Here is a 121,896-nt window from a genome sequence, read left to right as displayed (position 1 = left end):
ACACTGAGGAAAGAGCCCAAGGGAACAGAATAGCATACAGACTACTAGTGCTCTTATTTTGACTTGTCCAAACTTAGCTACCAACTTACCAGAACAAACTAGCCACAAAACAATATTTAAAATCAACATTTTTTTCTCAGAAAATATTAAAATGTAATGTTTTCACTTGATTTTTTTTAACCCCTTTGCTGTCACCCCCCTTTTTGAGAATGGGGTTTAAAATGCACTATTCAAACTTAAATGGTTATAATTCAAGAATGCTTTGGAATATATACCCAAGTTTAGAAGTCTTAGACCTTTCCAACGATATATAATTTGTCATAACTAGATTAGGATTTAATAGAAATATAGTGAAGTAAAATAAGGCACGTCATTTTCATTTAAGCAATGAAAGCAAGGCTGTTAGCGAGTCATCTCTTCAGTGGGTTGTGCTGTTATTTAATGTGTTTTTTGATTGTTCTGCTGACTAAACAAACACTAAAATATCTTTCCAAGAAATGACATTAGACAAAAAACTACAGACAACATGAGCTGTGGAAATTATAAGTGATCTAGGAGCTACAGATTTTTTTTTTTACTGCTCCTTTAAATGGCAATAGGGCTTGGGCGCCGCGTTGCATTGTGGGACGTGGCGGCCATGTTGACAGCTTCGCAAATGTAAACATACCAGCAAGTCGAACGAGGAGAAGCAGCTGATTTGGGAGAAAGAAAATAAAAAAAGATGTTAAAATCCCTAACAGGTTTACAGAATTTATTTTAATTTAGGTTTAATAGGGAAACCAGGGACCGGTATGTGGATAAAACGGCACTCTTAACGGGTTGGATCCATTTGAAACTTCCAACAAACAGTGGGAGCACAGTTACGTAAGCTAACTTAATCCCAAAGGTAAACTGCGCTCCACGTAGCTGCTAGTTTAGTAACAGTTATAGTGCTAACCATTCACACATGTAACATACTTTTAACTATGTGTTTCAAACGTGTAGTTATAGTAACGTTAGCTGTTTTAGGTAAAGCTTAAGTTAGTAAGCAAAACGATGCTTAAAGAGGGTGACAACAGCTGACAGGTCCGATTAAAGGGCTATGTTAATGTTATGAGAATATTAAAATACGGGATATTTTACAGGAAAATACTAAAACGGGAAGACAGTGGGAAAAGTACGTGAGAAACCCGGAAAAAAAAACGTGAGGGTTGACAGCTAACATTATCTGTCCGGATTACTGTGTTCCCACTGTTTGCCCACTCTTTGTTGGAAATTTCATATGGATCCAACCCGTTAAAAGTGCCGGTTTAGTTCACATGCCGGTCACTGGCTTCCCTATTAAACGTATCCCGGTAAATTCCTCAAACTTTTAGGGATAATAACATCGTTTTTCTTTTCTTTATCCCAACTCTGATGCTTCTCCTCATTCGATTTGCCGTATGTTTACATGCGCAAACCTGCCAACATGGCCGCCACGCCAGTAATGACGTCACGACGCCCAAGCCCTATTGAAAACAAGGTAGGTCTATCCCTCACAGCCTTGCACGTGCGGACACACACACACACACACACACACACACACTATTAGCCTTGTTCTACAACTATCAAACATACGGGACAACCTTTGTTCGAGCAGCATTTTTAAATGTCAAAAAGATATATGATCAGATTATGTGGCTTCACATGTTATAGCTGTAAGCTGTCACTTCAGATACATTATTTCTGGTTCTTAAACTAACTTATTGAGCTACATCAAAATAATTCACCATCTGTGGGCAAGAAATGCATTTCAAATTAAGATCTCCTTGTTTGGGAGGAAATCTGGACGCTACTAGGCTAGCAGTGGCTGGCTATCATACTGTCCAGGCAGAGTTGGCCTGAGTTTAATCTCAGAATCATGTTTCTGTGACCTTTTACATCAGTAACAGGCTCATCCAGGGCTGCCTGACATCTTCAGCTGATATTGTTGAATGCTGACTCACTTTTCTGTTGGCTGGTCACTGCATCAGTTGTCTCCACCAGAAAGTTTTCTTTAGCCAACATATGTTTGGGAAAGTAACACAAGAGATCTTCTATCATATTAGCTTTACGTTTTAGCTCTGAACTAATCCTCTTGCTCATTTGAATGGGATGAGTGATGTGAATGCAGAGAAAGCTTTTACCATGCAGAGTGTCCTACAATCTCAGACCTCAAGTGTCAAGAAGAATCATGTTCCTGAAATATGGATTGAGTGTTTTTTTTTTTGTATGAAACTCAATTATTCATCCCTCTATGGAGGGCAGGACAGGTTGGAAATTATTATGTAGGGTGCTTACTGTCACAGTTTCACTCCTCATTTGTGTTTCCCTGTCTGAGTTTCCTGCCACTGATCAGTCACCATGGACACCAATCACCTTCATCACAGCTGTTAGTCATTTGTTAATTATCTCTGTGTATTTAGTTCCTGCTTGTGCTCTGTCTGGGGTCCGGTATTGTTTGTATTGCTCTGATGTGTGCGTGCTCCCTTCGTCTTCTGGAATAAATCTACTGTTATTTGGATTTGCTAGCCTTTGTGAACTCTTTGGAACTTGCTTCACGCAGCATTGTGACACTTACATTGCTTTTGTTTTCAGTACACAGCTATCCAGACGGAGCACTGCATCCTAATTACCCGAGCTGAAGGACAGAGGCCATCTCCTCGCCTCCTTAGCTGGAAGAACTGTCTCGGTAAGTGTGTGTGTTTGCTTTTTTACTTCAGCTTAAATGGATCCTCAGGGTATTCATCAGGCCTAGATAGAATTTAGATTGAAATTGTGCACAATGGGTTTAAACATGGTAAAACATATTTAAGAGTATAGGATTACTGTTTAATTGGTAGCTGAAAGCATGATATTAGTCAAAGTATTTAATAATACATGCATAAGCAATTGGAAAAATGGAAAGTTTAGGGTCTGGCTGCAGATGTGGGCTGCATCTCTCTTCGCATACTCTCTTGAGTAGGTAGGCCTATTTATTTTGAATAATTAATTACTTCACAAGCACTAAAAAAGTATGTTCTATATAGTATGAGTGTGTGTATCATGAATGTAATCTGAACGTTCTACATTCGCTGTGTTGTCATTATCACGTGGCCTACCAGCAGTTACGTCGCTTCACTGCCATTCATAAATCCTCTCCTGTGGTCTCATGGTGGCCTATGGTGCCTTCCTATGGTGGTCCATAAAAGTTTTTGGCCATTGTCTGAAATTTTCTGCCACATGGCATTATTTCCTGAGCATAATCATGCTGTGCATTATTATTGACATTTGGCATTAACCCTGAACTCAACAGTGTAGCTGTTGATTGTGATTATTATTGAATGCCAGTTAACTGAGCTTTCTGGATCTTAGTGTGTGATCGGTGTTCAGGGATTATGGAGTGAACATATCACTGCGGCGGCTTCATTTGACGGCTCTTATATCAGTCGTCTCCAGCTGCTGTAATCTTCCACTGGAGATGAACTGCTCTCCACTTCCTTGAATAAAAGCCCATGCTTATTCCTGGAAAAATTCCCCTGTCTGTTCTCTATTAAAGGACGTCTGAGTCAGCCACTAAATTCATCTTCAGCAAATTTGCCCAACCTGCGGAGTTGAACCATCACGTCTAGAACAATTCTTTCTCATCTGCTGATCATTTGCTCAACAAAATATGAATTTTTTCTTTCTTTTCTGATTCTTTTCAGGTGTCTCTGGTCAAATGATATTCCTGCTATTATCTCTGACTTGAAAGAAACATTCACAGCAAATTAAAGGTGATGAGACACTTTAACCAGATATTTAAAGACAGGGATAGACTGTGGTGCTTAATTCCTCCTCCAAACGCACATTGTTAGTCAATTTTATGGAAGCAATTCTGATACACGTTCATGATGAGGATGGTCAGGGATTTGTGTGGGTTTTTTTTTTTTTTTTTTAAAGGGTGAAACAACGATTTATTTCTTAATAAACTTATTATTATATGAATTAATACAAATATATTAATTATATTTTTACAGCTCTTATATTAAAGATGCTTTAACCTGCTTAGATATTCAAATGCTGTTATTCATGCAGTAAAGGGTATATGATTATTCTATATCTATATTCATTGAGACAATCTTAAAACATAGTGTGACTTTATCACATAAAATGACAATAACATGAACATTTACAACCACTTGACTTAAAACTTTATAAAACATTACTTAATTACATAGAAAATAAACAATCTACATTTACTGTTTTTTTTATTTTTTATCCAAAATCTAAGATGTATAAAAGCTATTCAGACTGTCTAAAACTTACATGTTTATAGGTAAGATTCTAAAAAATGACACGAGAATAATCATTTACAAAGCTCTAAGAACGTATAGCTGCACTCTGTGTCCTCCAACCGTGGCCCTCAGATTCAGAAGCTCTTCGTCAGCAAATCAAACGCCTTGCCAACCGATTGTAGGAGAGGAAGTCCACTGCATACAGATTTCAACATTAGCTGCCAAACATAATGATCCACCCCACAACAGGTCCAGAGACAGTCACTGCCCAGAGGAGGGTGCTATGGAGCCACCAGATTCAGTAAATCGCTTCATCCAGATTATCATCACTTTCCCCTCCAAACTCCTCCTCATTGTCAAAGTAGGACATGACGTAATCCGTTTCCTGTCACACACACAGGATTAACTGGTTAAAACTTATATTAAACATTGGTTTAATTTCCAGTCATTTCTTGCCGGTACTGGAATCGAACCAGCAACCTTTGGGTTACCAGTCGGACTCGCTAACCATCAGGGTTTTAGACTTTACGTTTTAATGGTAACATTTACAGAAAAGGCTAGTAAGGGATTTATATAAATGCATAATTTTTACTTCTGGTGGCTATACTATAAAAACAGTTTTACCCTCTTTTGGTAAAAGTCTAAATATGTTTTTGTGGAAATCAACGTTATACCACAAGTAGTGCCAATCGGTTATTGTTAACTAAAACTAAAACTCTTTCATTGAAATAAAGCTGAAATTAAATAAAATATAAAAATGAGATGAAAAACTTGAATCAAAAAATGAAAAATGGCTTTGGCAACTTGCATAAAATAAAATTTGAGGTCCTAAAATGGCTAAAACTAAACTAAAAATATATTAATGTTAACTAGTCTAGTACAACTAAAAATGACAAAAGCACATAACAAAATGACTAAAACTATAATTTTAAATAAAAACTGAAAAATAACACTGCTGTCAATTGAGCTTATCTTGTATTGAACTCAAAATATTCCTTTAACATTAAATTTACACTACAATTATGCATTTGGCAGATGCTTTTATCCAATGCGATTTACAATGCATTCAAGTTCGACATTTTAAGTCATAAATTGCAGGCCCGTTTTTTTCATCTCAACTGATGATCAAACATGTTGGCTTAATATCACAAGAGAAAGGAATCACTTACGCCCTCGAATTCCTCTTCATCACACTCCTCCTCTCCCTCAGCTTCTTCCTCCTCTGGCTTCTTTTTCTCTCCCTCCCCTTCATCAGAACTCCCTTCTTCCTCTTTCTGCTCTAGAGTCTGTAGAGAAACACAGTTTGTTCATATGCCACACAATTCATATGGGAAAGTGCGACAAAGTAGATTAAAACTCCTTATTTTCGAAGGCATTACGCATTAATGGCAAGTATTTGTACACCTCCAGTTTGCGTATGATCTCCTCTTTGTCCACTCGTGGCTGTTTGGGTTGTTTGGGAACAGCTTGGCTTTCTGCAACCACATAAGCAAAGCATGTTTGTGACAGTGGAAATGACATCAGCAACACCCTCCCATAATAGCATCTACTCTTTGATCACAGCTCCTCTGACAAAAGACTAAAAATAAACTTGTTTCTCCTGTTTAGTGACAGACGCCCTTCAAGCCCAAACCCTCATCCCTCTCTCATCGTTCTCTTTCTCTCCATCCTTTCATTTTGGAGATGTGTGTGCAGCGCGGCTGAGAGCCGTCTCTCTGATTTCCCCAGAGACGCCGATGAGTCAGAGAGCGAAGCGCAGACCTGCCGGAGCGGTTTGTCTTTACACACTCATTCATGAGCACATCAGCCTCACCTGCTCCCTTATCTCGGCTTTAAACGTGAGCACATTTACAAAGCCATGCTTTCTGCAGCAGAACACAGTGTCCAGTATTAGAGCATAATACTGAGCCAGTTAAGAGCATCAAACAAACTCACTGTCTCTCTGCGGTCTCTTCTCCCTCACCCGCAGCTCCTTCGGAAAACGCCTCCAGTCTGAAAACACAAACGGATGTAGAGGATCACACGCGTGCATCTGAATCAGTGCGGTTATTGTTAACTAATACTATTAGAAGACTATTAGAAGTAATTATTATTACAATGAACAAAGCAAAAACTATTATTGTTTTTTTTCATTGTAATAAAACTGAAATTACAATGATTGGATGAAAAACTTATTTTGAACATTGGTTTAATGCAAGTAAACCTCAGCATAATGCTTGTGTTACCAATACGCGTTCTTTAAAAAAGGCAAACGGTGAGGCACCTGGGGCCGATTTTTAGAGGATTTAAAAGCAGAAATGTGAAGCATATCATTTTATAAAAGCACTTCAATTCATTTTCTGTTAGTACCCGTGTATTATTTGAGCTGTAAAGTTCTTTTTTTCGTTCTTTCTTATTTAATTATTTATTTATTTATACTGTTTTAGGGTTTTAGGCATGGCAACAAAGTTAAAAATTAATTAATTTTAATTAAATATGCATGGTCTAAAAAGTGCTAAAATGACTAACTGAATTCAAACTAAAACTGATAAAAATAATTTAAATAAAAATAAAAATTTAAAACTGTTTAGAAATAATAATTTTAAAATCAAAAAAGCAAAAAACAAACAAAAAAAAAACAGAAAATATAAATACTAATTCAAAATATTATTTGAAAATGTATAAATAATATTAAAGTAGCACTGAAGTGAATCATTTACATTTACATTTTACATTTATTCATTTAGCTGACGCTTTTATTCAAAGCGACTTACAATTGCTATATATGTCAGAGGTTGCACGCCTCTGGAGCAACTAGGGGTTAAGTGTCTTGCTCAGGGACACATTGGTGTCTCACAGTGGATTCGAACCCAGGTCTCTCACACTAAAGGCATGTGTCTTATCCACTGCGTCATCACCACCCACCAATCACTGACATAAATCACTCACCTGGCTTCCATTCCAAACTGTTGTCAGTGATTTCGTTTTTTTGGTATTTGTCAGAATAACGCTCCACATCTGTCAAGAGGAAAAAATAACTTCAAATTCCTAATCACTACAGAGACCTATTCATAAAAAAGAGAAGAAATCATCTGACAAAAAAAAATCCCTGTAAATGTTTACATCTAGATTATTTTTAAATCTTTTATATGTGAAAAAAGATTTTAAAAGATAAAAATTGATTTAATAAATTATGCAGTCTCAGTCAACATTGGATTTTGTCTTCATACAATCTGTATACCAAAGAAATGGAGGATATCTAAAAGTCGGCATGAAATGGAAGTTGCGATAGACTTTTCTTCCTATTGTGACATATATTCAAGCTTCTGGAATGAGTAAAATCTAGAGCAGGATTTGATTTTGTCCTTCAGGAATTGATTGTATCAGTGGATTTTGGGCGTTGCTAACTAAATAGAGGCTGATAGGCTGCTCACTGCAGAGACAATGGGTGGAGTTGACATCCAGCCCCTCCTCGCTGAACATGCAATGGGTGGAGCTATAATGTCGAACCACACCCTAATCCTACCATAACGCTATTATGGTTATAGGCTCCGCCCATTAGGTCAGGAGAGGTGGAGCTGGACTTGGTCAAGCTCCAGATCTGAAAGCCAGTTTGCAGTCAGTTGTGGAGGATATTTATATAGCACCGCCCCTCCACCGAGACATTCATCATGAAGAGAACAGACATTGTTTTGAGGGGGAGGGTAATGTTTTTGATTAAAAAATACAAGTCCCTATTTAAAAATGATGTGCACAAATAAATCATAAATCAAAGCACCACAGAGTTCTGTAAAAAAAAAAAAAAATCATGGTAACTTTATAGATGCCAGAAAAGAGCTCATCCTCCACGCTGACCTTTCTTGGGTGCAGCTGGACGGATGTAAAATGGAAGTGTCTTCATGGCTCCTCTGAACTCCTGTTTGAGTGCCAGCATGTACTCGGCCTCCTCACCCGCCTGCAGGGGCACCGGCTTCTGATCCAGAGGCTGAAATATCAAACAGAATTGAGCTGATACACATCTGTCTTGTATAAGGGGTCAAAAAAACACCTGATTTGACAGTTAACTGTTGACTTAATTAAACATTCCTGTACATAAATGTGCTTTTAATAAGGGATATCGGATTCATTATGCTAGAGTTTTTCTCAAAACTCACTTTTTGTTTTATTATGAACAGTATTTTTTATAGTGATTTAAAACTTGTACTTGTGTTTGTAAAAAGTTGTATTTGTGCTATCTTTAAAAGGCCAGTGAAGTGCCTTGAAAAGCTCAGCATCATTCAATGTTGATGTAGTTTCCACTGAAACAGGAAGACAGGGCGGGATATATCGAACTTTAAAATAAAAGGCACTTTAATAATTTGTTGTGATGACATTCATATATTTTTCTGTTTTACAGGTTTTTTTGGGCTGCTCTACATGTGACAGTTAAACTGGAGATGTTATGACTTAGTTGTGTGATTTCTGGATCTCAGGAACGCCTTAGTTCGACTAGATTGCAAGAATTGATGTGCATCTTGAATCCAATGTAAGTCGCTTTGGATAAAATCGTCTGCCAAATACATAAGTGTAATGTAATATAATTAATATCAGTCCGAGGTTTTATCTTATCTTGAAACACTCACAGGGAATACAGGGGTAGGCTGGACGGTGGACGGAGGGAGATTTTCTCCTTTCCCGATTCCAACAATCTCCACAGAGAAAGTGAGCTGCCCTCTGCCCCTTCCTGACATTATCTGAGACACAATCAACACATATCACATTTATTCGTCATCAGCTTGAATTATTCTAACGTATATGATTGATATGATTTACTTATTTGTTTGATCACACTTCGATTCCCCTACAAAATAGACATTTAGACCAAACCAATCTAAGTATTTTACATAATATATACATATAAGTATGTATAAATATATTTTTATTAGTTAAGACCGAAATGTAATATTTAAACACGCCTCGTTAACTCACAGACAAAAGTGCGACGAAATCCCTCTTTATTTATAACTTCATTTCATTGTGCCAAGCATTTATTGTATGATCCGTAAATATTAAATGCAGTTGTTTGTCATATAAATTCATGGATTTTATTGACGTAGCGAAGTAAAATCACCCGCCAAACATCTGCATATTTGTTTTTGCCCGATGCAGAAAAACTTCCTGCCAGAAACGTGTGCTCGTTCACTTATGGTTCCGCGTCTGTCTAGCCTAATACAAGTCTTGAAAAGCAAACAGCTCAATTAAAAAAAAACAAAAAAAAAAACGATTATTTGAACAACTCTGAGTGTCAAATGGAAAACGGTGGGTTTTTTTTACAACTACATGCAGTCAAAAGCTGATTTGTATTAAAACTAACAAATTTTAAACTTTTCTTATTTTTTTATATGAACTGTCATATGGCCTGACAATCAAATGGGTAAAACAATCAAATAAATAATAGCCTAAATAAAATGTCAGGCCCATTTCCCCATCATAAAATGTGAAACAAAACACCATAAATGTAGGATTTATTGCTGAATTATGGAATTAATTATTATGAAACTTTTTATTATTATTTTGGATTATACATTTTTTTCGAAACTACAAATCTCCCACTGTCATATTTTATGACTGCCAACAATTTTGCTCAATTTTGTGTGCAAAACGTGTTTAAAGGAGATTTTCAAAATCAGACCAGTTCCATTTTCTTCTGTTCTGATGAAGCTGCTCAAAGCACTTTTCTAGAAAGCCTGACAACTGTTAAAATTCAGCTAAATCTGCATTTGTAAAAAAAAATTAATAAATAAATAATGAAAGGAAAACTAACCATGATATTGCTGACTCACAGCCTCCCCCGTCAAAATCAGAAAATATGTGTTTATTAGAATGAGAGACATACATTAAGATGGACTCGTTTCAATAAGGTAACCTAATTTTAACAAAATAAAAACTATAAACATTAATTGAAATATTGGTACACAATATTCAAGCCACAATGTAAGTCTAAACATAGAGAGAGCACATTCACTACTATAACCCCTCTCTCTCTCTCTCTCTCTCTCTCTCTCTCTCTCTCTCTCTCTCTCTCTCTCTCTCTCTCTCTCTCTCTCTCTCTCTCTCTCTCTCTCTCTCTCTCTCTCTCTCTCCTGCAGCATGTGCATGTCACCGTGGGAACGCTTCTGTCGGAATCCACTGAATCAGTTGCCATAGAAACTGTGTTCAATAATAGCTATAGTCACTGAATTAGTATTTATGCAGTCTGAGAATTGTTTCACACCCCCCTGTTTCTTGCAGAGAGGGCCTTGAGATATATAAATATATATATATGAGCCCCTAAAATAAATAAAAAAGGTGAAACGGCAAGGAAAAATCCAGATTTATGTTGAGGGAGAATATGCACCAGAGTTGACTGATGACCTAAAATATTGCCGTCTTTACACTGCAAAACCAGCACATGCTGCACAGGGCATGCATTTACACAAGAGTAATCGAATGACATTTTTGTCTGCAGTTGTACTTTGTTTTAAATCTAAAATGATGGATATAGAAAATGCAAAATTGTAAAGAAATAAAAGCTCTGGCATGACAATAACAGTGTTTAAGGCACCAAAACACTGCATCAAAGCTGCATCATCTACATTCATTAGTGGGGTATTAAGTGGGTCAGGGCTGGCATATTTTATTTTTTGCATGGGTTTAATGCGCCATTGCGTCTTTACACAGAATTTAGAGCAGCATTAACTTGGCTGTGTAAAGCAAACACTCAATGCTTAAATGTTCATGCATCAAGCCAAATTTGATCTATTTCTTAAACAAGACAAGTCTATTATTATTACTATTATGGTATCAAATTGTATTGTACCTGTAAACACAGCGCACCATGACACACACATGCAGAGGTGCACCAGAAAAGAGGACAACATTCTATGCTAAAATTATAAGAATGACAATAATTGAAATAAAGTTTCCCCCTAGTGGAAAGCAGAGATGGTGCTGTGCATGCGAGCAGTCAGACAGCCAGTGAGTCTGTGCGTGATCGTGGGAGACTCGCATCAGCTCACTGCCCACTCCACGCCCCCGCAGAGTCTCCCAAACTCTCGGTCGCAGGAGGAGAGATGATGTGGGGGATGTAAGACACGGGGATCAGCAGACAGCAGCTGGATTCTCGGGCGAAAACCAGCCGCTCCGATGGAGTGAAGACAGCAGATCCACGGTGAGACTCTCTCGACATACTCTTCTGCAAATGCCTCTTTGCATATGCTAAAATGTGTTATTATTATGTGTGTGTATTATTCTCAACTGAGCATGGCCATAATTAAGCAGACTTCAGTCCTTCATATTGCAGAAATCTTAACATTTCCCTGCACCGTCTTTCTTGATATTTAGGCTATACATTTCAAACCACTTTTATAGAGCATTTTTTTTTTTGCATGCATGCAAACGACTGTGAAATCATTTTCCGTCGGAATGTATGGGTGCTCATTTTGGGTGTGAGTTAATGAAGGTAAAAGCAAATGTTTTATTGGAGGGATGATGTGCGTGTGGCTGCTGCTGTTCATAAGGCTTTATAAACGTTCATTCATTGCTGACAAATTCATGCACCGCAATTCGGATTCTCGGCTGCACCGACTGTGTGCTGGCATTTCCTTAAGATCCTTTTTAAAAACATCACTGAAGATTTACCGGGTGTATAATTTAAGACTGATATTTATGCTGCTATAATGTTCATTCTCTCACTTTACTTCACGAAAACTTAAAATATGAGCCTTTATGTGGCGATTGGCGCACGTTTGCTCTTAAAGACTTGAAGTGTGTGTCTGCTGTTGGGAAGTTCATTTGTGGACACCGGGGCTTTGCGTCAGGCAGAGAGCTGACGTGAATAGACACCAAATTTGAGTCTTCGAGACTAAAAATAGTTCTGAGCTGAAGATATTTGCAGCTGGCGTGTAAAACCACCAGTCTGTAACACATCAAATTCTGAAAGTGCTCAGTTTTTGAGAATAACGTTCAGCACCCCGGACAGCGACACACAATCAGCTGTTACTCTCTTGTATGGTTTTAGTAATATTTCAAATTGCGTAATTAAGTAATTACAAATGTTGCTGATTGCATTGTTGGCTATGTAAGTTTTGATTATTACACTCTTAGAAGAAAAGGTTCTATGTATAACCTTAAAAGGTTCTACGTATTTGGAACCCCTAAAAGGTTCTATACAGAACCCTTTTTAAGGGTTCAATAAAAAGAACCCTTTAGGGTTCTTTGTTACCAGGAAAAAAGGTTCTATGTGTAACCTTTTGGGTTCATTTATTATCATTTGTTTTGTCCTTTCCAGATTAAATATGTCATATTATTGACAAAACATCAAGACCCTAAAATGTATTTATGAATGCATGTGAATGATCACAAAATTCAAGATATGGGGCTTAGAAAATGTATATATTTATATCATTTTATGTAGTTAATCAATATCACACGAAGAGTACCATTTCAGTTTCTCTCCTCCAAAAAATCAGCATGATTAAAATGTGATAGTTAGTACAACAGTTTAATAAACAATAATTTAATTACAACTACAAAATGTTGCAGAATAATGTAATACATGAATGAATAATAGCCTATAAAGAACCTTTGTGCCAAAAGGGTTCTTTCTTGTGATTATAGAACCTTTTTTTTAGCATAAAAGGTTCTTTGAAGTTGAGTAAAGAACCCCATGCTTCATATAGAACCCCAAAAAACTTTTTTTCTAAGTGTGCATGACAATTAAGAATTTTACACCCCAGTTCTCATTACTTATTATTTTTAGTATCATATAATTTTATATATATATATATATATATATATATATATATATATATATATATATATATATATATATATACTGTATACTAAGAAATTAAAATCATTTAAGCTTCTTTAAAAAAAGAGCTTGCATCAGGCAGAGAGCTGATTTGATGCTTTGAGACTAAAAATAGTTCTGAGCTGAAGATATCTGCGGCTGGTGTGCAAGTCAAGTCGAGAACGCATCGAATTCTGAAAATGCTCCGACTGTCTACAAAATACAGTCTAATTTCAATTACTGTCATGATGAAGCATTTATTCATCATGCCTAGTTGGTTATTTACTTATTTTGTTTAAAAAAAAAAATACTACTTTACATAATGAGAAATATCATGTAAAAGTAATTGGAATAGTAAGAGGGACATGATCAGATGCAATGAGAATCAGGGGGTAAAATAAGGCTTATTTGTCTCAAAAACAATGTCAGAATGCAAAAAGCAAATGTAATGATCTTAAACATAAGACACAAAAGCGCAATATATAAAGCATATAGGCAAATCTCACTAAGGATATCAAAAAGATACCCCAGTGAAATGTCACTCCAAAATCAAGAAAACAAAAGGAATTGTATTTTGCATATAGGAAGCCTATTTTTAGGACTATTAAGAGTTTTGACTAGTTACAAGGTTATTTACTTATTTTTGTTATTCAAATAATGTTAAATATCCATATATGCTGAATAGAATATTAATCATCAGATTTCGACATTGATCACATGAAGCCACTTTCCTGTCTGCATAAAACGTCTGCAGTTCTAGGGCAGAGAAGAATGTGTTGGTTGTGTGCAGTTATGTGAAAGGAGACGCGCAGATTGCTCTCGAATTCATTCTCGGCTCTGTAAATCTCTGAACACTCAGTCTAGTCGAGTCAAGTGGTTTTGCTGGCATTCATTTCATTAAAGACCAAGTGTAGGAGAAAACAAACTCACCACAACATGCACGGCGATGAAAATGACACCAAGATCTAAACACGCCGCAATAAACGATCGAAAAGAAACACAAACGGCAGTTCAGCGGACGTGTCAGGAACGCTTAGGACGTTTAGTGTGAAGGAGATAATCTCATTGCCCCTCTGCAGGATGGTTCTGTGTGAAGCTGCCAATTTGAGTGATGAATTTCCTCAGCGGTTCTGATGCGACTGGGTCACAGGGTCAGCGGTGCACCGCTGATGGATGCTGTTCTCTCAGCTGCTGTAAAAGGGATTGCACCTGCCTTGATCCGTGTGATCTAATGAGGCAAACAGCAGCTCAAAGGCACCACGGCGAAAAGGTTTGAGTGTGTAGCCCTTTCTGCTCACTCACGCAACCTCAGATAAGGCCTAGTGTCACACACACGCTGCTTTTACGTAAAAAAGAAAGCCAGGGGTGGGGTCTCGAATGAAGACATGATATTAATCTCCATCATCTGTCAGGAGACCGGAGAGAATTGGATGCGATTTGTCGTGACAAGACAGCGTGGTATGTCGCCTCGCTGCTATGGCGCAGCACTAAAACGTAGACTCGACATGCTTCTCAACATGCTGCAAAATTGGCAAGTTTATTTTGGTGAGAGCTCGCCACACTGGTGTGTGTACACACTCGTGGGGAATGCTGGGAAAAGCAAAGGCACATAAATCCAATTTATCTATCAAATTGAATCTTGGGGAATGTCTGAACTGTCATTTTGCAAGTGACAGTGAAGTCAATAGCTGGTATCTACACATATACCAAATATTGACTGAGAATCCTGATATCTTTTAATACACAACAAATGCAAGAGAAAAGTGAATTGAGAGTGACACAGCTATTAGAAAAAAAAACTAGTTAATCTGATCAGATAACATGTACTTTCATAAATACAATCTTCTACCTTTAGTCATTTATGCGGTTTGGAAGTCTGTAAAAAGAATGATTTTTTTTCTCTCTTCATAATATGTCATCATGTGTGACATAACGTCCATTTTGGAGTTACAAAAGTGAGTGAAGAATCAGACATCTGTAATGTTTTTTTTTTTTTAATGCAAGCCTTCAAGTTCAGTTCATTTCCTCGTTTGGAGGAGCCGAAGACAAAACTGATAAAACAACTGATAAATCTGGCAAATACATAACTGTAATGTTCACAATCCCTCCCTGAAATGTACCAGGTGTTTCTTGTTTTAATCAGTCTGTGTATACATAACCCTCATGGTTCTAGAGTACATCTAAATGATGCAAATTAGAAAGCAATTTATTTAGAAAACACAGATGTTGGTGCACAATTGCACTGCATGCACTTACATAACTTCTTCTTTGCATATATCCCTACATATTAGCTCTTACTGCTTCTGTCTGTAGCGTCGAAACTGAACTCATGAAATAAACTGAATACTTGATCAAAGACAAGGGAAACACGAGTGTTTTTACACAGACTTACAATTAAACGAAGACGACGTGAATTGTGATCGCAGACAATAGCAATAGGACTTCAAAATGTAGGTTTTTGCATTAACCAGAACAAAAGCCTTGTCTGATGTCCTTAAATTGATAGTTCACTATACTTAACCTCATGTCGTTCCAAACCTGTATGACTGGTATAACACAAAAGAAGATCGGGGTCTAAACAATATTGGATCCCTCTGACTTTTAATATATGAAAAAAATTAAAATAAAATTGAGACATTTTTCAATAATATGTTACACATTTCAGAGATTTCTGTCGCTCCATTGAAAGTGTGTACACCCAAAACACTTCAAAATGTTAATCAAAAAGATTGTAAAATAAATCCATATGAATCAGTGGTTTAATCCCAGTCTTCTGAAGAGAAGTTCAATGTAATGAACAGATTTAATTGAACTTCTATTCACATATAAACATTGATCTGCTAATGTACATAGAGCACTTAAATATGGTAAGTAGCTCAACCATACTTGCCTGACTGGTTCTTGCAGAAGCTTCATTTAATTTAATTTAGGCTGGTCACAATACACATCAGATCAGGATACATAAGAAAGCCTGTGGGTTTTGGCAGGCTGATCTCCTGAGAGACGACGCTTGCCCCAAGTCTTTGTGCCACATCTCTCCAGTGAGTCTATCATGGAGATGAGTCATCCATGCTGCCTGTGTGAGACAGGAGATTAACCTCATTGTCTCGAATCCATGAAACCCTGGCCACTTAAAGATGGATTTTTTTGCAATTACACTTCCCTGGTCCTCTCCACCTCGCATAATCAGTATGCAAAAACAGCATTCCTCTTGCTTACCCTGGCTGAGCTGGCACGGAAATCACAGAGAATTCCTTAAGAAGGCAGGCGGGAGGAGCAGCAGCAGCTCGGGGTCTGTGGGTGTATTGGTGTGATGGAGGAGGGATGTGAATTCTGCACAGCTACACTCTGTGAACGTTCCCGGTGTTCTTCTCGCATCGCCAGAGATAGACTGGGCGTTAGGAGCAGCGGGGCCTCTTCTGGTGGGCCAGTCGACTTGAGGGATGGCTGTATAATGTAAATATTCAAATGGTTTAAAAGTACATGGTGCAGCACAGATAGATATTTTGTTAGGAAACCATAATATACAAGTGAACTCAATAAATAACATTTATACAAAAGCAGCCAGTTGAGGTATATTAAAGAAAAGTAAACATAGGCTATAAAGCAATCCTTTTATATAGTGTTCATACACTACCATTCAAAATTTGGTTTTGATGGTTTTAATGTTTTCTTATGCTCACAAGGCTGCATTTATTTCATCAAAACCATACAGTACAAATGGGAATATTATTGTGAAATATTATTACAATTATTCTAATTGAATATACTTTAAAATGTAATTTATTTCTGTTATGACAAAGCTGAATTTTCAGCATCATTACTCAGTGTCACATGATCCTTCAGACATCGATTATCGTTATAATATTTCTTATTGTTATCATCAATGTTGAAAACAGTTCTTTGCAACATTATAAATGTCTTTAATTCAACTTAATGCTGAACTCACCCCAAACTTTTGAAGGGTAGCTTGCATACTGTACTTTTTATTGGGCTGTTATCTGCTGTGTGTCCTGGGCTGGCATGGGTCCTTGGCTGTTTTTTTCTTCTTCAGGTGTAGAGTTCAGGATATTTATGCAGAACAGCAGCGAAAGAAAGAACACAAGGAATAAATCCAACATATTATATATAGATGAAGACTCTCACTGTAAAGGAACATCTCAGATTTTACCTTGCGCAGTTTGTTTGTCCTTTCCCACACTGACCTCAAATAAGTCACTTAATGTCACCATCTTCCATAGTTGAAGCATCTCTGTGACATCACATGAGCGACTGCCAACTTAGTCAAAACAATTGAATCTTTCTCTCCTCCCTGTTCATGTAGCTCATTGTTTCAGTTGGAAAAGAGGATGGCTTCGTCTTCAGTGACTATATCAATATGCTATTTGACATGTGGGCTCACTGAATTTCATATTAGTTTAAACTGACTTCGAGGGCTGTGGAATGTTAATAATACTATTATTAGACTGGATGCCCTCCTGCCCACCCCTGTCGCTTACTCTAATCATCTTACAAAGATAGTTAGCTCTTACATTGCATGATGGGAAGGTTTCTGATTGAGGGTGAGCATTCACCTCTTTTTTGGGTCTAATAATTACCATCTTTCACACTAATCCCCCTCCCCCACACACACAACTATTAAGTATATATTTTTTTGCCTTACCTTGCAATTGCGGTAACTCAGATATCAAATAAAACTATTTCAAACAACGTAACTTTTGTGTCAGTAAATCTCTGGTCTCTGTGTGTAGAGCGGACTGAGCTAGGTCACATGTCTTGATCATGGTCTTGATGCTCTTTGCACCACTCAGGAATTCAATTTTCTTTTCTTTACTGGACCGCCATTATCATCTCCTCTCCTGCCTTCATTATAGAGAAGGTGGAGAGAAGACTGTTAAAGAGTACAGGGCTGTACAGATTGTCAGCGGACAGGACACGGTGTTCATAACACAAGTGACTAAGAATGCAACACCTTTATATGTTTGAATGCATTAACTTTAGTTAATACATTCATGGGTACACATGGTTAACTAACAATTAACAATCATTTAAAAGTGTTAGTAGTAAGACAATGTAGAGTAATTATGGAGTTTTGAGTGCTGTAGATTATGTGTTTATGATTCTGATCAAAATAATGTGCTTTTAGAATTGAGTTTGATTGATTTGAGTTGTTTGACATTCTAAACTGAATTGAGAATGCCTGTTAAATTCCAATTCACTTCCTGAATTTCAACTGAATTTAATTTGATACAGAAGTATATTTGAATGTAAGGAAAGTACAATTAAAATAAAGTTTGTCAAATGTACCTCATGACAAAGCACTTTTATTTGTTTTCGTTCCAGGTTGACCAGAATCTGAGCTGGGATGTGCCGACAGTGCTGAGGCCGGAGGACGGGAGAGTGGAGGATTCTGGGATTCTTGAGGTGGAGAGCGTGACATCATGGGTGATGGAGGGGCCTTGCGCACGGAGGGCAATGCCCTTCTGAAAGCTGTCTTCCAGGGCAAACTCCGCCTCGCACGCCTCCTCCTGGAGGGTGGAGCCTATATCAACGAAGGGAACGAGCGAGGAGAGACGTCCATCATAGCAGCCTGTCTGGCAGGATACGATGATCCGCAGACCCGGCAGAGAATGGTACGATACCTGCTGGAGAAGGGAGCGGACCCAAACATCCCCGACAAATCGGGTCGGACCGCCCTCATGCATGCATGTGCAGAACAGGCAGGCAAAGAGGTGGTGTCGCTGCTTCTGGAAAACGGCGCTGATCCCAGCTTGAAAGACTACTCCGGGTCCTCTGCACTTGTACACGCCATCAATAAGGGTGACAGGGACACTCTCCAGGTCCTGCTGGATGCCTGCAAAGCCAAAGGTAAAGAGGTAATCATCATTACAACCGATACATCACCCTCTGGCACTAAAAAGACCAAACAATACCTGAACTCTCCACCATCTCCGGGTATAGTGGACAGTCTCTCCCCTGCTTGTATGTCTCCGTCCGAAGTGGAGATCCACACCACTGGCCCTGCCCCCAGTAAGGAAGAGGAAGGTATCTTCAGCTTCGCTGTGACTTCAGCACTCCCGGTACCTTCCAGCAGACCACAGGGGGAGAGGAGACCACCGCCCCGCAAGCTTCTGAAAAGACTGAACTCTGAGCCCTGGGGTCTGGTGGCTCCTTCCGTACTTGCCGAGAGAGCTGAGCGGATAGAGGGCGATTTAGCAGAGGAGGACAAGTTGGTCTCAGACATCAATGGGATGACAGTTTCCGGTCCAGGTAGACCTCTCCTGTCCCGAAGGCACAGTATAGAGACCCATGACCCGTCCTCTCCGAAGCTAATAGACCGGTCCTGTTCGGAAGACTGTGCAGCACTGTGTGGCTCGTCCTGGGCGGATAAAGTCCATCAGCACCAGTCACTGTATCGTAGAAACACGGCCCCTGAGACTCAGGACAATGTGGCTCAAGCACCGACGGGAATCCGTGGCTTGACGCACCCCAAACTCACCCGCATGGAGCACTACGAGTCGGACACTCACCTGTGTCCTGCCTCCATCCCTGGATCTCCAGATTCTGGACGTGTCTCAGTGGAGCGCCGCAAGTACAATGCCTCTCCCTTGTCGCTCCTCACTAGCTCTTCTCGAGAGTCTCTGGAGAGCATTCCCAACTCCGTGTCTCCCATCACAATGCGACGGCGTCCAACCGGACTGTTGGAACGGCGGGGATCAGGGACTCTCCTCCTAGACCACATCTCCCACACACGACCTGGGTTCCTTCCTCCTCTCAACGTCAACCCCCAGCGACCCATTCCTGATATCCGAGCTAACGGAAAACCCACTTCTCCCGTCCACTCAGGGAGCAAGATCCTGCTGCCGGTTGCACCAACATCTCCAAAACGTGGTCCTGACTTCAAGATGAAGAAGAAACTGATGAGGAGACATTCGATGCAGACAGAGCAGATGAAGCAGCTTTCAACCTTCCGTGAAATCCTCACAGAAAAGGTTATGGAGATGAATGGAGATTGAGACCAAGAGAGAGGGAGAATGGGAGAGAGTCAGTTCTGGCCGAGAGGCTCCTCGCCGGGTTCATCTACATCTTCTTTGAGGCACACCTGCTCTGGTCCAGTTCAGCTCATTTAAAACAAAATACATACATCAAAGATATGCATTGTGAACACAAAACCATCTTAAAATTCAGATTATGAAAGAAAATGAGTCATGGTAACTAAAGATCATAAAGGGATCAGTTACAACAAATGATCTGTTCCATGTTTTTCGTTGGATTCTACACTCTAAAAAAATGCTGGGTTGTTTTAACCCAACTTTGGGTCAAATATGGACAAACACAAACATTGGGTTAAAAATGTCATTAAAATAATCAACCCAATGGCTGGGTTTGTCCATATTTGACCCAAAGTTGGGTTAAAACAACCCAGCATTTTTTAGAGTGTAATGTTATACAGGATTATTCATTGACCATTAAGAATGTGTGAAAATGAAACCATTAGCGTCTGTGGAAGTGCGTTTGGTGTTTGAATTTGCTGCAAGCCCAAGATGAGACCTCACAGATTTGGTGTTCAGGTTTCTCTATATATTAGCGCTGTTATGGCTATCAGCTTCCTTCCTGTCATACACTGTCAGAATACATTTCAAAAAATGTATTTTTAGGGGCACAACAGCTAGTCAATTGGGCATTAAAAGTTCCAAATTTAGATGTATATTAACGGACAATATTTATATGTACTTTATATACCCCTAAAGGGTGAATATTAGTACTTTAGAGTAGTATTATGCACCCTTAAGGTACTGCTATGCAACTTTTAGGACTAAATAAGGTACAAAGATGGCCCATTAAAGGTTCTGCTACAGTGACAAGCTGCCGTGCCCATAAAGGTACATTTTTTTTGCACTTTTTTTCTGAGAGTGTGGCTCTGCGATGATCCTGTGGAATAATTGGGTTAATATTCCTGATAAAATGCATCAAGCGAAGTTAAAAACTCAGCATTACAATACAGATATACATTCAAATGTGAATTAAATTTATTATTTACTTATAAACAACAGAATGCTCAAGCCTTTTTAATGTGATGTTTACCATGTTTGGACTTTTAATTTAGTAATGGGACCCTTCCTGATTTTTCCACAGGATGTACCCTAAAGAGGACTGGAGACGGCTGACTGCTGAATATTCCTGTAACAAATGATAGTCTTAGATGAACATGTATTTGAAGAACATTTTAATAGTGGAATATTTTTAAAGGAATCAATTAACATGAAAACAGAAAAAAAACCTATATATAACAGAAAAGAAAAAAAACATAATTGTACCAATTACACATACTGCATGTTTCAGGGCATTTGGACGGGTTGTTTAACTTTCTTAAACTCTTATAAGTGATACAAAATAAGTAAAGTGCAATTCTTGAAACTCAAAATCCCAAAGAAACTCTACAAACCCCATCCAAAACCACACAGATCCACCCTGACCCCACTCGGGTGAGGGGAGAGAGAAAGCCCTCACCTAACGCACACTCCCATCTGGAGACACAGAGCACAGATATTGTGTACATACTGTACAGAGTACAATTGTGTCTCGAGCGTTTGAACATGCAATATTCCGTGCTGCCTCAGCACTGATTTCATATTATTATCGTGAATGTGAACAATCACTCGGACGTGTGTCTGTGGTAACATGCTGCGGTAAATAGTTCAAGACGAGCTGGGAGCTCAGTTTACATTCAGAGGACGAATTTCTGCACACAATACATGAGAATGAATTTCCCTAATGAGCTGCAGTGCACAGTGTGTCCCCGTCAAACACATAGTTCAACTCAAGCTTATGATGTGAGTGAATTTAGTGCTTCTGCTTTGAGATATTCTACACTTGATGTGAATTAACCTTAGTGTACTTGAAATATATCACGAAAACAAAAAGGAATATTTTTTTATGCCTGTAGGGTTTTATTCTTGTTGTTTTTTTATTTTTATTGAAATGAATTGTAATGTTTAAAACCGAATCGTGGGTGGTGCAATTTCACTTTGACGGTAGCCTAGCTTTTGTGTTCCAGGATGTTTGTAGGAAATAATGTATGAGCAAACCGGAGCTCAGTGGCTACAGCAATCTTCCTGAAAACGGTCGCGATAAAACCCATCCGTCTCCTGTTAAACTGACAGACAGAAATCCAGATCTCTGATGACCTAGCTCTCTGTTATCCTGATGTGATTAAGAGAATCTCGGCACTGCTGTCTATTCATTGATTTTAGCGATCCTCTGTTCACTTAACACACAAGTGAGATAACCGAGTCACAGGAGTTTGATTTGTTTCTAAATATGTTTGTATCTAAATATATCCAATATTTCTGACCTGCTGTACAAAAGATCCATGTAAATGGATTGAAATTGTGTTCAAGTGTACCTGAAAAAAATGTTAATAGAGTAAAGGGTGTTTTAGGTGCTGTACACAATGGACCTTTGTATGTGCTACACTGTCGCTGGGTATTTTGAGCTGTACCCCAGTGTTCTGCTCTCCATTCACATAGAAGGGTCACAGTTACACTATCAATGCATTATTTAATGGATTATGGATTAACTATTTCTTGTTATTTTGTATGTTTAGTGTGATACACAGGTCAATGTAGTAAGCCAAATAATTTTAAAAAGTATTAAATTATTTAAAAGGAAAAAAAAACTCTTCTCTGACTAATTTAAGGTGTCTATTCTTTTCGTGAGCTTTAATTAATCACATGACTGAATCAACATTTTATCTCAGACCAGTGGCTCTCTACTGCTACCTGTAGGTTTCAGGTTCTAATAGGGTGAAAGGAATTAAAAACATTGCTAAATGTATAAATAAAATGCAGAATATACACTGATAAGCCAACACATTGGCCATGACCAGTTACAGGGGAAGTGCATCTCCTAACAAGGCCACATATTAAGGTCTGAGATTAGAAGTTAAGCAAACAATCAATTCTTCTAATCAACGTTTTGGATGTAGGAGAAATGGGTGAGTGAGAGTGACTTTTGACAAGGGTCAAACTGTTAAAGCATGGCGCCTGGTTCAGAGAATCTCCGACACGGCAAGGCTTGTGGGTTGATCCACCAGGATATCAACAGTATCCTGGTGGATCAAACCACAAACCGGCGACAGGATGTTGAGCGCCTAAGGGTCATCGATTCCCATATAAACTTTGACCAGTTGAACAATTCAAGGACAGACAAAAAACTGCACTGTAGATTCTTTTTTAAATAAAAAATCAATTGCATAAATTATTCTTGAACTGACCAAAGTCCTAAAAATCCTACATATTGCACCTTTAATGAATGATTCTAGTTTAAGAGTGGTTAGTGAAATAGAGACAATAGTAGATGAATGAAAGGAAATTAAACCAATCACTGGGCATGTTCCATAAACAGTCAGAGGATGAGTGACCTTCATCCCAGAGGAATTGCTCTTCTCATCCAATTTCAGAACCTCTGGCTGTCTCATCTCTTCTGTTTGTTAGACACATCGCAGTGTCAGCGACGCCTGAGAGCAGTTGTCCTGCAAAAACACTGACACTAACAGCTACTCAGGGTTCATAAAACTGGAACATGCACAGACAGACCATTTTGTAGTGTGTTCATATTTGGCTTATTTCAGGAAAGCCCTGGATAAAAAGCATTGTCAAAATGTGCTGTTAGTCCAGTGGTTAAAACAGTATGACTGTACAGTAGGTTCAAACCCACCAGGAGCTGATCCATGTAATAACACTACATTGTGCCCTTGGCTTGAACACTTAATGTCAGCTTGCTCCAGGTGGATTGAATAAGTGTGTTTGCTGTAATAAACTAGATTTAGCAGTATTGCAAATGACAGTTCATGAAAATTTACTTTGAGGAGGAAAAACAGCATTTTTAGTTAAACAATCTGATAATTAAATGCAAAAAAGCAATTATTATAATTTCATCTTTTGCCTGAGATCTCAATCATCTTCTGTCCTTCAGTCCTCATGTCTGGGATAGAAGATAGAGGCCTGATGTGGCTGCTGTTCGTAACACAGTTTCCTATTTTAGATCTTCATTTGAGCTAAAGGGATAATTCACTTTGAAATACATTTTTGGTATGTTTTAGCTTACCTCAAGGGCATCCAAGATGTAGGTGTCTTTGTTTCCGCAGTATTTTCAATTTTGATATTTTTCGATCAAACCGTTCTTGTCTGTTAGACATAATAATGCAGGTTTATGGATCCCACCTCAAAGAGCATATGAAGTCCAAATTAAATATGATTTAATGACTCGTAGATGTAAGTAGCCTACTTGTAAATGTAAATAAGGGTCTTATCAAACGAAACGATCTCTCATTAAAAAAAAAAAAACAAAGTTTAAGTTTTATAAGCTCAAATGGTCGTCTTGCTCTGTTCTGTGATGGCCGTTCGTCACTCTCCTGTTCGAACTCGTTTATCAAAATGAACGAATCTTTTTTCATGTCATTTGATTCATTCAACGAACGAAATGAACGAATTGACTCGGGAAAAGATTTGTTCATTTTGATGAACGAGTTCGAACAGGAGAGTCACGAACGCGCATCACAGAACAGAGCAAGGCGACCATTTGAACTTATAAAACGTAAACGTTTTTTTTTTTTTTTAATTGAGCGATCGTTTCGCTTGACAAGACCCTTATTCATCGTCTGGAATCGTTTAAAGCCCTTTGAACAGTTTGCAGTTTGCGCTGAAAAACTGTCTTTTGGACCTTGAACCGTTTGGTTACCAGTAAAGTGCATTAGGCTATATGGAGAAAAATCCTGGAATATTTTCATCAAAAACCTTAATTTCTTTTCGAATGAAGAAAGAAAGACATGGACATCTTGGATGACATGGGGGGTGAGTAAATTATCAGCAAAAGTTGTTTTTTTTTTTAAGTGAACTAGCTACTCTTTTAATTTAACTTAGCTTTTTCCAGGTGGATAGAGCTAATGCAAGACAAAGAGTTCAACAGAGACGCTGAAGTCCTGCTTTCTTCTCGAAAGGTAAGGCAATGTTACAGTCTTAATTACAAGCCTTTTTTCCTTGTTTGGTTGTGTACTTTATTATATAGACACAGATGAACATTTAAAGTTAGGCTAAAAGTTGATGATGATATCTAATGCGCGTAGGCTACTTCAGAAAATATAACGAATAAAGAAGGCTTAATACAATAGTTATTGTATTTCACAGTCCGTAATTCATACTGTAACATTCATTTATTCGTTGTGTCAAGTTGCTGTTTGTTTGAAACAAAAAACCTGTTCACCTGAACGAACACTCGACTAAGTGCTAATCCTGTCATAGCTTTTTGGTAATAATGGTTTGCTACCGTAGATAAAACGCGCAAGGCGCTGGAGAGCACAGTTCGTTTGAATGCAAACATTTTTACCGCTAGATGTCCTACCTACACAATGTACCTTGAAATGGGTTAAAGTTGAAACCACTTTTATAGTTGATCACACTAATATGAGCACTTTATATAAGTTTGGCAGATATATTTTAATTTTGTGAGATTCGAAGCAAGACGTCTAATACAGACACTTACATCACTGTCAAGAAAGTCAAATGGGATGGAGATACCACATGCTATGGCATTGAAACAGTTTAGAAATTGTGAGATTCTGACCTGAAATATGAAAAAAATCAAAAATATTTCAAACATAATGTAGGCACAGTGAAATGTAAAATATTTTATATTAGATGTTCAGACTAACCCTTAAATGCGTTACATTTGCATGCAGCTCATACTGTCACAGATCCAGTTAAAACTGACTAGTGAAGAAAATGAACATTATTGAGTATTTGTTCATTGCACAATGTTGTCATGGAGTTAAAATCAAATACTTACAATTAGACATGACCAGAGGAGATACAAAAATCCTGTCCAGATTGTTAAGACAATCATTCTACCTATTGATATTTCCAAAACCTTGAAGATATAAAGACAGCTTCTGCTTCCTCATTTCCCCCGAATCAAAATTAGCATGTATCAGATTTTTTTTTTTTTTTTAAATGAAAGTCTTTTACCCCCAGGACCTTTGGCCTGATCGTCATGAATTTAGACACCACATGCTGGTCAAATAGTGACGCTGGCTGCTGCAAAAAGCTGGTCACATCATCACGTCTAGGCATCTTTAAACACACTGAGAGAGAGATATGTGTTGGGAAGGGGAGTTGTATGAAAGTTTAGAATTTGATGCACTGTAACAAGCTAATGTACTCTAAAAAACATACTAAAATTGGTTCCGGTTTATTAAGCCTATACAGAAGTTAAAGGCATGTTTTTCTCTTTACTGTCAGTCAAAGTGAAATCAAAGTGAAGAGGAACCAAATGCCACTGTGAACATTCTCCAATCGCGGAAAATCTGGATTAACTGGAAGAGTTGCTCAGATGACACATGAGAAGCTAATCTGGCGAAGAAAGTTGGCTTAGGTTTAGCTTTGTTTTTCCCCAATTAATGTGACTTAAAAGTACAAATTTAAGATTACAAACTGAATTGAAAACAGGTCTGTACGGGCATATCATGTACAATCTGTACATGATATGCCCGTGCAAAAACCAAAGTAAGGACACAATAAGCAAATAAAGAGGATTGATATGTGATAGTTTTCTACTTTAACTAGAGACAGACAAAAGAAGTGCAGAATACTCACACTAAGCAACAATATTTCAGCCCCCAACTTAGAATCCACTCACATTAGTAGTATATGAAGAAATTGTACTTAATACTTATAGAAAATGAGTCATTATTGATGTCGACGGTGTGTTTGTCTCGAGCCGTTTTCATTTGGTTTTTGATTTTGCTTTTCTCAGTAAGAAGACTCCACCTCCACAAAATATGAAGAGAATGGTTCTTAAACCTCACACTGTTTCAAAATGTAAACATTGGGTGAATTCAGGTTATAAACTGTAGATGTTATAACATAAGAACAAATATCCTAAATCAGGGAAGTTGATCTTGAGCCATTTAGAATCAAAAGAGAAATTAGCATGGCACATTTTGCAGTCCAGGAAGTAACTATCATCAAGTTTGAGTTTATCGCTGCTTCACCATGGTGTCAGAATGGCCGAGCGGTCTAAGGCGTCAGACTCAACAGGTTATCATCTAATGTTGAGCATTCTGTTCTCCGGGTGGAGTCGTGGGTTCAAATCCCACTTCTGACACAAGGATTTTGGATTGACCGGACTAGAGGACCCAGCTTTAATGACAGAATGTAAATAAGAGTTTCCTAAGATCAAGATGTGTAAGAGCAATGCAATAACTGATCACCATGATAGTTTTTGATTTGTTAAAATATATCACAGTATTGGAAACTTGCCTTTATTTGTATTATGTTAATCATTATATTTAAATAGTTAAATGCTGGAATAGAAACACAAAATAAAGTCATGTGACATTATATTTAGAGACTCTAATCAGTCTATTTTAGACCTTTTTTAGACCTATTCTATCAATCTATTGTAGCCCATTAAAAGATAATACATGCAGAGAAGTTATTAACCACAAGAGGGCATCCTTGTACAAAGATAGACATTTTCGAGCAATCGCAATCTCAGATTGATCTCAATTACCTAAAGTAAGTTAATAATAATAATAATAATAATAATAATAAAATTCATCCAGACAATATCGGTCACAATGTGAAAAAAAATCCTGTTATATATAAAATGTAAAAATGTCTTGTTACTGATTGTCACTAATGCCAAAGTGACATAAATGAAGTTTTTTATCTTTTAAGACTCTCTGACTTCCATACAGAACAATCATATAGCTGGTAATACATCTCATTTGTTAAAAAGGATACTTGATTTTTGATACAAGAATTGTGATGTTAATTTTTTATAGATTCAAGTGTTTTGTATGACTCTTGCCCTATTGTTATTGCAATAATAATTATAATAATAAGTATTTTCCATCATTAATGGTATTAGTATTCATTGTCGTTCATAGTTGCCTTCTTGTTAATTTTTAAATAAAACACATTTATTTAATCTTTGTCCACCTTAACTGTATTACATCAATAATAATAAAAAAAAAAAATCAAATTTCATTTTTTAATGCAAATGTTTTGTATTGTTTCAGTCCTCATTGGCCACAGCACAGTTTAAATGAATCATTTTGACAACAACAAAAAAAGTTGCAGTTACAGCTGCGATGTGCAATATGATGGACCTCCAGTAGCCATTACAAATGTCTTCAGATGAAGGATCTAAACAAAACTGAAGGATGATAAAACAGGAAAAAATATTGACTATAGGCTAAGTACTGTAAAAACTACAATGAATGGGTCTTGAAACAGTTTCTATAACAGATGGGTCATTGGCTTCAAAAAAAGTTTGTGAAATCCTGAGTTAGAACCCCTAAAATATAAATGTATTTAAATGTAGATATAAATGTTTCTTACAATAGGCTACACATTAATTGTCATCCAATCTATTGTTGTAAAAACAACCAAGTCAAGCAGGGGGACAACTGAAATTTAAATTATGATTTAATTAGCATTATGCAATAATGTTATTTTTTAATTGATTATAAACTTACTATGCTGGCGGCTGGGAGTCAGAGTAGGGGTCAAGGGTCTTGTAAAGGCGGTACAACCAATCCCTACTCAGGCTTTTGAGAGGTTAGGCATTCCTCTTTGTTTTCCCATTAGGGCTTAATAATAACACCATGATACTTCTTTCATATCATCATGCTCATCATCCTTACCGCGAGTTATTTCTCTTCCCTAATATAATGGATTTATTTGTAGACCACCCAATAGCCAATGAACCCCTCCCCTTCTCATTAATATTCATGTTCCAGCGTCGTTCCGAAGCTGTTATTGGCTAGGAAAAAAGCCGGTCGCGTGAGAGTGAACGGATGAACTAACCTGTCAATCTCAACAAGGGCGGGATTTGCCAAGCCCCAATATATGTAAAAGTACCATTCACACACTCTCAGTGGCTGTGACACGAGAGAAGGGGCATTTCGAAGTATCATATTCAAATCAGTCTCCGGCGAGGGACGGAAGAAGTGAACAGTTTGAACAAATGGAGGAAGATAGCAATGAACAGATGAAACCACTCTTAACCACAGTAAGGATAAAGTTATTTGTTGTTGTCTCTTTAGAGTTGAGAGTTTGGGTGTCTAGAGCGTTTTCTGCGCGCGTTTATTTCAAAGAAAGAAAAGGGTCGTGGATGAGGGTAACGTTAATGGATGGTGGGATTGGGTTAAAGCATCACTTTCTTTTGGTTGTTAACGACCCAGGATCATCCACATTGTCTTAGTGGACGTAAAAGGTGTTTGTTTTGAGGTTGTATTGCTGTGAAAATGTACTTTCATTGTTTTGGGGTGATCACGCTGCTGCCAGGAAGTGTCGTTCAGTTCATTGCGTCACAATAACGGTGAAAGACTAGCGCATCAGACTACGAAGCTCTCTCTCTCTCTCTCTCTCTCTCTCTCTCTCTCTCTCTCTCTCTCTCTCTCTCTCTCTCTCTCTCTCTCTCTCTCTCTCTCTCTAAGATAAAATTCATTTGAAGTATTTATAAACATACACGTTATAGTTTTTGTTGTGTTTTTATTTTCTTCCTTCAAAATAATGTCCTCTTTATGTTCCACATTTTGAAAATAATGTACAGCAATATACAAGCAATATGAGTGTTTATTCTCTCTCTATTTACAGTACATTTAGTTTTTTAACTGAGATGATCTGCTGTTTAAAAGAGAAAACAGAAAATTTCCTTTGGTTTTATGTCACTGTCACATTTCCCTTTTATAGGGATGTACTATTCTAGAAAAATTCATACTCGCATAATTCTATCAGAATATGAATGAACACTTAAGATTGAAGTCCACTCATTTTTATCATCTGTTATGTTTGTCCAGATTGGACTCTTATATAATGTCAACCCAGTTAGCATGAATTTTATAGTAAACAATTGATAATTCTCTCTCTCTCCTTTACATGTATGAGTAAGTGCACTTACTCACTTGTATGAGTAAGTACCCCCCTCTCTCTCTCAAATTGTCAAAATGCGCTGTATATTGACACGACAATTGTTACAATGTATTGCCAAAGCATTTCTAATGTTTGTAGTGAATCTAGAACACGCATAAGACATACTTGTATACAAATACACATACATTAAAAGTAAATAAATAGAACAATTCCCAATTCCGCAAAAGCTTAATTTCCATGTAGTCATAAAGACTTTAGTATATTTCCTTCACGTCACAAATTATTCGCCATCAATAGATAAGATACTAACAGCCTAGTTGCACTTTCAATTCATGTATATAGGCTATTTAAATAAGGACAGTACTACATCACATATTTAAAGTAACAGAAACAACTAGGCCTATTAAGTAAAGAAACAAAATGAATATTGCTCACTTAATATAGTTAAAGGGAAACTATACCTAAAAATTTAAATTAGGCCATGATTTACTCACCCTCAAGTCATCCTAGGTGTAAATGACATTCTTCTTTCAGATTCAGACGAATGCAATAGGAGTTATATTAAAAAATGTCCTGGCTCTTCCAAGCTCTATAATGGCAGTGAATGGCCATAAAAGTGCATCTGTCCATCATAAAAGTGCTCTTCACGGCTCTGGTGTGTTAACAAAAGCCTTCTGAAGCAAAGCGATGCGTTTGTGTAAGAAAAATGGCCATCTTTAAAACTTTACAAACTGTAATCTCCAACTTCTGTGAACATTGTTACATTTGTTTTATCTTTTCAAAGTGTGTAAAGCATAACATAAGGGCTTATGTTTTCATATAAACAGTAACCAGTGGGCCCTCTCTACACTGATTTTTATTTATTTATTCACAGTTTTACACTTTAAGTATCGGTAATACTTAAAGATAACAGTCTCTGACTTGCTACCATCAGTTTTCTCTATTTGGTGGAGGTATGTTGTATGTCTGTATTATGTAATGATGATTAAGGTTCAAATGGCAAATCTGAGTTAGACTGGAATCCATATAAGGAAATGCTTGTACGTTATTACATAATATTGTGCGTATATTGTTTAGATGTCGTTAAACAAAGTTAGCATTGTATTTATCGAAAAAATGTGGAATGCCCAAAGTTCCTGTTGTGTAACAAAGAGCCTTGTTTTTATTTCCTCCTGTTGCTTAGTTCACTACTACTCATCACTCAGGTGTCTTCAGGACAATGATGCTCCTCCTCTGTTCTCTGCCGTGACTCTATCGGGTTAGTGGCAACGAGGGAAGATTTCATGGTTCGTTGAGTGTGCGGTAATGTTACAGCTCTGGTTCAGAATGGGAGATTAGACAGGAAGTTTGTCACTGTTCTCTCAGCTCACGGGGCAGCTGGGACCCTGCAGACAATGCTGTTGATAAAGCCACAGAGGGCACAGCCGTAAGCTCAGCATGTTTAGAGTAGCTGGGGACAGTAGGATGAGGCTCTGTCTGTGACCTGTCAGTGTACAGTAGTCAACACAGTTGCTCTGTTAACTTAAAGCTAATTCACAAGTCTTTCTGGTTCCATTTGTTTACATATGTTGAGAGTGATATCTCAGTATTGAATAGACGTAATGTTAGTACAATGGTCTACATGTGTGTTAACTAAGCCTAGAGAGATTCTGGAAACATTTTATTATAAGGGAGAATCTGCAGAATAGATTTATATGTAAAAGAGGATCTCAAATATTTATTAAATGACAAAAATATTTCATAAATGAGTGCAGAAGTGGTGAGATTTTTCTCTACAGAATTTCTAATCGCATGTAAAAACAGTCAGCATTTCTACAGAAGTGGGTTTTATTGTTTCACATTTTTTTGCAGTAAAAGATTTTGTTAATCTTAGATGAGAGTTTGTGTTCAGCAGTGCAAAGTCTGTTTGCCAGTGCCTAGTATTAGTTTAGCCTGTGTGTTTTTAAAAAGCTTATCTGAGAAAAGTATGGTAACACTTTACAATAAGGTTCAATTCGTTAAGCATGCATGATTTGTCTGAAAGAAAATTCTTAGAAACAAATGTTACAGTGGTTCCTCTTGAAATAGAATGGGACTTTTTTCCCCCATTATTCATACAGACTGCACAGCTTTAATTACAGGCAGCTTCACTGGCTGAATGGCACGACTTCCTACAAAGGTTGCTATGTTGTCAGGGGTAAATTCTTCCTCTTCATGATCATAGTATCAGTGTCCGCAATCCGCATGGCTTAGTAGCATTGTGTCTGTGTGATAGCAACATTTGTTCTCTTTTACACATTTGATATGACAAATTATACTGGACTTTTTTTCTGACACCTTTGTATTTCAGGAAGTCCAAATGTACATTGGGTTAACTAAAAACTCTCCCTTTACTTGTATAACACACCCTTTATGGTCATCATACGCTCTCAGAAAAAAGGTACAAAAGCTGTCACTGTGGTTGTACCTTTTCAAAAGGTAAACTTTTGTCCATTTTAGGTGCCAATATGTCCATTTCAGGTGCTAAAATGTACATTTCGGGTGCTAAAATGTACATTTTAGGTGTGAGTATGTACATTTTAGGTGCTAATACTGTATGTACATTTCAGGTGCTAATATGTACATTTTAGGTGCCAATATTTACATTTCAGGTTCAAATATGTACATTTTAGGTGCTAATATGTACATTTTAAGTGCTAATATGTACATTTTAGGTGCTAATATGTATATTTCAGGTGCTAATATGTAAATTTCAGGTGCTAATATGTACATTTTAGGTACTAATATGTATATTTTAGGTGTCAATATGTACAGTTTAGGTGTCAATATGTACAGTTTAGGTGCTAATATGTACATTTCAGGTGCTAATATGTACATTTTAGGTGCCAATATTTACATTTCAGGTTCAAATATGTACATTTTAGGTGCTAATATGTAAATTTTAGGTGCTAATATGTACATTTCAGGTGCTAATATGTACATTTTAGGTACTAATATGTATATTTTAGGTGTTAATATGTACAGTTTAGGTGTTAATATACAGTTTAGTTGTTAATATGTACATCTTAGTTGATAATATGTACGGGTACCAATATGCAGCCTTTGGTTACAAAAGTGTACCTTTTGAAAGGGTACAGCCCCAGTGACCGCTTTTGTACCTTTTTTTTGAGTGTGTAGTTTCTCACAAGATGTTAACTAATATCTGATTCATGGAATGTAAAGAAATTATAGAAAAGAAGTCTATGTGCAATGATTTATTATAATTTTGATAATAATCAAAAAAGGTGTGGACACTGCAAATAAGAGATTGATTGTGCTACTCGGCGTATATTGATTATATTGTAATCATATAGTAGCCTTAGTATTTTGCTTCGTACCCTTAAACATCTTAGGGCAATGGCATTCTGTCCTTGCTTCCCGGCGCTCAGGGCATGTGTAGCTCCAGTGCTCGTGGAAAAACACATGCACGCGTTCACAACGCACGCTGAAACAGCTCTCGGTTATAAATATCGCCGCTTGTTTAGGTCTTTGCAACCAGGAGTGAGACCCATCCGACGTCAGTGTAAGAACTGCACTTGCGGGATTCTCTCGCTCCTGCTTGACAGATTGACAGATCTTGGTAGTAGCAGACTGCCACTTTTTAGGAAGTGTGTGGAGATTTCCTATTCCACAGATCCTGATTGTAGCTTGTCATTCCTTTTTGCTTTTCAGTGGCTAAACATTTTAATGCTTCGGGTTGATCTTTTGATCTTTAACATCTTTTTTTTTAGGGGACCATATTTATGAGCTATATCAATTATGAGCAGTATCTCTGGACCTGAGCGTCTGCATAATTGAAGCTTTTGTGGTCTTAAGTGCAGTTTGAGTTTCTCCAAGTGACGAAGTTTTCAAGTTCCTCCCCAGGGTCTGTGAAAAATGCAGGACTTCTGGGGAGGTGTTGTGAATTTGAGGACCACCAGAGGAGCTACGATAGTCTCGGTATGTTTTTCTTTGACTCACTGTTGTGTATCTGACCTAATGCAGTTTTTTTTTTTTTTTTTTGTGGAGCTTGGCATATGACTCATATGATTCTGCATAGCTCATCAAATATGCTTTGGCTTGGTGCTTGCTCTGTGGGTTCGGTTTCAAAATATTGCCTTAAGAACACAGTGTGTTTAGTAGAGCTGCACGATTAATTGTTAAAAGATCGCAATCTTATTTCTAAATGACAATTCGCCTGTATTAAACATTTGACAAAATCACACCAGAACATTTAAGTCTGCGTTGGCGGCAGATATGAAACTGCAGATTTGAAACTGCTTCACAAACAGTCTTCACCCACAGTATCGCTGTTTCTGTGTTACAAAGAAAGTGTCACAAAACTGTCACTATGGTCTTAAGACACCTTGCCTGTAACGTTTTGTTACGGTATGTCCACATTGTACCCTTTGCTGCATGCGTTTTGCCCTTTGGAATGATATCTGATGCCATGGCACTCAGGAATGCTTGGACAGTGGCCCGTGCTGAGACAGAGCCATCTTGGGGGTTTTTTTATACACGAACGGGACTGTACTAAAATGTACAGGAAGAAAACATATTTATCTCACACCATAATATAGTGTAGCAAACTGTGTTTTACAGGCTAAAATCTATAAATACTGCACATTTGTACCAATCCAATGTCACAGTTTTGGGGTCTATAAACGCTCGATCACTTGCCAAATGCATACAACAAACAGTGCTCATATAATTTTGTCCCCGCTATAATTTCAATAAATTTACAAGTCATGTCAGGCATCAATAATTATAAATGTAGAGGTGAGATGATTGTTTAGACTACTTGTAAAAACGTGCATAGAAAATATAGCACTGCAGGCAAAATCAATTTTGGGATATTTGTCTTCAATAACAGTCGTCTTTCAGACTTGTGGTGAAACAAATTCTGAAATACACATTTAGGTCTTTATTTTACTATACTTTCTGTTTACGTCTGTAGATTTCTCATAAATGAAACAAAAGTTTGCATTCTAAATCGTCCCGCTGCTCCACGTTCGCTGTATGTACCTTGTCATCACATACACCGTTCTAATGCCTAATTTGCATATTTAAAAAAAATGTTCTCATCTTAATGTAGGTAATCAACTGGGAAAGTTTCATGGTTTCAATTATAACCCTACTATTAAATCTAACAGATGCTAATATTGTCTCCAATGGTGTTCAACACACATACCTCTGTTAAAATCTCAGAAAATTTGGTTTGGGGTTTCATGACCCTTTAAAAATAAAGGGTCATGAAAGAGTCAGGCTAATGAACTCACCATTCAAGCAGTCCGCTCAGAATTAGCGCTAATTTGAAAGTGAAACTAAAATGTGCACGGCCGCATGCGTTCACGATTTATTAAGCAGACATGTTCAGTTAAATAGTGTCTGTTGACTGAAGCAAATTATTTTATAAAATTAAAATAAATAAATCAAGTAGCGGTGCCGTGGTGGTCAAGTGATGTAACCACCAGTGTTTCTTCTGAACACCGATAACACCTACTATCGTAGCAGCAAGCCTAGTACATTATTGAAAATCTAACCATAAGCTGTTTACCATAAGAACTGGTCTGCTGATAGATATTTTAACTTCATTGATGATTCAGGTCATGTGGCAGCCCTGGCACTATTGTATCACACTATTGGCTTTCTCACATTGTGATGGCCAACGTATTATGCAATTGTCGGTTGGTTATGGCAGAATTTATTTTTACATTGTGCTCTTTTGAATGAGCTCAGAAAAATGTGCCCTCGAATAGTTTCAGGGTAAGAATAGCTGTGAATGTGATCTGACCATAGTGACATCATCCTTGTCATGCAGCTGCCCAGTGGACGTAGTTACGTCAATTGTTTATTTTAAAGTTCTAATATGCAGGTTGATAAGTAAGGTTGATTCATTTATTCTTAAATTTTAGTTTAGATATGTTTAATTTATATTATGTATATATATATATATATATAGATTAATCTAGATTAAAACGGCTCATTTGAATTCTGCCGAAGGCATTCAGAATGTGTAAGTAGATAACCTTGCAGGTAGTTTGTAAGATGGGCAGGGGCGGAGCTACACTGTCAGTACAGTGGGGGCGGAGCTGCATCATGGGGCTCTCTGCTACCAAGTCATTTTTAAATTAAAACCGTAAAAAAAAGGAAAATATCTGATCAATGCATGTAATAATGTGTCACTTGTTGAGCCAAGTAAGCTTTGTGAAATAAAACACAAAGACTATCTCGTTCTTTTCCTTTTAATGCACCCGATTTATATTCTCTATCCATTTTCGTAATATTCTCGACATTATTTGCACCTCACACCACCCACTGTACTCCTGAGGCAAGTAGGCCTGCCTTATACACTGTGTTTCGGTTCATTTATGATTCACAAGACGAGCTTCAGTTCACGCGCCGGCGTGTATTACTTTATAAAAGTATTACTTTTTGTACTTTTGCCACCTAAATGTAAATTGTTTTTTGTATTTTTGTATTTCCCTCATATTAAATATAAAATGTGTAGACTGATATTTTCCTAATGTCTGGATAAACAGAATTTTCAAGGTGAAACTAAGTCATCATAGCTTGCTTATAGACCCAGCTCCCAACCCAACTTTGAGAATGGATTAACAGCGATATTTCTTTTTCATCGCCCGATAAGAGTCTCACGTTACGGCCCACCACTAATATATATATTTATATATATATTATATAATGCGGTTAAAGGTGCTGTATGCAATTTTTAGCGGCCTCTAGCGGTGATGTTTCAGAATGCAACAAGAGCGCTCATGCTCGTGTGCGTGCTAGATCTCAAGAGCGAGCAGTCACTACCGGCCACACGGAGACTTTCAACACAACGGCGAAATAATCACACAGCATGCTGGAAACTAATGTAAACTCCCACTGCAGGTACAATAATAGCCTACTTTTATCAGCTTGACGTTGAACTAATGCTCTGTGCTCGTAGTCGTACCATGATAATGTTACAATAAACTGCATTTAGCCGTTATTAAATTATGACATTAATGCGATTAATCGCGATTGAACATTTTAATCGTTTGACAGCACTAATATATATTTAACACATGCACATATATATAAATATATATTTAAGTGATGTCACAGGAAAGGAAGAGGTTACTTTATTTTCTCACAGACCTATGCAGTGTTCTGTCTGGAGAATTGGCAAGTGCAGCAGCAATGGCTGGGAATTGTGGGTGGGAATTGGGGTATTATCTAGGGAATTGAAACAAATATGCAGTAGAGGGACTCATGCATAGTCCTGAGAATACCCTGAGTCGCATCTGGAAAAATGTCACATAATCACCATCTCCAAACACCAGCTCCTTCTATAGGGACCACCAAAATGTTCTCATAGACATGCAGGGATCTCTTGGGAAATTCTGGACAATGTCTAGTGCGCACTCTTGTGCCCCCCCTTTAGGATCCTTTCTTGGCTGCAAGTGGAACATTTTTCTCATTTCATGATAATCATTGTGCCTGTAATTGTGGCTTTGTCCTGATAATAGAGAAAATACTTGGTTTAAGCCCTATTTAAGCTCATTGTCTTTGTATAAAAGTGAGTGGGCCGCATGTAACAAATCCGTTTACATGGCCACCAAATGTGATTCAACCTTTTAAACCGATGTGGTTGGAAAATATTGTGCAGTAGACATATTATAGACTGGATGTGGACATGTGCAGCATGCATTTAAAGAAGTTTAGTCTAAGCCCTGACTTAGACAAAATGATACTTAGTTGAAGCGTCCTGTATCTTAGTCCCTCATGATGAAGCATCGATAAGCAAGGGTGGAGAAGCCATTATCAGTTGTGGGGACATATCCCCATCTCTTTTTAGGAGACAATAATTATTTTTCAAAGACTAATGCCTTAATAATGTGTCCCCACCGCTTTTTTAGATCTTCCCTGCTTCCCTGCACAAAAGACAGGTGCCAACTGACAGCAGCTGTTAGTTGATAATATGGTCTTAAAGCACGTCTTATTTTAGAGACGTGTTATTATGGCCACAGGTTAAACATTTTTTTTTTTAGCTTTCTGATGAAATTGTTAGTGGTGACGGATGGCAATATTTCTATAGTTAAGTGTTCAATTAAATTGCTGATAAGCAGAACCATTTTTGATACAATAAAAACATGATCATTGTTTCATGCAGCATCAAATTCAAATTCACTATGAATAGTTGAATATCATCATTATTCTATTAGTATCTATTATTATTATTATGCAATTTATGAAATATATATGTATATGTGTATTTGATTGGTGTGACGCAAAATGAACTCTAGTTGTTTATTTTGTGACCTATTTCCTTCAGTTTTGTGCCAAGGAGAGCATTGTCAAAAACAATAGTCTTTATTACGCTATAAACTCTCAACTATTGCATAATTCTCAATTACACAGACGAAGGCAGGAGTAACAGGAATGGATAGTTTGTTGACTCTGTTGTGACACACATTCATACATCTTTATCTCTCTCTATCCAGGGCAATGATGAGGAAGCTGTTGTTGATCAGGGAAAAACCAGCTCTACCATCCACACAAACTTTGAAAAAGAGGAGCTTGAAAGTAAGTCACTCCCTCCTTCTTTCCCATAACCCCCTCCTTTATTTTACTCCACAAAATCATATGCTTTGTTTATCCTCAAGCATACCATCTGGTCTTTTGGCACATGGAGGTCTACTGTGAATAATATCTGCGGTTCATTCGCATTTGTTACTTTTGGGAGTGTTTTAAAGTACAATGATTAAAACCATCAACCCCTCTTAACCTCATTTCACTCTTTGGCTGAGTTTAATGAGCTTTTTGACCTTAAACAAGTCTTAAACCGCCCCCTTCCCCTCTGAAGGCGTTCTCATGGGCAGGTGATCTGATCCCGCTATCAGCCTTCTGCATGTGTTCTGGAAGCTTGTACATGTTGGAAAGGAGCCACTAGATGTTTGGTAACAGCGCTGTCAGATGAGTAAGGCCAGGAATGTCTAGAACTCTCAGGAACTCAGTCTTAAAGTGACTCGTACAAAGTATGAGGGAACATATGACCTACATCTGGCTCGTACAATTATGGCATTCATAGTCTGGGAATTGATTCCCTTAGTTTGGCGTCAGTGAATGAAACAAAACGGACCGATATGTACTGATATATATGCATTTATAATCCAATTCTAGATTGAAGTACGTAATTTGTAAAAACACTGATTATATAGCCAAAATTAATTTTGTTGACAAATGTTTTCTTTGTTAAATATAATCATTAAATTGGATTATTTATGTATTATTATTATTTATATGTTTATGTATTAAATTTATTTCAGATTTTTTTTTTTTAAATAAGTCTCTTATGGTCACTAAAGCTGCATTTCTTTGACTAAAATACACTTAAACAGAAACACTAATATTCAGAATAAATGTTTCTATTTTAATACATTTTAAAATTTAATTTATTCCTTTTAAAGTAGCATGTATGGGCTGTGCTGCGCTGGCCTCCCGCTCACTTTAATAGTATTACAATGGATTAGACGACAGCTCAAGATCTGATTAATTAAACGGGGCCTGCATGGGTCATGCATTTGTGCCCTCCAGCATTAACTGCACTCTCTATTTCTCATGTAAAACACCATCTTGCACTGAACATTCCTGTTTTGTTCTCTTTCACTTTCTTTTTGAAAGCCTATGTAGTTTTTAACAGAAGTGACAGGAAATCCTTTGCATATTATTCAGTATAATGATTTTAAAAAAGTATGTAATACAATGTTTAATCTGCTCTTATCCATACAGTGAAAGTAAATGCTGACCTCCACGATCAGCAATACTTTCAATATTTCAACTAAATGATTCTCTACACAAAGCTATTATGCTTACATACTCTTTTTTTAAAATGATTTTTTTATATTGCTTTATTTATAGACCTCAGACAGGATTGTTTTCTTATCTTTGTTCATGCCATTCTGCCAGTCACATGTAATGGTCAATGAGTCATGTCATTTTGGTGCCAATTTAATCTTTCAGCTTCATGCTCTTTGATATCTTTATCATTTTCTGTGTTTTCCCATGCTGACTGAGTGCATTGGCTGATTATTGTAATTAGTAAGGACCAGGATGTGTTTTCACAGGCATGCAGCTCTGCACAGGGCTGTTGTTGTAGCTGGTGTTTAGGGGAGTGTCGAGGTAGTGTGGGAGGAAGGTTAGCATTGGTCGTCCCACCTCCACTCCCCTTTCCATATTGCTTGCCGTTGAATGTGTTGCTTTGTATGCACACTGTTATTTTCTTCTAAATCTAAATAGGGCACTGTTTTGCATTTAATCTGACTAAAACCATCTAATTGCCATTAGAGGCTTAATTTAGATTTAATGATGTGCTTAGGAGACCTTTGACCCTAGTGTGTATGGAGGAAGTCAACAGTGACAGTGTTTACTTCAAGTTGGGGAATACATGCTTTAGAGGATTGATACACATGAGATAAGGGATTTGCAGTGCCTCTATGTGTCTGAAAAAAAGTGCAAGATGTTTTCATGAGCTGTTGTGGCTGACAAAGTGTGTACTCGAGTCTCAGCCTCCCATGCATTCTGCGCATAGAAAAGCGTGTGAAACTGGTGTAGACACAGCAGGCGTTTGCTCAGACCTCACATGTGTTCACACACTGCTCACCCTGACGCTATGAGCGCTCCCTGCACACAACCAGCCTGAATGAAGTTAGGTTCAAATTGCTTGTTTTTTTCCCCCGTTTCTTTTTTGACATCATTCTTGTGACGCATGCAGCTTCTGCTTCCCAGAGATCTGCCTTCAACACAAAAACTCAAGCATGGGTGGTAGACTTAACATTTAAGCTTTCCTTAAAGCACACCAGAGTCCGTTAAGACGTTATCTATGTCATCTTTAAAAGCACATCGGGTTTCTTGCGCAGTTTGTTCACAGTGTCATATTGAGTTTAGGAGGGTTGTTCCACAGAAGTTTGAGATGTGTACTGGAACATAGGAGCACTTGTCTCGTTTTACTCAAGGGGTTTGGTTTTAAAAATACCAGTCCTCTATGATGCTTTTCTTGGTGGAAATACAGGTACTAGATTGGTTATCCACACCAATATAAGACTTTTTTCCTCTCTATTGAATGAAATGGGATATTTAATTGTGTATGTTTATTCCCCCCATTTTTACCTTTAGATTACTTTGGGCATAATTAACCTTAACCCCAACTCTGTAGTAAATGCATGTAATTAATAAATATTTCTCAGTACTTATTTGAGTAAGTACAATGTAACTAGGTCACCTTAAAATAACTTGTAACCAAAGTTTATGTTTTGAGAACTTTTAAATGTAATAATTTAACAAATCTCAAAATGAATATCCAGTTTTTGAATATTGTGGTGCTTAAATTTACTTGTAGCATTTAAAATTCTATATTAAAGGGTTTTATTTATTTTAGACAACTTGCTATGTCTTTACACACATCAGTAAGTGCTAATATAAACCTGTTCTTATTATTAGTGGATGGAGTCCATGTGTTTTGGGTAGATCATTGTGCTTTTTTTTTTTGCAGTTTGTTGGGAACATTTTTGTTTTTGCGCATTGAAATGTGGCTCAGGAAGTGCTTACTTATGAGATTCAGACAATGAATAATTCAGCTTGTGCGTCTGGAACATAGTTTGTATGTTGTGTCTTCCTTTTCTTGTCCTTTAAGGACTTTAAAAGGGATTCCTCTCACATGCAGTACAGGACAGGTGGATAAAGTCTTTCTCTTTATAGGTCACAGGGCAGTTTATGTGGGTGTACATGTACCTTTAGGAAGACAAAGCAGACGTAGACATCGCCATCGTGGTCACAAGCACCATCGGAAAAGGAAGGATAGAGGGTCTGAGCGAGAGGACGGGAGAGAATCACCAGCATACGGTAGGAATAACAGTCTAGAATGTCTCAATGGTGCTAATTTTAATGAATTAATGGTAATAGTTTCCTGTATATTTTGTCTAAGTATCTTTTGACTCTTTGGCATTGGTCTCTCTCACTCATGGCTGTAGACACTCCCTCACAGAGGGTCCAGTTTATCCTCGGCACAGAGGATGATGATGAGGAGCACATTCCTCATGACCTCTTCACTGAGCTCGACGAGCTGTCCTTCCGTGACGGAAATGCTTACGAGTGGAAAGAGACAGCCAGGTGAGGACACAAAATGAAGCCTGAGAGTGCTTTATATATAATTAAAACAAGTATATAAAGTTAATAAATGCATCATGGAATATTGCAATAAATAAATAAGTGCAATAAAATGTAAGCATAAATCAAAAAGGGATTAAATACACTTTTAGACTAATTTATTTATTGAAACATTTCATTATGCATTGTTGTTTTGTGATTATTTGATTTGTTATATATTGTGTTCTATTTTACTTCAATGTGTATTTCATTTTGTAATGCATTGAGTTTTTAATTTTAAGATCTATTTAAGGTCTATTTCATGCCTTATTTATTTGTTCATTCATTTTATTGTACTTTTTATTTGTTGATTGCAACATCTAATTTCATTATATATTTATTTAATTTAGTATAATATTTAACTAAATACAGGGGCCCTTTTGAAAATATTTTCATTGCCTTATTAACAGAACAAAAGTGTACCAGTTCCATAATGTTGTCAATGGATAGTGTGCTTTTCTCTCTCTTTTTTTGTTTTTATCAAATTGGGTATGAATATGATATAAAACACATTAAACTTTTGTCAAACACATGTAAAAATAGTAATGTCCTACTATTATATTAAAAAGTGGCCACTCGGTTCTCTAGACATGGACTTCATTTTTGGTCTTAAAAACATAATGGTATCATTGGCCCCAAAAAGTATTTGGACACGTTTTAAAAGTCATTGCATTTAAAAACAAAATATCAAACCAAGTGGCATATATTCTGCTAACAACATAAAGCTAGACCTTTTATCAGAACACTTTTTGTTGCCATTTTCACAAAGACTTTAGAAGGACTTAAAAGGATAGTTTTGTATGATGTAATTTCCTCTCAAGTTCACCACAGATGTAGTTCATCACATAAACTATGGACAATCTGAACATGTGTCCACCAGAATGTGTCAAAAACACTTGTCTTAATACATGGTCAACAAATCCTATTTGTTCCAGGTGGTTGAAATTTGAGGAGGATGTAGAGGATGGAGGAGATCGCTGGAGTAAGCCTTATGTCGCCACACTTTCCCTGCACAGCCTGTTTGAGCTACGGAGCTGCATTCTCAATGGCACTGTCATGCTGGACATGAGAGCAAGCACCATTGAGGAGATAGCAGGTAACATTTGGCTGTTAGATAAACCCTTACGTCTCAGCATGAACACAATGAACGTCTAAAAAATGAAGGTCTCTCTGCTCTCAGACATGGTATTGGACAACATGGTGGCGTCCGAGCAGCTGGATGAGAGTTTGAGGGAGAAGGTGCGGGAAGCCATGATGAAGAGACATCACCACCAGAATGAGAAGAAGCTCAGCAATCGCATCCCGCTCGTACGCTCCTTCGCCGACATAGGCAAGAAACATTCAGACCCGCACTTGCTTGAGAGGAATGGTGAGACCTTTTGCTGTGCTTGACTTTCTTTCTAATATTTCTTAGATTCACTTAAATCCACTACTTATTGATCCTTTGTTCCCACTCAAAAACAACAAATGAAGGAAAGTAGGGGTGCATAGGGTGGTCCTTGTGCCTGTGGCCAGCTGTTGTTAAAGACGTCCGGCAGGGAGTGTATGTGACTAGATATTCGGTTTCTTCTGTGCTAAAAGCATCGGATTTGAATGTGAAGTGCATGGTGCATTTCGTTGACTCATTTCAGGCCATCACTGTGTGCTGTGTTGGTTGTGTTTCCTGTCTTTACTCACACTAAAAGCGTTATCAATGAAGAGCTCAGGTGATGGTGTTGTCATGGTCAAGGCCTGTTCCACAGGAAATGCTTGAATGTGACAGAACAGCAGCGTTATACAGAAAATAATTAAGGGTTACAACATTACATTTTAATTATATTTTGTAAATATTTATTTATATCGTCTTGATGTCTTATTTTCATGAATAGTGACATCATATGGTATTATTAAGAAGTTTGGGGTTGGTAGGATTTTGTAAAATATATTTTAAAAATCATAATTATCATGCTTGCTCCACCAAGGCTGCATTTCTTTCAATAAACAATATAGTAAAAACAGTAAATATTGCGAATTATTATTTTACGAAATATATTACGAAATATTGTTTCTTTTTTTTTCAGCATACTTGAATTAAAAGAACAGCATTTACTTGAAGTAGAACTTTACTTTTACTTTTTAACAATTTAAATTAAAATATTAATTTTTAAATATATATATTTTTTAAATGTTACTGACCCCAAACGTTTGAAGAGTAGTGTACATACAAATGGCGATTAATAATGGCGATTAACAGAACTCAAAACACCATAATCTATTTTTAAACTGCTTGTATCATTTGGATTCAGTCATTCTGACAGACTTACTGAACAGAAAGTGCGGCATGTGTGTTTTATTGCATATTTGGACCTAGCTTCAAACCCAGCTACCAATTTGTTTTTTAAAGAAAATAATATTTTGCTCTTTTTTTGCTTCATAACTTGTTGAGCAGCAAAAGATTGTATTGATTAAATATATATATATATATATAAATCTGTTTAGTTGAGAGTGGCTCTGTTCTGAAATGCTACTTGAGTGCTGCTTCTGTGAAACAGGCCTAGCTCTGATTCTTAGAGTTGAATGTGGGTTCTGTGATGGCAAACTACAAGCTAGCCTGATTTATTAAAATGTTGACGATGAGCGTGTGATGGTCATGTTTCTGGGTGTTGAACCGTGACTGATTTGTACTTTCCGTTCTTGCTGCCATGCCATCTCACGTCCTTATTCTCATTCTAACCGTCCCAACTCCCTCATCTCAACATTTTTGCTTTATTTTATTCATCAATGTTATTTCATTCCATCTTTAGTCTGTTTACTTTGTTTTCCTCTCTTCACACTTTTCCTCATCCATTTTGACCTCCTGAACTGGTCCCATCAGGGGAGGGTCTCTCTGCCTCCCGTCTGTCTCTCCTTAGACGTACCTACTCCACCTCCACACCCCCCAGCTCGCGCCGTCCCTCCAGAGACTCCCACGGTTCCCGTTCCTCCATCATTTTCAACCAGCTTCTGCCCAGCGCCAACTCCACCCCTCAAAACACCCCCCCTACCGCCCATCGCGCTTCATCATCTCTCAGCTCCCCAGGACCCTCTCAGCAGGGGCCCGAGCTGCTGGTGGCACGGGGAGATAGAGAGGACATTCCAGAGGTTGTGGTGTTCCCGCCCGAGGAGGAGGAGGAACCGCAGTCACGGTCTTTCGCCACTCGGGATGAGAAGGTGGTTCATGACCCCAACAGGCTGGCTCAGCTGTTGCTCCTACCGCAGTCAGGCAAATATCCAGCCCATCAGCATGATGTGTCTCCTGCATGATACATTTGCTCAGCCTCACACTCTTTTTATATTTGTCATGAGTGTTTGAGTCCAGAAAACTAATTACATTAGATAAGAAATGAATGTTCTACTCTGTGTTCTAAGGATTCTGTTTTCGATTATGGCACATACACTACTATTCAAATTTTTATTTGTTTATTTAGTAAGATTTTATTATTATTTTTTAATTAATTTAAAGAAATTAATACTTGAATTCAGCGTGTATTCAGAATACTTTCTATTCATTAAAGAACACTGAAAAAAGTATCGTGCTAAAATATTAAGCAGCACAACTGTTTTTAACATTGATAATAATAAGAAATGTCTCTTGAGTAGCAAATCAGCATATTAGAATGATTTCTGAAGGATCATTTGACCGTAATAATGCCTCATTCAGCTTTTCCATCTCTTAAATAATATTTTAAACCATAATAAAATAACAAACCGTTATTTTAAATCGCAATATTTCACAATATTACTGTTGATTCATCTCGTTTGATCAAATAAATTCAGACTTTGTGAGCTTAAGAGACTTCTTTTCAAAAACATAAAAAAATCTGATCCCCAAACTTTTAAAAAATTAAACGTATATAAAGTAATATTATTGTATAATATAAAATGAATAATGTAAACCTGAAATCTCTCACCATCATCATGCTAAACTCAAACTTCAGCAAGGAAAGTGTTTGTGTGTGTGTGTTTGTGTGTGTGTGTGTGTGTGTGTGTGTTTGGGTTTATACATTAAATACGCTTACAATTTAACCATCAAATATGTTCATAAATAAAGAGAAATAAATATATTTGACAAAATAAAAAATAAAAAAACACTTGGAAAAACAATCTAATTATGTACTACACGCTACTTTCGACAGTTAACCCCAACACTCTCTCACATTCTCTCCTGCCTCTTTATGACCCACTTTTCCCCACTTTCTGAGCTGTCTCAGTCCCACTTTTCCCTCTCTCACCCTAAGTATTTTATTGTCGTCTTGTCACACCGTGTCCCCACATGTTTTTCTTGAGTTTCACCTTGTCCAATAAATTAGATGTTTTAAAAAGAGCGTGACTACCCATATGAGACATTTAAACTTTACAACTTTATATTTCCTTGAGAATACACACGTTTATACAGAACTTCCAGTAGTAGCACCTGCAATGTTTTATATCGTTTTTTTTTTAAGCATTCTTCAATATCATGAAGTTCAGTGGCCTCAAAAAGTATTTATATTAGCACCTCTGACATATATATTTTTTTATTTATTAATTCTACTGTTTGGGTTTGTACAAGTGCTCCACAATTGATGAGGGCACAGGGTTCTGCTCTAGCTATTGGGGCATAATTATGCACACAAGCAACCAGATCAATACAACGAATCACCACAAATTAAGACAAATATAAAGTGTGTTGGTACCGTACAGTTGCTAATAAGTGATGTCATGCTGAGGAGCAGATTTCTTGCTGTGACACTTAGGTCATCGGCCTCTTGGAAAACACTTCAAGTGTAAACTTAGCCTGTTGAAATGGGAGTGGGTGATGTCACGGAGTTGCTCCATGTTGTACATTGCTGTGTTCATGTTGGCAGAGTGTGCAGCTCACAAACCTCCGTTCTGAGTGCCTGACCAGACCTTAGCAAGGAGGCAGTGACATTAAACAATTGATTGATTCGTCCATTCCATGCGTTTACAGGGAAGACCATAGAAGGAGGGTCATTTTGCTCCCTTTATTTTTAAGTTAGTGTGACGTCAAGCAGCAGGCTCAGATAGCAGGAGAGCTTGTTTCCGTGAAATGTCATCCCAGGCCTACACAGTTTTACAGTGCCTCTTTATGGATATTGGGAGATGTTTTCGATCGCTATGTGAAGCTAAAATCCCCACAGAATCCAGGAACAGTTTATGGCTCCCTCATTTAATGGTTTAACCTTAATGCTCTCCTCAAATGAACTCATCCTGTTATTCCTTAAAAAAAGGTTTGATTTCTATCCAACTATGGGTTGGAAAATCTTAAAGATCACTTTCTTAAAGTTTCCAATTCAACCTTCCAGCCTCCGTGAGCGTACACAACTCTGTGTGATGTTATCCAGAAAGCATGTGACCTGCTCTGCATGTCCACACTCTAGACCACACATTGAGCGTGTCGTTAACCTTTCCTGCATATTAATGCTCAACACGCTTATAACACTGTCCTCCTCCACCACTTTCCCTTTTCTCATCCCAACAGGTCTCCTTGCATCCCCCCAGTCGGCCCCGGGGAACCTGGAGAACAGTAAGGCCAGTGAAAGCCGTATGAATGGCGCTGGTGGCAGCCGGGAAAACAGCACTGTGGACTTTAGCAAGGTGAGCTTCCTCTGCAACACATCCTGTTGTAAATGTTGTGGATGGGCATCACTTATAGGAATAGTTTGACATTTTGTGTCATTTTCTCATAATTGTTCCTCTTGGCTTGGGAAACCTAATAGAAGATCTTGGACAGGAGCGTTCATGCTATTTTCCAAGCTACTGAAGTGCACAGTGGCATGGGGCTGCCAAGCTCCCAAAAAACATCAACCTAAAAACACAGTATTTATATTACACACTATTAGAAATAATTTTCAAATGACCATGAAACCCACATTATTTCTAGTTCACCTATTGTCACTTTATAGCCCTTAATCCTATAATTTTGGACAAATGTGGGCACAGAGGACTCGGGTGTGATCCTAATTTTTATTTATTATAAATGTTATATCACTGTCTGTCTTTGATCAAGTTTTGTCTATCCATTTATGGTGTTTTTTTTATTTACTTCAAAAAGTACCATATTTTCTATGCAAATGATGCTTATTTTTATGTTTTATTTTTTTAACTACATTAAAATATCATTCCAATAAGTTCTTAGAGCTAAAACCTAAAGATGAAGTGACTTTGCTGTCACCTGATGTCTTATTTTTGAATGCTCTAAATTACAGTTTTTCCCATTCATTTTTATGGGTGTCCATTTTTGACCCAAAAACAAGATTAAGGAGGGGTTTTTTTTCACCCACTTAACATTGTAGAATTAAGTCAAAAAAATGGTATGTTCAGGAGGCAAACTTAGGAAAAGTAGCCAAGTCTTGTAGCACTCAGATCAAGGGAAGTATTTTTAAAAAATAAATCAAAACTATTTTGCCCACATTTGTCCAGAATACGGTTTTAGGGTTAAATCTTACAAAAGAAACTTGACCATGGCATATAGTATAATTTCGTAATTCCACTGATTCATAGTAAGCCCGTTTGTTAAATAATTGTTGGATAAGAAGGACTGTTTTACCTGTTTTAATATTTAAAAGCACTGTGAATGATGCTTTTTGTCATTTGAAGCACTTTTGGACTTTTTAATTTTCTAACTTTCCGTGTTTTCACTGTTATACGGTAGGGGTTGAAAGTGAAGGATGGAGGTACAATTTGTTTGGACAATGGTGGAAAAAGATTTTTGAAGTGGACATCAGGGCAAAGCATTTTGGGCAAATGCATCAAATGACCTGTTTAATGAATGAAATGGGGTAGTTCTGAACCTAAGTCTCATGACAAGATGGCAGGTATATACAGAACACTGAACACTCTCCATGTCTGTCTGGTTGGTATCAGGACAGCCAATCCTCTTTTCACTGTAGTTGCAGCTCTCTGGGAAGGGGCAGCAGAAGGCCTACAGTAAGTCTCTACATCATCATAACTGTCTTCCAGTGTGTCGTCATCGAGTGCTTCTTGAGGTTGTGTTTGTGGCTCTGATCTTCTGTGATGTCTACTTGAGTGGTTAACCATGTTTTGATAACTGTAGTGTGTGTCGTGATAAATCATGTTTTGAAGTGTCTTGCGAAAAGGAACAATGTTTCTGTTTTAATGTTGCAGTACTTCACAACGGTTTTGCCTAAATCTGTCCGTAATATGGGGCCGTTCAGACAGGCTGTCATTTTATTTGCAGTATTCTTGTGGGATGCTAATTCAGGTTAGTTTTAGGGACGTCCAAAATAGTGGTCAACTGATGATATAATATGGTAACACTTTACAATACTGTTTTCATTTGTTAACGTTAGTTAATGCATTAGGTATAAGACAGTGAAATTTAAAAATTGTTTGTTAATTTCAACTCTTCATTGTTAATTTATGTTCTTTTTTCACAATACATCTAGATTAATGCATGGCATGCTGTTGTAAAACCTAGAATAAGTGCTGTAAAAGTATTTATCTTAAGATACCGGATGCGTTTGCTAATGTTAAATATGTAAATACTTATTTTAAAGTGTCTTCAGTATTATATTATGTTGCAAATGAGTTGATACTTATTTAACTACATATTTATGTACTTGTTTATACTCTAAAAATGTGTTTTTAATAAATGTTCATTATCATTAAGTCTGATAATGCTGTATTGGATTGCAGCTATTGTTGCCAGTAGGCTGACAGAGAGGCAAAATCTGTGGGCTCTACTTCAAGCTGCTGTTGAAACATAGTGAAGTATTGGTTTAAACAAATTCTCACGGTTATAGTTTCATTATGACAGCTTTGTTTCAAAATAACACCGAAACCCTAGACTGATATGCGATTGAAACCTGTTTTTCAACGAATGTCCACCTGTCTTGGAAGACGTTAGACAATGTTTTTTGGGTGTTAAAATTACCTGGGTTTTTCAATAACTTATTTTCATTCTGCAATTGATCCTCCACTTCAGATGATGTCCTATTTTGTTAGGAGTTAGGTGACATCTTCCCATGTATACTGATCCTGGTTAGAAAAACGTGACTCGCTAAGAGAAAAACATTTCTCCAGACTGAACTGGTCTACATTCTGCTGTCCTGTGGATTGTGATTGTCTCACATGTCATGTCAGTGGTTTGGTATATTAGTTGGTTGTGTAATTGTTGCTTTTGTTCATTGTCAATGGATTTTCATAGAAGATTTATTTTTATGTGTTTCATAGTGTATGTGAAGTGTCATTGATAACCATGTTAAACTGGCTCAACCAGAGAGTTGGGCAGAAATGTAGTTCCTGAAGTCTTGAAACCTTTTAGTTACTGCATGATTACCGGAAATAAAAAAACCCATCACAAGACTACACTAGTTTGATTTACTGGTCTTGTTTTTGTAATACCATGGAATGTGGTTTAAAGCCCAAAGTATACTTCAGTTTATACACTCATGCGAGGGTCCGCGTACAGTGCACGTGATGCAAATTATGCCACCAGAATAGAACGTGTACTGTACGTGCAGATCGCACATGTGCATTGAATTTGTTTTGCACTAATCAGTTGTTCCATAAGTTGGCCCGGGCCATTTTTCACTGTAGAAAACTAAACTAAAGAGACATAACAACAAAACAACACCAGAGACTGCAGCAAAAATAGACGCCCAGATTGATAAGCGCTTGTGTGAGGGGGTATGAGATGCCGGCCGCAACTTTAGTTTAAAAGAATGCAAAGACATTTGTATTGGTCATAACTTCTGGAGAAAAATAGACACTTGACAAATATGAAACATTCTAGAGTGCATGTGTCAAGCCTGTGTATATAACAATTAGTAATGCATTCAAAATGTAAAAATATACAATATACTTCAGTATACCTGAATTCAGTCAAGAGGTCATGCTGTGACATATCGATTTTTTACTGGTCACACGTCTTCACGTGATACGAATTCATGTCAATTGGCAAACAAGTTTTCCAAACTGTTGCAAAATGCACTATTTTCCATTGAATTTGGTTTTATTATTGGGAGATACTACAGAGATACTACTAATTTTCTTCAGAGTTGTGTGACGGTTGATCACTGTTTGTGGATACCAGAAATAAATGAGAAGTGCCGTATACTGAATCATACCTGTCGTGCAATTGTCTGTGACTTCTCTTATAAAACATTATTTTTGTTGTTGTTGTTGTTAACTAAAAATAGACCAAACTAAAAAAAAATAATGTTTAAGAGCAAACATGTTGAAGATTTAACAAATGGGCTGTCGATTCATTAAATGATAAACCGTTTTCCCACAAAAGCAGTTTATTCAGTGCAGTAAAGCCTCTCCTCCATTGACATCAATTAAAAAAATTGATTGGATTCAAAAATTCACATCATGTGAAGACCAGTAGAATATCAGTACGTCACTGCATGACCAATTTGCTGAATCAAAAGAAGACTTTTTGCTGTAATATAGATTTTTATATTTTTACATTTTGAATGTATTACTATTTGTTATATTTTTAATTAATTTTTATGCTACAGAGCATGACATCATACCACGACCGTTGCAGTGTCCAGTGAATTTTGCTCAGTCTAGTGTGACCGCGGCTTTAACAGGCGTTACACTTTTTTTTGCTAACCTTGCAGGCTTGCCTTCAAGTGGCTTTGTATTCGCATGAGCACGCGTTTCTGGTCTGACGCATTCGCATGCATATGAATGGAAGTCAATTGAGAAAAATGTGTAGTGTGTGACAGCACCCCTGTATACTTTGGACTTTATGCTGCCTTCACATGCTATCATAAAATGTCCTACTTCTTTTTTCTGAAGTTGTGATTATGAGCTTGTCGCATTCAAGTGCCTTGTTGGAAGGAACGTGAATCATAGAGGAGATTAGGTTTATTTTTGCATGTTTGATGGGAAAAGCGTATTGAAGCCTAATTATATATTTAGCGTCCCATTCATTGACAACCATACACATATTCTAATAGGATATTTTCACCGTGTATAAAACATACAATGAGCTTCAAATGATTATCATATGTAAATATGCACTGGTTTAACGACAAGACCAGTCAGCAGAAATTATTCTCCCCTCCGCCATGTTTAAAGATTATGGCAGGCCCAACTCGGGGAATTGGGCATCAAAATGATCCCCTAGCTTCTCAGTGGTAAATATGATTTTGGGAGGTCGTTCATGTGGCATTATTAATTAGGACATTCGTAATTGCGATAATCCTGATAGCATGTTAAGGCTGCATTACTCCCAGCAAACCAATACCCCATTTTTGAGGTTCATGAAGAAACACACAAACGTCTAAGGTCAGCACTATGTACCTGATTTTTAATTTTTTTGCTCTTAAGGTGGACATGAATTTCATGAAGAAAATTCCTCCAGGCGCCGAGGCCTCGAATGTTTTGGTGGGGGAAGTTGATTTCCTCGAGCGTCCAATCATTGCCTTCATCCGTCTCTCACCTGCTGTTCTTCTCACCGGACTGACCGAAGTTCCTGTTCCAACAAGGTAGCGCTCAAGCACCCCTGAAAACATAACTTTCATTTACATAAATGCACAAATAACACCCCCTGTACCCCAGGGAGACTTCAGTAGGTTTCTTCTTCAACACTTTTATGCAATCTTTTCTTGCAGTTTTATTTATTTCCTCAACTTATTTTCAGGTTTCTCTTCTTGCTGTTGGGACCTTTTGGTAAAGGGGGCCAATACCATGAGATTGGCAGGTCTATAGCTACTTTAATGACAGATGAGGTGAGGCTTTTACCTTGAACAATGCCGTATTTCTTAGTCTGTGTACCTGTAGCTCAAACAGTAGATAATGTCCCTCGAAACGTCAAGGTAGTTGGTTCAAATCCCAGATAATTCATGACCTGAAGAAAAAAAAAATACTTTGATTACAATTCAAGGCATCTGTAAAATGCATAAATGTAAATATAATTTTATTTGAATGAATATATTGCTGTGAGAGAAAAGGTACACTAATTTATAACACGTTTATAGGGCATGTCTAATTTTTTACAAACTTTGCATCTCACAAATTACGACTATGTTGCAATTACCGTAACGATTCAGAACTAAAAAGCCTTCACGTGCTGCTCACAAGTATATGGCTCCGACCTTAGTTGAACAATTGATGACAAGTTACACTACAGTTCAGCATATTGGACAGACTTTTGAACCTCACAGCTTCGATTTCATTCAGGTCAAATTAAATATGGCATCTAGACTAACAAATGTCCATAAAGATCAGGACAAACTAACCCTGCTTTAAGCCTTCAGTAACATTTTAATTGTGTTCAGAAGAACTTCTGTTCAGAAGTTGAGAATCAGTAAAACCTTTTATTCAGTAAGGATGCATTAAATTGGTCAAAAGTGACCGTAAAGACATAATGTTACAGAAGATTTCTATTTTAGATAAACAATGGTTCTTTGAGTTTGAACTTTTTATACATCAAATAATTTGTCATGGTTTCCTTAAAAATATTGACAATAATAATAAAAGCTTCTTGAGCACCAAAACAGCATATTAAAATGATTTCGGTTAGATCGTGTGACACTGAAGACTGGAGTAATGATGCTGAAAATTGAAAATTCATTCACAACAATACATTACACTTTATAAAATATGTGTGAAAAGTTCAATTTTACAATATTACTGTTGTTACTATATTTTTGATCAAATTATTGAAGCCTTGGTGAGATACAGAGACTTTCAAAAAACATTTGAAGGATGCTCAGACTGTCAAATTTAAGATTGCATCATTTCCATTTACGCCAGTATAATTGCATGTTCATGCCTTCTCTAACACCATGGCAGATCTTTCATGATGTAGCGTACAAAGCCAAAGACAGGAATGACCTTCTGTCTGGCATAGATGAGTTCTTGGACCAGGTGACAGTGCTGCCCCCAGGAGAATGGGACCCCACGATACGAATCGAGCCGCCTAAGAGCGTCCCGTCACAGGTAATCATTGCCCGAGAGATATGGAGTTGGGGCTGTTGTAGAGTAGCGGTTATGGCTCAGAAGTGCATCTCTGCAAGAAGCCAGCCATGAGCCACAGGATTACCAGAGTGTTGATGTTGCTTTTTTTTAGCCTCTTACATTTTGTTGTTTCAATTTCATTGCTGCAGGAGAAGAGAAAGATGCCTTCCATGCCTAATGGTTCTGCTCCATTATCAGAAATTATCAATGAAGAGGAACACCACACTGGACCTGAACTCAAGAGGACAGGACGGTCAGAGCTAGTACAACCTCCACCACTTTTATACTGCACACTCACCTATAGTATAAGTTGGTCATAAATGTTAGTTAGTTAATATGTTTTCGGATTCATTTGAGGCTTAACTTATATATAAAAAGGAGAGATTCTGTTATGTATGATTCCCTAAATATGGCTGATGGGTTTATATAAATGGCATACTTAGATGTGTTGTGCTCTCACATTAAGCCATTAAGGTTTCTGGACTTTAAGAACATGCGGATGTATGTGTGTCAAAGCTGAACCCGCCTGATCACAGTGTTAGAGAGAGAGAGGGATAATGTTGGATTTACTTAAGTCTCTTTTGATGAAGGAGGACCTTATTATAAACGCATTAAGCGGAGGGGGGTAAAATGTTTTCATGGTGCAAATTATCTAAGTCTTTCATGTCAGAGGTATTGAATAAAGGCAGTAGATTTAATAGTGGCGCCCTCTGATGTGCAGCTTAAGTGGCCGACCAGAGACGGTTGTGTAAGAGTGCCGTTCATTAAGATGTGTTTTAAGAGCCCCAAAGCACACCCAAACAGCCATTAGAACGAAATGAGAAATAATATGATTTTCAAATGCATTTCCTAATTTTATTTCCTTTAATGTAGTGACTTGATGTAGTTAACTCCACTGTCATTACCAACTGTGATTATTATAATGAAGTGTGTGTGTTTACTTATAGATAACAACTATTATTATTGTTGTTTGCTGACATCTTTAAATGATTATTTTGTCTAATATTTAGATTTTTTTTCTCATTCAATCGTCACAGGATATTCGGGGGTCTGGTGCTAGATGTGAGGCGGAAAGCTCCGTTTTACTGGAGAGATGTGAAGGACGCTATCAGCCTGCAGTGTTTAGCTTCCATCCTTTTCCTCTATTGCGCCTGCATGTCCCCCGTCATCACCTTCGGAGGCCTTCTGGGGGAAGCCACCAAAAACAACATAGTGAGTCAGACTTGTAGACTTGGCTCTGCCTGGAAAGATCAATGGAGGATTACAGCTCTTTCCTGTGCCTTAAATATTTAATTTCTACTTCCACAGAATGCTGTTTTCTGTGCTCGAATCTTTCACCACAGTTTGATGACAATCCTTTTGTCTGCGTTTGTTTTAGAGTGCCATTGAGTCTCTGTTTGGAGCTTCACTGACCGGTGTGGCCTTCTCTCTGTTTTCTGGTCAGCCTCTCACTATCCTGGGCAGCACTGGGCCTGTTCTAGTTTTTGAGAAAATTCTTTTTAAGTTCTGCAGGTGAGAGAGACTCACTTTCAATAGTGTCATTCATTATTCGCTGCTTATATTGTCACTCCTTTCTCCTTATTCTGTGCCTCAGGCTTTATTCTCAAATTTTAGAATTTGCAATTAGCGATTGTTTATATATACATTGAACAAAATTATAAACGCAACACTTTTGTTTTTGACCCCATTTTTCATGTGCTGAAGTCAAAGATCTAAGACTTTTTCTATGTACACAAAACAGGGTTCGAAAACCAGTCAGTATTTTTTCACCACTTGCCTCACGTAGTGCAATGCATCTCCTTCGCGTAGAGTTGATCAGGTTGTGTATTGTGGCCTGTGAAATGTTGGTCCACTTTTATAAAAAAGTTTTAAATTAAGTATGACATGTCACAGTGCAGTCATTGCTTGACATTTCATCAACTACCCATTAAAAAGTTTCAGAAAATAGTAAATACTACTTAGTCTGTCCAGATATCAGAGATTAGGATTAGGATAGGCTCATTTTTAAACCACACATACCGTGGCGCCATCTACTGGTGCAGAAAAGAGTTGGCGCAGCACTCTGGACATACAAAACATATTTAAGTTCAACATAGCCAAGTGTTTAAATATGCGTCATCTGCTTGGCTTGGTTGGTTCTATACTGAAGTTAAGATAAACACATTGTTTATTATATGATTAATCCAGACAGTAGAAGATATTTCTTCATTTAGCAGATGCCTTTACACAGAGCAATATATAACACGTCTATTTGTCTCTCTACAGTGACTACAATCTGTGCTACCTCCCTCTGCGCACTAGCATTGGCCTGTGGACGGCCTTCTTGTGCCTTGTGTTGGTTGCCACAGACGCCAGCTCTCTGGTGTGCTATATAACAAGATTCACAGAGGAAGCCTTCGCTGCTCTCATCTGCATCATTTTCATCTATGAGGCCTTGGAGAAACTCTTCCAACTGGGGGAGATGTACCCTATCAACATGCATGACAATTTGGACAACCTCACATTTTACACGTAAGGAAATGTTTAACTTGGTGTATAAATGGATTGTATACTCAGAGGCTAGATTAAAAATAAACTTGGCCCCTTTAATTCTAATTATTAATATTTTATATTTTTCCTTCAGATGTCAGTGTTCACCTCCAGCCAATACCACAGAGGAGATGGTACAGGCATGGAATCAGTCAGGGTTTACTCCTGAGACCATTAACTGGAGTGAGCTTAATGTGACAGTAAGCATTTATATTTTTTAGACTACAGTTGAAGTGTCTTTTAACATGAAATACTATTAACGACATTTACTTTACGATATTTTTTCCTTGTTTTCTGTCCAATTTCAAAAGACATCAGAATAGGTGTCCAGTTGCCAGATTCTCATTTATTAGTAAATGATGACAAAACTACTTCTTAACAGCTTATTTATTTCTAACAAAATCCATACAGAACCTTTTATGAAAGTAAAATAACTTTAATTTTTTGTTCAAAAGAAATTCTTGATCGTCAAAGCTTGACATGTTTAAAATATCACCTACAAAGGAAACGTTATATTCATTAAGATTTCATGTTATAAAAAACAATGAATTTTTAAAAGATTTGAATCTTTTTTGACAACCCTAATTTTACATTGCATTTGTATCCATATCTAAATAAATAAAATCTTTAATTGTTATTTGTTGTAATTGTCATTTTTCCCTCTCTTTAAAAGGGTTGCAAGTTACTCCATGGCGAGTTTGTGGGTCCTGCTTGTGGATATAATGGCCCGTACATCCCTGATGTATTATTCTGGTCAGTCATTCTCTTCTTCACCACTTTCTTCCTGTCATCCTTCCTCAAGCAGTTCAAGACCAAGCGATATTTCCCCACTAAGGTTAGTTAGAGTCATTCCTCCACCTGACCTTGTTCTGATACAGAGTTATTCACTCTAACATTTAGTTTCCATCCTCTACAGGTCCGCTCTTCCATCAGTGACTTTGCCGTTTTTCTAACCATCATGATTATGGCCTTGGTTGATTACTTGGTGGGCATCCCTTCTCCTAAACTACATGTCCCAGATAGATTTGAGGTACTATAAATGGTATTTTCTATTATTATTATTATTTTTTTTTTTGTTCATCGTAATCTCATTAAACTCAATGCAAGAAAACACGTTTGGCTGGTTTTAGGGTTTTTGGACTTTTGACCGTTGTTTCCACTCCCCAAAATTTGGTCCATGTTTATTTTACTAAGAAAAGTTGGAATCAATATTTCTCAGAGCAGTTACTTATGCATCTTCAAAACGAGTTGGAATGAGTGTATCATCATTTCAAATTTGTTGTAAGCAGCCCAAAACAAACAGAAAACACACTTAGCAGGGTGTAGTTGATTCTAAAACCACCCCAGCTGTTTCTGTTGTCTGTTATCATGCTAGGCTTTGACTATTGATTTAACCTCTCTTGTCCTGTTTAGCCTGCCAAGACCAAACACGTGAACATTGCCATATTCAATAACATGCTAAAACGTACTATTCTGAGAGTTGTCATGATAAATACTGTTCTTTTGACCTTTCCATTCATCAAAGAATCCTGAAAAAAATATATCATGATTTCCCCCAAAAAATATTAAATATTTTTTAATATTTAAAACGTTTCTCTAGCACCGATATGATAAATCCAAAATAAAAAATGAGAGCACTTCAAACTAAAATCAATCATTTTAAATAGTTACAAGTGAATTTAGGCGTCACAAAGTTATGTACTGTATGAAAAACGAATATACATTTGGATATATGAAAAAGATTTAACAGTGTTATTCAATTATTATTGCTACATGTACAAATATGAGAAAGGAGCATGCACGCTAAAATATCCGACATCGACCGATACCAATAATTAAACCTGTTTCTAATGTTGGCTGATAACTGAAATGGCACAGCAATTGTGCATCCCTAATAAATCACATTTTATGTTTATCTTAAAAAGAGTGTTTTCCTTCTGTCCCGTAGCCCACCTCTAAGAGTCGTGGCTGGCTGATCTCACCCCTGGGTGATAACCCCTCATGGACGTTGATAGCAGCAGCCGTCCCTGCGCTCCTGTGCACCATCCTCATCTTCATGGATCAGCAGATCACCGCTGTCATCATCAACCGTAAAGAGCACAAGCTCAAGGTCAGTTAAACACCTGATCCAGCCTATCAGAGCACTGCAGCGGTGCCGGTGCTCATGGTTCTGTTCTGCTGCAGAAAGGCTGTGGGTATCATCTTGACCTTTTGGTGGTGGCCGTGATGCTCGGCGTGTGTTCTGTGATGGGCTTGCCCTGGTTCGTCGCTGCCACTGTCCTCTCCATCTCTCACGTCAACAGCCTGAAGGTGGAGTCGGAGTGTTCGGCCCCGGGAGAGCAGCCCAAGTTCCTGGGTATCCGTGAGCAGAGGGTTACCGGGTTCATGATCTTTGTGCTTATGGGTCTCTCTGTCTTCATGACATCTATTCTAAAGGTACGTTCAGTTTATAGTGCCGAACATTTTTTTTGTTTTGTTTATATAAATGTTGTACTATGCCTTCTGTCATCTGATTGATAGATTATACTTTTTTTTAGCAAGTAAAAGTCCTTTTAGTATAATTCTGAAAAGCTCCCCCTTTAGGTTGTGGTACATTTGTCCTTTTGCTGTGAAATCTTACTGATTTAATTAGTATTATATAATGTAAAAACACTTAATATTTCGAGATGAACACTTGCTGAACTGAAGAAATTTAGGTTTACTTGATTATCCATACATCACTTTTTGGAAAAAATCATGTTAAAATATATTAAGTTTTATGCAAGTTGTATGCTACAGTATACTTTTATAAAAATCTCAATGATTTACATTATAAGCATTTCATCAGAATTTCATCTTACTTTTTGGCCATAGGCTATAAATGTCAGCAACTGCAACAAATTGCTTATTTTTGCAGTTTGGGCTTCAAAATGAAATTTGAGGTGTTATTTTCCACATTCTCCTATATTATACTAATTGAGCCTTAAAAACCTGATGTATCGAATATGATACTCTATAAAAAACACGTGTTTGCATATTTTTAATATGTATTTGTTTTAATATGTAAAGCCTGACAGATATTAGTCCGAATTTTAAGAGTTCATGGTATTTGTTCCCTTTTTTTTTTTGCTCATTTCTTTATAGTTTATACCAATGCCTGTGTTGTATGGAGTGTTCCTCTACATGGGTGTGTCCTCACTCAAAGGCATACAGGTTAGTGCACTTTCATATTCACAATACAGGATGGTCTTTTTCATAAAGGCAGCTCAATCTAAGACCATGATGAATCAGTGGTAATGTTATTTGTAATCATTGCACTGCAGTTCTTTGACCGTATTAAGCTGTTCGGGATGCCTGCAAAGCACCAGCCTGACCTGATCTACCTGAGATACGTGCCGCTGTGGAAGGTTCACATATTCACCATAGTTCAGCTCACCTGCCTGGTGCTGCTGTGGGTCATCAAAGCAACCGCAGCCGCGGTGGTCTTCCCTATGATGGTAAATATAAAATCTCACCCACTCATAGGTACCTTTTACAGTTTACACCTGGACGCTGTTTTTTCATCCCAATCTGAGTGAAACGTTAAGCCCTCTTAATAAGGATTAGAAGGTGAGAAAAAGATGTACTTTTTGGGTAGAGAAATGGGATTTCTTGTAGAATATAATCAGATTGTTGATTTAAGTCATTTTTTTCTTGCAATTTGAAAAAGGACACAGCACTTTCAAAGTGACATATATGAATATATGCAGCTTAACGTCATTATTGCATATACAGGGTTAAGTACACAGTATACTCAGTATAACCAAGTTTATTGCAGAATTTCCTCATAAGCAGCACAAAATTTGATTCTGTCTCTGCATGTTCGTAGATTGCATTTTGAAAAGGGGATTTTTTTTTGTTAAACTTCATTCAGATTGCACTGCATTTTTTTAACTCAGTTCTTGTATGCATCTTCTGTAGGTTCTTGCTCTGGTATTTGTGCGGAAGCTTCTAGATTTCTGCTTTACGAAGAGGGAGCTTAGCTGGTTGGATGACATAATGCCAGAAAGCAAGAAGAAAAAGGAAGATGACAAAAAGAAAAAAGCAAAAGAGGTATTTGATCAGTACTTAGACTGAAATTTTAAAGATGGCTCTCCTGTACCTCTTCATATGCATGTTACATCAATGTGATGCTTTGTTTTACTTCTCCTGATGATAAGCAGGTTTAGAATATTATTATCTTTACTAAGCACCTTTCTTGTCTAAATGTGTCTGCCCAGGAAGCACAGCGCATGCTGGAGGCAGGAAGAATAGAGATCCCCTTTGATGGTAGTGGTCACCTGGGAATCCCCGTGAAGGCCCTTAAAGTCAGGTTGGTGACGGTTCATACATTTCACAGGATCTCTTTTATACTGCAGCTAAGGCATTTCTTTGTGTGGGTTTCTATTAAGTGACCTGTGTTGGCCTCGTTCAGTAAGTTTGACCTGTTTCTTTTGAGGCAGATGTGACAGTGTAGCGTCCGGCACCTCATATGAGGAACACACGAGCGGAGTGGTTGGTCTTTTGCCTATACGCAGGCCTGTTTGTGTTCTGGTTCCTGCATATTCCCCTTTACTGGGGCGAATTCCAATTGGTGTTTTTGCACCCTTGAAAGACACTTTGGGAAGGGGACGCCATTGGAAGGGGTGTTGCAAACTGAATCCCTTCATGTTGGGCTCTTCCACAAGTCTGTTAGCGAAGGGAACATAGGAAGTATGGTCATGCGACCCAATGTGACGAATCCTCATGATTCATTTTGAAGTTAGATGTGGGAGAGTTCGAGTTAACATGGATAAACAGAGTAACTCAAGCTGTTTTGAATGTGATGTATTACACACATTTTTGTCAATTTTAAATTTAAATAAGTTTTAATAAATGTGTTTAATAGTAGATGTAAGTAAATGTGATTACACGCAGGGCCTGAAGAAGAGAAGTGCCCACTTCAAAGGCTCTCCCTTTCGATGCGAGTAGGGCATAGGATGCTTTCTTCTGATTGGAATTTGCCCCAGCTCATGATGTTAATCATCACTTATATTTGATTAACAGAGTAGTTTGCACATCACCGTGTGAGTGCATGTTTACAAGTCAAAATCGTCTTCTGACAGCTTTGCATTGGTTAACAGTGGAGGGAAAATTCATTCAACTCATCCTTTAACAATGCAGAACAGCTTCAGATGATGATTGTTGCTTATGATTTACCTTGAATGCCCAGTAATTGACATCCCATGTGTAAACCAGTGCTTAATAATATCTAAACAAATTAGGCAGGCCAATATACTTGTTAGACTTCACTAACAGGTTTCAAGAGGATTTTACTCCATGTCTATTTACATTACTATTAGAGGCATTAATATTAGAGCAGGGACTTTCATTTAACATTCAAATGACAGTTGAAGTTAACTTATGTAAATTTACTCTCGAGGCCAACGTAATACATATCGTAACATGGCTCTCTAGATTTCTTGATTCTGACTGGCCAATTGGGCAATTTTGTGGTAAAATATTTTATGATTAATCATTATTAAAATTATATTCATATCAAATTTGTGCTCAAACCAGAGGTTTCCTCCATGATGATTATACACAATTTACACATACTGTGCACCACCATTCAAACGTTTGGGGTCCGTAAGATATGTTGTTTGTTGCAAGTTTTAAAAGTGACAAATCTTTTGTAACATTGTAACATTCGGCAACACAACTGATTTCGGATAGACTTCTGAGGCAGCGTAACGGTTCAATAGGATTATGGGATATCAAAGACAGTGAAGGATGCATCTATGCTGCCTTCAAAAGGAAGGTATCTCAGGAGACAGGAAGTGAAGCTAAAATTGGATTCTAACGTGCTTTGGCTTGAAGCCTTCATACGTTGTAATGCATCCTCCGAAAGCAGCATTTTTAAGATTTTGGACGCAACCTATAAATGACTTTACTATTTCAAATAAATGCTGTTTTTTTTTTTTTTTTTTTTCATTTTCTATTCATCAAAGAATCCTGTATCATGGTTTCCACAAAAATACTAAGCAGCACAACTGTTTCCAGCATTGATAATAATATTTTTTTTTTCTTGAGCAGCAAATAAGCATATTAGTATGATTTCTGAGTAATGATGCTGAAAATTCAGCTTTTCCGTCACAGGAATAAATTACATTAAAAAAATATATTCAAATAGTAAAATAGTAATTTTGTGAAATATTACATTTAAATTTAAAATAATGGTTTTCTGTGTTTTTGATAGATAAATGTAGACTTGGTTAAGCATAAGATACTTCTGATCTAATAAAAAACTTACTAACCCCACATTTTTAAATGGTAGGGTAGGTTGGTATTATTAAACCACTTTTAGGTTGCACTGTGAATGTGATTTTGCTTTAAAAGTCCAAAAAACTTTGAAAGTGTGTTTTTGTTTTGTTTGTTTTTCTAGTAGTGGTTTGAGAAGGTTGTCTATTTTGTCTCAGATCTGCTTAGTGTCCTTTTCATAGTTACTTTATCTAATATAGATGCAATAGATGGGCCTTACAGAAGAGAAACAATTCCAACAGGTTGATGTTTAGTTTTTTTGCAAGGGAGCAAATAAATCTTTGTAATTCTGCCGAATTAAGACTTAATCAAACGCAATGCTTTGATTACTAACATAACATATTGCTTATGAACAGGGATGCACATAACTGGACCACCAACATGATTGCCAGAGATGGAGAATAGTCCTACTCCATTAAGTAAACCCTAAAAATGTTGCTACTCAAAAGTGCTTCCCTCCACATTTATTTTTACCCCGCATGCACAGCAGTTATGTGCACCCCTGCTTATGAACATCATTACGACACCATTAAATGCTCACCTCTGAAAGACATGAAGGGTCTGTGCTGGGAGGGTTTGTCTTTCGTACATCTGATGTTTTGTGTCATGCTTTATTAATCAAATGGCCATCAAGCACAGTGCTGGTGAACCGAAAGAGATAAGAGTGTGATGAAGTGTGGCCGACCAGCCGTAAGTGCTCTGATGTGTCTTCTCTGCAGCATTGACCCCTCTGTGGTTAACATATCTGATGAGATGGCCAAAACCGCTGTGTGGAAAGCTGTTACCATGAGCTCTGACAGTGCCAAAGTATTGAAACATAGTGCCAGGTAGCCATTCCTAACCCTCTGACCTCATCCCTGTTCTCAAACACAATATTCTGCTTCCTCTCCTTGCTTCAATGCAAAGCCTGTTTCCTTGTAAAGCTGTAGACCTGTACATTTTAAACCGTAAAGGCCTGTTCGTCCATTTTTTTCATTTGAATGTATATCATTGCATTTGATTCAATAATGGGTTTATAAATAATTGAAGTCATTTTTTTTTGTTAATGAATAATATATATTTTTTGCTTCATTTTTAAGAATAAAAACGTTTATATACCAAAAATCTAGTGCTCTGCAACGATTAATCGCGATTAATCGCATCCAAAATAAAAGTTTGTGTTTACGTAATACATGTGTGTATAATTATTTTGTATATATAAATACACACACATGCATGTGTATATTTAAGAAAAATGTGTTCTTAATATATCAAATATTTATTTATACACATAATATTAATTATGTATAAATATATATAAATTATATACATGCAAATATTTCTTACATATTTATTTATGTATACAATATAATTATACACACTACACACATATATTACGTAAACACAAACTTTTATTTTGGATGCAAATAATCGAGATTGATCGTTGCCCAGCACTAAAAAAATTATTATATTTTATCAAAGTATATATTTATAAAAGTTACGCCTTATTTTGAAATTTCAGATTTTTAAATAAACAAAGAAACTTTGTTATATTCAATTAAATGTAAAAGATTTTTCGACATATATATACCCACACACACTCTAACTCACTCACTTCAGATTTTTATATGTTTCGATTAGACACATTTGTTTTCATGTGACCAGGCCTTTATCTATTGTTTAAAAAGTATGCCTGTGAAGAGTTTTGTGTGCTGGATATGCTTTTGCCCATTTCCGATGTATGACATCATTTTTGCGCTTCATCTAACGTGACGCTGTATGTTGCTAGTGTGGTGGTGTGATAACATTTAGGAAAATTGTGCTAGCTGACTTTTATTGCATATTTTCCCTTCATCTTTACTCTTTGTGTTTCAGTGAAGAGAAGACTGCTAGCATTCGGATCAATTTGGAAGATGAGCAGGATAAATGTGTGGATGCAGAGACGTCGATATGAGAGAGCTCACTGTGGACCCTGCAGGGCCCTTCCCAGAATCCTCTAGTTTGTAACAGTGTTGCTCTGTTCTGTGAGCCCTGCCAACCTGCCTAAGCCAAGCCAAAGTTAGACGTGCCCGATAGAGGGCTGAGACACGAGTTCCAGATATATTTATCTAAGTTTCTATTTTTAACCACACCAACAAGCCCTTTTTTTATTTTGTATGATTTGTTTTTAATATGAATAAAGCACCAGTTTTTCAGACATAGGGTATGTTATGAAGAACCCACGCCTTTGATTTAGATTTTATTTAGAATTTTTCTCAAGACAAAGTCTTTTAGAATTAGTTTTACACGCAGTTTTTCATGGTACCACGATTTTCAAGTCATCGCTTTAAGATGATTTTCTTTTCAGTTCATTAAAATGCCGTTTGTTGCAGAGTTCTGCCTTTTAAACGAAGCAAACGCACATATAAGAAAACGTCTCACTGAGACCAAAGGTAGTGACATTCAGCTGCATGACTGACCTTCCAAACTGGAAGAAAAAATAAATAAAACGTGCAAAGCGAACACTTTAACATGTCACATGAAGGACATAATAAACCTGAATACAGAATAAATTATTATACTTTAATTGTAAAAATGTCATTCCCAACGACGGTCTGACGGAATGCTTGATGATTTATGTACACATGCTATATTAAAACAGAGCAGTCGATAGCACAGAATGAGAATAAACTAAACAAACCGGTCAGGACGATTAAAACTAGGGCGATGTAAATTGTTCTAGATTGTGTTTTAGAGCTAATCAATATAAGTTTTGCCCCCATGTTTACATTGTTTCTTTTTTAGTGTTATGAAATAGAATTTTGTATTGTTAGTACTTTTGATTTGTACAATGTGTTAATCAACTAATTTATTAACGGTCATTTAATGGTCAAGTATGCGGAGGCGATGGATGGGGCAGAAGGATTGCTGCAGTGTTGTTGGCCTGTCATTTGTTTCCTCTTCTGTTAGCGCTGTTAATGTGCACTTTAGGTAGGCTTGCCATCACCACAACAACTTATTTAATCTAGAGCAGTCTCAGGAAACTTCTCTTTTGCACTCTCTCCCCACACTACTTCATCTCCTCAGTGCTTCAAGATCACACGTCCTCCTTTTATGCTTTTTATTTGATGAGAAATGTCTTTGAATTTGAACACTGGACAACAGCCTCTGCCCCCAACTCTATTTTCTCCACGCTGAAAACATTTTTAAAAGCAACCCTTTTTTGCAATATTTATGATACTCCAACATGTTGTTATGTATTCTTTCAAGTTGCCAAGTGTAGTTGATTTGAAATGAGTAGTTTACTTGCCATAGTGAACTAGTTGACTGTCCTCATGCTTGCACGGCACTTCATAAATCCCACAATGAAAATGAAATACCTCTGACTACTACATGTGAAGGCTCTCTATGAATTAAAAAAAGAAGAAATCAGTAGGTTGTACACTTTTACTCTTGCAGCAAGTTACTTGCTGAAGTCGATCAGTTAATGTTGGAGTCTGTGAGTGGGAGAGCAATATTGAATACCTGGAGGATTGTTTGCTGTCTTACACCATTAGTGTCTTTCTGTATAAGCCTCACAGTTGGACTCTGAACAAGTATTGCTGCCGTGGTGTTCTGAGCTTCTGTCTGCATAATGAACGTGTACTATTTCAGGTTCAGACGGATGTTTCCCGTGTGGCCAAATCAAGGTTTAAGTAGGCGACACTTTGCATTTGGACAATATACAAACAATGAAATAGAGTTGTCTTTTGTAATGTTGAAGTTGTTTATTAAAGCAATAATGGTTTCTGTTGTCTTTTAATCTACTGTGTGTTTATTATTTTTTCGATATCTCCCTTAACATTGATACTCTTACATTTAGATTTTGTTGGAGCCATTATTTTGAAGTGTATTTTTTGTTTGTGACACTAGAGGGCGTATTAGTATTTTGAGTATATTTAAAGGAGTAGTTTACTTTTAAAAAAACTTTTGCTGATGATTTACTCGCCCCTATGTCATCGAAGATATCCATGTCATTCTTTCTTCAGTCGAAAAGAAATTAAGGCTTTTGATGAACATTCCAGGATTTTCTCCATATAATGGACTTCAATGGGAACCAAATGGTCCCAATTCAAGGTCCAAATGAGAGTTTCAGACGATGAATAAGGGTCTTATCTAGGACCCTTCGGGTCATGACTCGAAAAAAGATTTGTTCATTTTGTTGAACGAGTTTGAACAGGAGAGTCACAGAACAGAGCAAGCCGAGCATTTGTGCTTATAAAACTTAAACTTTTTTTATTTATTTTTTAAATGACCGATTTTTTTTTCGCTAGATAAGACCCTTTTTCATCGTCTGGTGTCGTTTAAAGCCCTTTGAAGCTGCACTGAAACTCTCATTTGGACCTTGAATCATTTGGTTCCCATTGAAGTCCATTATATGGAGAAAATCCTGGAATGTTTTCATCAAAAACCTTAATTTCTTTTCGACTGAAGAAAGAAAGACACGGATATCTTGGATGACATGGGGTGTGATTAAATTATCAGCAAAAGTTTTTTTTTTAAAAGTGAACTATTCCTTTAAGTGTGGTGATGATAACAATGAGCAACAGGTGCGCTGATCTGGATAGTTGGATTGTGCTCATGCCTGTATGTTTGAATCAGAAATTTTGGTTTAGTGTTTTATCTTCGTTTATTTTGTTGTTTGCAATCCCAAATGGACAATAAAAGGATTTGGCTCATCTGAAATTGATTCTGAAGATATGGACATTTATTTATTTGATTCAAGACGTAAGCACGCGTCAGAAACAATCAAATGAAACCATCTGCGTCACTACATTAAGTCAAAAAGTTTGACCAAAGGAGACTGAATGAGGATATATCGACATCGACAGGAGCAGATCGAATTGGACGACGACTACAGGAAAAGTCAGCTGATCTGAAGTCGGAGGAGGCTCATTCGTGACAGTTTGTTGGATTTGAAGGTCTACAAGCCCGCACGTGCAAACCGAAGAGAGTTCAGAGCACACTTCAGCGTTTGTGGAACTGAGGTATGAAAGCGCTTTCACTTGAGTCAAATGACTAGCCTATATATGAAAAAAGTGTGCACACAATAGACAAATCCAATGCGCATTGGTGGTAAAAAGAAAAAAGGGGGTTTGTGAAACGAAGTACTGAACTGTTTGTGAAATGCTTAATTGTGTTTGTTAATGTTTACACTTTAAGGTGATGGTTATGATGTAAAATATGCAGTTAGCAAAGGTTTTTTAAAAAAATGGCGGATGATGAAAGTGAATTTCCTGCTTCTGAAATCGAGCAAGATGGCGCTCCGATTCAGAAAGCAGTGGTTGAAAATATTGAATTGTCTGTACGTAAACGAAAGGTTAAGCTTATTGCAAAAGGGTTAATGGCAAAACTCGATATTTTACAGAAACAAAGAAAGTCAAAATTTGACAAAGCATCCCAACTAAAAAAGACAATACAAGAGTTAATGAGCAGAAAAAATAAAAATTAGGTCAAAGGTAACTTATGTTTGAAAAGTTTGAGACACAATGCAAAGAAGCACACGAGATTGCTGCCTGATGAAGAGAAAGACCGGCATGAAACATGGTTCAAAGCAAAAAATGATATGGGTTGTGGAATTCAGCACTGTGGTATGTAAATGGTGTGATTGATGCAAAAATCGCTGCATCCAATGCAAAGATATCTGTGCTCAGGACTTATGAACAACGAGCAAACAGCATCGCATCAGATGGGATGGAGTCCTATTTCAGCAAACAAGCAACTGCATCTCTTCATCCAGAAGTTGAGAGACAGTCAAGGACTACATTGCAAGGCAGCACAGGTGCTACCTCACAACCACCATCATCTTCTCATTTACAGCAACCTGCATCTTCAAGAGCCAGAATAGCCACTTCAGTAGATGATAGAAGGTCTGGTTTCACACAGAGTATGCTTCAAAAGCATCAAAAAATAACAGAGTTGTTCATAAACCAGCAAAAGTCTCAACATTTACCACCATGTGATATTCCAGTGCTTGAAGGGGATGCATTGCAATTCAGTTTGTCCACTAAAGCTTTTAAACACTGTGTGGAGGACAAAACGAATAACAAAGATGATTGCTTGTATTTCCTTGAAAGATACACAAGAGGGCGCCCAAGAGAAATTGTTCGAAGCTGTATGAATATGGTCATTCTTTGGAGCAATGAGTTTGAGAAGAAGAAACAGGGAAAAGGTCAACTTTATAAAGGAAAAAGCTGTCTGTTTTGGTTGCTTATATGTTGGACACATGAGCAAAGAATGTAAGGCGCTTAACTTGCAAAGTGTGCAACCAAACAGCCCAGTGTTCTTCACATTCATTTTAAAGAGTTCAAGGTTGATAAAGCTGTCAACACAAACCATGAACAGAGAATTTAGAACCAACTATCAACAATACACTTGTATCTGCCCAAACGTGTGGTCATATTGGGGCCGGGAGTAGCAGTGGTATCTTACCTATCCTTCCAGTCCAAGTAAAGTCTGCAAGGGGCAACAAAATTGTTCAAACTTATGAATTTCTGGACACAGGCAGTACCTCTACCTTTTGTTCAGAAAGGTGCACCTGAATGGACGAAAGACAAATATTTGTTTGCTTACCATGAGTCCCAAAACAACAGTCTCAAGCTATGTGGTAAGCAACTTGGAGATTTCAAGTCTTGATGGTGATCATTTTTATGAATTACCAGAAGTGTACACACAGAAACAAATGCCCGTAAACCAAGCTAACATGGTCAATCAGGAAGATCTAACCAAATGGCCATATCTTGAGGATATTCAAATTCCGCACATTCAGGCTGAAGTGGAGTTGTTGATGGGTACCAACGCCTCCAAATTACTTGAACCATGGGAAGTAGTGAATAGTCAGGGAGATGGTCCCTATGCCATACGAACCCTATTGGGGTGGGTCGCCAATGGTTCTCTAGGCAGTTAGTTATCAAAATGAACAACTCACAGCTAGAGTAAATAGAATCTCTGTTGAATCCTTGGAGTTGCTATTGGAAAAGCAATACCTGCATGATTTCAATGAAAGGATGTCAGAGGACAAAGAAGAAATGTCCAGAGACGAGGCAGAATTCATGGAAATCATGGAGAAATCTGTGAGCTTCAAGAATGGATATTATAGTTTGAAACTGCCTTTTAAAAACAAAGATGTTGTTATGTCTAACAATCTTAACATTGCCAAACAGCGTCTTGTGGGGATAAAAAGAAAGTTAGAAAAGAATGTTAAAGGAGAACTCTGGCGCAAAATGAACCTTTGGTCTAATTGCACATTGTTACCTAGTCAACCATTATCTGAAATTTGTTTTCATGATTGCCGAATGTAAATAGTTTTATCTCTAAAACAGCTAGTATAACGCTAGTATATAGGGCGAGGGCATAGAGTAATGACAAATAAAATTAAAGCTGCAAGCAGCATTTAGCGGGGTTCAAGCAGTTTAGGCCGTTAAGGCCTTTAAGCACAAAAGCATCAAAAGACATTAAGGTTTAAGTTTCAATAATGGCAATTTACCATAGGGAATACATTGTTTTTAACATTTTTAACAGTTATAGCGCCAGCTATAGTCCGATCTCCATGAAACTTTGCATGCTTGTTGAATAAGTTATGACACATGTGCTCAACAATTTTTGTGAAGTTCTGACTTTTCCTTTAGGATTTATAGGCTTTTGGGTGCATTTTGTCACGCCCCCTTTTGTAAATGACCCTGTTATAGCAAAACAAATGTCAAAGTTCAATTTTTTTTGGATAATTATTGATCTCGAGAGTCCAGAGAATTGTCCTAGACTGGTCTGGTTCCGATCGAGCAAAAAACCAGGGACTATTTCGCAAAAGTAGGTTTTTGACATATTTGTGAATATTTAACGAACGAATTGATTGACAGCAATGGTTCTTGAGGCAAAGTTGTTCAACATGAGGAGATCTATCAAAAGATATGCATTTTGTGGGGATATGCGCAACACCACGTGATTACAGAGCCATAAAACTCGTTAGCGCCAACTAGTGGCCGATTTTTTTCAAAATTCTTACAGACATCTAGGGCCATGAGTCGAACATGCCCATCGAGTTTCGTTCCGATCGGCCTCCGTTAACCTTGTCTCACAGGTGCTCAAACTTCATTGGCCGATGGCGGCCATGTTTTTTTACATACGCCAATGTCCTCATAGATATACATGGGGCCTTGGTCCAAGACACTGCATACCAATTTTCAAGTCAATCGGACTAACGGTCATGTGGTCATAGCCCTTTTTATGTTTTTTTCATGTTATAGCGCCACCTAGTGTTCAATCGTCGCTATTTTTTTACTGTGACCTCAAATTGAACTCTTACACATGTGTACCGAGTTTGGTGAAGATATCTCATTTACTTCTTGAGTTATAGCCAATTTAGTAAAATAGGCTCCTCCCACAACGTTTATTTTGCTTCCCCTAGCGACCGGAAATAGAAATTTCAAAATTTTTTTGATAATTATTAATCTTCAGACTCCAGAGAACATTTCTGCACTGGTTTGGTTCCGATCGGGCAAAAATCCAGGGACTAGTTCGCAAAAGTAGTTTTTTGACAAAATTCAAAATGGCGGAAAAATTTGCATACCGGAAATGAAATCGGAGATATACGTTTTTTTCGTCAGGTGACCAGCTTTCCAATGATATAAGACACTTGAGTGTACGACTTACGGTCTAGGAGCTATGAGCCATTTCGCGCAATTGGTCGCTATAGCGCCACCTATGGGCCAATTGGGCTCATAATTTGATAACCTCTCCTCGATTTTTGTACTACCATCTGACAAAGTTTCAGGTCTCCAGCCCTTACGGTTTGGTCTGCACGATGCGTTTTACGGCAGAATAATAATAATAATAATAATAATTAAAGCTGCAAGCAGCATTTATCGGTGTTCAAGCAGTTCAGACCTTTAAGGCCTTTAAGCACAACAGCATCAAAAGGCATTCAGTTTTATATAACACACATTTATCCACTGACATAATAGATGGAAAACACCATTTACAGCCAATATAGGCAATTTACCATTGGAAATACATGGTTTTTATGCTTTTTAACAGTTATAGCGCCACCTATGGTCCGATCTCCATGAAACTGTTCATGCTTCTTCGGCATGTTATGACACATATGCTCATCAATTTTTGTGAAGTTCTGAGTTTTCCTTTAGGATTTATAGGCTTTTCGGTGCATTTTGTCCCGCCCATTTAGTAAACGACCCTGTTATAGCAAAACAAATGTAAAATCTCAAAATTGTTTTGATAACTATTGATTTAGAGAGTCCAGAGAATAGGCCTAGACTGATTTGGTTCCAATTGGACGAAAAACCAGGGACTAGTTTGCAAATGTAGGTTTTTAACATATTCGTGAATATTTAATGGACGATTTGATTGACAGCAATGGTTCTATTGGCAAAGTGGTTCAGTATGAGGAGATCTATCCAATTATATGCATTTCGTGGGCATGGGTGCAACTCCACGTGATTACAGAGCCAATAAACTCGTTAGCGCCAACTAGTGGCCAATTTCTTTCAAAACTCTTACAGACCTCTTAGGCCATGAGTCTAACACGCCCATCGAGTTTCGTTCCAATCGGCCACCGTTAACCTTGTTTCATTGGTGCTCAAATTTCATTGGCCAATGGCGGCCATGTTTTTTGAGATACACCAATGTCCTCACACACATAGATGGGGCCTTGGACCACGACACTGCATACCAATTTTCAAGTCAATCGGACAAACGGTCAGTTGAATTTATGTTTTTTTCACTTTATAGCGCCACCTAGTGTTCAATCGTCACCATTGTTTTTGTTTGACCTCAAATTGACCTCCTACACATGTGTATCGAGTTTGGTGAAGATATCTTATTTACTTCTCGAGTTATAGCCATTTTAGTAAAATAGGCTCCTCCCACAACGTTTATTTTGCGTCCCCTAGCGACCGGAAATAGAAATTTCTACTTTTTTTCAATAATTATTGATCTTCAGACTCCAGAGAACATTTCTGCACTGGTTTGGTTCCGATCGGGTAAAAAACCAGGGACTAGTTCGCAAAAGTAGTTTTTCGACAAAATTCAAAATGGCGAAAAATCTATCCAGGCGGAAATGAAATCGGAGATATACGTTTTTTTCGTCAGGTGACCAGCTTTCCAATGATATAAGACACTTGAGTGTACGACTTACGGTTTAGGAGTTATGAACCGTTTCGCGCAATTGGTTGTTATAGCGCCACCTATGGGCCAAATAGGGCTCATAATCTGATAACCTCTCCTTGATTTTTGTACAACCATCTGACAAAGTTTCAGAGCTCCAGCACTTACGGTTTGGTCTGCACGATGTGTTTTACGGCAGAATAATAAAAAGTTTAAAAAAGTCTAATGCTGCTGCTCCATCTAGTGGACAACAGTGCTATTATCATCTACACAAACTCATACTTTAGACATTTTGAAAAGGATCCAAAGTGACTCAATTGTTACTTCAATAGATGATTCATGCTTCATGCTTACACACACACACACACACACACACACACGTTTGGGATAGTTTATTTGTTATTTGAACTATAAGCATATTCATTCACATATTTATTTGTAATCTTATGATATAAAACTATATTAAAACCAGTGACAACAGTGGAATTACAGCCTTCATATACAATATGTCATATTATTAATATCATTTATCTACAACAGAATGAGAGTGTGTAGATTACACATTTTTTATATTCAGGACCTAATGTGAGTTGTCATATTAATATTTGACTAAATGTGATTGCAAATGTTAAATTAGTGAATTAATAAAGTCATAGTATGAATTATAGTTGAGTAGTGTGACAATGACTATTTTGAACAGCAGAGGGCAGTAAAACACCACTTATTGGCTTAATAGACCATCATATTAATATCATTTTCACCTTTTTAACTGTTATATAGGCATATTTTGTCCGATCTGTCTGAAAATGTTCATGATTATTTAATGTCACGTGTTCTGACTTGTTTATTGAAGAGATCAATGCTTTCAGGGACACTGGGAGTGTAGTAATAGATGGCTTCAACACAGTACATGTGTTGACGTATGTTTTACTGTGTGTACACAGTATGTTTTTTTCATGTTATAGCGCCACCTAGTGTTCAATCGTCATTCAATGTACTTGAATATTTTACATGGCATTTTTACCCCCTTTTTTGAATGAGTGTATATTCAAAACTAATTGATGTATTCTGTATAGTTTTAAATTGTTTAATGCAAGTTTTTCACATTGACAAGTTTAAGGTTGACATTTATAATTTTTTGTATTGAATAAAATTATGTAGATTTTTTGTTAATTGTTTTTCTTTTTGTTTATTGCACTTTTGAGATATTTATCTTCTTTCTATTGATTTTTTTTTTTACAAACATAGCCTTCAAATTGGGAGAGTAAGGATAATTTTGATGTGTGGCATTTGAAAATGCTCAAAAGAATGACAGCACAGCATGTAAAAATGCAAAGATATACTCTAGTGAAATTGTTCTATGGCAGGTCATAAAGGGTTAACATAATATTAATTATTATAAATATTATTTCCAACATAATAAATAGATTTGAGCATTTGTTTGTTAGCCAGTGCTGGAAACTGGTTAAAAAAGATTAAAAATAACCAATGCTGTTGCTCTCTCTAGTGGACAACATTGGTTTTACAACCTACATAAACTGTTGAAATGAATGACGGGAAATTTGTTTTTTTTAACTTATGTCTCGGGAATGATAAAGTGAAAAAATCTGAAACTCAGACCTTAGTGTTCAATGAGCCCTCTTGAACACCCATCCTGGTGTTGCTGAGTAATTGAGCTGGGAGTTGAAAGTTGAAATGCATATCTTTGTGTGCTGCGTTTAGAAGATTCAACATGGATTTCAATGTGATTCTGGTAATATAGTACAGCTATTTACCACGTTAATAGCAATTAGGTGAAAACTCAGAACAACTGAAGTGATAAACTCTGACAAAATATGATAGTGAATTGATAAAGTAATAATATGAATTATAGTTGAGTAGTGTAAAAATGACTATTTTGAACAGCAGAGGGCATTAAAACACTACTTATTTTCTTAATAGACCATCATGTTGATTTCATTTTCACCTTTTTAACTGTTATATAGGCATATTTTGTCCAATCTGTCTGAAAATGTTAATGATTATTTAATGGCATGTGTTCTGACTTGTTTTTAACAAGTCTTGTGATCTGAGCATTCATTTTAAGGCTACATGTTGAAGCCATCGATTATAGCCATCCACATGAAGTAGTTCAACTTTTTCTTATAATTATTGATCTAGAGAGTCCAGAGAATTGTACTGCACTGGTTTTAACATTATGATATGATCAGAGATGTACACACACACACCTTTGGGATATTTCTTTGTAATCTAATGTTATAAAACTATGTTAAAAACAGTGACAACAGTGGTAGTTACTCTTATCATTTATCTACAACTGAATGAGTGTGTGTAGATTTTAATTCAATATGACAGTTGTCATAGTACTTTTTGACTAAATGTGATTGTAAATGTTAAATTAGTGAATTGATAAAGTCATAATATAAATTATACATGACAACTTACTATTTTGAACAGCAGGGGGCAGTAAAACTCCACTTATTGGCTTAACAGACCATCATTTTCACCTTTTTAACTGTTCTACAGGCATATTTTGTCCGATCTGTCTGAAAATGTTCATGATTATTTAATGTCACGTGTTCTGACTTGTTTATTGAAGAGATCAACGCTTTCAGGGACACTGAAAGTGTAGTAGTAGATGGCTTCAACACAGTACATGTTGAAGCCATCCACAAGAAGCAGTTCAACTTTTTCTTATAATTATTGATCTAGAGAGTCCAGAGAATTGTAATGCACTGGTTTTAACATTATGATATGATCAGAGATGGAAAACACCATTTACAGCCAATACTGGCAATTCACCATATGGAAATACATGGTTTTAAAGCTTTTTAACAGTTATAGCGCCACCTATGGTCCGATCTCCATGAAACTTTGCATGCTTGTTAATGATGTGATGACACATATGCTCATCAATTTTTGGGATGTTCTGAGTTTTCCTTTAGGATTTATAGGCTTTGGGTGCATTTTGTCACGCCTACTTTTGTAAATGACCCTGTTATAGCAAAACAAATGTCAAAGTTCCACTTCTTTTTGATAGTTATTGATCTAGAGAGTCCAGAGAATTGTCCTAGACTGGTCTGGTTCCGATCGAGCAAAAAACCAGGGACTAGTTTGCAAAAGTAGGTTTTTGACATATTCGTGAATATTTAACGAACGATTTGATTGACAGCAATGGTTCTAGAAGCAAAGTTGTTCAGCATGAGGAGATCTATCAATTGATATACATATTGTGAGGGTGTGTGCAAACCACGTGATTACAGAGCCATAAAACTCGTTAGCGCCAACTAGTGGCCAATTTCTTTCAAAATTCTTACAGACCTCTAGGGCCATGAGTCGAACATTCCCAACGAGTTTCGTTCCGATCGGCCTTCGTTAACCTTGTTTCATGGGTGCTCAAAGTTCATTGGCTGATGGCGGCCATGTTTTTTGAGATACACCAATGTCCTCATAAACGTACATGGGGCCTTGGACCAAGACACTGCATACCAATTTTCAAGTCAATCGGACTGACGGTTAGGTGGTTATCTGTTTTTTCCGTTTTATAGCGCCACCTAGTGTTCAATCGTCGTTATTTTTTTACTGTGACCTCAAATTGAACTCATACACATGTGTACCGAGTTTGGTGAAGATATCTCATTTACTTCTTTAGTTATAGCCATTTTAGTAAAATAGGCTCCTCCCACAACGTTTATTTTGCGCCTCCTAGCGACCGGAAATAGAAATTTCCACTTTTTTTCAATGATTATTGATAATCAGACTCCAGAGAACATTTCTGCACTGGTTTGGTTCCGATCGGGCAAAAAACCAGGGACTAGTTCGCAAAAGTAGTTTTTCGACAAAATTCAAAATAGCCGAAAAATTTGCATACCGGAAATGAAATCGGAGATATACGTTTTGTTCGTCAGGTGACCAGCTTTCCAATGATATAAGACACTTGAGTGTACGACTTACGGTTTAGGAGTTATGAGCAGCTTCGCGCAATTGGTCGCTATAGCGCCACCTATGGGCCAATCGGGCTCATAATTTGATAACCTCTCCTCGATTTTTGTACTACCATCTGACAAAGTTTCAGAGCTCTGGCCCTTACGGTTTGGTCTGCACGATGCGTTTTACGGCAGAAGAAAAATAATAATAATAATAATAAAAATCGGTACAATTACAATAGGTTTTCAGCACTTCGTGCTTGAACACCTAAAAATCAATACAATTACAATAGGGTTTCAGCACTTCGTGCTTGAACCCCTAAAAATAAAAAAAATCGCTTGTTATTACCACCAACAAGGCTCAAAATAGCCCCACACTAACACGGTAGCATAATAAGGGTCCCTACATTCAAACCAAAGCATTGAGAACTTTGTCAGTGTCCATACAGTTTAAAAGAAGATATTTTATACACACGGTCAACTTCGTGAATACAGGAAGAAGCCATCTTTGAAAAATAGTCTCTACCAGTCGATCCATGTGCGCTGGTGAGATGTAAGGTGATAAGGTGAGCGTGAACAGTAGGCTACGTGTACATATTGAAGAGAAGAAAACGGTTAGTGTTTGTGTTTCTTCTGGAAACAACGGACCATATGAGATTCTGCACAGTTTAGCGCTGAAAAAACCGACAGGGGTACCTGATCTTCACGAAACTCTGAATTCTGATAGGGGGCCATGAGACTTAGACCTGAGTGCAAAAATGGAGGCTCTAGACCCTTCCAGAGCTGAGATATTGAGATCCCACGTAACATTTATGCCATTATAAAAATAGTGGGTTCGCGGATGGTGGAATTTTGGGACGGTGCTTGGTACCAAGGACCCCGGGGCGCCTGCTGAGAGCAGTAAAATAGTTTTTATCCCAAAATTCAGAAAAAAAGAGAACATGAATTATTTAACCGTTCACATGCACGTTCAAATGTAATGTAAAGGACACTTGAATTACAACAGAAAATATGCTACAAATTGATTCCTTTAATAACTCCATGGCAGTGATTACAGTCCCTCAGCTTGATTTTAAAGTACTATTATTATTATTGACATCAGAAAAGACAACTGAGATTAAAAAATAAAAATAACAAAAACACTGTTACCATTTCTTAACAATTGCATTTCACTGGCAGAATTCTGAACAATGGTAAACCTCAATACAGAAAGAGAAAATGACACTGACATGATCCAAATGAAAATACATAAAAATAAATGAAAAAGAGATAAAAATACTATTTCAGAGGATAACTTCTCTAATACATAACACTGACTGTGATTTTTTACACACAAAACCTAAAAGTAACAAAAAGAGTAACAAGCATTTTATTTACAACAGATGATTAATAAAACTGAGTTGGTAGACTAAAAATAAGACTATAGATTATCATAATCCTCCCTTAAATTATATATATTTTTTGTAAAATATATATATATAAATGTGAATTTTAAAACTTTCCACAAAAAGGTTTTTGCGAAACTTCACAGGTTAAAAATCCTAAAAGGAGTAAATAAAAAGTAAAAGGATTTAGGTCAAGTGAAACCATATTCTGGACCATATGCAACCAGCAGCACCATGGATAGCAAAAATCACAGTCACCCAGACAAAATAAATACAATTTAACAAGCATGAGAGCAGAAGATTAAAGGCAGATTCAATACTGATGGACTCTCGGCGGTGAATCACCTGATTCTCCACGGTTTAAACATTTCATACAGTTGATCAAAACAAAACGGACACCAAAGTGGCAGAAGCCGGTCTCAATAAAAACAGATCTGACTTTTACAAAAATAATCATTGCTGTGTATATACACACGTATCAAATACACAAAACAGTAACGTTGAGGGAAATCTGCTGTTATCTCTTATCTCTCACCGTTTTGGGAACTCGAAGGACTTTGTAAATGTTGTTGTGAAAGACGGTCGAGAAGTGAGGACGAGAATCCCTCGACACGAGAGTGCAAAGTGGCACTTTTCCTGCATTTTGGCTGTCCTCCACATCCCAGATCTCGGGCATGCTGCAGCCAGGCCTGGAGATGAAGAAAAAAAAAAACACGTGTGAGATACAAGAAGTTATGGAAGCTTGATTTGGCCATGAAAAAAAAATAAAATGTAAAGATAATTTGTAATTTTCCTCACAAATGCAAGTTTATATATCACAATTTTGACAGAAACAAGTTGCAAATTCCGACTTCGTTTTTACGACTTCATAACAATTAAAAAAAAAATGTTTTCCTGTCGGAAATATACGGAGCCCCACACATGACATGCGGACAAAAATGTATAATTACTTTCGCCAACTTAATTGATTCCCTCGTTTTAGTAAATTGTAGCCACTTTTAATTTGTTCCATTGTTTTGATTAAACTAAAACAAGGGAACAAATTACGACATGGCAATGATTTGTCTAAAACAAGGGAGTAAACTAATAAAAGAAGAATGACTAAATTTGTGGCTAAATATCGAGTTCGTACGATATCAAAGACACAAAACAAAGTATATTTTTATGAAAGGGTAATCAAATGCATGCTAATATAATTAGTTTGTGCTTTTGTTTTTATTTTAAAAGCATTATTTTTGTTTTTAGATTGTAAAGTTACAATGTTAGATTGTAATGTCGAGTTCGTACAATATATCAAAGACACAAAACAGTATAAAAAATGTATATAAATGAGTATATTTTTATGAAAGTGACCCTTATAATGGGTAATCAAATGCAGGCTAATATAATTAGTTTGTGCTTTTGTTTTTATTTTAAAAGCATTATTTTTATTTTTAGATTGTAATGTGATTTTAACCATAATGTAATGTAGGCTATGCAATATATTATGTTCAGTATATTTGTTTCCAATATATCCTTCAATATCAACATTGTTTGTAGGATATCATCGGGCAGGATACAGATTTTCTTTATCCAAATAGAAAAACGTAGAAAGTATATATGTATATGTGGGGCTCCGTAGAAACAAGCTTCCATAAGAAATTATCAAATTGAGTGGTAGTAATTCAAAGTATTACTTGGAGCGTCTGGTGCACCATGAGTCCTCTAAGATGAAATAGTCCACCTGCAGCTTTAATAAGTTTCGCTTTACTTCCTCAGCTGGCTTTCGGCTGTACATGGAGTACACCATCTTTGTTCTTTCTCTGAATAATGACGAGATGAAATCAAACACTTTACACAGGCAGAACAATATCATAAGAATGTAATAATAGGACAAATCGAGTGACAAAACATATGTTAAATCATGCCAACCTTAATCCTGCATCTTCATAGTGTGGGTGATTCACTATGGCTCTGCCTGTGGACAGTTTCACACTTGCCATGGTGGGCATAGCACCAGCAAACACAGCATCTACAGGAATATTGCATGGATGTCAGAAAATGGTCATTAAAAGAGTGGTTTCATTATACACAGTTAAACGTCAATCCAAAAGACTGGAGTTTCTCACTAGGGCTTGTGTTGTCCTTGATCCACTCCAGGAGCTCTTCTTGAGGGAAGTTGCTAAATTCTCCTATGATGCCCCATTGATTCTGCAGGTTGGCAAATCCTTGAACTGCCATGATGGACAATATTCCCACGACGGTTATCAGAAGTTTAAACTTCTCTCCTACCCAGCCAAACAGCTACAGAGGAAGAGCCAAAGATACCAAAACATTAGTGAGTCCAACTGCATTTTAGATTTGAAAGCTTTTGCATTCTGAATATATTGGAGTGTGTTGGCAAAGAAAAGAAAGTTTCTAATAGAGTGTGGTCGGATCACCTGTCTGGAGCAGATTAAACAGGACATGATGCACATGTGAGGAGTGAGGAAGAGCTTCAGTCTCATGATGAGCACAGCCAGCACTGCAAACGCCACCAGCTGCAGACTGTGGTACACCAGCTAGAAAAACAATGGACAATCATGACAAAAGAAACAGCCTCTGGATATCAACTAGTACTCCATGAGTCACTATATATTATTGCAATTTTTGTATATAAAAAAAAAAAAAATGAAAAAAGCTATCTTACCACTCCTTTCGCCAACACCTGGGCCCTGCAAGAGAGAGAAGAAGAAAAAAAAGCAGCACAACTGTTTAACATGGTTAATAAAAATAAATGTTTGTTGAACATCAAATCAGTCTGTTATGTAATTTGTAGAATAGAATACTTACTGCTCCGTTTCATCATCCTCTGACTTTTCTGCCTTCTCATTTTTGAGGAAATTAATAACATCCTGCACAGTCTGTCCTCAGGAAGCAAAATGAGGAAGCATACGCAGGGAGGATTAGTACGTAAATAACTTAAGTTTCTGTCAATAAAAGGCTAAACTAACTGATAAACTCCAAAAAACTGACAGAAAGCTGTAAACTTAGAAGGATACTGGGGCAAACAGATAAAACTTCGGAGAGGGAAACCATCAATTATCTAAGAGAAAACAACTCACCCTTCCAGCAATAAAACCCACTATCAGCATGTTAACTGGAAGGAGCATGGTTTTGATGTACCGGATGAGAGTCTGAAAACACATGAAATGAGCTCGTGAAAAAAAAACCTTTGACTGATTGCAAGAAAATAGATTGTCCTGATCATGTCGCCCACCTCTGCTTCAATGAAGTCAAACTCAGCTGCACACGTGTACATCATCGTGTCAAAGTCTTTGTAGCTTGTGAACTTGGATTTGATGAGACTGCTGATGTGGGCCTGAAAAATAAATAAATCAAATCAAAAGCCCTGAGAACTGCTTAAAGTACCCTTAACTGATGTTCACAGCAAGAGAAAACAGCACTGCTCTTCTTTTAACTCACATCATCTGAGGCCCCAAAGATCACAGAAAGCATGAATTTCAGGATGACAGTGGAGACCACCCATGCAAGACACTGCAGGACCTAATAAAAACAACACAATCGTTTTTGGTATAAGTCAATTTAGCCAGGCACATTTTTACTGATGCATCAGCATACACTGGATGTGCTCTTACCCATGTGAAGATTCCCGGTTTGAACGTACCAATCAAACGGTCCCTCAGTGCAATAACCCCCTGAAACGAAAGAAGACCAACCAGTTAAAGGGTTAGTTCACCCAAAAATGAAAATTAAGTCATTAATTACTCACCCCCATGCTGTACCAACCCCGTAAGACCTTCGTTCGTCTTCGGAACACAAATGAAGATATTTTTGATTAAATTTGAGAGCTGTATAACTACCACATTGGCTCCTAAGGGACTGCCTCTTGACGGCCCAGAAAGTCAATGAAGAAAATGTTTAAATATCCCATGTGACTACCGTGGCTCAACTATATGTTTATCAAGCGACGAGAATACTTTTTGTGCGAAAAAACAAACAAAAATAACGAGTTTATTCGACTATTCCTTTTCTTCCTTGTAGGTCAGAAACGAGACTTCCTTAGATTTCCACGACGCATGCGCGAGAACTGAACTGAAGTAGTGTAAGGAGATCGCAATTCTCACTTTTTGCACCAGGCTGTAAACATGGGGGGGTATATGGGATAGACTCACTTTTGTAGCCTGTCTCTAACGGCAAGTCGATGAATTGCAGCTTAAATCTCTTCTGTGTTGGTTTCAAGAGAGACAGGAAGGTTGCCGCTTGGTTTGTTCCCAGTATGTTTGTGTTTGAGGTCATCTATTTGTATGCACTTTGTACTTAAAGGGTTAGTTCTTTAGTTTGTGCTGTGTAACGCATGAGAATGAACCTCATTGGTTCTCGCACGTCAAGTAAACATGCTTGAGCTTCCGTTTACCACAACTGATGTGTGGTCAATGATTATATGTGAATAAAAGGCTAAATTCTGTTCATCATATTAAGTGATTTCATCTCTTCTGAAAATTTGGACTAAATACTCAATTTATATGGATTTGGTTGCAAACCTTTGGTTTGCAAACCTTAAAGAGGTTTGCAACCTCTTTATGAACTTTTTCAAGCATCAAAGTGGTAGTTGTGTAGCTGTCAATGGAGGGACAGAAATCACTCCAATTTCATTAAAAAGATCTTTATTTGTGTTCCAAATATGAACTAAAGTCTTGTGGGTTTGGAATGAAATAAGGGTTAGTCAACCCTTTAATCATGGATGTTTATTCAGTCAGGCTATGGCACTATTTGCCTAGCATGTTCTCTGGAAGACAACATTCATTTCAGCAATCATATCAGCTGCTGGTGTCCTTAGAAACCATCTATCCAGAGAAAGTAGCAAATGGATTCTCATACAGAAATGAGACCTCACACCTGCCCAACTCACCCAGATAGAAACCAGTGAAGAGGCGTAAAAGGACGTCAGCAGCATCGAGTTCCCGAACATTAGCAGAAAACAGACGGCCAAGGAGATCTGTGGAGATCAGTCAGTTCATCGGTGAATCACAAAGACAACATGAGCAATATTGTGGCTCCATCAGTTAAGTCTAGATTACTTTACCATGTGTGTCACTAAGATGGACTGCATTTTCTTCGGACTCAGATATCCCAGGATATACGAGGCAAAAAGGGATGCAACCTGTGAAACACAAAAACATTCTTGTCATAGCATCTTTTGCTATCTTACTGCAAAACAATTTTCTCATAAAGGTTTAAATTTAAAATGCGATATTCCTGAGGCATGCAATCATGTGACGCATCTAGTCAGTTTTCTTCAGGCAAAAATATGATTACAAATTAGTCTGACACAGGAAGTGAACTGTATACATTTATTTTAGGACACATACACTCCCATTCAAAAAGTTGGGATAAGGAAGGTATTTCTTTTGAAAGAAAGTAATTAATACAAACGTAAAAACATTTATAATGTTGCTAAAAAGCTTTGCCATCAGAGGAACAAATTACATTTTAAAACATTTAAATAGAAAACAGTTCACAATATTGGCGTTTTTACTATGTTTGATCAAACTAAAAACATTTTTTATTTTAAATATCGCACCAACCCCAAACCTTTGAAAGGAAGTATATCTATTACATCAGGAACACTTATCTAGTGTAAAAGTCAGATGCAATCGTGTTCAATTTCAGCAGGACATGCAAAGATGAAAGGTTGCAGAAACTAAATGCTAAATTTGGCTGCTTCAAATATCAACATTACGACACAAAGGCATTCTTACGATCCAGTCATTTCTTCAAATCACTTACCTGGGTAAGTAAGACAAATTGAGCAAACTGCCACGGCAGCATGAAGAAAACATTGGAGATTCCCAGAGCCATCATGGTATACTTGCTTGGATTCCTTGTCCTTCCAAAAATCAAAAAAATCCCATAAGAATAGATCTTAATTATATAGAATAATTCAAATCTGTACTTATGATAAATAAAGTACATATCAACACAAATGCACCATTAAATTACATGTGATTAAAGTAGATGTGTTGGAGGAAAAACATACAAAGATTGCTTAAATGTCTTAGATGACTATATAAAATCAAAACGATCTTAAGCCATCAAATATAAAGAGTGAACGTGAGCATGAAAGTTTTAATATGAAGTAGGAATACATAGCAAGTTACCGGAGGATGCATGTGAGCAGAAGCATCTGCAGAACCAAGAAGGGGTAAGAGAAGCTCTCTCTCAGAGGTGGTGTCCACATGACCCGAGTACTCTGGGATTCAAGGGTTCAAAGAGACGAATGCTCTAAATGCTAGGAGACTGTAGTGAAATAAAACACTATCCACATATGCTTAAGAAAACACAAACATCAGCTTTACCTCTCCATGGTTAAAGAAGAAACACAGAACCGTAACAGTGCCACCCAGATGACTGCCACTATAAGAACAGCCAAAATAGAAAGTGCATGTTTTGATTTAGTTTTTGAAAAAACACAGTTAGGATCAACCATTTGGAATCATATCTGAACTTCTTAAAGATCCACTTTCTTCTGTATCGATTGAAGGACTCTCCTCTGACTGAGGTGTTTAACCTGGGCTCTATTACCTTAGATATGTTCCATAAATAAAGAACAGACTCATCATCGCCCCATTTAACAGGAACACAAAGGTGACATAGAAGTATGCGGGGTCTCCCAGACCTGTGGAAAAGCCACTCAAGTAAGTAAAATATCTGCAAAATGAAGAACACAGCCAGTCACACAGTCAATAAAATGGCACCTTCTACGTTCACTTTTTTATGCACATCAAAAAACACTTAAAAAAATATGGGTGTGACGAGTGTGTAGGCAGAAGTAAAAGTTGCAAAAAAATTAGCAAATGCAAAAATAGGCTTAAGACATTTCTAAAGCGTGCATTTTAATTGTAACTACAATCAAGGAAACGAAGACAAATTAGAAGGTGATTGTAATAATAAATAAATCCCATTTCATGATGTTATTTACAATGTACTCTACTTTAGAAGCTCAAATATTTAACAACAAATAGATGTTTGGGTCAAACAAGGCTTCTCAAATACCTTCACAACTCTCCACTGGATCCAGACCCTCCCCTCTGTTGATGGTCCAACACATCTTGGTAGGGAACCCAAAGAAGTCCATTGTGCTGGTGAATGCTCTGTACCAGCTGGCCAAGAGCACCTGCAGTACAAGAGAAAGTTCATTTCAAAAGCACAAGCAAAAACTGTGACATGAACACATTTCATTGACTTTCAGAAGATGACATTCATCTTACCTCAGGGTACAAGTTGAACCTCTTTAGAGTGTTTATCACCAGAGGGTATTCAGTGAGCCGGTCATTCATGATCATGTAAAGACCATCCATGAAGGAAGAAGCCTCAATGATGGTCTTGAAATAGGAGTAATACAGTCCCTATAAAAGTGAAAAGTGTAAGATATACACACACTGAGGTTGAACAATGAAACTGAAACACTGGCCAATATAGCGTTGGGGGTTTCATGCCTATGTATGCGAAGCCTTATGGCCAACCTTTACTGATATTACACATTGATCCATGTCTCTGTGGCTCAACTGTGTCTGGGACAGCAAGTCTTTGCTATGGTTTCCAGGGTAACGTCAGTATACCTCCATGAAGGACGAATCACATCCAACAGGAGTAACTACTGTTGACACAAGAGGAAGCTGTCTGAAAGATATGTCCAGATACTAACCCAGAGTGTATCCAAAAAACTTAAAACCACAGCTGCCCAGCTCACTGCAGAATTAAACACGCAACTTGACTCCCGTTTCTACGAAAACGGTTTGTCTGGAGCTCTAACAGAGTCAATATTCATGGGCAGGCTGCTATAGCCAAACATTTCATCACTCATGCCAATCCCAAATGTCGGATTCAATTGTATCAACAGTGCAAATCTTGGGCTATGGACAATGTGAAACATGTCCTTGTCTCTGATGAGTCCACCTTCACTGACTTTCCCACATCCATGGGAGTAATGGTGTGGAGAAGCCCCAAATAGGCTTAACACCAGGACTGTTGCTGCCCAGATTAAAGCACAGCGGTGGGATCAGTGTGTGATGCTTTGGGCTGCAATATCATGGCATTCTCTACTGAGCTTAACGGGCACGTCACTGCCAAGGACTACTGAACTAGACTAGAGAACCGTGTGCACTTAATGGTTCAAATATTGTACCCTGAAGGGGGTCAGTATGATAATTCACCAATACACACAGCAAGACTTGAGACAGAATGGTTTGATGAACATGATAGTGAAGTTGAAATGTCACAGTCACCAGATCTAAATATTTTTGAGCTACTTTGGGGTATTTTGGAGGAGCAAGTCAGAAAACGTTCTCCTCCAACAGGATCACAGTGGCCTGGAAGAAGAATGGCTAAAAATCTCTCTGACCACTGTACAAATTATCTGTCATTTCCAAGATGAATTGATACTGTAACCCTAGCCTATTCCAATAAATGATTGTGGTCTGCCAGGTGTTTCAGATTCATTGTCAAAACACTGTATATAAAACATACATACATGAACACACATGAATTCAACAAAGAAGTAATAACCATCTCCGTTCGAAAAGCCATCTCCTTTTCCAAGGACGACATGTGTGAAAAGTGTCTGTCATTTTCAAATAGACGTGAGAGATGATACCTGAGAAAAACAGGAACATTTATTGATTTAGTCTTAAGAGGAACATTATTATCAGTTTTAAAAGTCTAAAGCAACTTACCAGTGTAAAAATCCCGCAATAACGGCTGTGGAAAGAAATATATCAGGTTAGGCGACTTTGCCCAGGTCAGACAGACAGACAGCTACGTGGCCACATTCATTGGAGGACTCTTATCTGAACCAAACAAACTCTAGTCTCTAGTAGATGACGTGTAGAAGTTGCCTAGTGTAATACAGATTATTATCAATTATGTGAATTAATTAACATCGGTATTAAAACTCTGGGTGGTTGTCATGAACAAAGAATTGTCAGTAACGTTACACAGTGGTCATCATTGGCTAATAACCGAAGTGAAATTAAATTTGATTGGTTGCCAAATACAGTTAACATGTGAACATTCACAAATAACCCTGGTAATTTAGTGTTGGTCAAGAATAAAAGCTCAATACAACTTTGTTGTTCAACAGCCGAGCTGCTTGATCCTGAGTACATGCTAGATGCTAATCTGAATAACCGTTAGCTACCTAGCGGCTATGAAACAAAGCCTTACCGAGAACCAGAACAGTTATTCCTCTTGCAAAAGCAGATGGGCTCAACCCCAGTTTGTTTCTAATGAACCCAGCAAAAAGTCCGTTTTTACTCTGGTAAGCAGAGCCTTTCCCATCTTTCACACGCCTGCTTTTCCCCGAGACGGACTGACTCCTGTCCTTCTCGGTGCTCTGCTCCTTGGCATTTGGTTTTCTCGTTTTAGCTACCATGTTTTCATATTTCTGTCCGTAATAGAGGTACAACAGGAGCGTATATACGCGATCAGTTTGTTTCACTCTTCCAAACGCCTCACATCTGTGTATCTGAACAGTTTGAGAGAGCTCTGGGACTTCAGTGATCTGTTGAATGAAGCGGGCATCGCCCCCGTCTGGACGCAGCGCTCATCTGTCAGCGTCACTTACCATGGCAACGCGATTAAAAACCTGGGTAGCCATGATGATGGTAAAGAATTTCGGCAACCAGCGTAAAACCAATAAATAAAATGCATATACTGGTATATACCATAGCCATTCATTTACATGTAGCCTAGGGGAGGTTTTCGTTCTTGTGCAGAGACCTCAATCATACAATTAAAAAGGCAGATATGTTTTTTCGTGTATTAAAGATCCCATTTGTTGGCTACTGTGTAACGTTATAATAAATATGTGTAAAATAGTATTTGGGAAATATTTAGTTTCTATGACATTGGATTATTACCCGTTTTACTCATGCTGTGCCGTTATATTTATCATTTATTTAATGTAATTAGTGACAATATAACAGTTTTTCCTTCTTTAAAACCCCTGTTTCCCCACCGTTTAAAGGGTTGTGTTTTGTATAGCTAATAATCTTTCCATGAACCGGCATTTGTCTTTTGAGAAGAAGCCTCCTTGAATCCTGAATTAGGAACAGCCAACGATAACCAATATCGTTATTCTATAAGAGATTGAAATCGCAAAGCTGATCTGGGGTCAGTGCATACGTTCTCTTTTTATGTATGTGGAAACATCTCCAAATGTACGGAACTCTCCGCGTTCAGTTCTCTTGTGCTGATGACGACATTTCCGGAGTTACGCCCGACTCCATTTTACACGAAAACAATCTTAGGGCAAGATATTTTTTTTACTCGGGTACGTATAATTTTAGTTTTCTTTTTAAATGCCTAAAATATTATATCTTTGATTTAATATTAACTTATATTGAGCGTTCTTGCTGTCTGGGATTAATATGGAGTCTGTAGCTCACTGGCTAGTTAGCTGCTGGTCATTATCGTCTGATGTTTGTTTCTTTGCGTTTGCTGTTAACATACGGGTAAACAGTCATATTTAAGAGAAACATTTTATAATTATTATTTTTTAATCAAGTAAACCAACAGTTATCCTGGGGTCATTATATCTGATGAAGTGTTGTGTTTAGTTAACTTACCTAGTAACGTTGCTAGGCTTGGTAACGTAAACTGTCACGAGCATAATGCATTTATTCTCTTCTTAATTTTTTATCGTATTGTTTTTATTTTTATTTATTGATAATTTACTGGAAGTTTTCTGCCATCATCATATGCAAATGTCAAATAATGAATAGTTTCACTTTCACTCTAGATGCAGATTTCATCCAACTGCTGGGATAATTTAGGCAAATTAATATTTTATGTTGCTTTTAAACACATTTGACACACAAAAGGAATATTTGACCCATTAAATTTCTGCCAAGATTTGTGTCAGGTGTTAGAAAGTGTGTTATCAGCTCATTGCTTTATTCATGTAATATTTCTATCTAGCACATAGTGCTTTCATACCAGTATGTTGTGTCTGATTTATTAGGCCTGTTTGCATGCAAAACTGGTATTTTATGTAAAATGACAAAAGTGTCACGTTTTCATTTATGAGTAACATATTTTCTCTCGCTCTGTTTTTCTTCATAGGCTGACAGAGTGCATCCACCTGACTCTGCCACATTCCTCTCACTGAATTAGTATGGCTAATGTTAAGTGCTAGGACTGCCTTGAAAGCAACATGAAGGATACTTTCACAGTTCATCAGCCATGAATCACGTCTGAGAAAGGAAAATATCCCTGCCCTTAAACAGGACAGCTGGTTCTGTGTGGTTTTCCCTGTTTCAAAGCTCAAGAGCTGCTTTATTATGAAACATGGACCAGGGTACAGTTGACAGCCCTGTTACTCTTGTCATCAAGGCACCCAACCAGAAATATGATGACCAGACCATCAATTGTTTTTTGAATTGGACAGTTGAGAAATTGAAAAAACACATCTCCAAAGTGTATCCTAGCAAGCCGGTGAGTTTATATTATTATCAGGATTGTTATTCTATTTCAAAAACATGTCTGCTACCACTCAAGAAACACAGAAGAAGCCTATGAAATTGTGCATTGACTTCAAGAAATGGCAGCTAGATGCCAAACATTCCTGTAGAGCAGGTGGCATCACTGGTATTTTGCCTCAGAGCCTTATGCAGTTGCTGCCATTACTGATTAACGACTTGTTTTAGATGCCTTTCTGACATTTTAATATGAGATTTTATTGAATGTCTCTCTTTCTTATGAAACTGTCAATGCCTTTCTTCCATTTAGACAAGCTTAATAGTAAAAATAAAGTCCCTGTTCATTTTTCCTCTTTCAGTTATCCAAGGACCAGAGACTTGTCTATTCTGGACGACTTCTGCAAGATCACTTGCAGTTGAGGGACGTGCTAAGAAAGGTACACTCCTAATCTCTTGATTTCTGTTTAAACATCAAATCAAATGCAACGGGTACAAAAGTGTGTCGAACAGTATGATTGTTTTTGATAGTTGAGATTCTGAAGCTGCCGTTTTATTTCAAGATCCCAAATCTTTTGTATGTCACCATCATAATCTTGATATTGATGGCACAGTTCCCCACCATCTTGGGGTGATTTTACTCTTAGAAATTGTAGGGCAAGAGGATTGGACCAAAATTGTATAAGACGGTTATTCGCAGAAACTCACAGGAAGTGAAGTCATGCAGTCCATGAAGGACAGATCGTTAACAGCAGGACTTTGTGGAATTACAGTATGTAGGGTATGTAGGAAATACAAATGTTCGCCTTTCATCCATATGGCTTATGATTTGAAACGCGTAAGTAGTTGCAACTTTACATGGCCGGTCGTTCTAACATGAACCTGGATAAATATGAACTATTATTAATAGGCACATACACTTTTTCCAGTGCTTTGCTGCAAGCTTTCTGTCTGCACTTGAGTGCAGAATTTGCTGTAGATGTTAGGCCTATATATAGCCTATTAAAGGCTCATTGTGGTTTAGTTCCCCCCCAGTATATTTAAATAATTAAATTAATATTAATGTGCAATTAGTCTATTGTTAATTGCTTAAATGAATGACTGGGGCAGCACTAAGAAATTGTTTTAAAGTTGGCAAATGGCAAGAAATTAAAAATGCATCTTAGAGATTGTATCGTGACTGAATCATCCATGCATGTTTCCTTTCTTTAACAACAACAAAAAAAAAAATTTGAGCTTTGGAATTTAAGATTTTTAATCACAATACCAATTAAATTTAGTCCAATTAAAATCTTTCTTCACATGCATTCAGATCTGCCTCCATCCAATCAACAATTTGGATAAAAGTCCCTGCACTACTTTTCTACTTTTTTCCCGATAAAATGTTGTCACGATGCAGAATAAAAGATCTGTCGCTACTTTTCAAAAACATTGAGAGATATGACACAGTAGTCAGAAACATAAATTTGATTCATTTCTACATCGACCAATAATTAAAAATGGCACAAACCGAATGCAATAACTTGTATAGTGAACACTTTCTTTGGTTATATAACCCCGAAAGTGCTGTTCATATTGTGTTATTCTTAATGTATAGTATTTGACGAGAGCTCTGATCACTTGATTTGTTCAACCCCAACAGCAAGATGAATACCACATGGTCCACCTAGTATGTGCTTCACGAAGCCCCCCATCATCCCCCACTTTCAGCAGCCCTATTAGCACCACTGATTCCAGCTCTTCGGTGAGTGCCTAAAAGAACAATGCATGCATTGAATAAAAAAAAAAGAAATGGATCATTCCTTGAAGAGCATTTTCTTTTCTCGCTGTTTATTATGTCCATTATTCCTCCTTATTCCTAGACGTCAGACAATGTTGGTCCATCTTCCACATCTTCTACCCCTAGTCCTGAAACCGCAGCCAACTCTGACGGTCTACGACATCGGGGGAACCCAGTGCAAACACATGGCCTCAATCCTGCCCCTACTGGTGTGATGCAGAGGTAAACACATAAATAACACTTTCCTGCTCAAGACAAAACATGTTGAATTGAGTTGAGTTTTAAGGCCTTTTGTTGTCCCACTTAGGCCTGAAGGAATGCCTCTTCCCATGCAAGGTGGTCCTGCTGCTGGCTTCCCCGCCCACCCTGTATATATGCCGATGCAAATGTTTTGGTGGCAGCAGATGTATGCCCGTCATTATTATGTGCAATAGTAAGTTACTACAGCCCAGTTGTCATCAGGCGTCATTAAGGTGTGACCCTGAATTAATGTATTTGTAATGTATGACTTTTTTTGAAAGAGATTTAAAGACTCTTCTATTAAAATGTAATAATATTTCACAAAGTTTTTACTGCATGCCTTGGTAAGCATATGCTTATTTATTCCTGTAATGCAAAGCTGAATTTTCAGCATCATTACTCCAGTCTTAAATGTCACATGATGCTTTAGAAATCATTCTAAGATGCATTTTATTTGATGCTCCAGAAACTATTATTATTATAAATGTAGAAAACAGTTTTTGCTGCCTAATATTTTTGTGGAAACCCAAAGTTTGGGATCAGTAAGATTAAAAATAAATACTTTTATTCTGCAAAGACGCATTAAATTGAACAAATTGACAGTAATGCCATTTATAATGTTACAAATTATTTCTATTTCAAATAAATGCTGTTCTTTTGAACCTTTTTGTTTCCACAAAAATATTTAGGACATTTATTTATTTATTTTTTACATTAACCCGTTATTAATATTTTAGCACCAATAATAGACAACAGTTGAGCACCAAATCAGAATATTACAATAATTTCTGAAGGATCATGTGACACTGAAGACTGAAGTAATGGTTTCTGAAAATTCAGCTTTGCATTCACAGCAATAAATTCAAATTTTAAATATATTCAAATAAATGTTATTTAAAATTATAATAATATTTCACAGTATTACAGTTTGTACTGTAATAATAGTACATTTTAGTACAGTTTGTACTAAAATAAATCGAGCTTTTGATAGTTAGTGTAAATGGATATAGAGCACAACTTGACGCTTTATAGTTTCTTATTAATTGTCTAATTTTAATGTGCACAATTCATCACTGTGCATTATTTTATTTTTATCATTACTTTTGTCTTGTAGTCAAGCAGCCATGGCTGCCTCCCGGGTGTCCAGTGCGACCCCCTCTCCCACCCCCAGCACTGGTCCCGCCACACAGCCAGCTCAGCCTAACGAACCTGCAGCCCCTATGGGGCCCAACCCCGCCCCTGAGGACCGGCCTGCCAACCCCAACATCCAGATGAACGCTCAGGGAGGAGCCATGATGAACGACGATGAGCTCAACCGAGACTGGCTGGACTGGATGTACACCGTGTCACGTGCCGCCATCCTGCTCAGCATCGTCTATTTCTATTCCTCCTTCGGTCGCTTCGTCATGGTGATTGGTGCCATGCTGCTGGTTTATCTGTAGGTCACATTCTAAACACAAGCTTTCTGATGAGCAGAAGTTGACTTGTTATTTTAGGAAGGTTAACTTTGTATTTGGACTTCATTGTCTTATAGTTTGTCTATTTTTGTCTACTCTAGGCACCAGGCTGGCTGGTTTCCCTTTAGAGCAGAACTGCAGAATCCAAGAGCTGAAGAAGGCCCACAAGACGAGGCTGAGCAAAATCAGGAACTGCAAGAGATGGTTAGTAATAGTGGCCAATATTTTTGCAGATATCTAGAGCGTAAAGTTGGGGATATACTGACTGAACTCAAAAGTTCGGACCTTAAAATGTATTGCCTTAAAACATTAAAATGGGTTTGTGGACATAGAAAGTGTGCCTATATATATATACATTTCCATTTTGTAATTTAAAAAATAACATATATAATAATAAATAATAATTTTGGTCTCGTTATACAATCCCTGTACTTCCATTTGTGTTATTTTATAATCTTTTTTTATGAATTTTATATTATTCAAAAGTGTGGGAAATCAATAATGTAATTTTATATTAGCAAACGAGAATTTATTCTCTACATACACTACCATTCAGAAGTTTGGGGATGATTATGGTTTTGAAAGAAGTCTCTTATGTTCATCAAGGCTGCATTTATTTTAACAAATACAGTAGTAATGTTTTTAAATTTTATATTTTCTAGTGTAATTTATTCCTGTAATGGCAAAGCTGAATTTTCAGCATCATTACACATGATACTTTAGAAATTATTCTAGGTTGATTTGAACATCTCTTCTTATTATACAGTGTTGAGACGGTTATGTTGCTTTATATATTTATGGAAACTGATAATTCTGATAACTTAATAAAAGTATTCATTTCTTAGAAAACAACCCTCAAACTTTGTGTTTTTAGTGTATATTATAGAATCAGATATATAAAAGAGATTGCTCATTATATATTGTTAAGACAGTCAGGAGTTTAAAACCGACCCATTTCACAGTTATCAACTGATAGCAATAATCTTAAAATGGTCACATATCATTCTCACTAATTCATTGTGAGACTTATACAATACTTACTTGTGAACTAAAGCATTATAAACAAACATAGCCATCGCTTTTCTTTTTTTTGTGTGTTTTTCTGTAGGAGCGTATGATGGATGAGGGAATGGAGGATGATGAGGGGGACAGCGGGGAGGAAGGTCCCGAAGATCCCATGAATGCCGGCCCTCATCAGCCGGGCTTCCTGGCGGCCGCATGGTCGTTCATTAGCACTTTCTTCACCTCCCTCATCCCTGAGGGACCTGCACACGCTGCCAACTGAACTCTGATGTATCCACATTGTCTGTGGACAGTAGAAAAAAAAGAAAAGAAAATAGACTTAAAAAAATCATAAAATAAAAAAAACAAGTACAACATGGTCTGCCATGTCCTGGCAAGTCTGTAATGCTGCTTCAGTGGTGTTCAAATCCTCTCCCACCCCTTCTCCCTCTTCCCGCCTTCATCAGTAAGTCGGGGTGAGCCTGAGGTTTCATGGATGTGTTGTCCATCCATGTTGTTACAAAAGACTTTTCTTCTCAAGGCTGGTTGATAAACTCATAAGACCATAAGACTTAGTGAATCATGCAGTTACTTTAGTGCATAACTATTTTTCTCTTCCGTGTGTGTAAATAAATAGTAAATATTTACAGATATGAATATATGCATCTCATTGAAACAAGGTGTGTTTTTGAATAAAATCAGGTTTTGGTTTCTAATCGTGATGCGTAGTTGTGATTTCCTTCAGCTGCTCAACTGATACACCACTAGTGGGCGCCACTGATTTAAAAATGCTACATCTACATAAAGATGTGCAAATCTTATGCAAAGATTTTTAAAGATGCTTCCTCCCTGTGATATATTTGTAATTAAAAGTATTTCACAAGCTATTTGGTGCAATTATTTCTACTAAGCGAAGAATTTCTTAGATGTAATATATTTTTTGGATTGTCTGATTCCTGTTATAAGCACGCTTGGATGGCATTGGTATTTGGTGCACATATACGTACAGTATGAATATCTGGATTTTTACATTTTGAAATGACCAGACCCAGTCATATACAGACACTGACTGAGGTGAGATTGAGACAAAGTAGACCATCATGCACTTCAGTGCCCTCAGAAAACCTCTAATCAAATGAAGATGGATTTTGTACGGTTCATTGTAACAACACAATTAATTATGCATGACATAGACATTTATTGGGCTCATTTCACCCGGACTCCACTAAGTAACTGGACAAATCGGGTTATAGTCCCTCTTCCCAAGGTAGGACAACTCTTATCAGGAGAACAGATCTCTGAGGGCTTTGTCTGTCAGACGATGATTTCATCATGACTCCATCCTTGGTTGGATAGACCTACAAATGCAGTTGTTGAAATTATTTCACTTGAATTGAAGTGGATTTCTCCGGGAATACAAAAATAAAAAAAAATGTGATTGATAACTGTATCGACTAGGAGACGGGGGCTAGTCGTCACTGAGGTTGTTCTGGGTAACTATCTAGAAGGTGTTAGTGTTTCCATAGAAGTATTTTTTTTTTTGTATGTGGATTTCAGAAAATATCTGTGTGACAATATCCCTAGTCTCTAATAAGGCACCAAAAGATTTTTACAACATAGGCTATGTCCCAAGTATTCAAGAAGTGTTTTGTTTGACCCTTGAAATTGAATCTACTATCTAATTATTTATGTTTTTTTCCCAATTAAAATTAAGTGAGACATCTATGAAACTCTTATAACCGGTGTTTAATACATGCAATAAACAACGTGGACTGTATTTTCAGGGATGTGGGTTAACTTTAATTCACTGCAGGCGGTTTTCCATGCATGCCTATATCATTGAAATGTGCTCTTTTTGTCTTGCGTACAAATTAAAGTAACATTGACGGGAGGGGGAAAACACGCAAAATTGAATGAAATTAGATTTAGCTGGCAGTCCTTGCTGTGTAAATTCTTATTCCTTAAAATGGACTCCCTAGTGAACTGTTCCTTCCAATTTCTTTAGCCATACCTCACGCTCTTCAGACTGCCCTTCCTATATCTGTTTAATCCAATCACCCTCTCACTGGATGTTATTTATTTGCTTATTTATTTTTAAAGGATGTAACTGATTTTTATCAGAGGATAGAAGTGCCTTTTCTTCCTGGTGAAACCGTGACTAACGACCTGCTATCGATTAGTTGGTTTGTTCATGATAGCGATGGCTGTGTGATAGAGAGAGGACATCTTTATGTTCAGAGTTATGCTAGAGATACCTTAGACATTTCCTGCCATAGCCTACAGAAAAGGAGGAGCGACGACAGTGAAGATGGAGAGAGAAACAGGCCTGGATTTAGGCTATGTTGTGTTTTGTTTGTTTTATTATGTGACAGCAGTCGTGAGGGGCTGCTGTCTTTTTACTTTCGTTTTGTATTTGTTCATTTTATTATTAAAGTGAATGTGAATGTTCGCCTTTTCCCGCCTCCTTCTTCTCATAACAAAATTTGCTAGGCATGTAGGCTAATAAATGATAATTGGTGTCACCTGTGTGTATGATTAGTCAGAAACGATCAGATAATTGTTGGGGATTTTTAGATTGCAAAACCATTTATTTGAGCTAATCAAATGTGCTGTTAAAAGGATTAGACCATTAAGATTCTGAAATGAAAGAAATTTGGTTGGTTGGTAGCCTACAAATTAATAAATTAATTAATTTACAATGCCAAATAATTTTGCTTTTTTTCTCAAATAATTTTAATTTTGTTATTTGTGTGTGATTTGGAAATAACATTCAGATTTCATATTAAACAGGCCTACTTAACATTAAAGGAATCAATAGGCAAGGCTACATTTTCTAAAGAGACTCGGTCACTTTATGATGAACAGATTGAATTTAGGCTTTTATTCACATAAACATTCATCAACTAGCCTACTCACACAGCAGTTGTGGTAAACGAAACATGTTTGCTTAGTTCACTTTAAAAAAAAATGTGCTGATAATTTACTCACTCATGTCATCATATCCATATCATTCTTTCTACAGTCGAAAAGAAATAAAGGTTTTTGGTTCAGGTCCAAAAGACAGTTTCAGTGCAAACTGCAAATTGTTCAAAGGGCTTTAAACAATTCCAGACGATGAATATTGAAATAACATGTCATTTGGTTCATTCAACGAACGAACTGAACGAATTGACTCGGGAAAAGATTTGTTCATTTTGATGAACGAGTTCGAACAGGAGAGTCACGAACGCGCATCACAGAACAGAGCAAGGCGACCATTTGAGCTTATGAAACTTAAACTTTGTTTTTTTTGTTTTTTTTAAAAAGAGCGATCGTTTCGCTTGATAAGACCCTTATTCATCGTCTGGAATCGTTTGAACGCCATTTGAACAGTTTGCAGGTTGCACTGATACTGTTTTTTGGACCTTGAAGCGTTTGGTTAACGTTACCAGTAAAGTGCATTATATGGAGAAAAATCCTGGAATGTTTTCATCAAAAACCTTAATTTCTTTTCGACTGAACCGAAGAAAGAAAGACATGGACATATTGGATGACATGGGGGTGAGTAAATTATCAACACAAGTTTTTTTTGTTTTTTTTAAAGTGAACTACCCCTTTAACATGCGAGAAGAACCAATGAGGTTCATTCTCGCACGTCAAGCAGGTTCGGTTGAGCTTCTGTTTGTGTACGCTGATCATATAACGTGAATAAAATAGGCTATTAAATTCAGTCTGTTCATATAAATTCATCAGATTTCGATTACTTGTGGACGAAACTCCTCAATTCATATGGATTAGTTCGTTTAATGATCTCTTTATGAATTTTTTGAAGCGTCAAAGTGGTTGTTTAGCTGTCAATGAATGGAGGGACATAAATCTCTCAGATTCCATCAAAAATATTTATTTGTGTTCCGAAGATGAACTAAAGTCATTCGGGTTTTGAACGAAATGAGGCTCAGTAATTGATTAATTTTCATTTTTTTCATTTTCATTTTTGTGTGAACTATCCCTTCAACTGCCTAACGTTAAATGTACAACTCTCGCTGTCTCCAAAAAAATGTATGATCATAAAATAATTAATTCAAATGATTTTATGAATTAATATATGCAGACATTTATGCTGGGATATAGTTCTCTCCCTGATTTACGGAATTACTAGCGTAAATGAAGGAAATTGTACATAATTTGCTCCCTTAGGAGAATATAAGGACTTTGAGAGGAACATAACCTCTTTACAGTTTATAAAACAGAATGAAAATCTATGCAATCATTATGACTTGCATGAGTTTTTGTATTGTTGAATAAAAAGTGTTGAATATAATTCCACATATTTATGTTTGCTATGATGCTTAAATTAATGTTCAATTTAAAAAAATAAACCAGACGTAATTTTAAATTATAGATTATGCACAGGTTAAATTTGTTACTCTTTTCCTCTCTGTTTTTTTAATACTATAAATCAATTCTATGCAAATTTCATAGTGTAAACCTAAAATGATTAATTTCAACATGGTATATGCTGCTTTTGCAATCATTGTATAAGCAATTATAATATAACAAAAATGCAAATGTAAAAATCACACTCTCACGGCATTATTTTTGGGATGATATATATTTCTTTTTGTTTACAAATAACATCTATCATTGCTTCAAATATTACATTAGCCATATCTTTTTCATAGCTGAAATAAATATATTGCACTTAAAAAAAGGCACCAAAACAAAAAATTGTCAGACGTCTTCTTATGAGTAGGATACATCCGACTTAAAAATACACACAAACAAAAAAAGGAAAAAAAAGAGAGAAAACACTTGCTAATATATTGCAACTACATAACTGTTTGTACAGTCAACAAATCAAAGGGCTTGAAAATGGTGCTTTACCTTGAATTTCACATTGAATTTGAATAAAACACCCTGAACCCTAAAACGCACAGAATTTAACTCGTTATTTGCATTGTGTGGCTCTGTTTGGATATTTATGCTCGTCTGTCCTGATTTGGTCAAATTTGAAGGATAAATAAAAGACAGTGCCATCATCATTAACTTCCTCTCTCTCTCTCACACACACACACACACACACACACACACGCACCAGTTCCTCTTCATCTGGCTATTACGGCTAGTGCTGTTCCTCAGTGATTTGGTTACAGGATGTTGATGAATTGTTGTCGATGTTACTGTACAAATAGGACCACTCCAGCCACAAATCACCCAATTTCCCTCATTCCCCTGGAGAAGACGAGCCTATTATTTAAAAATTAGCCCATTATTTACAGGTGTAGACTTCCTGCAAGCTGGCTGTCGGCAAGCAGCCTTGAGTGGCTGAAGATCAGTATTCGCTCTTCTATCAACCATTTCCAAAACAGAAATATGTGCATTTTCCTCTGGATTTCTTGGTTGCGACTTGTCGCCTCACAGTGGTTCATATCAGTTGCAGTTCACCCTCATTTTAACAGAATTATGTTAATTTATAGTTGTTGTTTTTTTCTCACTGAGAACAGAATAGCAACTTAAATATGAAATACAATTAAATGCCTTTAAGTTTTTAAAGAAGATACTTATCTGGCCAGAAAGATAAAATGTCCAACATTTTTGAGTCCACATAACAATGTTTCCATCCAGTATTGCTGTTTTCAGAAAGCACAGCGCCCTCTAGTGTCGACCATTTGAACAGGAGGGCTGAGTGGTTGGCAGCTCCATGGATATCATATCATATCATTAAGAGGTGATGGATCATGTGGAATGAGAAACAGCAGTTGTCCAGTGTAACATTCAGCGAGTTGCGTTCTCCCTCATTTGGCTCTGAGCGGCGATAAAGGCGTGAGATGAATCGTTACAGGTAGCATAAACACGTCTGCAGAGCAACGCTGAAACCTCCGAGTTCTAAGAATCCGTGTCCGTCGGGCACATTCGTTCACTTTTTCTCCAGCGTAACTGCAGGAAGCAGGACGTCCGGGTCGTTTGGTAATGCCCTGTCAGTCAATGTTATTTACATGTGGTTCTTCCTCGCGTGTAAGCGTGTGTGTTTTGCATGTGTGTAAGGGTGCCGTATGTCTTCGCATGCTGGCGATAGGGAAATCTTATCAGGCTGAAGGGGGCAGGAATCATACGAACGGTGTCATGACTGTGGAAGAATGCCGCAGTCCCTGGATGGCGGCGTAGGGCCCTTGCTGGAAATAGTGGTGGTAGCGTGGCATGTGGAAGGAGGGGAAGGTAGGCCCGCTGCCCTGCATGGAGCCAGCTAGGGCGGACGGGGTGAGAGGCATGCCCAGTCGACTGTAAGGGGGTAGAGAACCCTGGATGTGGTGAGGAAGAGGACTGGCCAGGGACGCCGTGCTGGTTCCAAGGGCAGACAGAGACTGAGGGTGCTGAAAGCCTGAGAAACCAGATGTGGTGGTGACCCAAGAGCTGAGGGAGAGGTTGTCCGATGCAGTGAACGCCGAATCTATACAGGGAAACAATTCAATGCATAATTTGTACCATAAAATGAGCATATTTAGGGCTTAACATAAAAATAAAATGTTTTGCAGCAGTAAAAACCTTTTAATTGGTTAACTGATAGTTTACACTCTTAAAAATAAGGATTCCAAAAGGGTGTTTTTGGAACAATTCCCCCGAAGAACCAGTTTTGGTTCCCCAAAGAACCTTTCACATTAAGAAAAAAACAAACATTTTAAACATCTAAAGAACATATGTCCACTCTATTGAACATTTTGAGGAATGGAAAGGTTCAATGGAACCATCAATGCCGATACAGAGTTTTCCATATACAGTGATTTTTTTATTTTTTTTTAATGGTTTAAAATTGAGTTATGTCATTTACTTTTTACGGTAAATGGAAGTAAAAACTATGAATTGCCATATCATTTTACACATTATTACATTTTATAATTTTGTTATCAGTGAAGTGTACTTGGCTGTTTTGGGTTTACATTATATAATTTAGTTCATGTTTCTTGCATTGTTTTAGTTTAATATATGTAACCCTGCATTGTGCTTTGTGTGAGTGTACCGTATACAACAAATTTGTTCATCATAAGTCTTTCTATTTTACCTGTATTTTTATAGTAGTTATCACTACATTGTAAGGCACAGACCACAGATTTTGGTAGTTAACATTATATCGCTTGATATATGGCTATACGATGACATTCTGTAATACAGGAAGCATCGTCACCTTATTTTTACAGTGAATTCATGGCATGTAAATTTAGCAGGATATATACAGTATATACAATGTACAGGACAGGAAGATTTTCTTACTTCTACTGTGTGCCGAGTGTCCATCTTCCCCCAATGTGTCCTCATCACCGGCGTAAGTCCGAATGGGCGACCGGGCGTAAGAGTGCTTGTGGATCAAGCTCTCAACACTTTCCCTACAGCAAAACCAAAAGACAACAGCCCAAAATATATCTCTACATTCACAACCGCTTACACAAAATCATGTGATGTGGTTAAATAGCCTAAATATATAGCATTTTAATTATTTTTTCAAAGCATCACAAAATATCTTCTCATTTATAGGGATCGTTCATCCAAAAATGAACACAAATGAGCACATTTTAAAGAAAGTTTTAACAAAATTGGACCCCATTGACATTAATTGTATGCAGAAGAAAGAAAGTCATAGGTTTGGAACAACATGATGAGGGTGAGTAAATTGATGCAACTATTCCTTTAAAACTTATCCGCTCTCTAGGATAAAGTATTTGAGATAAAAAAAAAAAAAACATTCAGTATCACACTCCTTTTGGCAGCAACAAACAAAATGAGCAAACGTTTATTTACTATCATAACTTTTGAAACCATACATTATGGTGTGAATATGCCAATTGGTACAAATTACACATCCAATTTATCTCTGTCTGCAGGTTCTGCGTTCACTGCATCAGTTCAAACTTGAAAAAATATGTTAACACACAGAGAGAAGTGTGTCTGCTTGCCTTGCAGTAAGTGCATTAGCTCCTGTTAGATTAGACTCCTCAGACAGGCTGAGATGGTCTGCATCACAAGAGCCATGCGTCCACATTAGCCTCCCAATTAGGTTAGGAAAGTGCAATATCTGTCAGCAGCGCAATACAAATATGTGTGTTTTTATCTGCGATGCGCTCCCGAGGAGAGGGGCCTCGCAGCCCTACAACTTGGGTGGCTGTTTTCAATCAGTCACGGGGCCCAATTGAATTACGCTGTGTTTTAGTGCAGTGCCCGACTCCAGACTAATGCGATTTCTGCAGCTCCCTGAAGATCAATTGATCAGATCTAATTCACAGCCCTTCCAAAGAGAAATAGAGAGAGAGAGAGAGAGAGAGAGAGAGAGAAGGATGCATTTTTGTGTGGTTTTGTTGGCAGTCGTTGACTTTCGCTTGTTCTTTCGTTGGGGTCTGAAATGGAGCTTGCTGGCAAATGTTTAACTGGAATGCTAATTTGAGAGCACATTGCCGAAATCGGTCATTTCCAGCATTTCTGGCTTTATCAAATTATTTCTGGGTCATTCAATTGCTTTGCCCGTGAATCTTGGGTTAGAAAAGTCATAGTGATAGGGACCACTTTTCTTATGTATTTTCTCGTAGTATTTATATATGTTAATATTGACTTAAAGGGATAGTTCACCCAAAAATGAAAATTCTGTCAGTATTTACTCACCCTCATGTTGTTCCAAACCTCAATGTGTTTATTTGTTCTGCTGAACACAAAGGAAGATATTTGAGATATGTTTGATTAAAACATTCTTCCAAATATCTTCCTTTGTGTTCAGCAGAACAAATAAACACATAGAGATTTGGAACAAATTGAGGGTGAGTAAATACTGACAGAATTTTCATTTTTGGGTGAACTATCCCTTTAACTAAAATATATGGAATTTAGAGATTAAATAACACAAATTTTCTAGTGGGTGTTGTATATAAAAATAAATATACAATAAAAAGGGGCAACCTACAACTATTACTTTTAGATGCTATCTCCATCTGATATAAACCTTATATTTGTTTTTGGTGGTGTTATTTGACAGCACATTGCCAAAAAAAAAAAAATTCACTTCCAGCGTTTCTAGCACGTGGGTCATTGTATTGTTTTTGCTTGTGAATCTTAGATCAGAAAAGGAGTGATATGACAAATTAGTGACACTTTTAGCGCATTTTCTTGTTTTATATACATATATATTAAAAAAACGTAAAAAAAGTATTTTCGTTATATATAATGAAAATAATATATATATAATTATTTATATATAGGCCTACTTATATATATATATATATATATATATATATATATATATATATATATATATACAATTTCGTTATCATGTATTTTCGTTTTATATATATATATAATGAAAATGCCAGTGAATATTATATATTCACTGGTGGGCAAAAAGTGCATTATTATAGAAATGTAAATAAATAAATAGATATGATTCTGTGATTCAAATTGATTTTATTATTGATTAATTTATTACTTTTACCAAATGAGCCAAACTTTTAATTTAAGTTAACTTTTGTATCTTATTTTCTCTTCCCTTCATTGAACCAACTCACCCACACATGTCTAAGTCTAATGAGCGTCTAATGAAAAGCCACTTGTGCACTTGTTAATGAGTTTCGCTGAACGTTCCCCCCACCACACACACACACACACACACACACACACACACACGCTTCACTCCCCAGAGCAGCTGCTCCTCCTGCAATCACTCACTGCACTGAACACAGGTCAGAAATCAACACACGACAAGCAGCAGAATTCCTCATACCTCTCCATATCCGTGAGTCTGGATGAGTCTCTGAAGCCTTTGGCAAAGGGGTTGCTGTCAATCTTCAGTTTGGTTATCTGTAGCGAAAATCGGAAACAACTAAATTAATCCAGCAGATCTTTTCCTATCCCACATTAGCCATAAGCACTAAATTACACAAAGGCTGGATGGGATGACTGATGTCTTCCAGTAAATTGTTCTGCTAAAAGTGAATCAATTTTAAACTGTTGCCAAGGACTATAATTGACAGCAGAATAAAAAGAGCTAATGGGGGAAATACTGTATATAAAAACAACATTTAGCATTCTTGCATAAATACTGCTTTTCTGGTGCCCAAATTGGTAAATTTTTAGATTTGTACTCACCAGCTGGTTCTGGTAAGCAGTGACTGCAGTGAAAACTGTTTCAGTGAAGACGAATGTTCGAAACTCCTCAGACTTAAGGTTAAGAAGTGACGCGGTGTGATCTTTCTTCTTGATGATATGAACTCGGGGTTGGTACTTGTGCATGGAGTTTAAGATGATCTGTTAAAGGAATATGAGAGAAAAAAAAGTTGTTGTATTCAGGCTACCTGACTGTATATTATATAATAGAGTGCATTTCAATAAAAGACCAAGAACAGTTTAAAGAATTGCGTGTTTATAAGGTAAAGAAATGCGTCTAATCAGAGTGGGTGATATAAATACATATAAAAACAATAATATCATCCTTTGCAAACCCTTGGAGTGTATTATGCATTTAAATATTCATACATTATAAATATTATATATTTTTATTTTAATGAATTGTATTTTTTATATATTAAACATGATTATATTAATTAATTAAACATTATTATATATTGATTAAAAAACACTATTATGCGTCACCAGTCTAATATTGTGTTGTGTATCAAAATGTTGTGTTGTAAACGAATGTTTTTAGATGTATGTTTGACTGGCAAATCTTTACATCATATATTGAATCATAATATTTAAAAACCTCAATGAGAGATTTGGACATAAAAGGCTAAATCTCTTCTGTTCACTTTACATTTAAAGGCACCATTTAATTAGGCTAAACATAAAATGTAAAGCCGGAATTGCACACTGATTATTATTATTATTATTATTTTGACTTACGTGTCCGTGTTGGTCCAGTTCGTTATTTGTAAGCTTTACTTTTTCGAAGGAAACCATCTGTTTCAATAGCTGTTCTCCTGTAAAAGGCGAATCTGGATGCACGTATAACCTGTAATAATAACAGAAAAACATCGTTTTTTTAATATTCATTATAGGCCTATAGCCTTTGAATATAGTTATATTAATTATAGGTATTTAGCCTCACAAAATTTGCATTTGAATTCATATCTAAAAACAAACGCTTTTTACGTAAAATAGAAACAGAACGTGCGAAATTTTAGAGTTAGCTATCCGATCACATTTAAGCGAATTAGCATTAAGCGACCATTAACATAAAAACTGTCTCTAAAAATCATAAATTATAACGAAAAAATCTATTTCGTTATAATTTAATCCCTTTTTCAGCGGCCGTTCACAATTTAATAATTAGAAAACGAATATTAGCCACTAATAGGCATAGCTAGGCTATTAAATGAATTTAAATTCGGCAGCAAAATAACGCATTGGCTAAAAAAATGCTGGGTTGTTTTAACTCAATTTTGGGTCAAATATATGGACAAACCCAAACGTTAACGATTAAAAATGCAATTTAAAAAATGTAACCCAACGGCTGGGGTTGTCTATATTTGACCCAAAATTGGGTAGGCAGGCTAAAACCAAATAAATTTTTAGAGTGTATAGGCTACATGAAAAGCTTCCTACCTTGCAGGTAACGGTGGATCTGCCTTTCCAGCCACAAGCCATGAGGATCTGTGGTAAGCATATCGATATCTTTTATTGTCCACTGGAACGATGTCCATAAGAACGATATATTTGGCGTCCGGATCAACTCCGGAAAATGACACGCGAATTGTCGGAAACATTCTCCTGTTGAAGCAAATTGAAATAGAATTTACGTGAGTAAACATACTTTTTTAAATAATAAACTGGTTCAAATAGCCAAGGCCTATATGTGAAACAGAACTGAAGTAGTATATTTTAGATTCTGACAACAGAAATAGGCCTAGGCCTTTAAAAAGGCTAATACGAATAGCCTTTAAAAATAATAACCAAAAAGCGAATAATTAAATTCATTTAATAGGCTAAAACAGCATTTTTACCTTCCAGATTTTGTGATAATCATTTCCGTGCCGAGGTCGTGGAATTTGTCCCACAGTTCTTTAGTCTCGAGGCTGCAGGAGATCTTGGCCATCTCCTCGCTGGGCACGCCGGGGGTCGTCGGGATGAGCGGCTCGGTACATAACGGAGCTCCGGTGCCGCTGCCGCTACTGAAGTCCCCGTGGGGTTCCAGCGAGGGCAGGTCGCCGAGGTTTGGGTGGCACGACGACTTTTCCACGAATTGTTCTAGGATTAAAAGACCATAAATTATTAAATCTATAGTGCAAAATGTATTGCAGTTGGTGTTACAAAATATATTAAAGTCTAGGATTGTACAGTTTCTAATAAAATATTAAATAACCATAGCTACAGGAGCATAAGCATCACCTAGAGTTTGCATTATTTGATTTAAAATTGAATAGAATATGAACGATATGAAATGTAAAAATAATTGCATAGAAACACGTAATAACATCGCTATATTCTTTGTAAAACAATATAATGACCCAATATAAATACAAATTCTGAAATTCTGTGGACTATTTTTTTATTTGCTTATATGCATGGATTTACTTAAGTATTTAAAAAAAAAACATTTTAATTAATTTCTCTGAAATTGAATAGGCCTTTTACAGACTATACAGAAGCATTAGTGCAGTAGACATTTAACACACAAATATTAATGTTTTTGAATCTTTTAGCGATAGGTCAATTAAGACTTCATTCTTATTTTTATTGTAATGTGTAAAAGTAAAAAAACAAAACAAAAACGTATTTATGCGTACGAGGTTCATGCTTCACATAAAAAAATGTAATCTATTGACGTGCCAGTAGGCTATAACATACAAAACCATTAGTCAGATACAAAATCGAACTTTTTAATTCCATGGTTTTCTTTTCTTTTCTTTTTCTTTTTTTTTTAAAGCTTAGGAACAAAATTACTCCACAAATTGACAGGTCACCAATTTACCAAATTTCCTCAGAAGATTTACAATTTTAGAAACCGCAGGAGCACTGACAGGCTGTGTAAATACTCATGTAAATAAATAATGTATAGCCTACGTGTTTATTCGACCGATGTACATCGGCTGTCTTTATACAAATAGCCTACTGCTTTATTTTGACAGTGATGTTACCGTGCGCCTCACGTGCAAAACAAAACATGAAACCCTCGAAAACTTTCACTCGTTAAAGAGTCCGATCTTACCCAGCGGCTTGATGGTGTTCTCCTCCGACTCCTTGTCCTTCGATTTCCCACTTGACATGAGTGCGGCTATGGAGAAAGCGTTCGCCCTGGAAGAGAGCTGTGGTTTTGGGGAAGAAGTGTACTCCATGATGCGGGTGCTCAAAACTATTCTCAACTGCACAAATGTCCAGATGAAGCCCCGAAGTTAGGCTACTTTAAATCGCAAGATGATATTTCAGTCAGGATTGAGAAGATTAAACAGGCTGTTACTTCCAAAGCGGCTGGGACATTGTGTGTGTCCTGCTCCAGTCACCTTGTAGTTCTCTTTCACAAGCAAGGTTTTATTGTAAGTGTTGGGACACTTGCAGTCTCCTTAATTTCACTAGCTCCTCCGTCCTGCACAGACACGACCAATCGTTGTGCTGCTTTTAGATCATTGGCTCTTCAACACTCTCCAATGTGAGTTTATTTACAAACCCTACTATGACGAAGGTTTGGGTCATGAATGTTAATTTATTCACGTGGCGTATGGCTTTCTGATTTGCTGAAAGAGTGACGTTTATGAGAGGGCGTCAGTGAGGTGGCGAATCATAACGAATACTTTATTGTGAGGGCGTGGCTTGTCACGCATATTTATTGACTTTTGTGACTGGATGCCTCAAGGTGACCATGCAACGTCATAAATGACGTTATTCATATTCTGGCCGCTATGATTATAGGCTTGTTTGAGATGCGCCTCGCCTCGCCTGCAATGTAGTCGAGAGTAGGCGGCTGCAGTGAGGGGAGGAGTGAAAAAAGCGCAATAAAGCCGGACAGATCTCGGTTCTCGCAGTGAATCAGACACCTGTGAGATCAAAGGCGGATATCGCGGGATTAACGGGATTCACGCTCGTGCACGTGTTGCTAATAAACTGGATGTGATTTAAGTTCTGTTGCTTTTATATAAAAATACATATAATGAACAAGACACCCAAAGTACTTGTTATTTAATTACATTCCAAATATGTGTTTATCAATCTTTTTCTTTAATACAGACGTGTTTTTATATAGCCTATTGTTTTAACAAAAATGAAATATAACCCATATGGCACTGTCAGAGAGTTTATTCACCCATATGTATACACATAAAACATGATATCAGTTTTAAAATCAAACATTTTAAAAGAGAACAATTCATCTGTTGTTCTTTTATTTTTATTTTTATTTATTTTACTTTTTTATTAGAATGCAAGTTACAAACATAGCCTACCTACAAGCACCACAATTCGTGAAACAAATGGCCTATTATACAGCGACAAATAAATAAACATCAGAATAAAATTAATAATAAAATAAATAAATAAATCAAAATAAGCTTAGCTTAAATAGACAGACTTACAAATTTCATCATCTATAAAATGAGAGCTATTTTTCACTTGAACATTTTAGAGTAGGCCTAGTATATTTGAGTTACTGACTATAGCTTTCTTATTTTTAACCCGTTTAAGAGATTCACAATATATATATCAGTTTCAATTTGAAAAAATAAAAAAATAAAACATGGCCTTGATTTGGAGAATTTAGCTTAATGAATATGGAATTTACGTTCATCACTGTTGTTTAAACCAATGAGCATTAAGCTGTGTCGTCAGCAAGTCGTTTCCCATCATGCTTTTGATCAGCGCAGTCGGTGGAGAGCAACTGCGCGCGACTGCAGAATCCGACCCTTCCGCCTTGCGCTCGCGAGAGTTTTTTGACATACGTCGGCATGACATCAGAGCCAGGCGGACCGTTCTCGGACACATTTCTAACCGGCATGCATCTCGCGCTGATCACCGGTGATCGATTCTGCGCAGAATTTGCTCATCTCAAACAAGCCTAATGATTTCAATGAAAGCATCTCATCATGGGCAGACCCGAGTCGTCAAAATGCGAATTAAACTTCATCACAGATTTATACGTCACATCTGACACATGAAAGGCTGGTTAGCCTGTATTGCAATAGGCATATCGTGTGAGGAAGATAGTATTTGTATCACATAGGCCTACAATTTAGCCTATACTTAAAAAAAATCCAGACGTTTTTAAAACGTCAAGATAATTATTTTATTTTAAAGTAAAAAATTAGGCCTATTTTAAGAATTTGAAATTCTCCCATTTATACATAGGTAGGCTACTGCTTGTAATTGATAAATTAATTTGACCAGAAAACTGTAAAACAAGAGTAAAATAGGCTATATGCTATTACATATTATTATTATTATATTTTCTTTTATTATTTTCGTAGATTCAGTAACATTCTTTAGGCTATCTGATCAGTACAGTTACGTTTCTCTGTTTTTTTTTTCTTCGTTATCCTTTTAAACTTTTGATAAGAACAAATCCTGTCTAGACGCAACCTCAAGCCACTGCTCTCCATTGATGCCAAAATTAAGACACAGGCCCTTTGTCAAGTCAAACACTATAAGCTTATGGCGATCAGCGATCAAGCTTGGTGAAATGATTACTGCGGATTTGACCTAACACGTTTCCCACAAATAAAGTTGTTTATCGGGTTATGCCAAACCTGAGTTCAATGTAGCGTGATGAGACTTTTAGCCTACACTTCTAATTGGAAAGATTCAATGTTTTTTATTGAATTTTTGCCATATAGGCTATATATATATATATATATATATATATATATATATATATATATATATATATATATATATATATATATATATATATATATATATACACACACAGTATATATAGGCTAGTGATATATAGTGATATTATCCGCTACATTTATTATAATTTCTTGTTAATCCTGTTGTTTATCGGTGTTTCTGTAACTATTAGTCTGTCTGTGTATACAAATACAGGCTATATCGTAAAAGCGCTGACTTTTGTGTTTTTTTCCGCTTGAGGAATCACCTCATCCTCAATGTCACTCTCTCTGGAGAGACGCAAGAGCCCCAGATCTACAGCGTTTAAACCCATTAAGGCGACACTCAAATGCAAATCCAATGCTGCAGATATATTATAAGGGACCTTGGCTGGAAAAATTAGATTACGCTGCAATTGCCAGCGGATAATGTGCTAAAAGCTTTCCCACTAAGCGTAACTTCTTACTGAATATTATTCACACTTTCGGGGCCGATGTGCCCAGCCGGCCAAAGGCGACTTTTAAAGATACAGAAAACCCCCGTAACATGCCCGTCAGGTGCAGTGTTGCCATGTCCGCATGTTATCAGCGACTTTGGCCAGTCACGACTTTGCTATCGCTTGGCAAAAAATAGCCAATGTAGTTGCCAAATATCCCCATCTACAATATTAATGGATGTAGTTTTCCCTCTTGCATTTTAATAATCTTTTTGAATGTGTGTGTGTTTTACAGGATAGGCTTATAATTATCCTAGTGACTAACTTTGTGTGCTCTATGTTTTTTTTTTTTTTTTTTTGCAACTCTCTTATTATGACTTTATCGAACCACTTTGGTTGTTTTCTTGTGAGAACTGGCAACATTTTTTAGCATAGCATTTCATACTGGCAAAACTAGTAGAGAACGTAAACAGGAACACACCTGACGGATACATTTCGAGGATGGCCTGCAGTTAAACGACTGTTTTAATCATTTCGGTTGGTAGCCTACATCCGACAGGGATCATATAACGGTGAGCCAAATTTTACAATTAGCCTACTGTTAGCCTATAGCTTGATTATTTATACATAGGTCATCCGTCATCGCGTAAACAATGTGGTGAATATGTTGATATTTGGGCTATAATTGAGTCTAAAAGTGTCATTAATTTCATCCCATTAAGCCTATGCCATGTATAGGCCAAATTATTGGCCCAATGAACTTAACGGCTGTTTGTTTTGTTGGACGAGTGTTACAGTGAGTAATGTTTCCCAGTATTATTGCCCAAATACACAGAAAAGGCTTAAGCCTAACCCCAGACTCACTCGTAAATCACTCGTATTTTTGTGCTTTCAGATTATTTTAGATGTGGTGTCCATTTTGTCAGTGTTTAGACTATTGTTTTGTGTACAAGTATTGCTTTATGTCCAAAAAATAGGGATCAACGAAATATTTCATTTGTGTTTTTGCATTTCCACATTGGCTTTTTTTTATATAATTATCTCATGAAGTGTGAATTATATTGGCAGCATTAAAATTCCTGATAGGCTTATATTAAGTGGATTCATAGTGGATTAATCCAGAGGCGTGAAATACAACAATCATCATCCTTCATTCAGAGGCCTCAACAGGAAAAGTAAAACATTCGGTCAGCTGTACTAAGTTGCCATGGTTAGTAATGACCTTAAAATTCTGGGGCAGCAAAATAAGTCGTGTTGCATCAGGCTAGTTCTAAGAAAATTAGAGGAGCTTTTTCAGTTTCCCCCTTCGCTTCCAAGTGAAGGCATGCCCTTCCCGAGCTAGCCCGGGCTGACAGGCATGCATAGGCCGAGCCAGTGTCTCCGTTCATATGACTAATTAGACAAGCTTCACGCTGCGCTGTTCTTTTTGATGCTGAGCTCTAGTGCTAATTGCCACGTCCGTCTCGGGGCACATAGAGGTTAAGTTCAAATGCAGCGCCGGCTCGCTGCACTCCTCCACCCCGCCGTCTAAACCCTTCCCTCTACCCTTTTTTTGCCCTGACCTGGGCCGGGGCCGGAGCCTGTTGGGGACAGGCTTGGGATCAGGCGGTGTGTGTGCAGGGAGCATAGACTATAGAGGATAAGTGTTCGGAGGAGAAGGAGGGGTAATGCGGAGACGTATCTCAGATTAGGCTCATTAAGAACTGAAAGCGAATGAGGTGTCTTTGCTCAAGCAGGGATAAATCAACCCAGGAAGTTTGAGACTGACCTCTTGCCTTCTCATCGCCTCAGACCCCTCTGTGCTTCCAGCTTGTATCAGGGCCCATCAGAGGGGGAAGGCGGCCCCAAGTAAGAGCGAAAATAGTCATTAGTCTTGTGTGAATGAGTGAGAACTTGTCAGAGTGCTGCTCATAGTTTGGTTTACGCAGGGTGCCAATGATGGATGTGGCTTTGACTTCTTGAGGGTCACCTTTAACACTAGTTGTCTTCTGTTCACACCACATTTACTTTCTACTGACGTGGTCTGGTCATTGTTTTAGTTTTGAGTTATGTTTATTTAAATCAAAGCTAAATCATTTATTAGAGGATGACTCTAATGTCCCAAGTATTTTTCATTTAAAAATGTGGATTTTATTTGTATTCAATTTTCATCTTTCACAATTACCATAATACAGTTCTCATTGTCTACAGTGATTGGCAATTATTTGCTAAAAAAAAAAAAAAGGTTAAATTGAAGTTAACTGATTAAACAATAATAATAATAGCTTATTTTGTTAATGTATGTTTCATTTGTCCATTTTTTAAATTCATTTTACACACAAAATAAACAAATATTATATATTAATAAAGGGATAGATTTTGATCAAATTTTACAAAAGGTTTCTATTTCTATTTCTAGAGCCCTTCTACGAACTTTCTATATTTGAAAGAATCCTGAAAAATATGCATTGTTGTTTGCACAAAAATTTTAAACAACGGTTTTCATCATTGATAATAACAATAAATGTTTCTTGAGCACCAAATCAGCATATTAAAATGATTTCTGAAGGATCATGTGACACTGAAAACTGTAGTAATGATGCTGAAAATTCAGCTTTGCATCACAGTAAATAAATTACATTTAAAAATATATTCAAACATAAAAATAACAGTTGTAATTGTTTTAAATAAAAGTGGTCTTCCACCTGAAAAAGTGTCAGAATCACTGCCATGCACTAACCTAAAGGGTTAGATTAACAAAAAAATAAAAAATCTGTAATCATTTACTTACCCTCAAGTCTTTCCAGCACAGTAAGACTTTCGTTTATCTTCTAAACACAAATTAAGATATTGTAAGTCCTCATGTAGTTAATTTAGCCCCGCCTCCACTCACTCACACCAGCTCAGAGATCCACTCGGCCAACTTTGCTGTTTTATTTTGATTACGTTATATCAAACAAACCATGTTTACCATCTCAGTCTGCCTTCTAACAATCATCAGAAATGCTTTGAACAATTCAGAACATCAGTGGAGAAAGGCATATAGTTCATCACAACGTCGTAATTTACAGTACATCGTATACATTATTCACCTGCTAAAAAAAGTTGGAGTAAAAAGCTCAATTCATATAGATAATTTTTTTTATCTCTTTATGAACGTTTGAAGTGGTAGTTGCGTGACAGAAATCTCTGATTTTCACTTATTGGTGAACTAACCCTTCAGCGTAGTTATTAGTTATCACTTTAGTAATAATGCAGGAGTGAACCATCCTATATCTGCCCACAAACGGTGTCCTTCCAGAGAGTGTGATAAAAGCGTTGGCATGGGCAGCCCAGTCTCTCCATGGTCACACCGGTCACAACCTTCAAAGGTCCCCATCAGAGATGTGATTGGATCTCTCTCACTGCCCCTGTCTTTCAGCTCTCTTTATCTCTTTTCCTCCCTCTCTCACATTGGCAATCTGCAGAAAAAAAGGAGACGGCGTCTGTCCTTCCCCTCCCCTCCGGTCGTTTTCTCTGAGATGCTCTCCTGTCCGTACACGACTATCGGACATTCTCCTGGTCAAACAAGTGTAAAATCTTTAAATGGGAATGTTTGACTTTGCCACAGCCATGAATAATAGAGAAGCCTGGTGGTTAAAAAGTGTACTAATGTGGTTTAACACACTTGCGAAGGAAGAATATGAGCAGCCCATCCCATGGGGGAAAGGGTGTGACGGAGAGAGGATGTCTGTGATGCTGAAAGCCTTTTTGCAGCATCACACCGATGTTGTTGGGGTTTTAGCGGCGAGCGCGCGGTGATAAAAGCCATCAAGACTAGCAGGTCTCCGGTAATACAACAAACTGCAGAGGGACCGGAGCCTACAGACATCTCTTTAAGGAGCACTTTAATTGTGTTTCTACTCGGCCGCTTCTATCCCATCCCCCTTGTGCCTCTCCATCGGTGATCACATTTCTAAAAAGGACTAAAGTGGGAATCGTACTCGACGCTCTAAACTCTGGGCGTTGACTTGGTGTCCTTTCTTTACTTTGACCTCTGCTTTTGATCTTTTCTCTAAACTTCCACTGATTTTAAAGGGATTTGAAGGGTTAGATTACTTAAAAATTAATACTCATTATTCAAGTCATTATTTATCAAGACTTCCTTTTTCCCAACTCCCAAGTGAATAATATTGAATGTTTGATATGTGCTCTTTTCCAATTGTTATTAGTTTTTGAAATGCATTAATAGACCAACGTTGTTATTGCCAAAAAAATCTTTCCGCCAACCATAGTTCTGAAATCTCATTTGCATATTCCAATATGCCACATGCATTTTTGATATTTGATGTTAATGATGCCGAACACCATTGATTCTTCCACCCCCCCCCCCCACACACACAAAACTTTCCTTCCTGTCACGAATCTTTGTGAGTCAATTAGTTCGTTTTGTTCGTTGAATGAACCAAATGACTCGGGAAAAGATTCATTCATTTTGATTTGAACAGGAGAGTCACGAACGCGGATCACAGAACAGAGCAAGGCGAGCATTTGAGCTTATGAAACTTAAACTTTTTTATTTGATAAGACCCTTATTCATCGTCTGGAATCATTTAAAGCCCTTTGAACAGTTTGCAGTTTGTACTGAAACTCTCTTTTGGACCTTGAACCATTTGGTTCCCATTGAAGTCCATTATATGGAGAAAAATCCTGGAATGTTTTCATCAAAAACCTTAATATCTTTTTGACTGAAGAAAGAAAGACGGACATCTTGAATGACATGGGGGTGAGTAAATTATCAGCAAAAGTTTTTTTTTTTTTTTTAAAGTGAACTACTCCTTTAAGTAACTGGCCCCAGACTGTTTGCCCCCAAAACAACCCATAAAATTAGCCCATATGTTTTCTTTTGTTTTTCACAGATGAAATATGTTTACAACAGCATGAGGGTGAGTAAAGAATGACACAATTTTCATTTTGTGGTGAACACTTGTTTAAAAAGTACAAACAAAGAATTTAGAAAGAGTGAGAATGTTTATCTGGCTCTGTTTATGTGTGTGGATTTCACACACTTTCTTACACATGATCTGTATTAATTTAAGAACTGTGAGGTTTAATCGCACTCAGTCTTGATTTATGTAGGGTTTTGCAGACTGTCGGATTGAGCCGCTACATAGTGTTTCCACCACACGCATGACACAAGTGGTATATTACACTAACATAACATTTGGGGTACTTAAGTTCACTAAGATTGCAATAAAGGCCTATTGTTGTTGCCTCTAAAATCTAACCAATGTCAGTCTCACGCAGAAGCCTTTTCTTAAGTATTTAGTGGAGATTTTCTCAGAGATTTGCCCTAATACACTTTACAGGGTCAAATATAGCACAATGTGAGTGTTGAAGGGACAAAAAAAAAACTATTTCAGGCTTTTGAAGGTATTAGCACAGCTTGTGAACTCCTACTCTGTTCAGGGTGTTCAGCACTACAAATAATAATTTCTACAAATTGTAATACTTTCTGTTATGGTTTATTTTTTTCATCATTCAGTGAAGTATTATAACACTTGGTTTATTTTTAATATGGCATTGATTTTTATGAGAATGACATAAATTTCTAATATACTAAAATTGTTGGTACAGTGTTGCGTAAGCTCAGTTCCTTTGTAATCTGTCACATTTAATTTCTGCATCTGGCAGATGCTTTTATCCAAAGCGACTTACATTGCATTTCAATGTACACATTTTTACATTCTTAACAGTTCTTGCTTTCCATGGGAATCGAACCCATGACTTTGGTGTTGCAAGAGCCAACACTCTACACTTTGAGCTACTGGAAAGCTGTCAAAATGTCAAAGCAATTTTTAAAGGGTTAGTTCATCCAAAAAATGAAAATTCTGTCAGTATTTACTCACCCTCATGTTGTTCCAACCCCGTAAGACCTTCGTTCATCTTCGGAACATGAATTAAGATATTTTTGATTGAATCTAAGAGCTGGATCACTCCTGCATACTAGTCCATGAAGAATTGAAACTTTCCGGCCTCGAAAAGTTATTAAAGACATCGTTAAAATAGTCCAAGTGACTACAGTGGCTCAATCTTAAGATTATCAAACGACGAGAAAACGTTTTGTGCACAAAAATAACGATTTTATTTGTGATTGTGAAAATGTGATATTTTTAATTTTGTGACATTTTAATTAGCGCAACCTCAGTTCCTCTGTAGTCTCTGTTTCTCATTTTATAATGAGAAATTTTAGATTTTGATACATTTCAGTTAGCATAACCTCTGGTCGTTTTTCTGTCAAAATGACGAAGCATTTTAAATTTGTTTCAATGCGTTTTAAAATGTTGGTAGATTTCAGTTAGCGTAACCTCAGTTCCTTTGTCGTCTGTCAAGTGTATGGGTGAGACCAAGAGTGAAGGTGTGAAACAGACAATGCACTGGTATTCATCACTCCACGACTGACATCTGAGGTCAAGCCTCTGTTACCATGATGAAATGTTCTCTTTAGTTTAAATATACGCTCAATTAAAATACTGCTAGAAAGGTGTGGGGGAGTGTGGCGTTGAGCCCATTTCCCCCTGAAATGCCCCATGCTGGGGACTCTCTCTGGAGGGGAAATCTTGCTGATTAGTCAATGATTGAGTTTTTTGTGACCTAAAACTTCGAGGATAAGACAAGTGGTGGGAGAGAGGGTGCCAAGGGGGATGTGAAGACAGGGAGGAGGGGAGGTGAGGCCGAGGTACAGGAGGGCTTCCTCGTGCCTCCACTGGAGCAGAAAATCTCTCTGAAATTGGTTAACGTGCAGACGGCCTTCATCTGTCGTGGCAGGGGGTCATAACTAAATCTCCCCCCGCCCCCCCCTGGGCAGCGTCCATTACCACCGTTGTTTGTCAGGCACATGGGGCTGAGAGTGTCACTGCTTCCCAGACATCCCGAGTGTGGCTCATTTTGCTCTCAAATACTCCGGTTGCATTAGCACTCCATGAAAGGCGTGAAGTAAACACAGACAGGGACATTTACACCATTACAAACTGCTAGGTGTCTCTTTTGCTCGTCCTGTCTCTCTGACAAAATATGAGTAGAATAAGGAACACTTAGTTGCCTTAAGGTCTATTTGAGTTGTATTTTTACAACTTGTGCGTATCTTTATCTTTAAATAGCATGATGTCAAGTGAATGGGATTAGGAGCTCACATGATGACGATGGAACATAGAACCATTAGACATAATGAATTGTACCTGTAGGTTGTTGTTAAAGGGGAAGTTCACCCGTTTACTCACTTTCATGTAATTTGAAACCACTCGTTTTTATATATTTTATCATTTTAAATGAGCCTTAATTTTTCCATTTTATTTCAGTTTACATTTTATTTTAAGTACTTTATCTTAAACTTGTTTTATGCTAGTTAGTCTTTATATTTTTTTAATTCATAAAAACTATGTTATAGTTTTAGATTTAGTTAACAAAGAAAAAAAATGTCTACAAAGTACAGTACTGGACCCCAATGACTTTTCAATCTATGAATAAAACTGAGACAAAAGTATCAATAATATAATGTTTCTTATAAGAAAGAAAGTCGTACAGGTTTGCAATGAGGTTAGGTAAATTGTGATAATTTTTACTTTTGAGTAGGCAACCAATCAGAAATCCATAGCAATGCCTTGGTAACCACCCAAGTCACCTTCAAGTCAAGTCCCATTTATTTAAATAACCCTTTATGCAATACAAATTGTTTCGAAAGCAGCTTTACAGTGATAAAAGGAAAGGTTCAGTGTTGATTCAGTACTGTTGTAAAGATCATCAATCTATAAAACAGCTCTGCAGAAAAACAGTGATGTCGTTGTCCATCTTCAGTTCTTATCAAATTATGTCAGTGCAGTCAAATCAATAATATTGCTGAATAATAAGTATCCCCAACTAAGAAAGCGAGAGGCATCAGTGGCAAGGACTCCATCAGGTGACAGAATGGAGGGAAAAAACACCTTTGGAGAAACCACTCAGTCGGAAGGGCCAATGAACAAACACAGTGATATTATGATTCAGGCTCAGCAAGTCAGAAACCAGATTGTGGATCGGTAGCATTCAGATATTCTTCCAGTTCCTTTCGCTTTGAGATCGGATTCATCACGCCAGTATGGAGACAAAGCTGGTCATCGATCTGTGCAGAGGACTTGTCTGGGTTTTGCTGGGGGTCTGTCCCAATGTCTGTCACCAAGTTTTTGTCATGAATATTTGTGATGATGTTCTGAAACTGTGGTTTTTCTTACCTTCATCTGCTTACCATCAGACCTCCTTGGAGTCATCGTGTGAGGGTTCTCCTTATCTTTCCAGGTCTGAGGATGAATGTACAGATGAGACCTTAACCTTTGAGTTCTTTTATACCACAGCATTGGTGTCTCTGGACTGTTGTTAGTGTGTTATCAGACTGTGGATTTGAACTCTTTTCTCAGAACCTTGAACTTTAGACCCAGTGGACATGTGTTGAGGTCAGGCAGAGGGAGGAGGGCTGGAAGCTTGCAGTCTGTCAAGGGGTTAATCCTACTGGCCTTAACTTTTCAGAAAAAACCCCAATTATGACCTCTCTCACCAGAGCATAACAACTGACCACATGAAAATAGTTAAAAAGAGAAATTTGCACCCGGAGAACACAGTATCTCCGAAGTCTTGTGTTTGTTAGTTACTAGATATTTTGGCTACTCTCAGTTCCATTTCACAGATTTTACCAATTAATTCAAAATCTAAATTTAAATGAATAGATTTAAACAAATTCAGAATCTTCCTTTCAAAATGTATTAGTCTATTACCACCCCTCAAAACATTGTTCAGATGTTGTATTTCAAGACATTTGTCAGGTTTTTGTCCTTAGGACTAATTTCTTACGTATCTAATCCCAAGCCTTTTGCTAATTCCAAGACGTCATTTTAGAGCTAATGGAGGGTTAGCCCTTGATAGCCGAGTAATGCAGTGATTAGAGAGAGGGAGAAAAAGCGAGAGAGAGATTATTACCTGAATCTATGTGTCTCTCCGTCTCAACAGTGTTCAGCAGCAGCGTCTTTACTAATAGCGAAACTGTAAGTTCATCTTCTCCAAGAACAGCACCCTTTAATACCTCGCTAGTGAGAATGTCATGAAGCTTTTAAGTTGCTAAACTATTTTACTAATGAAATTGTCAGAGCACGTTTCTGTCTCTACTGTATGTGTGTGCGTGATTGAGTGGGAAAAGAGAGTATGTACTTCCCATAAAAAATGAATAAAACATAATTTGGAGGCAAAAATATAAACAATTTGCCATTTTTATCCTATTGTTTACTATATTTCTTTGCTTGTTCAGTGTCATTGTGCACAATTGGTTTTAAAAATGATGATAATAATAAGAAAAGTTTCTTGAGCAAATCGGCAATGATAGAATCAATGTTAGAATGAATGTTAGAATTCAGCTTTGCCAGCACAAGAATAAATTACATTTTATAATATATATTTCAATAGAGAGCTGTTACTTGGTGAATATAAAATACTTATTAATAAAATTATTAAAAACACATACCGACCCCAAACCTTTGAAAAGTTTTGGATATATGATTTTAGGACATTGTTAAAGGAGTAGTTCACTTTAAAAAAAAAAACTTTTGCTGATAATTTACTCATCCTCATGTCATCCAAGATGTCCATGTCTTTCTTTCTTCAGTCGAAAAGAATTTGCGGGAAAAAAAAACATTCTAGGATTTTTCTCCACATAAAGCACTTTATGGGCACCAAACGGTTCAAGGTCCAAAAGACAGTTTCAGAAACTGTTCAAAGGGCTTTAAACGATTCCAGACGTCTTATCAAGCGAAACGATTGCTCATTAAAAAAAATAGCATGCGCGTTCGTGACTCTCCTGTTCGAACTCGTTCATCAAAATAAACGAATCTTTTCCAATTTGTATGAACCAAATGAAACGAAAAAAGATTCGTTCATTTTGATAAACAAGTTCGAACAGACGAGTCACGAAACTCGCATCACAGAACAGAGCAAGGCGACCATTTGAGCTTATAAAACTTAAACTTTGCTATTTTTTTAGCTTGATAAGACCCTTATTCATCGTCTGGAATCGTTTAAAGCCCTTTGAACAGTTTGCAGTTTGCACTGAAACTGTCTTTTGGACCTTGAACTGTTTGGTTACCAGTAAAGTCCATTATATGGAGAAAAAATCCTGGAATGTTTTCATCAAAAACCTTAATTTCTTTTCGACTGAAGAAAGAAAGACATGGACATCTTGGATGACATGGGGGTGAGTAAATTATCTGCAAAAGTTTTTTTTTTAAAGTGAACTACTTCTTTAATATTGAACAAGATTAACATGGACATGTTACTGGCTATATCCTGAAATGAAACGTCTTCTCCTGTCCTGTTACATTGGCTTGACCAATAGGGGTATAGATAAAATGCTGAAGCTGTGCTTCTAAACGGTTCCTAAGTGAGTGCCCGAATGATATCAGACCACAAGGCTGGTGCTGACAATTCCTGCAATCACTATATTTGTAGACAGTTAGCTTCTAAAGATGCCGTCAGGCCGAAGCGATAAGACATGAGCTGACCTGCTTCGTCTCTGTATGTGTGCGAGATACATGGGGTCAGCCGATGATAGCGCCACAGGATCAGAGACAGAGAACCAGTGGAAGGATGCTCTAACAGCCTGGGTCCCACAGATTACAGGAGGAAATGGCCCCCAGGAGATGCCGAGGCTCCTCGGCTCTCCTCCCTGCCTGTCAATGCCCTCCACGAATGATGGACTTTCTCCTCAATATCACAGTGCATTTCTTATCCTGTAAGGTAATGAAATCAGGCCTGACAGCACACAGTGACATTCTGCAGTGCCGCAGCATTATTGGCTAATAAACTCCCTCTTTTCTCTCTAGTCATGAGTCAGACAGGAAATCCATTACGCGATGCTAATTTTATGAAAAGCACCACCATAAAGTTAGAGGTTGCTGAATGGCCCGGAGGTATAACGGAGAAATGACAACACTGAAATGGCTTCACCAGTGTATTAATAGGAGAATACGGGAATACTTCGTAATGGTTGGTTAACCCATTTACTCGCAATCCCATTTCCTTTAGTTTAACTTTCCTTTTTCTGAAGCTCTGTCATATAAGATGGATTCTGCACTTGGTTCATTGATTTGGCTTCAGAACGACCGGATGCATATTGCGCTGATTTCTGAAACATTCTTAAAATGAGGTTATCTATAAGCAGATGCTTTGTATTATTGCTTTTTTTGTTCCCGATGTCACACGCCATATAGATACTATGCAACAACTATAACTTAAAGACTATCATTGTGTAGTATGGATTGCTTTACAAAATATATGCAGACTGATCTCATGAAATGGCGTATTTCCATTTCCATGTTCATCAATGTTGTTGACTTACTG

The 121,896-nt window shown here is 37.2% G+C and overlaps 6 protein-coding genes, 1 long non-coding RNA gene and 1 other non-coding gene across 20 annotated transcripts in view; 5 read left to right on the top strand and 3 right to left on the bottom strand.

Moving 5' to 3' along the window:
- Positions 1–647: 647 nt before the first annotated feature.
- Positions 648–22,733, top strand: ankrd34a (ankyrin repeat domain 34A). Of its 7 annotated transcripts, none has more exons than XM_089117924.1 (7): positions 648–740; positions 1,464–1,501; positions 2,596–2,689; positions 5,862–6,025; positions 8,629–8,757; positions 11,184–11,421; positions 18,388–22,733. In XM_089117924.1, the coding sequence occupies exon 7, from the start codon at positions 18,486–18,488 to the stop codon at positions 20,058–20,060; it is 1,575 nt and encodes a 524-aa protein (XP_088974050.1). In that variant the 5' UTR covers positions 648–740; positions 1,464–1,501; positions 2,596–2,689; positions 5,862–6,025; positions 8,629–8,757; positions 11,184–11,421; positions 18,388–18,485; the 3' UTR covers positions 20,061–22,733. The 7 variants fall into 7 exon arrangements, with proteins under 7 accessions (XP_088974050.1, XP_039506665.2, XP_088974046.1 ...); XM_039650731.2 differs by lacking the exon at positions 648–740 and adding an exon at positions 3,684–3,752 and having other exon boundaries at positions 1,185–1,501; XM_089117920.1 differs by lacking the exon at positions 648–740 and having other exon boundaries at positions 1,185–1,501.
- Positions 4,099–9,449, bottom strand: polr3glb (RNA polymerase III subunit GL b). The gene is made up of 8 exons (XM_039650781.2): positions 9,201–9,449; positions 8,855–8,965; positions 8,088–8,217; positions 7,182–7,250; positions 6,189–6,245; positions 5,658–5,728; positions 5,423–5,539; positions 4,099–4,638 (listed from the first exon to the last, which is right to left on the bottom strand). Exons 2-8 carry the CDS (start codon positions 8,960–8,962, stop codon positions 4,552–4,554), a joined length of 639 nt encoding a protein of 212 aa, XP_039506715.2. The 5' UTR covers positions 8,963–8,965; positions 9,201–9,449; the 3' UTR covers positions 4,099–4,551.
- Positions 22,734–27,100: 4,367 nt separating the features above from the next.
- Positions 27,101–27,207, top strand: trnal-caa (transfer RNA leucine (anticodon CAA)). Its single transcript has 2 exons — positions 27,101–27,138; positions 27,162–27,207. It is a non-coding gene; the product is annotated as a tRNA-Leu (tRNA).
- A 1,758-nt stretch (positions 27,208–28,965) lies between these two features.
- On the top strand, positions 28,966–66,717 carry slc4a7 (solute carrier family 4 member 7). 5 transcript variants are annotated; one of them, XM_089117928.1, is made up of 26 exons: positions 28,966–29,121; positions 38,474–38,555; positions 41,727–41,870; positions 41,999–42,137; positions 43,109–43,269; positions 43,354–43,503; positions 45,028–45,414; positions 47,674–47,789; positions 52,500–52,657; positions 52,813–52,900; positions 53,967–54,113; positions 54,281–54,384; positions 55,169–55,343; positions 55,510–55,643; positions 56,397–56,642; positions 56,755–56,860; positions 57,334–57,495; positions 57,577–57,690; positions 58,609–58,770; positions 58,845–59,096; positions 59,784–59,852; positions 59,963–60,136; positions 60,600–60,731; positions 60,899–60,990; positions 63,677–63,784; positions 64,812–66,717. In XM_089117928.1, exons 1-26 carry the CDS (start codon positions 29,077–29,079, stop codon positions 64,888–64,890), a joined length of 3,726 nt encoding a protein of 1,241 aa, XP_088974054.1. In that variant the 5' UTR covers positions 28,966–29,076; the 3' UTR covers positions 64,891–66,717. The 5 variants fall into 5 exon arrangements, with proteins under 5 accessions (XP_088974054.1, XP_039506627.2, XP_088974053.1 ...); XM_039650693.2 differs by having other exon boundaries at positions 43,354–43,542; XM_089117927.1 differs by lacking the exon at positions 45,028–45,414.
- An 11,292-nt stretch (positions 66,718–78,009) lies between these two features.
- Positions 78,010–87,961, bottom strand: dpy19l1l (dpy-19-like 1, like (H. sapiens)). 3 transcript variants are annotated; one of them, XM_039650715.2, is made up of 22 exons: positions 87,589–87,961; positions 87,099–87,123; positions 86,932–87,019; positions 85,635–85,772; positions 85,420–85,540; positions 84,949–85,042; positions 84,723–84,780; positions 84,525–84,616; positions 84,154–84,253; positions 83,450–83,527; positions 83,276–83,362; positions 82,002–82,061; positions 81,829–81,909; positions 81,623–81,724; positions 81,468–81,539; positions 81,196–81,266; positions 81,053–81,077; positions 80,805–80,924; positions 80,493–80,667; positions 80,296–80,395; positions 80,061–80,186; positions 78,010–79,073 (listed from the first exon to the last, which is right to left on the bottom strand). In XM_039650715.2, exons 1-22 carry the CDS (start codon positions 87,794–87,796, stop codon positions 78,902–78,904), a joined length of 2,193 nt encoding a protein of 730 aa, XP_039506649.2. In that variant the 5' UTR covers positions 87,797–87,961; the 3' UTR covers positions 78,010–78,901. The 3 variants fall into 3 exon arrangements, with proteins under 3 accessions (XP_039506649.2, XP_039506651.2, XP_039506650.2); XM_039650717.2 differs by lacking the exons at positions 87,099–87,123; positions 87,589–87,961 and having other exon boundaries at positions 86,907–87,019; XM_039650716.2 differs by lacking the exons at positions 87,099–87,123; positions 87,589–87,961 and having other exon boundaries at positions 86,897–86,958.
- Positions 87,962–88,576: 615 nt separating this feature from the next.
- herpud2 (HERPUD family member 2) lies at positions 88,577–95,035 on the top strand. Its single transcript, XM_039650759.2, has 9 exons — positions 88,577–88,696; positions 89,488–89,859; positions 90,203–90,280; positions 91,483–91,584; positions 91,703–91,842; positions 91,928–92,053; positions 92,975–93,298; positions 93,419–93,521; positions 94,426–95,035. Exons 2-9 carry the CDS (start codon positions 89,713–89,715, stop codon positions 94,600–94,602), a joined length of 1,197 nt encoding a protein of 398 aa, XP_039506693.1. The 5' UTR covers positions 88,577–88,696; positions 89,488–89,712; the 3' UTR covers positions 94,603–95,035.
- A 3,871-nt stretch (positions 95,036–98,906) lies between these two features.
- tbx20 (T-box transcription factor 20) lies at positions 98,907–107,887 on the bottom strand. Its single transcript, XM_039650745.2, has 8 exons — positions 107,479–107,887; positions 106,274–106,517; positions 105,876–106,040; positions 105,174–105,282; positions 104,418–104,576; positions 104,053–104,129; positions 101,565–101,677; positions 98,907–100,746 (listed from the first exon to the last, which is right to left on the bottom strand). Exons 1-8 carry the CDS (start codon positions 107,603–107,605, stop codon positions 100,406–100,408), a joined length of 1,335 nt encoding a protein of 444 aa, XP_039506679.1. The 5' UTR covers positions 107,606–107,887; the 3' UTR covers positions 98,907–100,405.
- A 3,093-nt stretch (positions 107,888–110,980) lies between these two features.
- The window catches only part of LOC120462227 (uncharacterized), a 58,877-nt gene continuing 47,961 nt past the window's right edge, over positions 110,981–121,896 (top strand). Inside the window, exon 1 of the long non-coding RNA XR_016145779.1 lies at positions 110,981–111,095. This is a non-coding gene — a long non-coding RNA (uncharacterized LOC120462227). The remainder of the gene's footprint in view (positions 111,096–121,896) is intronic.

The sequence above is a fragment of the Pimephales promelas genome, chromosome 12, assembly GCF_988280905.1.
Source record: "Pimephales promelas chromosome 12, fPimPro1.hap1.1, whole genome shotgun sequence".
Lineage (NCBI taxonomy): Eukaryota > Metazoa > Chordata > Actinopteri > Cypriniformes > Leuciscidae > Pimephales > Pimephales promelas.
The sequence above is the reverse complement of the archived record's forward strand: the minus strand, read 5'-3'. Positions and strand labels throughout refer to the sequence as shown.

Bases quoted from the DNA above. Each gene is read 5' to 3' on its own strand.
- polr3glb (XM_039650781.2), bottom strand. From the start codon at position 8,962: ATGTCAGGAAGGGGCAGAGGGCAGCTCACTTTCTCTGTGGAGATTGTT. The intron at 5,540-5,657 runs GTGTACAAATAC...GTTTCTCTACAG, and splicing joins AGATCATACGCAAACTGGAG to ACTCTAGAGCAGAAAGAGGA. The intron at 4,639-5,422 runs GTAAGTGATTCC...TGTGTGTGACAG, and splicing joins ATGAAGAGGAATTCGAGGGC to GAAACGGATTACGTCATGTC.
- ankrd34a (XM_089117924.1), top strand. From the start codon at position 18,486: ATGGGTGATGGAGGGGCCTTGCGCACGGAGGGCAATGCCCTTCTGAAA.
- slc4a7 (XM_039650693.2), top strand. From the start codon at position 29,077: ATGGAGGAAGATAGCAATGAACAGATGAAACCACTCTTAACCACA. The intron at 42,138-43,108 runs GTGAGGACACAA...TATTTGTTCCAG, and splicing joins GAGTGGAAAGAGACAGCCAG to GTGGTTGAAATTTGAGGAGG. The intron at 43,543-45,027 runs GTGAGACCTTTT...TGGTCCCATCAG, and splicing joins GCACTTGCTTGAGAGGAATG to GGGAGGGTCTCTCTGCCTCC.
- dpy19l1l (XM_039650715.2), bottom strand. From the start codon at position 87,796: ATGGTAGCTAAAACGAGAAAACCAAATGCCAAGGAGCAGAGCACCGAG. The intron at 81,267-81,467 runs GTGAGTTGTTTT...TCCTGAGGACAG, and splicing joins TGGGTTTTATTGCTGGAAGG to ACTGTGCAGGATGTTATTAA. The intron at 80,925-81,052 runs GTAAGATAGCTT...TTGTTTTTCTAG, and splicing joins AGGTGTTGGCGAAAGGAGTG to CTGGTGTACCACAGTCTGCA.
- herpud2 (XM_039650759.2), top strand. From the start codon at position 89,713: ATGGACCAGGGTACAGTTGACAGCCCTGTTACTCTTGTCATCAAGGCA. The intron at 91,585-91,702 runs GTGAGTGCCTAA...CCTTATTCCTAG, and splicing joins CCACTGATTCCAGCTCTTCG to ACGTCAGACAATGTTGGTCC. The intron at 93,522-94,425 runs GTTAGTAATAGT...GTTTTTCTGTAG, and splicing joins ATCAGGAACTGCAAGAGATG to GAGCGTATGATGGATGAGGG.
- tbx20 (XM_039650745.2), bottom strand. From the start codon at position 107,605: ATGGAGTACACTTCTTCCCCAAAACCACAGCTCTCTTCCAGGGCGAAC. The intron at 106,041-106,273 runs GTAAAAATGCTG...TTGCTTCAACAG, and splicing joins ATTATCACAAAATCTGGAAG to GAGAATGTTTCCGACAATTC. The intron at 104,130-104,417 runs GTGAGTACAAAT...TTTTCGCTACAG, and splicing joins CTGCTTACCAGAACCAGCTG to ATAACCAAACTGAAGATTGA.